The following is a 140,581-nucleotide window of genomic DNA, read 5'->3' on the forward strand; positions in this document are numbered from 1 at the left end:
TTAGGTTTGTTGTAAGAGGTACGTGGAATAGGAGTTTCTCTCGGAGGGGTAGGTGCTCTGAGAGGAGAAGTCCATCATTCAATGTGAATGATGGTGACATCAAACAGTCTTCTGCATAATCGATTCTCTCTCCTTACTGTGTAAGCAATGCTGTGCGCAGAGAGGCAGCACTCATATCCGATAGCACTCCTAGTGGAGAGGAGATTTTACACCCAGGTCACAGCACTGCCTGAGAGCCTTCAGTCTTATCTTTCAGCTTCTCCCTTTCCTGCATCTCTTTAATATCAGAGAATCCAATCTGTCCATGCTCTTGAGGATGAAGGTCATTTCTTAACTGAGGGAGAGTTAAGAAATTCACACACAAATCCCACTTTGAGTGTGATTTGAGTGTGAAATCACATAGAATTGTGTTCAAGGTAAGAGTCGTCTTGTAGGGGATAGTGAGTGTGAAAATGCTGCGGTAGAGTTTAAGATTGCTTTACGAAGTGCTTGCCTGCCTTGTTCCATTTTAACTTCAAACTGTTTTCTTTTTCTTATGCAAGTGTGGCATACATTGGCTAACAATTCATCACATTCATTTCCGTTTTCTTTGCTGATAAACTACATTTTCCACCTGTCTTAAAGGTGGATGCAGCCTTGCAGTTGGGCCAATGGAGTTTGAATGGAAATGACATATATTACTTTCTGGTCACATCCATAAAATCCTTTTTCACATACTCTTCCATGCTATTTTCCTTTCCTCTGGATTTATACAGAATATCACAGCTTATTTGAAAGTCTTATGGTGTTGAGGTTGGAGGAGCCACACGATGAAAGGAACAGGTTTCCTGGGATACTCCTTTTAGCAAGCCTGTACATTGTTCAGGAATACTCATTTTAGACTATATGTGGTCAGGGAATAAACCTTTTTTTGATTAAGAAATGGAAAATTTTCACATTGTTTGTTATAGCAGCTAGTTTACCTGAACTAATGCAAAACTTATATGTAGTCTTTATAGGAAAATTGTAAAAAAATCAATAAGCAAAGATGAGAGAAAAAATAAGTAATTCCAAACCTAATGATAGCCACTGTTAATTTATATTTTACTATAGAATACTAGCTTTTAAGAAGGCAGTATGGTGAATTGGTGGGTGGGGGCAGAAATGACTGGAAGTAAATCAGGAATCCAGTCTTATTTTCCTCCTAAATACCAGAGCTTTAGTTTCTCTTTAGAAAAAGGAAAGACCTTTGTCCTCTGTGTTATTTAAGGAAGGGAGGAAGGATGCAGGGAAGGGAAGTGTAGGGATGGAAATGGAAGAGAAAAGGGAGGGAAAGAGAGAGAAAGAGGGAGGGAAACATGCAGTTGTAGCCTAGAAGGGAGTGATTTTGTCACCCCACAATTTTTCCTTTTTAGCTCATGATCAAAACACTCAGACAACTTCGAAGAGCTGAACTCTCAGGGCAGAGGGGGTACAGTGACATGCACGTGACACTGTGATGAGCGAAAAACGGGGGAGAAATCTCCGGTACCCTCTTTGGTTCTTGCCTTTGCTCTAGGGAGTTGAGCTGCTCGGAGCAGAAGTGGCCTTCTGTGCAGCAAAGGCCATTGCTCCACCAAGTATTTATTAGCAAAGAGCCAGTGTACTTTTCTGAGTAGTCCCATTCTACCTAGTTGGGACGGCAGATGTCAAAAAAAACCTTTTTTAGATCACTCATAATGAGATCTCCAGCACATCAGAGCTGTAGGTCTAAGTGACATAGTGGACATTGAGGGACAAGCAGATACCACTCATCTCCTTACCACCATATTTATCTCCACCTCTTGGCCATTTCTGGAAACTGTGTGAGTGGCCAGAGGATGAGAGAGAACCAGTTACACTGACCCAGCAGCAATGTGAGGTTGAAAGTGGCACGTATGAGGACAAGGAGCCCCACTTCAGGTCCCGTCCAGGTTTCTCAGGCCCCCACCTTGGCCAGGCACCAAAGCTGCATGATGTTCATTAAAACACGAACATCCTGATCAAGACTTTGAAGATAGGAATCGCCCACCCCAAACCAGACAGGGCCCATGAGTAGCCAAGAAGGAAGTCAGAGGTAGTGAATGATTAGCAGAGCTGGCAGACAGCTCCAGGGTCTGTGGACACTGAGTACCTGGAAGAAGTTTCATGAGGAAAATTCAGGTTGACCACAGGAGCCCACGGAAGTCCTTCATGGTCTGGCTGTTCCATGGTGAGATTCAGCCTCAGACCTGCCTCCCCCAGCCCCCACCCCATGTTCTCAAGGGGCCCCAAGCACAGCCACTGCCATTTGTCTGGCATGAAATACCTGAATGAGCCACAATGCCTTCAGAAATTCAGTAAATATGAATTTACTAAATCTTGACCTCAGAAAGCTTCCGATATAGTTAAAAATATAGTACACTCAGACATGCACAGGAAATACACAACTTATACATTACTTAGACAATGTTATGCTGAGTGATGCATAGAGTGCAGGTTAGAATAGTTCATTGACATGACAGGAGTGTTCCTGGGGAAAGGTCAAGGTTAGTCAGAGTCACTGGTCAGTAGTCTTAGAAAACTATCAGAAGCTCGGGGAAGGTTTTAGTGTCAAGTTCTTTCAAAAGTCTTTATACCAACTTTAGAAGAATTCTTCATTTTTTATTGTTGCAGGGCCAATATGGCTAAGAACCCAGTGCTGTACTGGCTGGGTCATAGAAGAGCAGGGCCAATTAAATGCCTGGCCTACCAGTCTCTGGGGGTTTCCCCAGGTGGCTCAGTGTAAAGAATCTACCTGCCAATACAGGAGACCCAGGTTTGACCCCCCAGATCAGGAAGATCCCCTGGAGTAGGAAATGGCAACCTACTCCAGTATTCTTGCCTGGAAAAGAATCCATGGACAGAGGAGTATCCATGGACAGAGGAGTTTGGTGGGCTACAGTCCATGGGGCCACAAAGAGTCAGACATGACTGAGTGACTGAGCACCACCAGTCTCTAATGATAAGATTAGCTCACCTATGGGGGAAGGAATGGGACCCTGAGATTTGGGATGGGGGAAATAAGTGAAGCTGAGAAATTTGAACTCCCAAATTCCATAGGACCTCTCTTTCTGATGGAGGAAAGACCTATTCCCACCTGAGAGAAAAGGTCTTCCCCTGCACAGATAACTTTCAATGGCTATATCCAGGAGGGATCCGTCATCAATGGATGCCAGTCTTCGTAGGACCTACTCCCACCACTCTTATTACCTTTGTGTCCATAACAAGAGTAGATCCTAATACAGGCCAGACAAGAATGTACAAGACCTGGTCTGGGGTGAGAGAGGAAATCAAGACACCAAAAGAATCATAAAAGCTCACCAATCAGCCCTGGCCAGAGTGTGGGAAATGTGAACGTGGATGAATTCTAAAGGTGTTTGACATGTAAAGTGAAACTGAAGAGTCGATAGGGCCAAATTTATCAATATGTGTTTACTTTCCTGAGATTCTAGGCTCAATATGTGCCTTGAGCATCTGGGAATGGTATAAATAGTTGGCCGGGTTGGCCAGTTGAAACCTGGGCCAATGGTGGCCTATAGTCAAGCTAAGTTGGTATATTGGAACTGCCCTGGCAAACTCTAAAGAAGTAGTGCCCAGTAGAACATTCTGTTAAGATGGGAATTTTCCATAATCTGTGCTGTCCAGTATGATAACTTCTAGCCACTTATGGCTATTGAGTACTTGAAATGTGGCCAGTACAACTAGGGAACTGAATTTTTAAAATTTTAAATTAATTTTTTATTTCTTTTTGGCTGTTCTGGGTCTTTGTTGCTGTGTGGGCTTTTGTCTAGTTGCAGTGATCTGGGGAGAAGGTAATGGCACCCCACTCTAGTACTCTTGCCTGGAAAATCCCATGGATGGAGGAGCCTGGTAGGCTGCAGTCCATGGAGTCTCTAAGAGTCGGATATGACTGAGCGACTTCACTTTCACTTTTCACTTTCATACATTGGAAAAGGAAATGGCAACCCACTCCAGTGTTCTTGCCTGGAGAATCCCAGGACAGGGGAGTCTGGTAGGCTACCGTCTATGGGGTCACACAGAGTCGGACACGACTGAGGTGACTTAGCAGCAGGGGCTACTCTCTAGTTGGCGGGCATGGGCTTCTCACTGTGGTGGTTTCCCTTGTTTTGGAGCACGGGCTCTAGGGCACATGGGCTTCCGTAGTTGTGGCACATGGGCTCAGTAGTTGCGGTTCCAGGCTCTAGAGTACAGGCTCAATGGTTGTGGCACCTGGGCTGAGTTGCTCTATGGCATGTAAGGTCTTCCTGGATCAGGGATTGAACCCATATCTCCTGCATTGGCAGGCAGATTCTTTACAACTGAGCCACCAAGGAACCTTGGAAACTGAATTTTTAATTGTAATGAGTCTAAATCTAACTAGTCAGATGTGGATAGTGGACATTGTATTGAATGGTGCAGCTGTAGTGTAAAGAAACTGAAAGCTCAGAAAATGTCCATGAGACTTTTTTTTTTTTTCTTTTTGGCCACACTACACAGCTTGTGGGATCTTAGTTCCCCAGCCAGGGACTGAACCCAGGTCCTCAACAGTGAAAGCACTGAGCCCTAATCACTGGACTGCCAGGGAATTCTCAAGACTTCCTTCTTTATCTGAATCCATTCTGGTTGCATCCCATGGGCTTTGAATCATGGAGTGCTTTCATTGTCATTCAATTCTGGATAATTTTTCATTTACATTTTAATTTAATTATATTTTTTCTTGAACCTAAAATTTATCTAGAAGACCATATTTTAATTTCCAAAGAGATTGTTTCTTTTTTCTTTTGTTATCTTTTTTATGTTGATGTTATTATGCTTCTTAAAAATATGTTGTTTTTCCTTCATAAATGTTCCACGGGAAGTATTGAAATATTCTATATTCCTGTTAATTTTTATATGATATATATATGATGATTTCTGAGATGAGCATGTTGTATTCTTTGACTATTTGACTATGACTCCAGATTTGTTCATTTTTCTTTTTATTTCTATCAGTTTTTATTTTATGCATACAGATGCAACAGTGTTAATATTCATACATTAAAATTGATAATTATTTTATCTTCTTTGTGAATTGAATAGAAAAGAGAAAATATATTTATCCCTTTTAATTGTTAGTGATTTTCATCTTTTGTTTTGTTTTGTCTGATGTTAGTATTATAACATCTACTTTCTTTTATTATCTTTCTAATCTACTTTAATGCCTATGTTTTCAACCTTTGTGCCCAGTTTTTTAAGCATATGTCTTATAATCACCATATTGCTTGACTTTGTATTTTAACACGTTCTGAAAATCTGTTACTTTGACAGAGGAATTTAAGATACATTTATTGTGATCGTTGATGTAGTTGGACTTATTTTTAGAATTTTATCTTATGTTTGTGTTATTTCTTATTTTCGTCCTAACTTCTGTTCCTCCTTTAAGAAGATTTCCATAGGACTGAGTAACTTACATTTATTAGAACAACACTATTTGTTGTTATTAAACAACATTTATTAACAATAAGTGTTGTTATTGGTAACACTTTACTGTGCTTCTACATTCTCTAACCTTGCTCACCCCTCTGGCTCCAGCTCTGTAAAACTTTGCAAACCGTCCTGCTGAATCTTGGAACCTGGACATGATTGACATACAGGCATGTCAGATAGGCAGAGTTGTCCTTGCTTTCTCATGGCACCAATTGTTTATGTGACGACTTCTGTTCTTTCATTTCTCAAATAAATGAATTTTTATATATCGAATTTAATAAAAACCAGGGCCTTACCCCACCGGTACTTCATTCAGAGCAGTAGCATCTAAGGTAGCCATTATTGGTTAGTATCTTTTTTGTCTGCTAAGAAAACATTTTGAGACATCCTAAGAAACAATAAGATGAGGTAGGTAGTAGTCCGGACCCTGGGCCTGCTCTGCCGTGGCTGGAATCTCAGCTTTGTTACCTTCTCTGTTGTCCAGTAGTTATAAGATATCAGTCCAGTAAGTTAACTTCTCTAGCTTTCATCATACGAAATAATGTCAATTATAGTATCTCCCTGAGGATTACTGTGAGGATTAAAAGAGGTAATCCATGTGAAAACATTCAGCACAATACTTAGCATATAGTAAGAACTCAGATAATGATAAATTATATATATATATTTTTGGCCTCACTATGCAGCATGTGGGATCTTAGTTCCCTGGATAGGGATCAAACCTGTACCCCCTGCAATGGAAGCTGGGAGTCTAAACTGCTGGACCGCCAGGTAAGTCCCAATAATGGATATTCTTAAGAGTGATCGTAGTCCATAGCCTTTGGAGAAGGAAATGGCAGCCCACTCCAGTGTTCTTGCCTGGAGAATCCCAGGGACGGGGGAGCCTGGTGGGCTGCCATCTATGGGGTCGCACAGAGTCGGACATGATTGAAGTGACTTAGCAGCTTAGCAGCAGCAGCCAGGACTCAAAACAAAGCTATTTTCACACAAATTGGTATTTTCTGACTCCCTCCCTGAAGGAGAACTGTGGAACTTCTTGAAGACTCATGGCATCTCTGTGAAGAGATATAATCTACTCCTCCTGATCTTAGCATCCCAACGCTGACTGAAGATGTATATCCATGAACAGAAGGGGCCAGGGTTTAAACAAATGCTACATGCACTGGCCTCATCCTGATAACCTCTGCCCTCTCTGTACGTTTTGTCTGCAGCTGCTGGATGAAGAAGACCTAGCCTGAATGAAATATTCAGTCCTGGATCTTTTCATGTCCCAAATTAACATTAATGAGCAAACAGGGAAAGATCAAGAGGGCTGCGACTGGGACTTAGGGGAAACTTTGAAGCAGAAGCCAGGAAGGGGTAGATGCCCTCTGGAAATGGGCCAGCGTTTGCTTTTGATGACAGCGAACCCTCAGATCTTGTTCATTTGAGCTGAATACAAGGAGTTCTGGTACCAGCACACCTGAGATTTCACCTTTTGCAATGCCTCTGTGTTCCTCATTCAACAAACATGTGTTGAAAACCTACTACGAGCAAGAAATTTGCTCTAATGCTTTTATTACATGTTGTAAGTAGTACCAAGGTGAATAAGACACTGTCACAGCCCACAAGGATTCTTTTGTTCTAGCAGAGGAAATAAGATGTACACAAATGGCCATGTTACAGGGGGATTGTGACATGCCAGAAAAGAGGTACAAAGTTCCATCTGATTGAGGAAGAAGCAACTATTTCCACTTTGGAAGGAACCAAGAACTGCTGTGAGCAGGTTGTTAGATGGGAGCTATCCTTTTAAGACTAGTGGGGTCTGGACCAGTAGGAATGAGCAGTGGTCTTCCCGGTGGCATGCACAGGATGAGCACTGACAGGGCAGTCCAGGGAGTGTTCTGGGAAAGCCAAGTTATACCTACCCTGTTTCTTCTAGCTATGTTTTCATGGGGAAATCTGAATAATTTGAGCTCAGTTTCCCCATGGGGCTAGTTCTGTATATTTCTCAAAATAATTGTAAAGATTAGAGGGCTTGTGGGAATTCCCTGGTAGTCCAGTGGCTAAGACTCTGTGCTCCCAATGCAGGGGAATTAGGTCCCACATGCTACAACTAAAGATCCCACATGCTACAACTAAGTCCCAGTGTAGCTAAATAAGTCAATAAATATTGTTTTAAAAAATAGATTAAATGGCTTGTAATAGGCAAGTGTGTAAATCATTGTATATGCTTGAATAATGGTAATTTGTGTCCCTCATGCCTGTTTCTGTTTCTCCCCTTCATTCCAGGCCCTAAGCTGGTGAAAAACAGATTCCCAGGAATTTCTACTGGGACATGGGATTTTGAGGGCAAGAAAGGGAGGGATCTGCAGGTATATACTGATTTTAAATAAGGAGGTATAGGATTGCCACAGGCAGTCCCCAGCAGAGGCAGTTCCCTCCTTTCATCAAAGGACCCTCGTGTCCAGGTTAGAACTGTTCCCATCTTGTTACAAACTCCAGGATATCATGAGTATTTTTTCCAAGTGTATCATCACATCTACATCATCACTTCTTTCAAAGACATTCTCTTCACTGTTTCCCCAGTCTTCTCGTTAAAGACTTTTCCAGAAAGGAGCTTAAGAATCCATCAGCCATTGTGTTCCTAGCAGAGTTGGTCATCTGGACTTGTCTCAAGAGTAATAGACCTCATTTGGAGCTGTGTCGTGTCATTTTCCATTTTTGGTATTCAATTCAACAAACACTTGAAATAAGATCTTAACTGTAGCTCACACTTTTGCCTCTGTAAGCTTCAACAGAGACTTCAAAGGCCAGTAATACAACCATGTTGGGAAATCCCATTGTCCTTCCAAGGGGAGGTGCGGGAACCTCTACGCAAGACTTTCAAAGGGAAGATTTGGAGTCACACTGCTGCCTTTTGCCCATCACGCAGCTGTAACCCATGTAAGAAGTTAAGATTGGTGAGAGATTGGAAAGTGGGGATTTCTTTGCAGAGAATATCAGTGAGAAAGCATAAAGTCCTTCTAGCTTGCTCCCTGACATGTTGAGCTCACTCAGCCAACTAGAGACTGTGCTATCACCATGCTGTGTTAGGAGCTGTGGAAGTCGCAAAGGTGAATTGGCCCAATACCTGTAACCTGGGAGCTGCTAGGGAACAGTAACACCTTTAATAACACGCACACCCTGAAAAGCCTGACAGTGATATTCCAGTGTCACGTAGGGAAATGGGAAGGAGATTCTCTTATGATCTGGAGCTTTTGTAGTAGGGGATCTGAGCCAGGGCAAGTGGCACAGGTGGAGCAAAGGCATTTAATACACACAGGACTGCTTGAGACAAGACAGGTGTACAAGAAAGCACAGGAATGCTTGGAGATCAAGATCATTAAGGCTGTAACTGTGTCAGTGGGAATAAATGAAAAATGTGGTATATTTTAAAGATAAAAACCAGAAAACAAATTCTTTACAGTTTGCAGAGCTTTTGGGGATATCTTACTAAGTTTGACAATTACTAGAACCCGTGGGATAGGCAGGGAATGTACTTGTTTAACAAATGAAATAACTGTTGGTCAATGTTATTCTCTTACCCAGTAGTTCAGGACTAGTTGACGATATAACTAGGATCTAACCCGAGGCTTCCTGGTTTCAGGTTTTATTTGTTAGTTGTTTCATGGCATTTTATCCTCTCCCTCCACACATGGTATGAGCAGTTCAGTTCTAGCAACTATTTCAAATTCTACTTCTGCAATTATAGAGGTGTGTTTTGAAGATTGCATTGATTCACTCATTCAATACATAATTACATTTTAATGGGAGGAGATAGATAATAAAAGATAAGCAAGCAATGTATGTATATACTGAACGCTGGTAAAGTCTAGAGAGAGAAATAAAGCAGAGAAAGGGAACAGGATTCACCAGGCCTGTGAGAGGTTGTTGTTTTAATTAGGGTAATTAGTGAAGACTTATGTGATAATGGTGACATTTGAGCAGAGATGTAAAAGAAGTGTGTGAGCTAGTGAATCCTTCAGAAACCTGGTTCAGTTCAGTTGCTCAGTCGTGTCCAACTCTTTGCAACCCCATGGACTGCAGCACACCAGGCCTCCCTGTCAATCACCAACTCCCAGAGTTTACTCAAACTCATGTTCATTGAGTCAGTGATGCCATCCAACCATCTCATCCTCTGTCATCCCCTTCTCCTCCCACCTTCAATCTTTCCCAGCATCAGGGTCTTTTCAAATGAGTCAGCTCTTCACATCAGGTGACCAAAGTATTGGAGTTTCAGCTTTAACATCAATCCTTCCAATGAATATTCCAATGAATATTCAGGACTGATCTCCTTTAGGATGGACTGGTTGGATCTCCTTGCAGTCCAAGGGACTCTCAAGAGTCTTCTCCAACACCACAGTTCAAAAGCATCAATTCTTCAGCGCTCAGCTTTCCTTATAGCCTAACTCTCACATCTACACATGACTACTGGAATAACCATAGCTTTGACTAGATGGAGCTTTGTTGGCAAAGTAATGTCTCTGCTGGGGAAGGGACCAGTTAAGAAGATAATAGTTATCCAGATGGGAATTGATACTGGTGTGGACCAGGATAAGAGAGGTGAAGATGGTGAGAAGTGGTCAGAGTTTGTATGATATTTGAAGGTAGTGTCAAGAGGATTAAGAGATTGACTAGATGTGTAGCATAACAGAAAGAAAGCATTTAAAAGAAAAAAAGCTAGCACTAAAATTTTTTAGCCAGAGGAACTGGAAAGATTAATTTCCTTCTATTGTGATACAAAGGCTTCGGGAAAAAGGATTTGGGGGAAAGACAAGGAGTTTATTTGGGGACACTTTAAATTTGAGATGCTTGTTGGATGTTGATGTATTGATATCGTGCTCAGTCATGTCCCACTCTTTGCGACCCCATGGACTTCAGCCGTCCAGGCTCCTCTGTCCATGGAATTCTCCAGGGAAGAATACTGGAGTGGGTTGCCATTTCCTACTCCAATCAAGTACTGATGGCAATTGGTTATAAGTATCGGGAGCTCAGGGAGAAGTCAGGACTAGAATATAGAAATGGGAGCGAGCATAGAATTCTACTGATTTTCAGTGAAATGATTCTCAGGAACTGTGAAGGATGTGAGTTTTAAAATCAGCTTACCACAGCCTAATGGTTGCTGACAGAAGACATGAGTTCCTGGGGTCACAGACAAGACCTTATTACTCTCAGTAATAGCAGTAGACAGAGTACCCGCCTTTCCCTGCCCTGTTCCCTGAATCTCAGTTCCCTAAGGCAATGTGGAGAGGGCCAGAGGGTCATGCACACACACAGTGGGTTGCATGACAGGAAAACAACCCCAGGCTGAGGAAGCCTGAAGCTTTTGTAATAAGCAATAAGAGTGCCTATCCTCTGCTCTGAGACAGACCCTATCTGTATGTTCCAAAGCTGTTTGCTACACCAGTGTCCTTGGAAAGACAGTCCACGTCTCTGTTCATGAGCTGTTCAGACATGCAGAGGACCACAGAGAATTCTCCCACATAGTGTCACTCCCAAAGGAGCATTGCAGAATTCTTATGGGGCACTTCTGGTTTTTAAAAATGATTGGGGGTGCTACTGGCTTTTCCTAAGCAGAATCAAGGACCATTCAATATTGGTCCTGTGTGTGGACCAATATCACACAAAGAGAATGATCTCAGGTCCCACACAACCGTTACTGTCTTGTCAGGCATTCATTTATGTGAAAAATTTGAATTATTTGAATTATTTGAAACTAGACTCTCTGCTTTACAAAATATTCTTTTTAGTATGATAATATGCATTTAATATTTAATTATTTAAGTCAAAGGAACATTGTACTTTTGCCTTGTGCAAGATTTTATCAAAAGTTACTATTTGGGGAGAAAATACATTGTTAGAAGCAAGACCCATTATTTGAGTATCCATCCTTGTATCAGATTACAGTTGCAGCTAAAACAATTATAGTAATTTTAAGTGTGTGTGTGTGTACTCAGCCTTTATTTCATAATGTCAAAGAGGATGAAACAGATATTTTTTTGGAATATTATCTAACTTCTCTTAAGTAAAACTTACTCTTTTTAAGAGGACATGATAGAGTCAGATGCTTGTATCAAATCCTGTTGAAAGGTCAACAAAGAAGAGGACTGGAAAGTGACCATTGGATTTAGCATCATAGAAATCATTAGTGGCCTTGAAAAGAACAATTTCAGTGGAGAGGTGGGGGCAAGAATCTGTTTGAAGTTAGTTCAAAAGAGCATGAGAGGACAGGAATTGAGACACGAGTACAAACAACTTCTTTGAGGAGGTTTCCTATAAAGGAGACCAGAGCAAGAGGATGATTTGCAACATGCATATCTCAGTGCCTGGCACACAGAAAAGGCTTTAAAAAATGTTGGGCAAAGAAGGGCATGATGACTTAATGGAAGCGCTCAGTATTTGTTGGTTTGTTATAGGGAAGAGCCAATTTTGACTACATGTTGGATCGTTTCTTTGACGTTAATCTTTGCTTCTCATTGCTTTTGTTATTATAATCATACATAATGTCCTGCTTGGGGAACACTGCCCCTCTACTTAATTGTTAAACTAAAATGCCTTTGTTCAGAACCCTGTACACCTGTGGAGGTGTACAGGGAGAGGAGGAAGGGAGAAATTAACACATTCCCTCCTCCAGACTGGCCATTCTAGGAGATATTTGTAAGGTTAATGGCTTTTTAAAATTTTACTTCCTCACCTCCCCCTCCCTGTCCTATAAAAGAACCTGGCATCCAGACCCCAACAAGATGGTTATTTTGAGACATTAGTCCACCACCTTCTCCTCCGCCAGCTTTCCAAATGAAGTCATATTCCTTGCCGCAACACCTTGTCTATAGCCTTACTAGCCTGTTGTGCAGTGAGCAGAGTGAGCTTGGACTCAGTAACAGTTTACTGAATAAGAGCTCATGAAAAGAAATGCAGACATAGAGGCTGGTCAGGAAAGGCTTCCTGGAGCCTTGTGAGTCTTAAAAGAAATGATGGGGTTAGAGGGGAGGATAGAGGTGAGAAGGCATTTCAGGCATGAGCCAAGGCACCCAGAGAGGAAGAGTTGGGCAGGGGAGGGGACTGCCTGCCAACCTAGGGAGCTTTGGAGGAATAGCTAGGTTTGACTAGAGAGAACTGGAGATAACAGAAGACCTTGGATGCCAGACTGTAGCATTTATTTTGGGTCTGATGAATCAGTAGGGAGCCAGAGATCTTGAGCAGTCAGGGACATAGTGGGAGTATAGCATTAATTGTGTTTCTCAGACTATGTGTTATGTTTCTATTCCAAGTGTTGAAGTTGGGCAAGTTATAACTTGTGCTGCTGACAATCTAATGAAAAGCACATATTTTTATGCAAATCCAACCTTTGGCTTTTTCCCTGAGTTAGGTCCATTCTGGGAATACAATTCTGGGGATAAAGATTAATGGGAAATAGAAACTCACCAGGGATCTAAGGAGGGGTGGGGAGAAGGAGTTTTTCCAAGTGAGTACATTGGATGCTGGCTTTAAAACAGACTGTTTCTGCAGGAAGCCAGGCACTGCTGTCAGCTGGTAGTTAGCAGCAGGCACTGGTTTCTCAGACAGGGGCCTAGATGCCTTAACAATGCCTCTTCATTTCTGTGAATCAGGGTGAGAAAACTGCAACCCAGCTGGTATTTTAGAAGTAGCGTTATTCATCTTGTCATGTACGGTATTGAGATTCTAATCAGGCAAGATGGACACAGTCCTGTTACCCAGAGAATGAGTGATGAGAGTCAGTCCAAGAGTCAGTGTGGCCCAGGAACAAGTACCAGGCTATGGTCCCAACTCAACCTGGGTTTAAATCCCAGTCTTCCACCTCCTGCCTATGTGACCTCTGACAAGTCCCTGAACCTTAATTACTTTATCTGTCAAACAGGGAGGATGCTTATTGTAAGGATCTGCTATCCACAGAGTGTGTTGCATAGAAGGTTTATTAGTGCCATTAGTTTATGTTTAAATGCCATCCAGTTCTGAGGAGTCAATAAATGATGGAGTAATGGAGAACCATGAGAGAGAGCAGCAATACTATTTGGCCAGAAGGTGACAGCTCCATCTAGTTAAACCCCACTTAGCTTCAGATTATAGTCCTTCTTCAGTAATCTTATTTTTTCACATGGCCCAAGTTGTAAGGAAAACTCTCACAGGAGATTGCAGTCATTGCTGAATTCTTTAGATTGTTAGATTATTAGATTATAACTCAATATCCTCTTTTGATCCTGGGGCTTTTCACATAGAGAGATTAGTCAGATGCATAGCTAGAAGGAAAGAGCAGGCAAAAAAAGTGTTTGTAAACCTGTGACGTTGGGCACTGACAACAGCTTGGAGCCATATACAAGTCTGTAGAAATCTAGCTTTCTATTAGATCATCAACTGCTGGCTGGGGTGATAGAAACAACCAGAAGTATCTCCATGGGTGTTAGGGCCTTGCTTGACTCATAGCTCCATGGGAACGTTGCAGTGGCAGCTGCATACAGGGATCCATAAAAATTCAACATGGCCAGTGGGGAGGTGGGTTTGTCCTCTCTACCTGGAAGGGAGTTTGACTTATTCTTGAAGTGTCACTCTGAAAGCTGGCTGTGGGAATATTGGGGCAGGACTGCTTCTGTGCCTGAAGAGAATGGTGGAGAGACAGCCATGCACGGGGATGTGATCTGAGGGGCCTTCACTAACCTGCTCCCCTTCCTCCTTCCCTGACGCCACCAGCAAAATATCTGAATTCTGTCATTGTATAGAGATTCAGAGCTCAGGCCTGGCATCCTCCTGCCTGAGCTTAAAACCCTCTAACTGTAACACTTATTACCTGCGTGAACTTGGGTTAAGTACTTAGCCCTTCTAAGCATCAGTTTTCTCATTCTCAGAATGAGGATAAAATTAGCGTTATTGTTAGCATAAATTAGGATTTTTTTGGTGACTATTAAATGAGAAAAAGGTCCATATAGTCAAAGCTATGGTTTTTCCAGTAGTCATATATGGATGTAAGAGTTGGATCATAAGGAAGGCTTAGCGCTGAGGAATTGATGTTTTGAGCTATGGTATTGGAGAAAAGCCTTGAGAGTTCCTTGGACTGCAAGGAGATCAAACCAGTCAATCCTAAAGGAATTCAATCCTGAATATTCATTGGAAGGACTGATGCTGAAGCTGAAGCTTCAATACTTTGGCCACCTGATGCAAAGGGCCAACACACTGGAAAACACCTTGATGCTGGGAAAGGTTGAGGGCAGGAGGAGAAGGGGATGACAGAGTATGAGATGGTTTGATGGCATCACTGACTCAATGGACATGAGTTTGAGCAAGCTCCAGGAGATGGTGAAGGACAGGGAAGCCTGACGTGCTTCAGTTCATGGGGTCACAAAGAGTTGGACAGAACAACAAAATGAGAAAAAAATTATAAAGCCTAACTCAGTGTCTGTCACAGAATAGTTCTCAATAGTTGTTAGCAAGGATATGTGAGAAGGTTACACTGGTTAATGACAATATTTTTAGAAAATGCTTTCACAAGCATTACCACTTTTCAGTTTTCACAACTAAGAAGAATTATCACTCTTTTTAATTAGATGATTGAGGTTCAGAGCAGCTATATGACTTTCCAAGTTTACGTCATAAGAAAAATTAGGAATTTGACTGGGGGATCCAATTTTATTATTTCATCATTGTTTTATGAAGCCAATTTTATTTCATAACAATATGCTGCTTGCATGCACGCTTAGAGAGGAGGACAGAGCAGTATTAGCTGGGAGAGGGAGGGCACACAGAAGGAAAACTGAAAGAGCATTCAAATCCACATTTTTATGCATGGAGTTAAGTGTTGAAGAGGAATCTCTGAGAATAATATCCATAGTTACACTTCTCTTACTTTTGGAAGATTATAAATAGAAAACCTCAAGTATCTGGAACATAGAGAAGGTGTAAGAGAAAACAGCACTCTTAAAAACTTTAGCTGGGGCTTCCCTGGTGGTCCAGTGACTAAGCCTTTGCACTCCCAGTGCAGGGGCCCTGGTTCAGCCTCTGGTCAGGGAACTAGATCCCACATGCCGCGACTAACAGTTTGCATACTACAGTGAAGACTGAAGATCCCACATGCCGCGACTAAGACCTGGTGCAGCCAAACAAGTAAATAAATATTAAACACACACACACACACACACACACACACACACACGGTTCAACTGGAAATCAACTTTCTAAAATTCAAGTAGTGGACCTCAGCCTTGCTGAGAGGTATCTAGAAACCTCACTCAGCACCAAGTCGATCTTTTATATATAATGTTAATAAGTGTATCTCCCTAACTCATTGACTAGGTCATAGATTAAAAACAGCATATTAATTGAAGGGAAAATTGACATATTGACAGCAGATAAGAACTAACTGGTAGCCTAAGGGGTGGGGGGGGAACTCTTGACAAGCAAAACAAAACTTAAATGACATTAACAGTTTGAGTTGAAGTGTGAATAATCACAGCGCCCCCTGTGTATCCTACTCCCTGCCTTATGATGTCCCTGACTATATGATGGCACAACTAGATAACTAACTGAGCCATTAAAAATAACAAATTAAACTATATTCACCACACCATATTAAAGGAACCAGAGATGTTTCAACACATTTTAGTGATATTAATGTCTAAAATTATTTTAAAAACTGAAAATAAACACCCTATTTAATTTGTTTCCTGGACAATTTGATGACAAATAAGCTTAGGTTTCATTGTCATTAAAAAGTAATTTGTTAAAAAAAAGTAATTTGTTTGCATAAATGGATTAGAAAATGAGCTTCTCTTTATATCTACTCCAAGGACTTCCATTTTTTTGCAACATAACAGATTGATTTAATCCCATATCCCACCCACCTCCATTCCAGGCTTCTGGTGGCTCAGATGCTAAAGAATCCACCTGCAATGCAGGAGACCCAAGTTCTATTCCTGGATTGGAAAGATCCCCTGGAGAAGAAAATGGCAACCCACTCCAGTATTCTTGCCTGGAAAGTCCCATGGACAGAGGAGCCTGGCGGGCTACAGTCTGTAGATTTACAAAGAGTCAGACATGACTTAGTGATTAAACAACAACAATGCTGGATAAAATAAATAAGAAGTAGCAAACGAGATTATTATATTTTCATTTTTCTTGGCGTATAGTTACTTTACAATGTTGTGTTATTTTCTGTTGTATAGCAAAGGAAATCATATAGATAGATAGATAGATCACCTCTTTTTTGTATTTCCTTCCCATTTAGGTCACTATGGAGCATTGAGTTGAGTTTCCTGAAGCAAATATTGTATATTAATGCATCTATGAGGAACCTAGAAAAATGGTACAGAAGATTATCAATTGTTATCCAAGCTCTAAAGAAGCCCCAAATCCCCAGGTGATAAAATATAAGTTGTAACACAGAGCTAGATGCCAGGCTCATGAGTTAACCCTGGGGCAGGCAGTGGGGTTGAACCCGTAGAGAAACCCTACCAGCTAGGATGTTCGTGCCAAAAGTATGGATGAGGGGGAACTGAAACACAGATTTCTGCACAAAGATGTCAGCAGAGTTGGTTCCTTCTGAGGCTTCTGGTGGTTTACTGACAATCTTTGGTGTTCCTCGTGGTGTGGAAACATCACCCCATTTCTGCCCTCATTTTACATGGTGTTCTCCGTGTGTGTGTCCAAATTTCCTCTTTCTTTTTTTAACTGTATTTATTTATTTGCTGCACTGGGTCTTAGTCGCAGCACGAGGGATCTTTGTTGCAGCGCACAGACTGTCTAGTTGTGGCATGTGGGCTTGGTCAGCTTGCAGGCTTCGTTGCTCTGCAGCATGTGGGATCTTAGTTTCCCAATCAGGGATCGAACCCTCATCCCCCTGCATTGCAAGGCGTCTTCTTAACCACTGGGCCACCAGGGGCGTGCTCCAAATTTCTTCTTTTTGTAAGGACACCAGTCCCATTAGTATTAGGTCATCCTGCTTCCTTCTGATCTCATCTTCACTCATACAGTTACATCTACAATATACCTGTTTCCAAATCAGGTCACATTCTGAAGCATTGGCGGTTAGGACTCCAACATATGAGTTTAGGAGTGGGAAATAGACACATTCCAGCCCATAACAGATAATCCACAACAAGGAGGGTGAGCTGACATGCCTAGTGAGGGGCTAGCACCCCAAGGATGGACCATAGAATGTACTAGAAGAATCTGAATGAAACAGAGCTCTTCACCTCTCTCAGACACGGTCTCCTCAGCATCTCAGAGAGGGAGCATCCTCCCCCTGGCATGGCTGTTATGAGGATTAAGCCAGATAATGTGGAGAAAGCTCCACAAACTGCGGTAACATGAGTTTTCATTGTTATCATACTAATTAAGAAAAATAGGGTTTCCTGGTGACTCAAACAGTAAAGAATCTGCCTGCAGTGTGGGAGACCTAGGTTCAATCCCTTGATTGGGCAGGTCCTCTTGAGAAGGGAATGGCTACCACTCCAGTATTCTTGCCTGGAGACTTCCATGGACAGTGGAGCCTGCCGAGCAGCTAATAACTCCCATTTATTGAGGGCAATGGTAAACTCTGTCTCATTCAAGTCTTACTATAACCTCATTTGGTAAATATCCTCCTTTTACGGGTAAGGAGACTGAGGCATGGAGACGTTCAGTCAGTAACCTGAAGTCACGTGGCTAGTACATGGCAGAGCCAGAACTGGAACTTTGGCTTGGCAGGGTCCAAAGTCTGAGCCTTGGCTTATTCTAAACATTTCCTGGTATTAGGACTGAGGTCTGGGCAGTGGTAAGACTGAGGAAGAGGCAAAAGAAAAGAGGTATGTTTTATACTGAGAAGGAAAATGAGGAGCGTAGATGGAGGTTTATTTTAAAACTAAGCCTGGGGAAAAGGAGGGAAAAAGAGAAATAAAATGATGGATGAGTCCTGGCCCTGGAGGAGGCGTGGAGAGTAATAGCATCTGTGTACTGCAGCCTTGAGAGGGCAAGAAGCCTCTGACCCCTGGAGGCTGAGGTCAGGAAGGCAGGGGAGGCTGCAGAAGGCAGGTGACTTTGACCTGGTTTGGAACATGTCAGGGTACGGGCTCTCTTCTGAATCCCAGCTCTGCTACTCACAAGTTGTATGACCTTGAACAAGTTACTTAATTCTTGAAATTTCCATTTCTAAAACTGTAAAAAAACATTTTTTTTTTTTTTTTTTTTGCCTTAACAACCACTTGCCTCTCTATTCTTCCTATAGAACACTCCCCTCTCCCTTTTTCTTCACTAGCTCCCTCCTCGCTCTCAGAGAGAGGTGGGCCTGCTTACCAGCCATGGGCAAGGAGTAAAGTGGAGTAGAGCAGTCTGAGCCCAGTGGTGATTCCCTTGCTGCTGGTGGGTTTAGGGGTGGAATGAAATCTAAGTCTGGGCAGAGAGATGGGAGGGGAAGCCTGTTCTAGTTCTTCTGGTAAACAATTCCATCATAAAGGAATATTTTATATACACAATAGAGCTGTCTTCTCCTGCCACTAGACATTCTATGAGGATATGGTGTCTCTAAGTGTGGCAGCATCTTGAAGCCATGATGGTTGCTAAACTGAGCACAAGGCCAAAGAGAATGTCAGAGAAGAAAACTAGAGATAAACTGGACCCTTGATGATTTCATTCAGCCATCATATTAATCAGCTCTGAAGCCACACTACCTCTGGGTTTCTCGTTCAGTGAGAGAGTAAATTTCTTAATGCTTAAGCCAGCAGCAGCAGGGTTTTCTATTATTTACAGGCAAAAATGTGTTAAATGATTTATTACTTCATAGGTTTGAGTGAGGTAAATGTGGTATTTCCTATAAAATGTTTAGCACTGTGAAATGTTAACAATGACCATTGACAGAACACTTTATTATGGAATTATATACTGCTTTCTTCTTTACTGAGCTTCCCTAGTGGCTCAGATGGTAAAGCGTCTGCCTGTAATACAGGAGACCCAGGTTTGATCCATCCCTGGGTTGGGAAGATCTCCTGGAGAAGGAAATGGTGACCCATGCCAGTATTCCTGCCTGGAGAATCCCAGGGACGGAGGAGCCTGGTAGGCTACAGTCCATGGGGTCACAAAGAGTCGGACATGACTGAGTGACTTCACTTCACTTCACTTCTTCTTTACTAATATGTGTCATATTTCTCCAAATATATATGACAACATTTTGGCCAGAATCAAAGACTGCATTTTTGGTGCTCGGTTGCCAAACACAAGACATAGTAGATGTCTAATGTCTGTTTTATAATCTATCTATGTATCTAGTCCTCTAACTGTAACCCTGATGGACAATATAATCCAAGTGCTCTTGTTAGTTGGGTGGAGATCCTGTTCCCAAGATGTCTTTTTTTTTTCCCCCAGGATGTTTTATTTTGCTACTAGGCAGTAAATTCCTAAAGAATCTAAGTAATTTGGAAAAAAGGGGAACATGGCAGACCTTTCTAAAACTAGAAGTCTCCAGAATCACAGGCTGTCAGGGCTGGAAAGGACCTAGGAATCACCTGGCCCATCTTCTTCATTTTACGACTGAGACCCAGAGACTTCCTTATGGTCATACAGCTAGAGGCTGGATCAGGACAGCCCAGACTCTGCCTCAATCCCCTTCCATTGTATGTCACTAGTTTCTCGACTTTCTCCAGAGTCAGCTTCTCTTACAAGCTGAATAAGGGAGAAGCCTTCTCCCCAGAGGCTGTTTGGGCTGCCAGGAATCTGTGGGAATCCGTGGGAATCTGTGCATCCACTTCCTACCAAGGTCATTCTGCAGAGTCATTGCCAGCGACCAGGTGGCCTGGCATGAGATCTGAGACTCGGCATCCTTTGCTGTCTGTCTGCAAACATCAGCCCCTCATCCTCCAGGGGTCACCGAGGGCCAGGAATTGGGAAGAAGCTTGTCGCTGTCCACGCATTGGTCGGATCCTAGTGTGGAAGGCTGGTAACAAGGGCCGTGCAAAGAACACAGCACATATGGGCTGGGCAGCCATCCATGATTTAGGAGCTCCTGAAAGACCTTTGTTCCAGTCTGTCCCAGTCTGACTCTGTATGTGGCCTAGCCTCACCCTCACCTCCACCCCCACCTGCATCCCACACACCACACACATTCAGTTTTATTCATGCCCTGTTCCATGAATGAGTGCTCCTACCTACTCTCAGTTGTTCCCAGCCCCAAGTTGTTGGCCAGCTCAGTTTCAGTGCAAATGGCTACTCCTCCCTCAGAATTAACCAGACCCTTCTTGCTATTCCCACCATACTTGGTTTATTTCACCTCCACAAAGTTTAATTCAAGATAGTTTTAGTTGGATCTTTTCTACTAGATCAGTACTTCTCAAACTTTATATGCATACAAATTACCTGGAGATCCTAGCAAAATACAGATTCAGATTCAGTAAGTGTGGCCTGGGGCCTGGGAGTCTGCATTCCTAACAAGCTCCGCAGTGATGCTGACACTGGTGGTCTATGGATCACACAAGGTACTGCCTCTGAGTTCCTTGAAGGCAGGTGCTATGTCTTACTTATCTTTGTAATACTAGCTTTTGGTATAGTGTCTGGCTGATTGTAGCTGGTTAATACACACTTGTTGAAATGGATTAAGGCATTGGTATTTCTGGGGTGTTTCTCTTAAGTGTAAGTATGTGATCTGGGCAGTATTAGAGTATTGTTTAGCTGAGATGGTAGAAAGTAGGCTGGGGCAGGGCTTGGGGCTCACAGGAAGGCAGGATAAATCCTGAGTGGGACCAATACCTCAGCTTTACAGATCCAGAAGTTCACTTTTATCAGTCTGTTTAGGTTCTGAAAGACTAATGGACATTTACAAACCAGAAGGCCAAGTGTGTTCATTAACATTAAAGGATATGTCTTTCCAGGGACTGAATTACTTGTGCCTGCCTATGAGACACCCCATGCCCCCCACCACCCATCCACGCTCCACCCCCACCCTGCTCCTCACCTGAGATCACAGTAGGAAGGAATAAGTTAGTTCAGAACGTTGACTCAGGACACAGATAACTAAATGTACTCATGGAGAAAATAAAGCAGGTAAAGGAAAGGCTTGATAAATTGTCCCTTCTCCAAAAAGATTTCACTTCTTTAATATAGTACAGATTTCCTCCCTGATCGAGTCTTTCTCCTTGGTTAGCACTGGATAAAGACAGATACATTCCTGCTTTTAAGTATCTGTGTTCTGGAGTCCATATTGACTAGCCACTCCAGCAAACTTCAGCCAACACATCCTTCTACCAGGAAGCCCAGCCTGATCTCATTAGAACCTTCTCCAGCTACATTTCCAGCTGAGTTTTAATGGTGGAATAGTCATATTCCACCTGGATTATATTGTCCATGTGGGGGTGGGATGCTTCTGCTCATTTGATGCTGGCTCTCACTGTCCCCCAATTCTGAGGATGCCTCACTTGGCCTTTCCTCTTAACGAGATGGCTGAGGGGTTGGGCGGGGTGGGGTAGACCAAGATCCAACTTGTGGACCAGCCAGAGTACTTGGCTCTCCTGTGGCCTCGGGGCCATCAGTTGAGGGGGCTGACTGGGAAAGAGCCTTCCCCTGCTTCCTGCCCCTTTTGCCTGATGCTGGCCTGGGGGTTCTCTTGAACTTCTTGAAAGTTTGTGACTGAGTATCTCAGCATATACTGTTACCCACTCACCAGTCACCATGTGACATCCTGTGGGTCACTTCTCTCTGGGCTTCAATTTCTTCCTATAAGAAAAAAGGGACATGGAGGAAATAGACCCTGTGGTCTCATCCAGCTCTGAGATTAACAGTTTAAAGTACCTTATGTTTATAACTTGCTTTCAAATGCACTAATTCATGGAATCCTCACAATTACAATTCCACATCTAATCATGAGGAGAATAAGTCTTAGAGAAGATAAAACATCTGCCCAGCAATTAGCCAAACTAGGTCTCATACATCCATTTTCTTAATCACCAACAGATACTGTCTCCTGAGCCTGAACAAGGAGGACTTCTTTCTTCTCTCCTACCTGGAAAGAGAAGGCACAGCCTTCTAGCTCCCTTGTTTCCCCCTTTCATCACCTCTCGCTCCCAGGGGCTGGGCTGTGTTCACCTTCTTTGTCTTCTTTCTGCAGAGTTCTCTGTGTTCTCCCTCACCTTCTCCACCTCCCCTCCTCTCCTCCACCCTCCCTTCCCCCTCCCTCCCCAACCCATCCCCCTCTTAGCCGCTTTCCTCCCCTGTCCCTTTTTCTCCTGCATGCCAGCCTTTCTTGGTAAGATATTTTTGGATTATGCTTTTATAAAGATGTTACCAACACTCCTGTGGGAATCTGTGGGTCAGTGAGGGCAGGAAGATAGCTTCCAGGTGTGACCTGATGACCAGAGTGGTGTTTTCTAATCTAGGGCAACAGTTTCCAAGCATCAGGTAAAAGATAGCCTGCACTGGGATCGCCAGTGTCGGGAGAGGGCATGTGACTCAAAGTGCGGATTCCTGGACCCCGACTTAAAGACTATTCAGTAGAGTCATACCCTGCATTAAAAACCACAAAGACTGTGCTGGGTCTTTGTGGCTGTGTGGGCTTTTATCTAGTTGTGGCAAGCAGAGGCTATTCTCTAGTTGTGGTACACAGGCTTCTCATTGCAGTGGCTTCTCTTGTTGCAGCGCATGGGCTCTAGAGCATGACGGCTTCAGTAATTGTGGCTCCTGAATTCTTAGAGTACAGGTTCAATAGCTGTGGCACACAGGCGTAGTTGCTCCATGGCATATGGTATCTTCCCAGACCAGGGATTGAACTCATGTTTCTCCTGCATTGACAGGCGGATTCTTTACCTCTGAGCCACTAGGGAAGCCCTGAATACTCTCTCTCTATTTTTAAAAGCGTAATACTCTACGTTTCAGTGAAGTTCTTCTTTAGTGATTCTGATGTGTAGCAAGATGCGTGCTCTACTGTTGCGACCTGTGCCCATTAGACTCTGTCCCTGGGAGCAAACCATCGAGTAGCCAAGCGTCCACAGTAGTTCCAGGAGTGTTGCCTCAGGCGGAGGCCTTTGCTTGTGGGTCACAGGGCATCAGCAAGTAAGTCTTGCACTTGCTCTTTCCCCATCGTTGATGGGTACCCCATCAGTGCTATGTCTGGCTTAATAGAGGGGAGCTCATGGTTTCTACCACACTTGGACAAACTAAGTCTCCTGATTTGCATTTCATCTATTTTTGGCTAAAAAACGCCCAAACCAGAGATGTACTTTTTGATGACACTTCCTTCTCTCTTACAGTTGTTACCCTGTTATTGACTAGAGAGGAATAAGAGGAAAGCAATTTTCACTCACATCCCTCTAATAGAACATGAGTTTCCTAATGGGTTTAGTTAGTTTACTAATTAAATTAGTTTTCTAATTAAATACCAGGACATTCCCCCTGAGATCTCTAGGTTCTGACAGCCAGAATTGGGAAGAATCTTTGAGGCCATCTTGTCTACCTCTCACTAAGGAGCCCTTACTGCCTACTATTGAAAGAAAAACCTTTTTGGAAGATAAACATTTTTTGAAGGTGAGCTCTGTACTGCATCAGAGTATAGAGTACAGATTCTTTGCTGGATCATACTCCGCCCTTGGTTTACACCATGTGCTCTCAAAGGATGCACTGTCACCCCAGAGGAATTAAAAATGTGTGATTTTAGATGTTACAATGGTTTGTGGCTTTCCAAAGGGCCATAGGACATAAAAATATAGACAGTATATCTAGGTATTAAGTTTTCATGAAGGGATTATAAGGGAACGTATGTTGAAAAGCTTTCTTAGGGAGGACAAAAAAAAAGAAAAGGGTTGAAAAACATCGGTTTATACAAAAGGAGTCTGTGTCTCTGAGAAGTTATAATTATGCCATGTCATCCGCGTACCTTCATTCTGCCTCTTCTGTGTTTAAGGACAAATGGAACTCACAAAAATCATTGGGAATGATCCCATTTGCCCTGACTTCTACAGCTGGAGTGAGCTCTCTCTTCTAATTGCATATTCTGGTCATTTGTTCACTCATTTGGTATTTCACTCTTAGCATTAGTGACCTAGTATGTATCATTTGTATGTATTCATTCTGTCTTTATAACTAAATTATAAGCATTTTATGGTAGAGACCATGTGTTTATGTGATAATTTATTCACCCATCAAACAACCATTGAGTATCTTCAGGCATGGAGCTAGATTCTAAAAGACAAAACAGGACTTCCCAGGTGGTCCAGTGGTTAAAGAATCCACCTGCCAACGCAGGGGACTCTTCCTGGCCTAGGAAGATCCCACTTTCTGAGGGGCAACTCAGACACACACAAGTCTGCACACTGAAACTTCTGAACTTGTGAGCTGAAAGTACTGAAGTCTGCACACCTAGAGCCCGTGCTCTGCATCAAGAGAAGCCACTGCAGTGAGAAGCCCGTGCACCGCGAGTAGAGAGTAGCCCCCACTCGCCACGACTGGAGAAAGCATGTGTGCAACAGGGAAGACCCAGCACAACCAAAGATGAGTAAATACATAATAAAAATTTAAAAAAATAAAGAGACAAAACAGAACATGGTTTCTGGCTTCAAAGACTTCCCAGGAAATAAGGACTGGTGAAACAGGGTGACAAGTGTAACTATAGAGATGAGAAGATGTTGCGTTAGTGGAATCCTCCCCAGCTGAGAGGAGGCAGTGTTTGAGTTGAACCTTGAAGGAAAGGCAGAGTTTCTCAGGTAGAGAAAAAATATGTAATAGGAAGTCCATTCTAGACTGACCTGGAATCTTCTGATATGCCTGGAGACAATGGTGCATGTGGAAAGAGACTGGAAATTAGGCCAAGGCAAAACATGAGGGGCCTTGAAGCCCATTCTAAGGGCATGGATTTTATCCACAAGTCATGGGATGCCACTAGAGAATTCAAAGTAACCAATGCATGATTTGGTCTTTACTCCCCAAGCCTCACTATAGTTGCAATGTAGATAGAAATTGATGAGGATTGGAACCTGCTCAAGAGATACTGAAACAATGCAGGGTTGGTGATCCCTGAACAAATGCCGTGGGTAGGTTTGGACTAGAAGGACCGGAAAAGTTACTTCAGATCAGATCAGATCAGATCAGTCACTCAGTCGTGTCTGACTCTTTGCGACCCCATGAATCACACCACACCAGGCCTTCCTGTCCATCACCATCTCCCGGAGTTCACTCAGACTCACGTCCATCGAGTCAGTGATGCCATCCAGCCATCTCATCCTCTGTCGTCCCCTTCTCCTCTTGCCCCCAATCCCTACCAGCATCAGAGTCTTTTCCAATGAGTCAACTCTTCCAATGAGGTAGCCAAAGTACTGGAGTTTCAGCTTTAGCATCATTCCTTCCAAAGAAATCCCAGGGCTGATCTCCTTCAGAATGGACTGGTTGGATCTCCTTGCAGTCCAAGGGACTCTCAAGAGTCTTCTCCAACACCACAGTTCAAAAGCATCAATTCTTCGGCGCTCAGCCTTCTTCACAGTCCAACTCTCACATCCATACATGACCACAGGAAAAGTTACTTAGGAAGGAGAATCTAGAGAACTTGTTGATTAATTTGGGTTGAATGAAAATTGATACCACCACTTTGAAGGGACGTTTATCACTATTAAAACCAAGAAAGGGAATACTTGTCTATGACTCAGAAAGTCATTTATGGTTATCTACCCTAAAGAAAAATAGCTTCTCAGCATTATGTGTTTTTTTAAAATAAATTAGTTAATCTGGGGCTGTACTGGGTCTTTGTAGGTGCACATGGACTTTCTCTAGTTGCAGCAAGCAAGAGCTACTCTCTAGTTGAGGCGCACAGGCTTCTCATTACAGTGGCTTCTCTTGTTGCGGAGCACATGCCCTAGGGCACCCAGGCTTCAGTAGCTGCGGTTCAGCAGTTGTGGCTTACGGCCTTGGTAGTTGTGGGCCGTGGGCCTAGTTGGCTCCATGGCATATGGAATCTTCCTAGACCAGGGATCAAAACCATGACCCCTGGATCAAGTGCCCATTCCTTGACTGACCTGTTACTAGGAAAGCAGAATCTATTAATAGATGACAGCTCCCACTTAACCGAGATGGTATGAGGGGCACACTTCTCAGAAGAAGGAAGCTTTCATAAACAAAACAGCAATAGATTTATACCATGCCAACTCAATTAGGAAAGGCATTTAGAAAAGATAAAAATATATCTAAAAGGGCATAAGTTTTTCATTATTTACAGATATGACTAAGAGCATTTGGAAATTAGTAAGAACAGTATGTAAATGCAACAAAATGATTAATATAAATATCAATATAATATTATAGTTTCTTATATAGTAAAAGTAAAATGGAAGATCTATTCGTAGTAGCAACAAAAGATAAATAAACCAATATGGAAATCTACAGGATTAACATAAAGTATTATTAATTTGAGACATTCCTTGTACTTGATTGACTGTTATGAAGGATAATATGACCATCACCACTCTAAATGAATGCTATTTCATGAGAGAAAATATGTTTTTTGAACTTTTTATTTTGTATCAGGGTATAGCCAATTAGCAGTAGCAGCATAGCCAATTAACATGGGCTTCTCAGGTGGCTGCTGCTGCTGCTAAGTCGCTTCAGTCGTGTCCGACTCTGTGCAACCCCATAGATGGCAGCCCTCAAGGCTCCCCTGTCCCTAGGATTCTCCAGGAAAGAGTACTGGAGTGGGTTGCCATTTCCTTCTCCAATGCATAGAAGTGAAAAGTGAAAGTGAAGTCGCTCAGTCCTGTCCGACTCTTCTCGACCCCATGGACTGCGGCCCACCAGGCTCCTCCGTCCATGGGATTTTCCAGGCAAGAGTGCTGGAGTGGGGTGCCATTGCCTTCTCCATATCAGGTGGCACTAGTGGTAAAGACCCCACCTGCCAATGCAGGAGACATAGAAGACATGGGTTCAATCCCTAGGTTGGGAAGATCCCCTGGAGGAGGGCATGGAAACCCACTCCATATTCTTGCCTGGAGAATCCCACGGGCAGAGGAGCCTGATGGGCAACAATCCATCAGGTTGACAAGAGTCGGACAGACTAAAGTGACTTAGTATGCACACGTCATCAATGCTATGATAGTTTCAGGTGAACAGTGAAGGGACTCAGCCATAAATATACGTGTATCCATTTCCCCCAAAATATCTCTTACATCCGGGCTGCCACATAACATTGATCAGAGTTGAATGTGCTATACAATAGGTCCTTGTTGGTTATCCATTTTAAATATAGCAATGTGCACATGACCATACCAATCTCCCTGTCCCTTCCCCTTGGCAACCATAAGTCATCTTCTAAGTCTGAGTCTCTGTTTTGTAAGTAAATTCATTTGTGTCATTTCTTTTTGGATTCCACATTTAAAGGATCTCACATGATATTTCTCCTTCTCTGTCTTACTTCATTCAGTATGACACTCTATAGGTCCATCCGTGTTGCTGCAAATGTTATTACTTCATTCTTTTAAATGGCTGAATAATATTCCACTGTATATATGTACCACATCTTCTTTATCCATTCCTCTGTCGATGACATTTAGGTTGCTTCCATGTCTTGGCTATTGCAAACAATGTTCCAGTGAACACTGGGGTGCATGTATCCTTTCAGATCATGTTTTCCTCCGGATATATGCCCACAAGAGGAATTGCGGGGTCTTATGGTAGCTCTATTTTTAGTTTTTTAAGGAACCTCCATACAGCTCTCCATAGTGGCTGCGCCAATTTACATTCCCACCAACAGCGTAGGAGGATTCCCTATGAGAGAAAATATTTGATGATTAATTCACACGAAGGTTACTAACTTAATAGGATCTTCTTTGTTATAAGTACTTATGTTTTACTCAGTGATTCTCAAAATTTAGTATGCATAAGAAAATTACCTGGGCTTCCTTGGTGGCTCAGTGGAAAGAATCCAGCTGCCAGTGCAGGAGACATGGGTTTGATCCCTGGTCTGGGAAGATGCCATGGAGCAACTAAGCCCATGCACCACAGGAGCACAGGAGCCTCAACTGCTGAGCACATGTGCTGCAACACTGAAGCCTGCATGCTCCAGAGCCGGCTCCACAAGTCATTTCAGTGAGAAGTGTGTGCACTAGAGAGTGCGCAGCTAGAGAGTAGTCCCTGCTCTCTCCTACTAGAAAAAAGCCTGCATGGCAACGAAAACCCAGCCCAGCCAAAAGCAAATAAATGAATAAAAATTATTTTGAAAAATAAAATTACCTAGGAATTTTTACTGAAATGCTTTTTGCAAGAGATTTCAAATCAGTACCTCTGCATAGTTAAATGCTGCACTCAGTATGCCAGCAAATTTGGAAAACTCAGCCATGGCCACAGGACTGGAAAAGGTCAGTTTTCATTCCAATCGCAAAGAAGGGCAATACCAAAGAATGCTCAAACTACTGCACAATTTCACTCATCTCACACGCTAGCAAAGTGATGCTCAAAATCCATCAAGCTAGGCTTCAACAGTGTGTGAACTGAGGATTGCCAGATATACAAGCTGGATTTAGAAGAGGCAGAGGCACCAGAGATCAAATTGCAAACATCAGTTGGATCATAGGAAAAGCTAGAGAATTCCAGAAAAACATCTACTTCTGCTTCATTGACTACACTAAAGCTTTTGACTGTGTAGATCACAACAAATTGTGGAAAATTCTTAAAGAGATGGGAATACGAGACCACCTCACCTGCCTCCTGTGAAACCTGTATGCATGTCTAGAAGCAACAGTTAGAACCAGACATGGAATAACAGACTGGTTCAAAATTGGGAAAGGAGTATGTCAAAGCTGTGTATTGTCACCCTGCTTATTTAGTTGTATGCAGAGTACATCATGTGAACTGCCAGGTTGGATGAAGCACAGGCTGGAATCAAGCATGCAGGGAGAAATATTAACCTCAGATACACAGATGACACTGCTCTTATGGCGGAAAGTGAAGAGGAACTGAAGACCCTCTTGATGAAAGTGAAAAAGAAAAGTGAAAAAGCTGGCTTAAAACTCGACCTTCAAAAAACTATGATCGCGGCATCCAGTCCCATCTCTTCATGGCAAATAGATGGGGAAACAATGAAAACAATGAGAGACTTTATTTTCTTGGGCTCCAAAATTGCTGTGGGTGGTGACTACAACCATGAAATTAAAAGACACTTGCTCCTTGGAAGAAAAGCAATGACAAACCTAGATGGCATATTAAAGAGCAGAGACATCACTTTGCCTGCAAAGGTTCGTATAGTCAAAGCTATGGTTTTTCCAGTAGTCATGTACGGATGTGAGAGCTGGACAATAAAAAATACTGAGCGCTGAAGAATTGATGCCTTCAAACTGTGGTGCTGGGGAAGACTCTTGAGAGTCCCTTGGACAGCAAGGAGACCAAACCAGTCAATCCTAAAGGAAATCAACCCTGAATATTCTTTGGAAGGATTGATGCTGAAGCTGAAGCTCCAATACTTTGGCCACCTGATGCAAAGAGCCAAATCATTGGAAAAGCCCCCGATGGTGGTAATGATTGAAGGCAGGAAGAGAAGGGGTTGACAGAGGATGAGATGGTTGGATGGCATCACCGACTCAATGGACATGAGTTTGAGCAAGTTCTGGGAGATGGTGAAGGACAGGGAAGCCACCTGGCATGCTGTAGGGTTTGCAAGGAGTCGGACATGACTGAGCAACAACAAAACCTCTGCATAGAACCTATTTGCCTATATAATTTGAAAAAACACTCAAAGTCAAAGGAAGGAACCTCAAGTGGTGGCACTTTAGGTCTATCTGGAGATGAGCAGAAGAGATTCTCAGGAGTGAGCATTTTTCTGGTCATCCTCAAATAATATCAGAGTAATTGGGCTGTATATGTTTACTTGTGAGTCTTAACTATTTATACCCAGAAGAGCACATTTGTTCCTAGTATTTGTATGAAGTTATATATGAGGATGCTTACCTATATTGTGTGTTCTCCCTGCTTTCTCTGAGTACTATCTGACATTCTGTGAATTGGGGAAGGAAGTAAGGAAGGTAGAAATGAGAAATCTGAAGCACAGTCTCTGAGAAGGGAAGTTGCCCAAGCACTGTGCTGGATAATGTGTTTATTTCTTCATCTGGCAATGGTTGATTAGCTATCAGTGAACCAGAGCAGAAGACAAGAACGGAAACCATGACACCCACCCCACTATGATACTGGGTTTTTTCCAAGATCATTTCCCTTCTGTATGTGGATGCTGTGAGCTGAATAGAGAATATAAATAGACTTCAAAAAGTCTACAGGCTCCCTGCAGACTCTAGCGCCTGACGTGACCACACCTGAGCCTCTTGTCTCTGCCTGTGGTCAGACCTACCTTCAGTTTCATGGGAGGCTTTGAGGGTCATCTGTTCCCAGGACTGTCTATCTTCTTCTATGGACTTTATCACGCACGACTCATCTCTAAGGCCTTGATAAGCAACCGCCTTGTCCAGTATCCACCATGCCGTCCCTGGAGCCAAGGAAGATGGGCAAAGCTGCAGCAAATATACTATGTGGGGCTGGTGAAGATATTGAGCAGCTTTATTTTAGTGGCCCAAGAACTGCATAGCGTTCAAGGGCAGTTTGTACTTATCAGCAAGATATTTCATCAGAGAAACTTTATTTACGACAAACAGTGGCAGCATCTTACTTTCTACGCAACCTTCTTCCTGAGTGGATGTGTAGACGTGGTGAGCCAGAACGTGTTGCCCCAAAGGGCTCCTGCCCTGGAGCAAGGTGCCCAGGCACTGAGCGTGTTTCTGATTGTAACCCTAATGGTGTCTCACTTGGAGGACGCAGAAGGAGTGGAGCTATATAGTCACATCCTGTTTGTCCAGGTCTTGTTCCTATTGCTGCTGGTGGTGATCGCAGAGCTGTGGGCTCCCAACTCACTGAGGTTCTGGGTGATGAAGGCTCTTTTGTATATGATTGCAGGCTCTTGGCTGATTCAGATAGGTTTTATGCTGTTCAAACCAATCTCTGGCCACAAATGGATGGATGATGACAAAAATGATATTCTGTTTGTTACCACCTTCTTCTGCTGGCACGTAATTTCCCTTGCCATGCTGATGATCTGGATCTATGGCTTTTCCTTTTGGTGGTATCATTATGTTTCTGTTCAGTTCAGTTGCTCAGTCGTGTCCAACTCTTTGGGACCCCATGAATCGTAGCACTCCAGGCCTCCCTGTCTATCACCAACTCCTGGAGTCCACCCAAACTCATGTCCATCGAGTCGGTGATGCCATCCAGCCATCTCATCCTCTGTCGTCCCCTTCTCCTCCTGCCCCTAATCCCTCCCAGCATCAGTCTTTTCCAATGAGCCAGCTCTTTGCATCAGGTGGCCAAAGGACTGGAGTTTCAGCTTCAACATCAGTCCTTCCAATGAACACCCAGGACTGATCTCCTTTAGGATGGACTGGTTGGATCTCCTTGCAGTCCAAGGGACTCTAAAGAGTCTTCTCCAACACCACAGTTCAAAAGCATCAATTCTTCAGTGCTCAGCTTTCTTTATAGTCCAACTCTCACATCCATACATGACCACTGGAAAAACCTTGACTAGACGGACCTTTTTTGGCAAAGTAATGTCTCTGCTTTTTAATATGCTGTCTAGGTTGGTCATAACTTTACTTCCAAGTCTTTTAATTTCATGGCTGCAGTCACCATCTGCAGTGATTTTGGAGCCCAGAAAACTAAAGTCAGCCACTGTTTCCCCATCTATCTGCCATGAAGTGATGGGACTGGATGCTATGATCTTAGTTTTCTGAATGTTGAGCTTTAAGCCATCACTTTCATCAAGAGGCTATTTAGTTCGTCACTTTCTGCCATAAGTTTGCTGATGCCCAGATCAGGTGAGCCTGGAATGGTTCCTGTCACCTGCACATTCCGGAACATCTGGAGGAGAAGTTGAGGGAAGAGAAGCTGTCAGAAAGGAAGACCAGGTGTCTTTCCTTCAGAAGTTCCAAGGACATATGACTCGCTCCTCTTTCGGTTTCTCTCAGTCTTGTTTGCTAAGCAGTGAGCAGAGAAAAGGCAAATGAAGCCCAAGAGGCCTGTTGCTGTGACCTACACTTTCAACTCCCCAAGTATTTCCGCCATCTCACCTCAGCTTCAGCCAAAGCATCTGCTTGCTGTGCTCCTCTCTGTGTTCCTCACCCCCCACCCCCGCAACCCAATAGAATGTGAAAATAAATGTACTATACCCTGCCTTGGGGTTTTTATAAACATTCCTCACCTACCACATAGAATACCTACCGCAGGTCACTGACATTTAGTAATTAAAATGATTTACAGTCTTTAGTGCAGCATAATAATTTACCTGTCATAAAACTACCCCCTCATCCTTTCTCTTTCTTGATCACTTCAATACTCATACTAAATCTGAACTGATATTTTGACCATCTAGAACTCACAGAACTGTTATTGAGGCCTTTATTTTGATTACTTTATGGTTTATCAAACAGAAAGTCAGATGCTTTTTTTTAAAGCTTTGTTGAGATGTACTTAATATACCGGAAAAAAAAAAGTTGGACATAATGTATACATTTTGATGAGTTTGGCATAAATATATTGTGATACCATCCAGTGGCAACCCACTCCAGTATCCTTGCCTGGGAAATCTCATGGACAGAGGAGGCTGGAGGACTGTAGTCCATGGGATCACAAGAGTTGGGCATAGCAATTAAACTACCACCACCATCACCAAAGTCCACCAAGGCAGTTTCCTCTGCAGGGTCCAGTAGAACAGAGCAGAAGCCTGCACAGAGTGAGGCCTCAGAAGGGTTCGCCTGCTTCCAGAATTTCTCCACCCCCATCTCACCCAGTGTAGTGTGTGCTGGATTCTTCTACCTGGGTAGATCAACCCATTGCTCCGTACATACCTCAACTGATTTCCAAGTAAGACTCACCAGGACCCATTCCTTTTTCGGTCGTCTCGTATAAAATGAAATCCTATGGCTTGTTTATTCTACCCACTTTTTTCCCCCCACTTTTCTTTTTAATCCTCACAAATATTGTATGAGATAGGCTTATAGATGATAACCTAAAACTCAAAAGTCTTAACAAGCTGGCTTAAGGTAGCTAGACATTTAGCCATGTTCACATAATGCTAATAGCTGCATGTCAAAGGGAATGGAATTCTGAGGAGTAGAGTTAAATTATTGGGAACTTGTAAAAGAATGTCTTTAGCCCACCCATCCGGATCTCTCCCTCCCGTCCCCAGAGTATGGAGAATCTAAGCTTCCCTCATTCGTGGTCACAGTTAAAATATCTATGCTTAGATGGCGCAAGGATTCTAGAGAGTCATTATCCTCCCAGTTTCCCCCTTGCTTCCAATTCCTAGGAAAACTAGATGGAGCCTCTTTCCTTCGGCTCTGCCTTATTCTTCCTTGTTAATTTTCTTGTTCAAAAGTTAAGGTGTAACTTCCCTGGCAGCCCAGTGGTTAGAAATTCACCTTCCAGTGTAGGGGATGCAGTTCGATCCCTGGTGAGGGAACTCAAATTGCACATGCCTTACCACCAAAAAAAAGAAAAGAAAAAAAAAAAAAAAACAGAAATAATATTGTAACAAATTCAATAAAGCCTTTAAAAAAAAGTTGAGGTGTAGCAGGGGTAAATTGGCTGTTACAAGCTTCTGCCCTCTGCTTTTAGGGGCTTGTGAGCATTCTGAGAATTGCAAAGGAAGGGGGTACTTTCAGTGTTATTTACAGGGGGCTCAGCGCTGTCTCAGGATAAGGGGGAGGGCTGGTATCCATGTGCTAAACATCCACTGTGCAAGCAGGGATTAGCTCTCCTTTGAAGCTCACACCTTGCACTGGTGGGATGATCTGGTAACCATGATTCCTGCCTGCCCCCACCAGGTGGAGATAAAATATTCTCCAGGCATTAGTCCAGTTTTGTGCTTCTCCTTGCTCCTGGTGACCATGGAGCTCTGCACTTTCCCCTGGAGGTTCTACCCTCTTCCTGGTTGTCACCTCTGGGTCCCTTCCCTTTGTTTTTCACCCACAACCTTGGGTATCTTTTCAGGCCTTGTCCAGCCCTGCAGCTCCTCCTTCCCGTGGCCTAGCTTATACTCCTTCAGTGCCTTGGGGTGGCGGTAGTAGGGAGTCTACTTTTCATCTACGCCCCTTCCTGGTTGGTGGTAAGGTGATTTGGCAAAACTCCATTTTCTACTTCACTTAGGCCTGCTCTTTTCTTCATATTGCAAGTGTATTTTGGATTTTTTTAACCTAAAAATTAATTTTTTTTGGCCATTACAATATGACCTCATCTTGCAGTAATGTCTTTCACTAATTAAGAGAAAAGTTATATATAAGGGCAGACAAGAAAAGCCCAAATATTAATATGTTAAGGTATTTTTCTCTATACAAATATAAAATTTTTGTCTATATAAATGTAAAAGGTTGAGAGATACCAAAGCCACGTTTTGATGTCTCTCTTCTGAGTTTCTCAGATGTTTCTCTTCTGAGTACTTTTGAGGTCAGATACTGATGAGCTCATTTCTTATAGTAAATTAATGCCTCAAATATTATTATGTCTCACAACATGTATCTCTGAGGTGAAATAATAAATATTAGTAGGGGCCTTCAAAGGATTATTTTGAAGGTTTAAATAACCACAAAGGATTATTACTGAGGCCTGATAAAATGGAATGGGCAGGCCTGCTGTTCAGGTGATAAGAAACTTTCTGTATTCCTCATATCGTGGTAGGTACGAGCACTCTGATAGTAACCCTAATCACGGCGGAATGCAAAATCGATTGAAGAGATCTGGAAAAAAACAAAAGACTCAAATAGAATTTTGGAGAGAAAGGTGTGATCTTTGCCATTGTCTACCGGAGGGCACCATCTTTCCATGAGCTGGGAAAGGGGCACTTGCTCTCTGTTTGTACTGTAATGGCCACCCACTCCAGTATTGCCTGGAGAATCCCAGGGACAGAGGAGCCTGGCAGGCTACAGTCCATGGGGTCGCAAAGAGTCAGACACGACTGAGTGACTAACACATACATCAATTTAAAAGAAATGAGGGAGGTGTAAAGAAGAAGGTAGAAAAATGTATAAGCGAGTGTTTTGCAAGCTTAAGCATCATGAAGGTCTATTTGTTTCCTATTAAACTTAGACGTGTGGACATGAATGAGCATAGATTCAACATAGATGTAGGGTGTATATGTATAGGTCTATATACCTAGATACACAGGTAGATAGATATATAGACATATGAATATCTATGTAGACATACATAGATACAGGTAGATATATATATAAATATATAGATATATGTGTGTGTGTCTCAAAAATATAGCAGTGTCAAAACATGTGAGCTAAAATGACTGTTTTTTAAGCAACTCTATAAAAATCATCAAAATGCTTTTTTAGCTCATCACAGAATAGGCATACAATGAATAGTTGACTGAATGTGTAAATAGAGTATCTAGTGTAGGTGTAACATGGATGAAATGTCAGTTTTGTTCCAATCTGGGTTTTGAGGGATAAGCAGGAGTTTGTTAGAGGAGTTCAGGGCAGGCATGCTGAGGTCGCACATTCCTGTACTCATAAGCCTGGTGGTACAGTTCCAGGGATGGAATTTCATGGCCCGATAGTACCAGAGAAAACTACTGAGTTCCTGCCCCACCTAAGAAAAGTAGTTAAGGAAGAACCCTGGAAATTGTCTTATGGAATGCTTGATAATTTACTTTTCAGGTTAATAGGCTATTACAAGGGAGCATGATGCCAAAAACAACAAAATGTTTGGTATTGCTTGTGTTATAATCTGTATTCAATATATTATGGTATATATTTAATAAACTAATTATTAAACTTTTAAACTTAGCATACAAAATTGCTTATAAATATAATTTTACTTTAAATTGCTTTCACTTGTTCCTCATTTTTCAATAAAATAATACTTTGGATAAATTTTCCTAAACAGATACCACTTCCATATTTTGTTAACTAAAGTTTAATAAACTGATTATTAAACTTTTAAACTTAGCGTACAAAATTGCTTATAAATATAATTTTACTTTAAATTGCTTTATAATACTTTGGATAAATTTTCCTAAACAGATACCACTTCCATATTTTGTTAACTAAAATTTCTTAGACATTTCATATTTTGAGTTGAAAATATGATTTCAAAATATCTTTAAATAGCAGGCAGGTTTACAAACCTAACAAATAAAATTCTCCTAAGAACTTAAAAAGGCTCTTGTAAATTTAATGTCAGACTTTAAAATAAATACAAAACAAAAATTAAGCATTTTATTATATAAAAAACAGCATTCACAAAATAGCACACATTTTTTAAAAGTATGTTTACATGTGTTTCTCGATGTTTAATATATTCCAAGATGTTTGTAGCCTACCATGTTTCTTCAATCATCAGTTACCTCATTCATTAATCAGTGTAACAGACACACATGCTCACTCATCTCAAAAGAATTCAGGGTGAAGCTCTTGACAGTTTAATAATCAAATTTATTCCTTAGATTATCACTTCTTTGGAAAAGAGCTAGCATAACCTGGGCAAAAGAAATTCTTTTAGTTCTCTTTCTAAAAGAGTGGCCTATTCAGCACTGATCTATACCCACATTCCTGAAGACACTATGCTTTTAGACTTGCCTTCAATAAAGCTATGTAAAGCCAATCTCTGCTCTGAATCACTGCCCTACTGTCTTCCCCCGCAGCTCAAGGATGCTGAGTACTGGAGCTGTTAGCAACCAAATGGAGTGCTGTCACCCCAGTAACAGCAAGGACTAAAAGCCAACAGTGAATTATGTGCAGTTAGATTCCTGACCCTTTCAAGACCTTAGAATTCCCAAAGTAAAAGGGTGCCAGACGTCTCCCCACATTGTGTGATGCTAAGAATCACCCAAGGTGTTCATTAGACACATTACCAGGTCCCTACTCTGGTAGAAAACCCTGGGTGAGGTTCAAGGGTTTTGTATATTTTACAAGTTCCCAGATGGTTATTATTATCAGGCAAATATAAAATAGACTGTTTTTTAAAAATTATCCTTGAGCTCACATCTCAGCTCTAACATTTCCCAGTTGTGTGTTGGGTCAGATCCAGCTTAACAATGATTTCCCAAAGTTCTGGGCATCTACTTTACTCCAGTAATCTCTGATGAAAGTTTGGAAGACAGTCAGTAAATTCTTGGAAAGATAATGCAAGGTTCTTCCTAAAGCGCAAAATACTTTCTTTTTATTTAAGAGCTTCTAGGTCTGACTCAGGATTGAAAATTGGATGAGGGGTCTAGAATTCTACAGGACAGCTCATTTTTGGGTTTGTATTCATATTAATTCTTTCGCTCAAATTTTTGAGCACTTCTATGTGAAAGAAACTGCTCTAGATGTTTGGGATGCATCATTAAATAAAACAATAAAAAAAATTCCTGCCACCATGGAGTTTATGTTCTCAACTAGAATCTGAGCAAGCTGCCACATATTTTTTCCCAAGGGACTCTATAATCATTAGCCACCACCAAGAACCTGCATGTTGGATCATTCTGATACCCACATGCCATAGCTACTACTATTTTATTTATTTATTTGGCTGTGCTGGGTTCTGGTTGTGGCACACAGAATCTTCAGTCTTCGTTGCAGCATACAGGATCTTTAGTTTTGGCATGCAAACTCTTAGTTTCGGCATGTGGGATCTAGTTCCCTGACCAGGGGTCGAACTAGAGCCCCTATATTGGGAGCACAGAGTCTTAGCCACGGGACCACCAGGGAAGTCCCCATAGTTACTATTATGATATCAACATATACTTTATCTTTGGTGGTTAGCAGCACCACACATTAAAATTGTTGCCAAAACCTTGGCTCCCAGTCCACTGATTCCAAATAGAAATACAGAGACAGAATTTGGAGGAAGTAGAAAAGAGTATCTTTATTATTTTTGCCAGGCAAAAGCGAAACATAGCCTGTTATGTTTCGCTTAATAACTGTGCCACCATCTCTCAGGAATAGGGAAAAGTTTTATACCCTTATGAAGGTCTTGCATTTTTTTTTCTCCTGCAGTTTCAAAATGACCACAGCTAGCATCAGGCAACTCAGCAACTAGGCCTGCTATTCCTGAAGTTATCGGCCCTGGACCTTCTTTCTGAAATGCAGAATGCTGGAAGAGAGTCTAGGGGGAGAAGAATGCCAGGTGCAGAGTATAATCTATATGGAGTCAGAGAGTAATTAGCTTTGTGAAGGACATGTCCAGTTACAAGTGTTTATTAGCAGTAACAGCTAAAGAATAACCAAAATTATTTAACTCTTGCAGGCCTGTTTGGTTGGTATGTGCCAAAGGCGAGTCACTCATTTATGGTTTTGCTTCAACAAAATCAAAGCTAATCTGCAACCACCGCATCTTCTTCCCGCCTTTGCGGCCATCTCCAGTCTGCCACTTCTGCTGGCACCATCACCAGTGAGCATTTGCTGTCATAGGCACCGCCATGCATTAGCTCTCCTTGCCCCTGAGCTTTTGAGTCACCCCTTAAAAATAAAAAGGTCTGGATGGAGGATCTGATTGCTGAATCTAGGACAAGTGTCCAAGTCTTTGCTGCCAGGACAGCAGAGGGGCCGTCTGGTCCCTCAGGCATTTATAGTGGGAGACAGTCTCTCCAAGACTCACAGCTTTTCATCTCAAATAAGCAGAATGGTCAGAGACTGAGTAACCAAAACAAAACTCCACAAAACCCTAATCAATGCACTTATTCTTGACCCCTTCGGTGTTCAAGATCCTCTTTGGGCTGATTTATGTGTATCCCAGGACGGTGTGAGGAGGGATCTAAATGTGGCAAATCAGACCCAATGCTGCTGCTGCTGCGTGGCTTCAGTCGTGTCCCACTCTGTGCGACCCTGTAGATGGCAGCCAACCAGGCTCCCCCATCCCTGGGATTCTCCAGGCAAGAATACTGGAGTGGGTTGCCATTTCCTTCTCCAATGCATGAAAGTGAAAAGTGAAAGTCAAGTCTCTCAGTCATGTCTGACTCTTCGCGACCCTATGGACTGCAGCCTACCAGGCTCCTCTGTCCATGGGATTTTCCAGGCAAAAGTACTGGAGTGGGGTGCCATTGCCTTCTCCGGACCCAAAGCTGGGACTACCCAAAATGATTTGCCTTTCCTTCAAGTAAACATGAGCTTAGTCTTCAAATCCATTTGAAGGCAATAAAAAAATGAGTAACAAAAGTTAATTTCCACATCAAAATATTCTGAACACTTGTCTTACAACAAGTCGTTCTCTGTGAGTAAATTTATGCTGAGTTCCAAATTTCCAACTCGTGACAAATGTTTTAGACCTTGGTACATTGGGAATATGTTAGAAACTTCTATTTTCTCATCATTTATTATTGTTCTTCATCTCTAAGACTCTTTGCATGTGGACAGAAAACTTTCTGCTCTTGTCTTTGAGTTGCTCATGACCCCAGAAGTAGGCCTGGCCCAGTTTACAATTGAAAAAACATTATACCATTTATACCATCCTTGGGCTTCTGGTGTCTCGTTGGTAAAGAATCTGCCTGCAGTGCAGGAGACCTGGGTTTGATCCCTGTGTTGGGAAGATCCCCCGGAAGAAGGCATGGCAACCCACTCCAGTATTCTTGCCTGGAGAATCCCCATGGACAGAGGAGCCTGGCGGGCTACAATCCATGGGGTCGCAAAGAGTTGGACACGACTGAGAGACTAAACACGCACATACTATCCTGAGAAAAATTAAAATGAAAGAATTATAACTTCTTTCCCATATTGCCTCTTGCTTACCTCTGTTTTCTTGGAGTTACTGGCCTAAATGAATGAGAAATTGATCAGGAATACATTCTTGGTCAAAACTGGTCACAGAAAATCTCCAGTTCATTTGTATGCTGTGATTGGATGAAAATGTTGAATAGCTTTGTTTCAGTCTTATAGTTAATTTCATAGATATGTGGGATACCTTTTTCTAAGTAGCTCCTTTCCATACAGATATTGTTTACATCTTACTTTATAACATCTGTGGGAAAGTCTAATTAAACATATAAGGATATACATAAGAAGTAGTGGAAGAAATTATACAGAAAAATACATTGTTGTGAGAAAGTCCCAGGAGAGTTATTTCTAAGCCCATTAAAGTATGTTTTTCATGTGAAAGGAAGGTTTGATTTACTGGCATATTTGAAATAACACAAGCTCTCCAATCAGATAGGCAGAGCCCAATCTCAATGTTGCATTTACTATTTTGCATTGAAAAGGAGGTGATGATAACCCCTATTTTGCATGACTAAGAGTTGAATGAGAATAAAGTACAAACACCTAGTCTAATTCTTCTACATGAAAGCTAATGTGTGTTCAATCTCTTTTCAAACCCACAACCAACCAGAGGAAACTATCTGGAAAAGAAGAGAAGGGGTAGAAAACAGCATGGATATTAGGTTGAATTTTCCAGCTTATCTGAGAGTCAAGTCATTAAATATTTATTGAATACCGGTTAAATTTCTAGAAGGATATTAGATCCAGAAGACACATCAGAAGTTAACAGATTCCTATTCCCTCAAAGAATGAAGTCAAGTTCAAGAGACAGAACTTCAACTCAGGAATTGTTAGACAACAATTAAAAGGAAACTGTCAATGCACGCCAAATAGTATGGACTAAAGCCCTAGGTATAGGAAGAGTCTGTATAGTTAAGGGAATTTAGGAGCTCAGTTAACATAAGATTTATCAGATTGAGTTCTATACCAGAGGTATGGAATCTGGAACCCCTAGCAGGAGGTGTCACTGTGCATTCATAAGGGGCAGGGTTCTGTTGACTGGGGGCTGATTCCACTCCTAAACAATCACAGTAGCAGGAAGAGCAAGGCGACATGAGCAATGCTGGTGAGTCTCTGAAAGGGATGTCTCAGCAGCTTTGAGCACCTCAAATGAGGCAAACCACTCACCTTCGCAGTGTTAACAGGAATGAGTCAATCAGGGACACCACATGTAGACTGTTATTCGTGCCCGTTGTTTTCCTTCTCTCTTTTCCCCTCCCCCCACCCCATGCCATCAGATCTTTGAGGATCAGATAGTGGCCCACTGATAACACAACCAAGGCCACTAGGAGGAATACCTAAGAGGGAAGAATTAACATGCATATAGGCCATTGCATGTCATACCTCCTCCAGGGAGAAGGCTGGCATGAGGTTGGGGGTTATCCAACAATTTCTTTATTACCAAATCAACATCACTATTGTATAGAATGAATGTTGAAAGCCTCAGATTATTCTAAAGTTTGAAGGCAGAACAGGTAAGAATGGAGAAACAGGAATGCAGAAGTATGATGGGGAAGGGGAGTATACGGAGAGCCTTTTTCCTACACCCCATGAAGACTGTATTGTTAATGCCAAGCACTGTCACAGTCCAGTCCCTTGTCACCATCAATGTATGTGTGGCTACAAAAACAGTCGATTGAGAAATTTCTTCCAAACATCACTTTCCTGCGGTCAGATCCTCTCAATAATATGTTCAACAAATCCTTACCAGGCTTTATGAATGACAAACAAATGAACAAGAGTCCAAAAGATTGAAGATCTTCTCTTGAAGGAACAACTCACTAAACACAGAACACTTTGCAAACACTGATAGTGTCTAGAAGAAAAACCATGAACAGACAAAAGCCTCTCCTCTCATGGAGCTCAGTCTGGTGAGGAAGACAGATGCATCAGTGAGTGAAAACAGTGACTTGTTAATTGTTGTGATGGACGTTGTACATGACCATGTGAGGTGACGGGGAGTAGTGATCAGTTTTACTGTTGTGGTACATTCTGCCATTCTTGGTTTACCAGGGAGGTTACATGTAAACCATTTCTTGATAACAATTTGCAAAGCAGCCTGGGGTTGAGAGGGTGTTTCAGGGGATGGGAATGTGGGAACAAAGATACAGAGGTTGGATGTGAGAGTGCATAGCTTGTGCAGGAAAGAGCAATGTATTGGCTGGTCAACAGGAGGCAACATGGAGTGGAGCCTCCCAGGTGAGGCTTGGAAGGAACATAAAAACCAGATTGGGTGAAGCCTCAGATTCTGTACTAAGGAATTTAGCCTTTATCTCGTAGGACAATGAAGAATTGCTGAAGAGTTTTAACAATAATATGGTGGCAGTGATTAGAAATAGCAAGAACATTTGAAGAAACTGATGCAACAGTCTAGATGAGAAATGATAGAAGCCTGAAATAAGAAAGTGACTTTATGGATGGAGATGTAAGAATAGATAACAGAGATACATAAAAGGAGAAAGCACATGCCGCTCTATTGCGTGTGGGAGTATTGAGAGAGAAACAGAGAGAACGAGAAATCAATGATGATTTTCAGGTTTCTGGTTCAGACAGTTGGATGGTGCTTCCAGTAACTGAGACTGGGAATACAGGAAAATGAGCAGGTTGGGAAGAAAAACTATCAGATCAGCTTTGAAAATGTTGAGATGAAAGTGTCTGATGGGTGTCACGTGGAGATATCCCATAGCTCATTTGATACTGAAACCTAGAGTCAAAGAAAGAAGTCTGGACTGAGAACATAGATTTTTAAGTTATCCATGTGGAATAGATTAAATAAATCAGGGAATTATAAAAAGATGTGCAGAGGGCTGAAGAGAGAGACAGAAAAACATAAAAATTTACACTAGATAGCAAAAAAGACATCTGTGGAACAGAGGGCAAAAATTGGCATCTGTTCTATTATAACAATGTTTGACTGTCTGGGTTTCTCTTTCTATTACAAGAAAATAATAACCACCAAAGTATCATTAGGAAAAGCAATGAAGGGAATTGCTTAGTTTTCTTATGTTATTGTAACTTCATCCTGGTGGAGTGACACTTACTCTTCTCATCACACATTTAGCTAAACTGAGAGATAGGTCTAGTGTCTAATATTTAGGTTTCTCATTTTATAAGTCTTTCATTATAAATTTTAGATAGAATAGAAAAATGCTGGGCCATTAACAGGACGATTAACTTACTATTTGCTAGTTAACATTATACACTAAAAAGCATAGAGGATGAATTAGAGTAAACTTAGAGAAGCCACTGGTGGTCTCTATGCTTGGCTTTGAGACAGTCAGCATTTTTTCCTTGTATTAATTTGGGCAGCACAATGATCAAGCTTGAGAGAAATGATAAATATGTTACATAACCAATATTTTTCCAAAAAAGCTCTTTGGGGGTTTTAATGTTGGGCCAAAACCAACTAGTTGAAATTTGACTTGGTTTCTGTAAAGTGACTGCATAAATTAAAGATGGTGGAGTGAATAGTGTAATGTGAGAGTGCCCAGAGCTAACCTCATTTCCGGCCACACTAGGATAACTTAGAACTAGTATAACTTAGAAGATGGGCAATAGTTGTCTTATGCTCTTCCTTGGGAAGAATGTGAAATGCTTGAATTATGGGTGCCCCTCCAGCCAATGAGAGGGGAGCCAAATGGAAAGAAGGCCACGCAAGGAAGTACTGAAGAAATGCTTAGTGACTAGCCAGAGTGGGTGGAGGTAACCAAAATGTTGTGATGTCTTTGTAAATATGGGACCATTGCCTTTTAAAAGAGAACTTAGGTGAATTTGGTCAAGCTTCAGAGGGCAGAATTTCAACAAATGGAAAGAAAATAAAGGAGGACAGTTCACAATAGGAAAGATATTACTAAACTATTTTCAGTTCAGTTCAGTCACTCAGTCATGTCTGACTCTTTGCGACCCCATGGACTGCAGCACTCCAGACTTCCCTGTCCATAACCAACTCCTGGAGCTTGCTCATACTCAACGTCCATCAAGTCAGTGATGCCATCCAACCATCTCATCCTCTATCATCCCCTTCTCCTGCCTTCAATATTTCCCAGCATCAGGGTCTTTTCCAGTCAGTCAATTCTTCACATCAGGTGGCCAAAGTATTAGGGTTTCACTGGAGAAGGGAATGGCAGACCACTTCAGTATTCTTGCCTTGAGAACCCCATGAAAAGAATGAAAAAAACTATTTTATTTCTTCATAAATAGAATGGGCAGCCCTGTAAGGTGGCAAGCTTCCCACAGCTGGGAGTGCTTAAGCAGGGTTGCTGAGGAGGGTTCTGGAAAGGGTGGGAAATTGAGTTGGATGACTTTAAAGGCCATCATCATGTGGAAATTTGCCCTTGTGAAATGATCCATTCAACTGCTTCATTTTCTCATCCTAAATGCAATCTTGCTTATAAGAGTTTTTTTTTTCCCCTATAGAGATAATTGGTTCGACAAATCTTATAATTCTGCTAGAGGATGAAATCTTTGCCGATTTTTTCAACACATTTCTCTCTCTCCCGGTAAGCATTCTCAGACCTAAATCCAAATGTTTCATTAACAGCCAAATAGTGAATATCACTGAGCTGAGTGCCTTTTTAAAAAATAAATAAAAACTTCATATCAAATCAAAACTATTTCAATTTGAGCAAATAAATATGAATCAGAAAATCCTCTAAAATCTCCAGGAGTTCCCATTACTGATACAATCAAATCCCAAATCGCCAGCCTTCTTACCTGTCCATGGTTATCTCAATCACACCCTTTGCTGGTACCCAGTGCTCCCGTGATCCATCTCTACCCTGCAGAGGGCATTCACCTGGAATTCTCTCCCTCCATGCCTCTCCCTGCCTGGGTTCTTAATTTCCATATTTTCACCCACCAAACTCTTAATCATTGTTCAGATAGCTACTTAAATCCTGCTCTCCTTAAGGAGTTCCTAGGTCCTCCCAATCAGAACTTGTCTCCCCCGCCTCTGTGCTCCTTGACACTTTGCTGCTCTCTTGTGTTGTGTGTGTGTGTTTTCTCCACTGGACTGTGAAATTGTGAATTCCTGCAGGACAAGAACCATGGATTATTCACTCTGCTCTACTCCCCTCACTGGGTGTTCAACACATAGCAATTGTTGAGTTGTTAACTGGAAGCAAATCTATATAGCTTTTTAATCTATGCAATCAAAACAGACCTCATACATCAAAATATTTTTAAACCCAGGCCTACACCAATCCTGCATTTTTTTTTTTTTTTTTTTGGTTGGAATATTTGGTTACATCTGAATGCTGGTGCCTTATAAATAGTTGCTCACCTCAGTGCGCCTTTTTCCATGGGATGCTACCTCGTTGAAATTTCATACAACTAGGAAAAAACACTATTATTCCACAAATACCTATTGGGTGGTCATTTTGTGCCAGATGCTAGGCTTAGTACTGGGGACATGGATATACCATTGTGTCTTCAAGGAATTCCCAGTCTAATGTGGAGACCAGTATTTAAGGTGAGTGCAAAAAAGGGTTGTGTGTGACATGATTGACATCTCTAGGAGGTGAGATGGAAGAACATTGGAAGAACAGGCCATTCCTACTTGGGAGAGTCAGAAAGGAACCAATGAAGAGGTGACACAAACCAAGTCTTGAAAAATGACTAGGTATTTGACAACTGGCTGAGGATGAAGATGGGGGGGAAGGGTGGATAAAGAAGCAAGAAGAAATGACTGGAGGACTGAGTAGCAAAAGAAGAAGATGCCTTAGAAATGTGATACGCCAAGAGTTCAGCCAGAAATTGGAGCTTTAGCCTCTCTGCTGCTGCTGCTAAGTCGCTTCAGTTGTGTCCGACTCTGTGTGACCCCATAGATGGCAGCCCACCAGGCTCCCCATCCCTGGGATTCTCCAGGCAAGAACACTGGAGCGGGTTGCCATTTCCTTCTCCCATGCCTGAAAGTGAAAAGTGAAAGGGAAGTCACTCAGTCGTGTCTGACTCTTTGAGACCCCACGGACTGCAGCCTACCAGGATCCTCCGTCCATGGGATTTTCCAGGCAAGAGTACTGGAGTGGGGTGCCATTGCCACTTTGGGAATACTTTGAGACATTTTGATGACCATGGTGAGATAGATACCTGTAAACATGGAAACACAGAAGCATAGATACCCTTAAACATAGAAGCCATTTCCCATTAGTCTCAAAGCTGGTTGCCTAGGTCTCAGTCCCTTCTCCATGACAAAAGAGGACAGTAGCCTAGAATTTTCTATATGATTTTGGATATTCTTAATGCCCCTCTGGATCATGGAAAAAGCAAGAGAGTTCCAGAAAAACATCTGCTACTGCTAAGTCACTTCAGTTGTGTCCAACTCTGTGTGACCCCATAGACGGCAGCCCACCAGGCTCCTCTGTCCCTGGGATTCTCCAGGCAAGAATACTGGAGTGGGTTGCCATTTCCTCCTCCAATGCATGAAACTGAAAATGAAAGTGAAGTCGCTCAGTCGTATCTGACTCTTAGCGACCCCATGGACTGCAACCTACCAGGCTCCTCCGTCCATGGGATTTTCCAGGCAAGAGTACTGGAGTGGGGTGCCATTGCCTTCTCCGAGAAAAAAAAAAAACATCTATTTCTGCTTTATTGACTATGCTAAAGCCTTTGACTGTGTGGATCACAATAAATTCTGGAAAATTCTGAAAGAGATGGGAATACCAGCCCACCTGACCTGCCTCTTGAGAAACCTATATGCAGGTCAGGAAGCAACAGTTAGAACTGGACATGGAACAACAGACTGGTTCCAAATAGGAAAAGGAGTGTGTTGAGGCTGTATATTGTCACCCTGCTTATTTAACTTCTATGCAGAGTACATCATGAGAAATGCTGGGCTGAAAGAAGCACAAGCTGGAATCAAGATTGCTGGGAGAAATATCAATAACCTCAGATATGCAGATGACACCACCCTTATGGCAGAAAGTGAAGAGGAACTCAAAAGCCTCTTGATGAAAGTGAAAGAGGAGAGTGAAAAGTTGGCTTAAAGCTCAATATTCAGAAAACAAAGATCACGGCATCTGGTCCCATCACTTCATGGGAAATAGATGGGGAAACAGTGGAAATAGTGTCAGACTTTATTTTTGGGGGCTCCAAAATCACTGCAGATGGTGATTGCAGCCATGAAATTAAAAGACGCTTACTCCATGGACGGAAAGTTATGACCAACCTAGAAAGCATATTCAAAGCCAGAGACATTACTTAGCCATCTAGTCAAGGCTATGGTTTTTCCAGTGGTCATGTATGGATGTGAGAGTTGGACTGTGGAGAAAGCTGAGTGCCAAAGAATTGATGCTTTTGAACTGTGGTGTTGGAGAAGACTCTTCAGAGTCCCTTGGACTGCAAGGAGATTCAACCAGTCCATTCTAAAGGAGATTTGTCCTGGATGTTCTTTGGAAGGACTGATGCTAAAGCTGAAACTCCAATACTTTGGCCACCTCATGCGAAGAGTTGACTCATTGGAAAAGACTCTGATGCTGGGAGGGATTGGGGGCAGGAGGAGAGGGGGACGACAGAGTATGAGATGGCTAGATGGCATCACTGACTTGATGGATGTGAATTTGAGTGAACTCTGGGAGTTGGTGATGGACAGGGAGGCTTGGCGTGCTGCAGTTCATGGGGTCGCAAAGGGTCGGACATGACTGAGCAACTGAACTGAACTGAACTGAATGCCCCCCTAAGTATCAATAATTTGTACTGTTATTCCTCACCTCCTCAGTCCTCTCTACTTTCTCCAGTTCAACAGGTTAGGCAAATCCAAAGATATTTCTCTTTATGAAAAGGCTTTAAGCCTTTGCTCTAACTTTCTAGGTCCTGGAGAAATGAATAATGCAATACACAAAGTAAACACCTTTCAAAGTCATGAGCTTTGGCCTTTGCACACAGACAAGATAACTCCCAGGTCGGGGCAGGATGGAGCCAAAAGATAAATGAATCTTGTAATTTAATCTTTCTTTGTTGTTTTGCGCAAAGCAAGTTGGTTCACTGGAATAAATTTAAGAATTAATGTCCCTTGAAATAGGAAAGCAGTGGAACCTCTCTTCCCCTGTGACTACAGATGGACCATGACACTTCCACAAAGAGATGCTCTAGACCCCTTTGGCTGTTTCTTAGCTTTCTTTTTCAGGTCTTCGGCCAGACACCATTTTACACTGTTGAAAATTCACAATGGGGCTTGTGGCCAGAAATACCCCACGACTTGGTGAGCATGATTCTCGAATGGTGGATGGTTTGGGATAGGGAAGAGGCAGATGGATTTGAAGTGTGGATCGGGGGAGGGGAAGCGACAGGAGCTCATGACAGGGTGACTATGGAAGAAACTATAAAGCGGGTGAGTAGGACAAACAGAATCAAGCCAGGCAGACAGTTCTCCTTTTTGCATGTTTATTGCTTAGGCAGGCCGTTGCTGCTGAGTTCTTTCCTCTGTATTTTAGTCCATGGTTAGCAAAAGAAGTTAACCTCTCATGTCCACTGTGATGGTTGGGTAGTCGATGCTTGGAGCACTGTGTTGAGAAGAACTCTGCAGGCCACACCTAAGCCAGAAAGAGTCTGGGAATTGATAAGTAATACCTGCATGGATGTGGGAAAGGAAGTGTAGCCCATGGGCCCATAGCAATTATTTGTGTTGTAAAGTAAGCATTAGTCACTCAGTCATGTCTGACTCTGCGAGCCCATGGACTGTAGCCCACCAGGCTCCTCTGTGCTTGGGATTTCCCAAGCAAGAACACTGGAGGGGGTAGCCATTCGTTCCTCCAGGGGATCTTCCCAACGAGTATAGCTCAAGTCAAGATGATGCTTGACAGTTTCTAATGACTACTTGACCACGGGGCGTATATTTTCCCCCAGTCTTTTTTTTTTTTTAATACGTTTTTTCCTTGTCCTTGTCCACTGTCTTTCTCTCCTCCCCCTTCCTGTTCTCCTTTTCTACTCTGTAGACCTTGGACTCAGCAATGCCTCCCTCATGCCCTTTTTGTGACAGGTGGGATCAGAACGATCACACTAAGCACTAAGCCATGCTCACAGCAAAGTTCTATTTTTCTCTGGGATCTGGATTGCTGAGGAAGACACTGCACTCTGATTCTTATGCATGTGTTTGTTTTCCCAAGGAGAATCCCAACACTTAAAAATTTTATCTTCTTATCCCATCCCTGGGGATTTTTGATCCTTTGGGTATTCCTCTCTTACTTATATGGTATGTGTCAGTCTTTGTGTGCTTTTGTACGTGTTGTGCAGTTGATATGGGTTGGGAGCTTGTGAAAAGTTGGAAGTGTGCTTACAAAGAAGCAAGTTGAGTAGAGTTATGACTTGATACCACAGACCAAAATCTCTTCTGATTCTCCTCTATCAAGCAAAGCTTAAGACTGTGTCATTGCCCTGTTTTTGTTTTTTACTTAGGTCTTTTCTTAACCTCACTCAGGAATAAGATTTTTTTGATGAAGGAAAAAGTCTTTGCTTTCCTACCAATCCATTCACTCCTTTGAGAGCCTCTTAGATACTATTTTTAATCAACATGCCTCTGGGCCAAATATTACAAGCATAAGGTTATGTAATTGCTCCTTTTAATAAGCTGCATTTCTTAGCAATTCAGTTCCATTTCTCCTTTCTGTTCCTATTTTGTTTGGACTCTAGATTGCAAAGTACAAAGGATTATTGACCTGGTTGGAAAAATATCGATTACCTTTCTTCTGTAAAGCCAACTTATGTTTCCATTACATTCTCTGTCAGGAGTTCATCAGTTTCATTAAGTCCCCAGAAGGAGGTAAGCATGTGGGGGCATGTGTGTATAGACACATGGGGAGCTGGGTGCAAACCATCCGAAGTCTCTCAGTCCTACAAATACTGGCTGCCTTTACAGCCTGAGATGTGTGGGTGGCTTAGCCTGCATTGTGGCAATAGGTGATATCTTAGGCTGAGAAATTGGTACCAAGAACAAGAAACAGGAGTTAGTTGGGCTGGGCTATTTGTCTCACTGCAGCTAAGAATGAGAGAGGTAATGATGGCCAAAATGCCTATAATACGTTCAAAATCAAAGGTAGCTCACCACCTTCATTGCTATCACCTGGCCTAGGCCACCGTCATTTCTCACCTGGCTGTTTTTTTTTTTTTTTTTTTTACTTCTTATTTTATTTTGGGATATAGCCAATTAATAATGTTGTGATAGTTTCGGGTGGACAGCAGAGGGCCTCAGTCATACAAATACATGTATCCATTCTCCTCCAAGCTCTCCTCCCATCTAGGTTGCCACATAACATTAAACAGAATTCCATGTGCCGTATAATAGGTCCTTGTTGGTAATCCATTTTAAATATAGCAGTGTGTGCATGTCCGCCCCAAGCTCCGTAACTATCCCTTCCCTCCATCCTTCCCCACTGGCAACCCTAAGTTTGCCTTCTGCCTGCCTCACTTGGCTATTGACATCATCTCTGAATCAGTCTCCTAGCTCGCTCTCTTGTTCTCTTCTCCCAGCAGCCAGGGTGAGCCTTTTAAAACTTCCTTTAGATCATGTCACTCCTCTGCTCGCTGTCCCTTCCCACCACCACCACCACCAATGGCTCCCATTTCAATCTGAAATCCAGAGCCCCTGAAATGCCTTTCCAGGTCCTAGAGACCTGGCCCCATTTCCTTTCTGATCTCATCTTTTCCTACTTCTCCGTGGTTCATTCCATTCCAACCACTTTGTCCTCTGCAGTTCCTCACACATACTGGGCACATTTGCATTTCAAGGCTTTGCACTGGCTGTTCACTCTGCCTGGGCCGATGCTCCTCCAATATATTCACATTGGTGCCCCTCCTTCACCTTAAATTTCTGTGCACTTCTCACCTCCTCAATGAAAGCTAGCCTGGGAGCCCACGGCCCACCCATCCAGCCCCTGCCCAGCTTTACCTATACCCTCCTTTCCTCCTTCATTTCTTCCTATAGTGCTTATAACCTTCAGCCTTACTAGAAAATGTATTTATTATGCTTATCGTTTGTTGTCTGTCTCCTTTGCTAGAATATAAGCTCATTGAGGATGGGGATTTTTGTTCTGTTTGCAGATGTATCCCAAATACCTAGAATGGTACCCAGCATTTAGTAGGCCTATAATAAATGCTTGTTGAAAGAATGAATGAATAAAATTTTCACCTAGGGTTGAACTGATAACTTGACTCAGCTCAACTAGCCAAAGCAAACTAGGGAAAGTGACAATTTGGGAAATCCCATTGAGTAAAATATTGTAACAAATCGCCCATTTACTCATCTCCCTCCTTCAACACATGTATTGGAAAACCTGCTGTCAGGTGGGGACCATGGAAGGCCAGGGGCCTTGTCTGGAGGGTGATTTTGATCTGTGGATTGTACGTATGCTTGTAGGTACGCCCCTCCCCCCGCCCCATGTCACTCAATATGTGTCACTAGAGGGCCTGGGTCTGGCTTCAAAAGCACCACGTAGTCAGAGCCCTACTCATCTCACTGGCCACCATTTCTCCTCACTCCCGTAGAGTGAATGGGAGTCTGGCCATGTGCCAGGCTGAGAGAGGGGCTGGGGGAAGAGCTCATTCTCAATCTCTTACCATGGACTTTTCCTGGCAGCCAAGATGATGAGATGGCAAAAGGCAGACCAGTGGCTACTCGAGAAATGCATTGGCGGGGTCAGAGGGATGTGGCGCTTCTATACCTACCTCAAGGGCAGTGCAGGTGGGTTCTTAGAGTTGTTCCTGGGGCCTTTGCAAGTTCTTAACAGCTTCCAGGATACCCTGGAGCAGTTCTACTGCTGCTACTAACAGTTCTGTGTATCTATGGTGAATACAAAAAGTGCTTTGTAACACAGCTTGGGTAGAAGTCTTTGGAAACTGGGGTCTATCGTGTAGGTTATGGCAAAAGCACTCAGAGTCCCTTTCATTCATTCATTCATTTAACAATGTTTATTGAGCACCACTGTATGGCAGCCACTGCGCTTGCAGGTGGGGATACAAAGGTGAACAAGAGCCCTAAGTCCCTGCTTCCTGAAGCTGCCGTGACAGTGGGGAGACAGACAAGGAACAAGTATACACACAAATCCCTGTAGCAAAAGTGCTTTCTGTTCTACTGGGTCCAGTAGGTGATGAGTCTAGGAGGCTGGCAGTGAATACTAGCTGACATTCCAGTTCAGCATCATTAAATTTGACACAGGAACAAATCTTAGTATAAAGGTGAAATTCTGGATTTCCAGGGGTCAGGCAGGGAAGAATTAGACAGATTGTCTTATAGTTTGTCATTCAGACTTCAGCCCTGGCAAAGCTGTAAAGTGGGGAATGTAGTCCTTGGCACCTTTGGGCTCCAGTATCCTTCTGCAGGCTGCTCCGGGTCCATGATCTAAGAAATGTTCTTTTTACGCTGATCTTTATTTTTTGGACAAAACTTGAATGTCTAACGATCTACTCTCATGTGGTTTTTCCTAAACTGACAGTTTTTCTAACACTCCCCCCCCAAAAAAAAAAATCATGAAAGAGTCCTACCCATTAAGTCCCTTTTCTCTATGTCTCCCATCAGCTCCTGCATTAGGACATTTCTGGAAATGATCCCTTAAGCCAAAGGAGTGGCTCAAGGTGATGTTGGAGGCAGTAGAGCAAGCAGGTGGGGGTGGAAGTGGGGTGGGGGTGTCAGCTGCCGCACTCAGATACAGCCACTGGAGGGGCAAGCCTGGGGTGCAGCTCAGTCTGATCTATAGGTGATCCTGTCTGATCCATAGGTGAAGAACTGGTGGATTTCTGGATTCTTGTTGAGAAGATTCTGAGCATAGATGAGATGGACCTGGAAGTGAGAAACCACTACCTTTCCCTCCTCTTTGTGCTGAAGGCCACCCATCTGCAGGAAAGCTCACGGGTGGTGACTCTCTGCAACATGAACATCAGTAAGAATCATAAAGCATATCTGAGGTGAAATCCCTGGGGGATGCAAGAAAAAATCAGTCCAATGTCTGATAGTCCTCAGTCCCTTGCCTTGCAGACTGCTCCTCTCTCCATTAGGGATGCCAGTGGGAACCCCAACCCTTAACAGTGAACAGTTGAGAGAGACAGTTGGCCGTAAGCTGGTATGTGCCCCTTCCTGAGATGTTGCTTGTTAGTGAAGGTTAGCTGGAAAGAGTGAAGGGGAACTGGGACAAGGTAATTGAACAGTTCCTGCACTTGCTAAGCCTGCATGGCTTGTTTTGTGGGGTTTTGTTGTTGTTGTTGTTGTTGTTTTCTTTTGTTTTCAATTAGGGTTCTCTAGAACAAACCATAGTCCACAGGCCAGATGCAGTGCATGTGGCCTATGAGCTAAGACTGTTTTTTTTTATTTTTAAAAGCTTAAAGAAGACTGTACAACAGAGACTATAAATGGCTCACAAAGCCTAAAATATTTACTAACTCTTTATATTAAAAAAGTTTGCCAACTCCTTCTCTAGAACATCAAATTCATTCAAATGTATTTATTTATTAAGTGAGGAGGCATTCCTAACCCCAATACAAATGATGTGCTCCAGAAGCTGCAGTATTTGGGGTTAGTCACACTCCTCTCTATTTATATAGATACTTGGGAATTGATGATATTAAAATCAGGGCTAGTCAGGACTTTACCAAATTATCCAGACCAAACTCCTTCCTTTAGTCAGATCTAACTTTGAGAAATTCCACTCAGAGGTACATGTTTCTTGTTCTTAAACATATTTGCTGGTACCACTTGCTTTTCTTTACAATAATGTTCAGTAGTCTAAAAAGTAACTTGAGGAATCCCACAAAATGGTTATTTCTCTGGGGAAGAAGCAAGGTGATCAGAGTAATAAGGGGTCATTGTGTGTTGAACAAACCCTAGAATCATGTTCACTTTATCTCTGACCTGTCTAGGGTTGCATGAGGAATGAATGAAACACAAAAACATTTGGAAAAATTAAAAAACCTAACTATCCCCACATCATTTTCATCCTCTCTCTCTCTTTATTTTTTCCAGAGGCCCTCCTGAACCTGTCCATCTGGCATCCCAACCAGTCAACCACCAGAAGGGAGATCCTGAGCCACATGCAAAAAGTGGCCCTGTTCAAACTCCAGAGCTATTGGCTCCCCAACTTCTACACCCACGCCAAGACAGTCATGGCCAAGGAGGAATCGTGCCAGGCTCTGATGCAGGAATACGAGACTCGCCTGTACAGTATCTGCTATACCCATGAAGGAGGGCTCCCTCTGAATATGAACATCAAGAAGGCCCACCAACCCCAGAAGCACTACTCAAGCAGGAAGATCAAGAGGAAGATGTGGCACTTGATAGACTGTGGCTCGTGGTCCCTGGAAATGGATACCAATCCAGATACCAACACAGTGCCCCCCCCGGAGCTGGATTCTCAAGACAAGGTGGTCATACAAAAGCCTTTCCCAAAAGAGGCCTCTTCAAAAGACAGAATCATTAGTTCCCCAGAAAAGGATGTTCTCTATGCCAGGAAGTCCAATGTGAAGAAGAAAGCCAAGAGCCACCTCCACATGGAGGGCCTCTTTGAGACAGCGTTCTCAACCCACCTGAGGACTGTCACCCCCATCATCAATTACTCCTCCCACGTGACCATCAAGAAGGCCGTGAAGCAGAACCTCTCCTTGGGGTACACCCACTGGGCCCTGTGTGCAGATGCCTGTGCAGGGAGTCCCTTCCGGGACCACCTGAAGAAGCTAAATTTGAAAGTGGAGATCCAACTCTTGGACCTCTGGCAGGACCTGCACCATTTCCTCTGTGTCCTGATGAGTAACAGGAAGACTGGGAAAGCCATCTTTCGGCACATGCTGGGCAACAGGATCTGTGAGCTCTACCTGAATGAGCAGATTGGTCCATGCCTGCCGCTCAAATCCCAAACCATTGAAGGCCTGAAGGAGATGCTGCCTTCTGGGGATGTGAACCCCTGGATTCCCAGAACCCAGAAGGAGATATGCAAGGTAGGCCATGCATCACAGAAATGGGTTGGTATCTGGAAGATTAGGTCAAGACTTACCAAAAATCCTACCTGGTCATCTGTACTGACTAACTTAATGATTTAACTACCCACACAATACGTATCAATGAGTTGGTTGATTGCTTATGAGTAAGTTATATAAATTCCCAAGAAGTAGCCAGAACCCCAAAGTAGGATGAAGGTGGAAGAACAGTCACTACCCACCTTTTATTTCTTCTTCAATTCCCCCTGATATGGAGTCTCCCAATCTCAGACTCTTCTATTGAAGGATGTTTTAAGAACTCTGAGCCAAATGTCATGAATCAAAATACAGGGTCTCCCTTTCCTAGACTAGCCATCATGGAAATGGCCAAGTGGGAGGATTTATTCTTATCCCAAAACATTAGATAAAAGCATGGGGCTATCCTAGACACCCACAGGAAGTAATAGGTTGACTATTTTCAAAACCTTGGCAGAAAACAAGTGGCTGAGCCAAATTGAGGAGAGAGCTCAATAAAAAGGGACTACTTACAAAGAAGGGTAGGAAAACCACAGGGCCACTAAGGTGCGTTGGAAGTTGTGCTGGACTAGTAAAGGAACCAGGGTTAGAACCCAGGAGTTCTTGGCTCTAAGTCCAGCACAATTTCCAATGCACCTTAATTATCCAGGATTGCACATCTGGGCAATGTTGGATGAGATCTGTCCAGGGGGTGCACAGTCAAAGCTGTCTGCACAGTTCCCGAGTAGAAGTTCCAGAGCCCTCTCCCTACCTGCCCCACCCTTTGTGGAGGCATTTGGAACTAGATGGAGGCTTAGATAGGCTGTGTTTCTGCATCAGCACATCCGCACAGCAAAGCTCCCTCCCTTGGCCTTTGGTCTGCTGCAAAGATATTAAAAGTATTTATATTATTAGACAATGCTGGGCTATCACAGTTTCTAAGATTAAAAATCTTGATATCATTTATGACTCACCTCTTTGTCTCACACTTGTGTCTAGTCTGTGGGTGAATTCAGTTGGTCCAACCCTGAAAATAAGCAAAATCTGATATTCCTCCCTTCACCTGTTATAACCACTCTTATCCAAGCTCTGTCCAAACTCACCTGGTTCACTGCAATGGCTTCCTGGCTGATGCCTCTGGATCTGCTCTTGACCCTCAGCAGATCCATTTCCACACTGGCCACAACGTAAGTTGTGTGATTTAACTGAAAATAAAAGTGAGGACATTGAAGACAGATGGCTGTCTCCAGTAAAAGCCAAAGTCCTTGCTAAAACCAACAAGGCCTGCAGTGTCTGTCCTCTGCCTCTCCTCTCTGGCTTCACCTTCCTCTGCCCCCATGCTCATCACTTTGGTCATGCCAGACACATGCCAGCTCAGCCGCGCTGCTCCCGCTGCGTGTAATGTGTGGATCCCCGTACGACTGAGTCCCTGCCTCCCTCAGGTTTTTGCTCAAGTCATCTCAGTGAGGCCTTACTTGCCCACTTTACATAAAACTTCAGCCCTATCCCCATTTTACTTTTTCCTTAGCACTTACCGTGATCTGGAGCCATGTATGTATCCTTCCACACATACATACACACACTTCGTGTGTATGCATGTATAATCCTTATAATGTACATGTATGCATTTGTGTGTACAGTGTCCATCTGTTATATACACATATACTTGTATTATATTTTAAATAAATGCACAATATGTATGTATGTTATATACGTGTGTGTTATAGAGATAGATTTTTTTTAACTTATCTTGCTTCTTTTCCTTCTCCTCATGAGGGCAGAGGTTTTCATGTTTTGTCACTAGTCTCCAAGCATCTAGAAAGCTACTGGCAGTGTAGTGTTGAGTGCTCAATAGTACTTTCAGCAGTCATTTGTTGAATCAATTAATCCCAACTGGAGATGATCCTTACTTTGGGCTTTGCTCAGGGCAATATTTTCTGGTTTGAGACACTTGTTTCTGTAAGAACTCTCATTTTCATCCACCCGTTCAACCATCCTCCAATTATCCAGTTACCTTTTGTTGAATACTGATAGCATGCCAGCTAATATACGTCTATTTCCTAACTTCTGATTCGCTTACGTGAAAACAGAATCCATGTGGAATATAGGGGAAGTTTTAAATCCTGGTTTTATCACCATTTGGCTAGGTGGTCTTGAACAAACTAGGAAGTCCAAATTCTTTAGTTTTCCTAGGTCTCTTTGTCCTCAGACGTAAAATGAGAATTGGGATAAAATCATATTTTGTTATTATATTTGTGAATTCAATAAATTTATAGAAATGTTGAGGATACTATACTGTAAAAGGCAAATAAATGAAAAGGGAAAGATGTGGAAGACAGCATCAGCCTTAAAGCAGCTCTTGTTTTCTAACCAGAGAAAGGAAGATTGAGAGACAGTGCTGAAGATGTCAGGGATATGGAATTTCATAGACAAGGAGACCAACAATGATGACAAGAAATTAAACTGGAAGTTCCTTAATTAAGAGAAAATCTAATGGAAAATAGATTCACAGTTACCAGGGGCTGGGGGCAAAGAAAATGGGGAATTGTTGCTTAATTAGTACAGGATTTCCATGTGGGGTTATGAAAAAGTTTTGGAAATAGACAGTGGTAATAGCTGTATAATATATAATGCATGTAATTAATGCCTCTGAATTGTACATGTAAAAAAATGGTTGAAATGGCAAATTTCATGTTATATATATATTTTACAACAATAAAACGTTTCCTTTTCAAAGAGAAGAAGTAAGATTGGAGACACAAAGGGCATTGAGTTCTAGTGACGAGAGCAGACAGCTGTGGATTTGAAGGCCAACTTCTCCACTTTCAAATTGTTTTATCTGAGGTAGAGGGCTGTGGGGCCCTTTGTCCTTGCCTCCTCAACATTACAATGGGGATCGCAACAGCCCCCTCAGAGAAAGGCACTGTGTGCGCAGCGTCTGACAAGTGGTGGCTCACAAACGTTCATCCTCTTAACGCCCCTTAATCAGATCCATAGAACCTTAGCATCAGAGGAAGCCCTGGAGGTTCCCTCAGCTTCCACTCTCATTGTACAGATGACAGAGCAAGGTCTAAGGTCTCACTGTGGTCTCCTGGCAAGTGCAGAGCCAGCATCCAGATTCCCCTAGTCTGCTGCAAAGCCAGCAAACTCCAGTCCTGGAGCCAAATCCAGCTTACCTCATGTATTTACATAGCCAGCGAGCTAAGACTGGTTTTACACCAATATCTTTACTAGACAGGTTGTTGCTGCTGTGGGTTTTGGGGGATGGTTTTTTTGGGGCTGTTGTAGCCTTGTGGAATCTTAGTTTCTCTGATCAGGGATTGAACCCCTGCCTTCTGCAGTGAAAATGTGGAGCCTTAACCACTGGGCTGCCAGGGAACTCCCTGGTTTTACATTTTGTAACAGTAGGAAAAAAACATCAAAAGAAAAATGCGTCAGATCACATGGGTGTTATACAAAATTCAAATTTCTGTGTCCATAAATAAAGTTTTATTACAACATACCCATGCTATTCCAAATCCTGAAAGATGATGCTGTGAAAGTGCTGCACTCAATATGCCAGCAAATTTGGAAAACTCAGCAGTGGCCACAGGACTGGAAAAGGTCACTTTTCATTCCAATCCCAAAGAAAGGCAATGCCAAAGAATGCTCAGCTACCGCACAATTGCACTCATCTCACACGCTAGTAAAGTAATGCTCAAAATTCTCCAAGCCAGGCTTCAGCAATATGTGAACCGTGATCTTCCTGATGTTCAAGCTGGTTTTAGAAAAGGCAGAGGAACCAGAGATCAAATTGCCAACATCCGCTGGATCACAGAAAAAGCAAGAGAGTTCCAGAAAAGCATCTGTTTCTGCTTTATTGACTATGCCAAAGCCTTTGACTATGTGGATCACAAGAAACTGTGGAAAATTCTGAAAGAGATGGGAATACCAGACCACCTGACCTGCCTCTTGAGAAATTTGTATGCAGGTCAGGAAGCAACAGTTAGAACTGGACATGGAACAATAGACTGGTTCCAAATAGGAAAAGGAGTTCGTCAAGGCTGTATATTGTCACCCTGTTTATTTAACTTATATGCAGAGTACATCATGAGAAACGCTGGACTGGAAGAAACACAAGCTGGAATCAAGATTGCCAGGAGAAATATCAATAACCTCAGATATGCAGATGACACCACCCTTATGGCAGAAAGTGAAGAGGAACTCAAAAGCCTCTTGATGAAAGTGAAAGTGGAGAGTGAAAAAGTTGGCTTAAAGCTCAACATTCAGAAAACAAAGATCATGGCATCCGGTCCCATCACTTCATGGGAAATAGATGGGGAAACAGTGGAAACAGTGTCAGACTTTATTTTTCTGGGCTCCAAAATCACTGCAGATGGTGACTGCAGCCATGAAATTAAAAGACGCTTACTCCTTGGAAGGAAAGTTATGACCAACCTAGATAGCATACTCAAAAGCAGAAATATTACTTTGCCAACAAAGGTTCGTCTAGTCAAGGCTATGCTTTTTCCTGTGGTCATGTATGGATGTGAGAGTTGGACTGTGAAGAAGGCTGAATGCTGAAGAATTGATGCTTTTGAACTGTGGTGTTGGAAAGACTCTTGAGAGTCCCTTGGACTGCAAGGAGATCCAACCAGTCCATTCTGAAGGAGATCAGCCCTGGGATTTCTTTGGAAGGAATGATGCTAAAGCTGAAACTCCAGTATTTTGGCCACCTCATGCGAAGAGTTGACTCATTGGAAAAGACTCTGATGCTGGGAGGGACTGGGGACAGGAGGAGAAGGGGACGACAGAGGATGAGATGGCTGGATGGCATCACTGACTCGATGGAAGTGAATCTGAGTGAACTCCGGGAGTTGGTGATGAACAGGGAGGCCTGGCGTGCTGCGATTCTTGGGGTCGCAAAGGGTCGGACATGACTGAGTGACTGATCTGATCTGATCTGATGCCCATTTGTTTATGTGCTGTCATGTGCTACAACTACACAGTTAAATCATTGCAATAGACAGTTTGGTCTGTGGCCCACACAGACTAAAATATTTGCTATCTAACTCCTTACACACTGTCCTGAGGAGAGGCCAAGAAAGTACCCAGTGATGGACAAACTCAATTCTGAAGGAAACTCTTAACATTCTAACTAAAAAGAACTATAGAAAAATAAAAATAGTAGGTTAAATTTTAAAAAACAATCATGGTGTTTTTAGATATTATTTTACTTATTATTAGATAATTGATAGGAGAAATCTGCTGGCTGCCTAATGGGGGTTCCTGTGTAGGTTACCATTATTTTTCCCTCTGGCTTCATTTAAAAGTCTTTGTCATCAAATTTGGACAGTTTTAAAACAATGTGTTTTGGAGAATATCCTTTTGTGCTGAGGCGTGATGATTAGGTATTCTCTTAGCTTCATGAACTTGTATATCCAGTTCCTTCCCCAGGTTTATAGTATTTCTTTAAATAAACTCACTGCTCCCTTTCCCTTCTTTTCTCCTTCTGGGATATGCTTTATGTTGCCCTTCCTAATGAAATCACATAGCTCTTGTAGAAACTCTTGTCCTTTTTCTACCTCATCCTCCTCCTCTTCTCCTTTTTCTTCTTCTTTTTAAGTTCTTAGTTCTCTCTCTTCTCTCTGGATCATTTCTGGATTTCTATCTTTGAGTGTGCTAATCTTCTCTTCAATAGAGTCTGCTCTATTTTCAGTGCTTTTTTCCCTTTTTTCCTTAGCCATGCCATGTGGCTTATAGGACTTTAGCTCTCCAACCAGGGACTGTACTGGGCCCACAGCAGGGAAAGCATGGAGTCCTAAACCACTTGACTGCCAGGGAATTCCCTCCAGTGCTTTCTAATGCATTCGTCATCTCATTTATCGAGTTCTTCAGGTTCAGAATTTTTGTTTGATTTTTTTTTTTAGAGTTTCAGTCTCTTTGGTAAAGTATTCCTCTGTTCAGTAATGTTATTCCTGAACTCATTGAATTGCTTTTCTGATTTTTTCTTACAGCTCACTGATTTTCTTCATGATACGATTTTGAATTCTCAGATTGTAATATTTCATGACTTCAGTGGAGACATGGTTTCTGGAGAACCATCATTTTCTTTTAATGATACCGTGTGACTGTGTTCTTCATAGTGCTTGATAAGTTGTTCCTCTGCCAATGCATTTGAATATTAGTAGCAAACATCCTTATTTAGGTAAAGGTTTAAAACTTGATTATAACAATTCAAAGGGCTTCCCTGGTGGCTCAGAGGTAAAGAATCCACCTGTCAATGGAGGAGATACGGGTTCGATCCCTGAATTGGGAAGATACCCTGGAGAAGGAAATGGCAACCCTCTCCAGTACTCTTGCCTGGAGAATTCCAGGCTACAGTCTGGCAGGCTACAGTCCATGGGGTCACAAAAGAGCTGTTACATGACTTAGCGACGAAACAACAACAATTCAAAACGTTGGTACTTAGAGGCTTTTCTTTTGTTTCTTAGTAGGAGGTGATACAGCACAAGTTTTCGCTTTCTCTTACCTGAGTGCCTCTGGCTGTGTTTGAGATCTGGCACTTTCCATCCTCCACCACTTCCGCTAGAGTTGCCACTGGTGTCCTCATGGTTGCTGCTTGCGCTTCCGGGGTGTCTGGTGCCTTGCTGCTGGTGGTACCACTGCTGTCACTGGCATCACTTCCTGGGGCACTGGGATGATGGACATCTCCACTGTGTCCAGGAACACCTGGATCAGGTGCCGGGAGGGAAGGGAGAGAATGAGCTGGAGTTGTGGATGCTTCTGCCAGTCCACCCATCTTTAGTGTACAGATGGGTGGACCCCGTGAGCATCCTGGTGTGTTGGACAGAGATGCATTTGTTGAATTGTGGGTGTTCACTAGTTGTAAATTGAAGGAGAGAGACAAGGGAGCATCTTCTACCATGATGCTGATGTCGCCACTCATAAATCTTTGAAACCTAAATAGACATCCATGGAATACTCATTTCACATGTTGATTTTTAATATTTGATACATATATATTTAGAGCTTATCCATCACTATGTTACATTATAGATTGCTATTATTCAATCACTGAGTTGAATTCTCTCAGGAATATACTTCACTTTGGTTTCCTCAGAAGCCAAGGAGATCTGATAAAGTTATTAAAACTCATGCTCTTAAACTCACCTTGGGCAATTTCTGGAGACAATCTTACGTTCCTTTTAAATTATTATAAGCAACTTATTGCCCGTAAAATAATGTCCAGACTACTTATCAAACCATTCAAGTTCCTTATATATAGTCCCAATCGGCCTTCTCTACCTCATTCCTTGCCATTGCCCCAGCCCTGAACTCTTTACCAGAAAGCTACAGCTCAGCCATCCTGGAATACTCATTGTTCTCATACATTTTCTTTCCCTTCTCTGTCTCTTTGCTTAATCTCTTCCAATTAGCTGAATGCTCTTTACTCCATGTCAGGATGGTGAGCTCCTACTTATACTGCAAGGTATAAATTTGTGATTTAATTCTTCTTGCCTTTATGAACTTTACTTGGATTTTCTGAACTCAAAACAGCTAATTAGTTCCTCTTCTCTGCTCCCAAAGAACTTTGTTCTCACCTCTATCATAGCATGAGTCATACTAGAAAGTGAACTCCTTGAGAACTAGGCTTGTAGCTTATTGGTCTCTGTATTTTCAGTCATGTGCACAGTGTCTGGAGTCACTCAGAAAATAGTCATCAAATCAATAAATGAATGAAAGTAAGCGCAGATAAATCAATCTAGCTAAGCACTGACTTGTGGGATTTTTTTGGTTGTTGTTTATTTGTTTGTTTTAATCTGATGAAGTATTCAAGTGGATAAGGTCTTCAAGTGGGAGACATTAAGAATAGACATACCAAAAAGAGACGCTTGGTTACCAGGACCCTTTTAAGAATTCAATGAGATAGTGCTTTACAAATGAATAAATAAGTATTAGATGTCAAATAGTTGCCCTTCAGTAAAGGATTTGTTGTTTCTCTTCTCAAAGTGAAAGTGAACATGTTAGTCGCTCAGTCGTGTCCGACTCTTTGCGACCCCATGGACTGTAGCTTGCCAGATTCCTCTGTCCATGGAATTTGCCAGGCAAGAATACTGGAGTGGATTGCCATTCCCTTCTCCAGGGGATCTTTCTGACCCAGGGATTGAACCCTGGTCTCCTGCACTGTAGGCAAACTTTTTACCATCTGAGCTACTAGGGAAGCCTCTTCTTAAGTAAATATCAATCACTGTTCTCTGAGATTCAGAGAGAGGCTGTGACGGAAGCTGTCATATTCAGAGAGGCAAAGGAATACTTCCTGGTTGGTCATGGCTAATGTTTGCTATTCCATATCTCCAAATTAGAGAATCCAGAATCTGCAGCCTTCTCTTCTCCCATGTGAATACTAGCAGGACAGAGGCAGCAAGCATCTCTTCATAATGCTTATTTGTATTTGGATTTCAGATCCTCAGCCCCTGGTATACTGAATTCCTGGATGAAGAGGACTACTGGTTTCTCGTTTTTACAGTAGGAGGGACTTTGAGTTGGGGAGGAATCATGAGGTTGAGGGAAGAAAAGGGAGTTACTGCTCTTTCAGAAGTGCTCTTTGTTAAAGTTAATGAAATGTTAAGTATTTTTCTATCAATTTTTCTATCTGGGGTTGATGGTCTCTGATGGTCTAAAGAGAAACCTCTCAAGGAAAAAGATCCAAGTGCATAAGCTCACTTTGAAGAAGTCACATTCATATAGAATTTCTCACTTATAGAGAAAGAGTTTGATTCGAAGATGTGTGGTATATATGGGGGGGGGTGTGTGTGTGTCTGTAAAGAAACAATAGTTCTTAACAAACTGAAAATAATCAGAGTCCATGTGACAGGGAGGCAAAGAAGGACCGAGCTGTAAAAATCTTGCTTCTGGCCTAGTTTCTATAGCAAATGCTGTCTGCTACCATCTCCTTCTCTTAGACTCAGAGCAGGCTCATCAGGACCAAGTGGCATAAAAAAGAATCTATAAGCAAAGAAGATATCATTCTTCTTTACAAGAGATTTGAGGAATCACTGGAGTTAAGCCAGGGTTTGGCTAACATGGAAGAAATGGAATCTATGCAATGGCAAAAGATAGCTACTGAGGATCTGAAGCAAGGTGGGTCCCTCCGGGTAGAAAGGAAGTCTCCAGTGTTTCTGGCAGGTAAGGTCAGTCACCATAATTTTTTTTTATACTTACATACAAGCAGCTGTGAAGTATTAGTATTTTAACTTTAAGTATTTACTATGTGTCAGCACTATGCAATGCAAAGGTGATAAAGAGGACCTCATTTGATCTTCCAAATAACATGTGAGGTAAGTACAGGATAACTGAGGCATAGAAAGGACAAGTTACATTTCCAAGGTCACACAGTAAGTGGCAGAGTCAAGATCTGAATCCAGACTGACTGACTGCAGAGGCCCCCACTGGCTCTGAAAGGGAACGAGAGAACTCAAGTTTGACCAGGCTCATGACCACCAAGACATCATCACAGTTATATAGTGATTACTCCATTTCATGCATCTGAAAAACATGTGCCATTCCTCCCCAGAATCAGGTCTAAGACATTTCTGTGAATATATTTTTAACAGCCACTCGCTTCCCCCAACATAACACACCAGCCACCCAGGCAGTGGAGAGCCTTGGTTAGGAACACAAGGCTCTGCTGTCCCACAGATCTGGGTTATATCCTAGCTCTGCTAGTGACTGTGTGAACCTGAACAATGTATTTAACCTATCTTCAAGCCCTGTTTCTCTCAACTGTAAAACGGGAATAATAGGCTTGTTGTGAAGATGACCCAAGACCATCCATGAAAGCTATTAACACAACATTTGGCAATAGTAAGAGTAGCCACTGTTGTTCAAATTGAACAAACTGCTTTAATTATCAGTGCTGAGGCAGTCAGAGTACTGCAATATTTCTCAAACTTCAAAGCACAATAAATACTTTTGACTTCATTTTGGGAAACATATACCTGTATATGTATGTGTGTGTATAAATATATATTAAAATTTTTTAACAAAGCAACACCTGTCCTTATTACATAAGATTATATACTCTCATACTCTCTATGTTATTCCATTTCATTTTGTAAAAACTGGTAATAACTGTTTTTTGACATTCTATTGAGTTATGACATATGTATTAGTAATCAGTTCAGTCACTCAGTCGTGTCTGACTCTTTGCAACCCCATGAATCACAGCACGCCAGGCCTCCCTGTCCATCACCAACTCCCAGAGTCCACTCAAACCCATGTCCATCGAGTTGGCGATGCCATCCAGCCATCTCACCCTCTGTTGTCCTCTTCTCCTCCTGCCCTCAATCTTTCCCAGCATCAGGGTCTTTTTCAAATGAGTCAGCTCTTCGCATCAGGTGGCCAAAGGACTGGAGTTTCAGCTTCAACATCAGTTCTTCCAATGAACACCCAGGACTGATCTCCTTTAGGATGGACTGGTTGGATCTCCTTGCAGTCCAAGGGACTCTCGAGAGCCTTCTCCAACACCACAGTTCAAAAGCATCAATTATTTGGCGCTCAGCTTTCTTTATAGTACAACTTTCACATCCATACATGACTACTGGAAAAACCAGAGCCTTGACTAGACAGACCTTTGTTGGCAAAGTAATGTCTCTGATTTTTAATATGCTGTCTGCTGCTGCTGCTAAGTCACTTCAGTCGTGTCCGACTCTGTGTGATCCCATAGACGGCAGCCACCAGGCTCCCCCATCCCTGGGATTCTCCAGGCAAGAACACTGCAGTGGGTTGCCATTTCCTTCTCCAATTCGTGAAAGTGAAGTTGCTCAGTCGTGTCTGACTCTTAGCGACCCCACGGACTGCAGCCTACCAGGCTCCTCCATCCATGGGATTTTCCAGACAAAGTACTGGAGTGAGGTGCCATTGCCTTCTCCGAATATGCTGTCTAGGTTGGTCATAACTTTCCTTCCAAGGAGTAAGCGTCTTTTAATTTCATGGCTGCAGTCACCATCTGCAGTGATTTTGGAGCCCACTTCATGGCAAATGGATGGGGAAACAGTGGTTGACTTTATTTTTTGGGGCTCCAAAATCACTGCAGATGGTGATTGCAGCCATGAAATTTGTAATCAAGATCTTTGAAAATTCATTTCCACCACTCCTTTGCTCTGTGAGATTTACCCTAAATCTCAGCACTCATAACACAAATGAGTGTTTTGACCTTGGTAGGCACAGTGCTGCTATTCTGCCATTGCCTATCAGTATCAGTTAAGTTGCTTAGTTGTGTCCAACTCTCTGCGACCCCATGGATACAGCACGCCAGACTTCCCTGTCCATCACCAACTCCTGGAGCTTACTCAAACTCATGTCCATCAAGTCGGTGATGCCATCCAACCATCTCATCCTCTGTCATCGCCTTCTCCTTCTACCTTCTATCTTTCCCAGCATCAGTGTCTTTTCCAAGTGAGTCAGTTCTTAGCATCAGGTGGCCAAAATATTGGAGTTTCAACTTCAGCATCAGTTCATATTCATCCTTCCAATGAATATTCAGGACTGATTTCCTTTAGGGTTGCCTGGGCAATGGCACCCCACTCCAGTACTCTTGCCTGGAAAATCCCACGGGCAGAGGAGCCTGGTAGGCTGCAGTCCATGGGGTCGCTGAGGGTCAGACACGACTGAGTGACTTCACTTTCACTTTTCACTTTCCTGCATTGGAGAAGGAAATGGCAACCCACTCCAGTGTTCTTGCCTGGAGAATCCCAGGGATGGGGAGCCTGGTGGGCTGCCGTCTATGGGGTCGCACAGAGTTGGACATGACTAAAGTGACTTAGCAGCTTAGCAGCAGCAATACCTCATTAAAACTTTTCTTGCTGCCTCAGCCTTACAGTCCCATCTCATTTTGAATACAGAAAGTCATTCCCTCCCAATTCACCATGCATGACTAGACATGATCTATAACTACCTTTAGAAAAAAATAATTCACTCTCAAAGGACAATTATTCACAACTATTGATATTCAGAGATATGAGTTGTCAATTCTGAAGGTAATTGTATCAAAATTTTTGGCGCAACAGCAGAATGTTTGAATGCATTTGCAGCTCCTCCCTATACCAGATGGGGTTTGAAAGGGTCCATATTCATTTGGATGGATTACTTCTAGTATACATGTTAACACTTAGTGCCTCTTCCAAAGTCATATCAGTTACCCTTAAGCAGAAAATTTCCACGGGTCAGGTCTCCCCAAGAAGGGCAAAAGCCCCCATTCTAGAGGATAGGGGAGGCAGTATTTTCTTGCTTCTGATTTGGCCTAGGAAACTTGTATTTCCTATATAGACATTCCAGTAAAACACTATTGTCCTACTTAAATAGCATTTTAAAGACAATACTTGCAAAAAAAAAAGAAAAAAAGTGCGTGAATCTTTGAAACCACAGTAGACAACAAGACTCCATTTTTGTTTTCCCCTATTTGATAGACATAGAGAAAATGGCCTTTGAGGAACTCTGTTATAAGTATCCAAAGGTGGCCATAGAGAAGATCAGTGAGGACTACAAAATATATTGTGAAAAAGTACCTCATATAGGTAAGTGTTTAAACTCAAGGATGGATGTGAGACAACCAGGTAAGAGAGAATCTCAAAACCACAAGAGGCATAAACCAAAAAAAGGATGGTCAGCAGAGAATGACCATGTCTGTCTTTTCTCCTACAAAGCCAAAGAAGGGCATCATGAAAGTCAGATGCAATTGTAAATGAATGAAGACGATGATGAAATTGTTAATTCCTACCTTCTTACTTATTTATCACTCTGGGGTTTTCAACAATACAGATTTGTCTCCTACCAAGATTTCTGGGGTCATAGTTTTGTGAAAGGAGATTTGTTGGGGGGTATGTTCTTAGAAATAACACCCATATGGGCATGAGGAAAGCAGAACTGGGCAGAGGTAGATGCTGAACTGTGAGGTAGTTATGATAAACATCAGCAGATCCTATAGGAAGCTCTAAAGCTAAGATAGCCCTTCAGAGTTGTCCCTCATTGAGGCAAGAAACTTGTACCTCCTCACTGACTCAAATGGGATGTGACTGACTTTGGGAGGACATAACCTTGGGTCAGGCAGTGCCCTTTGGCCAAAGACACTTCCAGAGAGGACCTCACCTGTGGCAGCAGCCAGTAACTCCAGGCAGCTGGGAAAATGAGTGCTTTGCTCCTAAAGAAATGAGCTAAGGCATGCACCGGAGCACTCAGTATTGTCCACTTACTTTGTAAGGAAATTTTACCCCATCTTGTAACAGTTCTTCCAGGGGTCTGGTGGCTTCCCTTCCTAGGGAACTTATGTAAGAAAGGCTGACACACACTATTACAGCTTGTCTGGAGATCACAACAAATACTCCTTTTCTCCTTGCTTTTCTGCTCGTGACAGATTCCTTCTATGGTTCTGCTAGTGGTTCTGCTGGTCTCAGGGGACTTACTTGGCAAGATAACCTAGACTTTCTGAGAGACATGAGCCCTTGATCATCATGACTTCTCAGGCTGTGGCTGCTCACCTGTTGCTTTACCATCACAATTGGACACGGGAATACCAAGAGGGCCAAGTGCATTCTGCACAGCCCCTGCTACGTAACTGGTGACCACAGTCAATGGCCCCGCCAGTGCAGTGACTCCTTTGCCTCCCTGCTAGCCTCTGGCATAAGGAACTTGAAGTGACTGAGCTCCTACTGTGTCCCTAGTCATAGCATTCCCACTCTGGGATCCTGGACCTCCAAGCTGGCACAGTCCAATACAGGAGCCACTAGTCCAATTGTGGCCATTGAGCTCTTGAAATATAGCTGGTACCAATAGGTTAAATAAAGCACATTACTAAAATTAATTTCACTCTTTTCCTTTTAGTTTTTTTAATTTGACTGCTAGAAATTTTAAATTTATATAATACATGTGGCTCCCATTATATTTCTATTGGACAGCGCTGGTCCAGATCCACAGAACCTTAAGTTGTAAAGATTAAACATTTCCCTAAGTAGGTCACCAAAACTGATGATAAATGGATCTCTTCTACTGTCATCCCTTGATTCTCATATTCAATATTTGACTCACTGGGGGCCACAGCTTCATATTATGGTCTTCGGTTTTTCCTGGAGAATGATGCCTCATTTTTCAAAAAGTATCATCTCCAAGCTGGTGTGACAGACAGCTAGACCTTCAAAAAATGGCTTTGTTACTCTACCAGGCCAGCAGCTCTCATAGGTGACAAAACTAGTGGATCCAACTACTGTATGCCCTTTGCCAATCCGCTTTACTGTAAGTGTGTCTCTTGATCAGAGGCAGTGTTACGGGGGATCCTATTCAGGGGATCAAACACTTCTAAGCCCCAAATATCAATGCTAGCTGAAACCTCACAGTTAGGAATACATGTCAGTTCCAATCCAATACAGCTGCCCCTTCCAGAATAAAAAGGTCCAATGTCATCAAATTGCCACCAAGTGAGTAGCTAGTTTTCCGTGAAGGATGTTGAAATATGTTAGTTTTAGTGTTTGTCTCTTGCTGGCAAGTTGAACATTTGGCAACATTGGTAGCTAAATCAGCCTTAATGAGTATGGGGCCCGTACTACTGGGTCCATACACAGCCTCCATCCGTTTCACCCACCTACTCTGTTCATGAGCTCTTTGTGCCAATGCTAGGGTAGACTGTGACAGACAGTGATTTCAGATGGACTGTGATACCAGACTTGCTGACATCAACTGGCTAAGTCCCTCCATCTTCTTGGTCCTTTAGTGCCTCTTTCTTAGTGGTTGTTTATTGATGGGCTTTGAGATACAATACGAAGATCTTCATATTTCAAATGTATATATATATTCTGATCATCTGTTTCTTTTTGTATGACTTTCGGTAAATTGTGCCTTTCAAGGAATTGATCCATTTCATCTATGTTTTCAAAATGTGACATGGAGTTGTTCTTAGTATTCTTTTCTTACCCTTTTTATATCTATGGTATCTGTAGTGATAGTCTTGCTTTCATTTCTGATACAAGTAATCTGTGTCCTCTCTCTGTTTTTCTTAGTCTAGCCAGAGACTTATTGATATTATTGATTTTTTCAAAGAACCATGTTTGTCTTCATTGATTTTCTCTATTGATTTCCTTACAATTTCATTGAATCCTGCTCTAAGTTCTATTATTTCTTCTCTTCTGCTTACTTTGGATTTTATTTGCTCTTCTTTTTTCACTTTCCTAAGGTAGAAACTTAGAGGATTGATTTAGATGATCTTTTTTCTATTTTTATATACGCATGAAATGCTATACATTTTCCTCTCATTGCTATTTTTCTCACCTCCCAAATTTTGATAAGTTGTGCTTTCATTTTTATTTAATTTAAAATACTTTAAAATTTTCTTCTTTGAGCCATGTGTTATTAGAAGTATGTTTTTAAATCTCCATGTGTTTTGAGATTTTCCAGCTATCTTTCTGTCAAGTGCTTTGTGGTCTGACAGCAGACGTATGGTTTCTATTCATTTAAATTTTGTAAGGTATGTGTATGGCCCAGAATGTGTTCAGCACCGGTAAATGTTTCACATGAGCTTCAGCAAAAAGTGTGTTCTACTGTTGTTTGATAAAATGGTTTGTAGCTATCTAGTTGATTGCTCCAGTTGATTGATGGTGTTGTTGATTTCAACTAGATCCTTATTGATATTCTGCCTGCTGGATCTTTCCATCTGTGACAGAGGAGTGTTGAAGTGTCCAACTTTGAAAGTGGATTTACATTTTCCTCCTTGTAGTTCTGTCGCACATAGAGCTCTTGTTTTGTTCACGCACGTGTATGTTAAAAATTGTTGTATCTTCTTAGAGAGTTGACCCCTTTATCATTATGTATATCTCTCCTTTCTCTGAAGACTGTTCTGTATAAAATTAATACTCTTCTTTAAAAAAAAAAAAAACTTACTTTTGGCTATGCTGGGTCTTCATTGCTGTGCACGGGCTTTCTCTAGTTGAGGCTAGTGGGGGCTACTCTCTAGTCGCAGCCTGTGGGCTTCTTATTGCCATGGCTTCTCATTGCAAAGCATGAGCTGTAGAGTGAGGGCTCAGTGGTTGTGGTGCATGGGCTTAGTTGCATGTGGAATCTTCCCCAACCAGAAATAGAACCTGTGTCCTCTGCATTGCCAAGCAGATTCTTAACCATTGAACTACTAGGGAAGTCCTCTTCCTTCCTTTTGACTAGTGTTGGCATAGCATATTTTTCTCTATCCATATACTTATAATCTATATGTGTTTTTATATGTAAAGTCAGTATATTCAGTAGCTAATATATAGTACTTAGTGCAGCACTTTAACAGCATCATCTTTTAGGATTTGAAATGGCTCAGCTGGAATTTCATCACCTCCACTAGCTTTGTTTGTAGTACGTTTCCTAGGCCCCACTTGATTTCACACTCCAGGATGTCTGGCTCTAGGTGTGACCACACCATCATGGTTATCCGGATCATTAAGACCTATTTGGTACAATTCTTCTGTGCATTCTTGCCACCTCTTCTTAATATCTTCTGCTTCTGTTTAGTCCTTGCCATTTCTGTCCTTTATTATGCCCATCTTTGCATGAAATGCACCCTTGGTATCTCCAATTTTCTTGAAGAGATCTCTGGTCTTTCCCATTCTATTGTTTTCCTCTATTTCTTTGCATTGTTCACTTAAGAAGGCTTTCTTATCCCTCCTTGCTCTTCTTTGGAACTCTGCCTTCAGTTGTGTGTATCTTTCCCTTCCTCCTTTGCCTTTCACCTCTCTTCTTTGTTTCAGCTATTTGTAAGGCTTCCTCAGACAATCATTTTGCCTTCTTGCATGTCTTTTTCTTTGGGATGGTTTTGGTCACTGCCTCCTATACAGTGTTACGAACCTCTGTCCATAGTTCTTCAGGCACTCTGTCTATCAGATCTAACCCCTTGAATCTTTTCGTCACCTCCACTGTATAATCCCAAAGGATTTGATTTAGGTCATACCTGAATGGCCTACTGGTTTTCCCTACTTTCTTCAATTTAAATCTGAATTTTACACTAAGGAACTCATGAGCCACCATCAGCTCCAGATCTTGTGTTTGCTGACTGTATGGAGCTTCTCCATCTTTGGCTGCAAAGAACATAATCTGATTACTGTATTGACCATTGGGTGCTGTCCATGTGTAAAGTCATCTCTTGCATTGTTGGAAAAGGATGTTTGCTGTGACCAGCTTATTTTCTTGACAAAATTCTCTTAGCCTTTGCCCTGTTTCATTTTGTACTTCAGGGCCAAACTTACCTGTTATTCTGCATATTTCTTAATTTCCTACTTTTGTGTTCCAATCCCTTATGATGAAAACTACATCTTTTTTGGTGTTAGTTCTGGAAAGTCTTGTAGGTCTTCATAGAACTGGTCAACTTAAGCTGCTTTTGCTTCAGTGGTAAGAGCATAGACTTGGATGACTGTGATGTTGAATGGTTTGCCTTGGAAATGAACCAAGATCATTCTGTTGTTTCTGAGATGCACCCAAGTACTGTATTTCAGACTCTTTTGTTGACTGTAAGGGCTACTCCATTTCTTCTAAGGGATTCTTGCCCACAGTAGTAGATATAATGAACTTCTGAATTAAATTTGCCCATTCCCATCCATTTTAGTTCACTGATACCTAAGATGCCAAAGCCTTTGACTGTGTGGATCACAATAAACTGTGGAAATTTCTGAAAGAGATGGGAATACCAGACCACCTGACCTGCCTCTTGAGAAATCTATATGCAGGTCAGGAAGCAACAGTTAGAACTGGACAGGGAACAACAGACTGGTTCCAAATAGGAAAAGGAGTACATCAAGGCTGTATACTGTCCCCCTGCTTATTTAACTTCTATGCAGAGTACATCATGAGAAACGCTGGGCTGGAAGAAGCACAAGCTAGAATCAAGAATGCCAGGAGAAATATCAATAACCTCAGATATGCAGATGACACCACCCTTATGGCAGAAAGTGAAGAGGAACTCAAAAGCCTCTTGATGAAAGTGAAAGAGGAGAGTGAAAAAGTTGGCTTAAAGCTCAACATTCAGAAAACGAAGATCATGGCATCTGGTCCCTTCACTTCATGGAAAATAGATGGGGAAACAGTGGAAACAGTGTCAGACTTTATTTTTGGGGGCTCCAAAATCACTGCAGATGGTGATTGCAGCCATGAAATTAAAAGACACTTACTTCTTGGAAGGAAAGTTATGACCAACCTAGATAGCATATTCAAAAGCAGAGACATTACTTTGCCAACTAAGGTCCATCTAGTCAAGGCTATGGCTTTTCCAGTGTTCATGTATGAATGTGAGAGTTGGACTGTGAAGAAAGCTAAGTGCCAAAGAATTGATGCTTTTGAACTGTGGTGTTGGAGAAGACTCTTGAGAGTCCCTTGGACTGCAAGGAGATCCAACCAGTCCATTCTGAAGGAGATCAGCCCTGGGATTTCTTTGGAAGGAATGATGCTAAAGCTGAAACTCCAGTATTTTGGCCACCTCATGCGAAGAGTTGACTCATTGGAAAAGACCCTGATACTGGGAGGGATTGAGGGCAGGAGGAGAAGGGGATGGCAAAGGATGAGATGACTGGATGGCATCACCGACTCGATGGACATGAGTTTGGGTGAACTCTGGGAATTGGTGATAGACAGGGAGGCCTGGTGTGCTGTGATTCATGGGATCACAAAGAGTCGGACACAACTGAGCCACTGAACTCAACTGAACTGAAGATGTCAATGTTCACTCTTGCCATCTCCTTCTTGGCCATGTCCTATTTACCTTGATTCATGGACCTAACATTCCAGGTTCCTATGCAATATTTTCTTTATAGCATCAGCCTTTTACCACCAGACATGTCCACAACTGAGCATTGTTTCCATTGGCCCAGCTGCTTCACTCTTACTGGAGCTATTAGTAATTGTCCTCTGCTCTTCTTCAGTAGTGTACTGGACACCTTCCAACCTGGGGGGTTCATATTCCAGTGTCATATCTTTTTGCCTTTTTATACTGTTCATGGGTTAGTCCAGTCAAAATACTGGAGTGGGTTACCATTTGCTTCTCCAGTAGACCAGGTTTTGTCAGAACTCTTCACTATGACCCATCCATCTTGGGTGGCCTTGCACAGCATGGCTCATAGCTTCATAGAATTACATAAGTCCCTTTGCCACGACAAGACTGTGATCCATGAACGGGAGTTTTAGGGAGCAAGTCCCCGTAACAGCTGCTATCTCAGGCCACTGGCCACTGGGGACTTTGGTTTTTCTACATGCATTCAATATATGATAATGTCCTTCGCACTTTGTTCTTTCTTACTGTCTGCAGTGTTCTTTATAATATGATGTTCCTCACTTTTGTAATTTTATTTTTAGATTTTACTGTAGAAATTTTCAGAGAACCAAAGATGGTTTTACCCTCAAAAAGGAGAATGTCATTCTTTAAAAGGGCTAATGTGAGGAAGCCTTCGATAAGACCCAGGTAAGACATAGGATCTGGTCACAACAATATGTTCAGGCACACGCTTTCCTTAATCATACTGTACATGCACAGGGATACTTTGTTATTTTAAATCACTATTTATTTTCTAAAATTTGCACCATGCAATGTATATTATACAATAACTTTTTAAAACTTAACAAGCTATCATGGATATCCTTTCATGTCAATATAAATAGATTTACCTTCTTCCATACTATGGATGTTGCATGGTTTATTTAACTATATATTTTTAATGGACATGTATATTATCTTTACTTTTCCATTGCTATGACTAGTACCCCAAGAAACATTTTTGTATGGATGTCCTTGCCAGTTTGTGTTTTTGTGGATTGCATACAGCTGTAGTAGTCTCCTAACTAGCTCCTTACTTCTTGTCTCAGCCTCTAAGTTCCCAATGCTAGACAAAGAGTCTGTGATCTTTTCTTTCAGAAATGCCCACTCTTTCTTTCCATTCACCTTAGCATAAGCTCCATCTCTACAAAATAAAGTTCTCCAGTTGTATATCTGCTATGACTTCTACCTCCTCTGAAGTAATAAACTTTTAAAATACAAGAACTTACCATGTTCTATTTTTTACTACTTTTTAATTTTTTAAGTATGTTTTCCACCTTCTCAACTTGATGATAATTTTCTTATGCATGCCATTCATTCAGGCACTTATTTTTTTAATTTAGTATTATCTACTAATGACTGGCTGTATGATAAGTTCTCTTATAGATGATAGAGATGTATTAGCACATACAAATTTGTTAGTCAATGTCACTGGCAGAATATTTTGTATAGAGAAAGCTTCCAGAAGTATGTTTTCAGTTATTGATAATGTTCATTGAGGGTTATAAGTCCTCTGTCTCTTCTAAATTCTCTAGATGGAGCTTCCTCCTCTTCAAGGAACTAAAATTATTCCCTGAAGTTCAATCATTTATTCCTTTTGCTGTTCCAGTTTGTACTATTCACCACTCTCCACTATGTCTACAAAAATATGTAGTTCCTAGTTTAGTTGATGGAGAAGGCAGTGGCATCCCACTCCAGTACTCTTGCCTGGAAAATCCCATGGATGGCGGAGCCTGGTAGGCTGCAGTCCATGGGGTCGCTAAGAGTTGGACACGACTGAGCGACTTCACTTTCACTTTTCACTTTCATTTATTGGAGAAGGAAATGGCAACCCACTCCAGTACTCTTGCCTGGAGAATCCCACGGTCAGGGGAGCCTGGTGGGCTTCCATCTATGGGATCGCATAGAGTCGGACACGACTAAAACGACTTAGCAGCAGCAGTTTAGTTGAATATAAAAGAAGTCTTTTCTTTTCCTTCTCTCTCTCTCTTTTTTCTTTTTCTTTTTTTTTGATCACTCCATGCAGCTGTGGGAACTTAATTCCCTGACTAGGGATTGAACCTGCACCCTTGGCAGTGAAAGTGTGGAATCCTAACCACTAGACCACCCAGGAATTCCCCCAATCTAGCTTTCTACTATTATGTTTTATGTCCCTTTACCCTGTGTATTCTGTGTTTTAACAGATTTTCAAGTCTATTTGAAAATTTAGTATTTTCAAGTCTGTGAATACTATATATATCTGAAACTAATATAATATTATAAATCAGCCATACTTCAATAATAAAACAATGGAGACTAAAGGTGGTGGAATGATATATTCAGACTAAACTTGGGGGAAGTAGAAGGAAGTAAATAATAAACGAGTGGAAATCAATAATACGAAGAGAAGAAAAATGAGAAAATCCAAGCACAAATAAGTTTTTTGTAAAGATTAACAAAACTGATAAACCATTAACTATACTGACAAAAGGGAAAAAGTGAAGTGACACAGATTTCCAAAACCTGGACCAGAAGAGAGGACCACTGACCCTAAAGAAACTAACCTGTTTGTAAGAAAATGCAAGGAGTATGACAATGACAATTAGATGAAATAGAGCAATTTCTAGAAATACCCAAATTTCTGAAACTGACTCAAGAAATAGAAAATGTGAGTAAATCTCTATATCAAGAGAAGAAATTGGATTAATAATTTAAAATCTCACAGATAAAAGTCTAGACAGATGGCTTCACTGGAAAAAGCTATGAAATATTTAAAGAATAAATGCTACCAATAGTCTACAAACTCTTTGAGGAAATAGAGGAAAAAGGAACACTTCTAATATGTTTATGAGGCAGCAAGTATTATCCTGATCCCAAAGCCAAACAAAATTATCATAAGAAAACTGCAGACCAATAACCCTCTCAAACCTAGGTATGAAAATCCTCAATAAAATATTAGCAAACCAAATTCAACCACATTTAAAAAGGATTATATACCATAACCAAGTGGGATTTATTCCAGGAATGCAAATAATGCATCTGAAAATAAATTAATACAATGCATCATGTTAATAAAATAAGGGAAAAAACTTCACACAAGTATCTCGATTGATGCATTAAAAGCATTTTATAAAATCTAGCATCCATTTATGATAAAAATTCTCAATAAACTTAGAAGGGAATCATCTCATTCTTTAAAAGTACATTTATGAGAGGGTGAGTTGAATGGAGAGAATGCATATACATTACCATATATTAAATAGATAGCCAATGGAAATTTGCTGTTTGACTCAGGGAACTCAAACTGGGGCTCTGTAACAACCTGAAGGGGTGGGAAAGGGTGGGAAATGTGAGGGAGGTTCAAGAGGGAGAGATCATATGTACACCTGTGGCTAATTCATGGGCTTCCCACAATGCTCACTGGTAAAAGAATCTGCCAAGGCAGGAGTTGCAGGAAACCCCGGGGTTGATCCCTGGCTTTGTAAGATCCCCTAGAGAAGGAAATGGCAACTACTCCAGTGTTCTTGCTGGGAGAATCCCATACACAGAGGAACCTAATTCATGGCTAATTCATGTTGATGAATGAGAGAAATCAAACCAATATTGTAAAGCAATCATCCTTCAATTAAATAAATAAATAAAAAGAAAAAACTTATAGCTAACATCATTCTTAACAAGACAAGTATTTAACAGGAGAAGAACAAGTTGGACAACTTGTGAATTTGTATGGAAAGGTTCTACCAATGACAAATGACATAAAGATAAGGTTCAATGGGCAGCCGAAACTGTGAAGTGGAATTCACAGAAACTGGAGAGATAGCTTCACCGTAACAGTGAAAGTCCCTTCCTCATGTCAATGAAAACTGAAACCACAGAGGATGTAGAGATTACCTAGCAGAAACAAATCCTAAGGCAAGAGTCAAGAGAATTGAGTTGAAACATTAGGGCAACACCTGTACACAAGAAACAGTGAACGAAGAAATCAGCAGTGGAAATTTTGAAATATTGATCTATAACAACTGCTGGTCACTCATGCTCTGTCTTGCTGAAATGACTGCCAATGAATCCATAATGGAAGAAGTTTTCCTTGGAAAAGAAAAAAGCCCCCTTTAAAATACTCCTTCTCTTCTTCCATTGGGGTTGTCAAATGATTAGACCAAGCTTAGGATGGGTACATTAAGTTAATCTCTAGGAAACAAGCAGAGTAACCAATTTATCCACTCTGCTCTTCAGTCACAGTCCAAAGCCCTGAAGTCTGGCAGAGGCCCTTCCCCATTCCCTAACTGGAGCAGAATCCAGGGTCACCGTCTCTCTCTCTCTGCCAATGATGCTTTCTTGTTTTCCAGAAACTTGACAGAAGTCCTCCTAAACACACAGCACTTGGAGTTCTTCAGGGAGTTCCTCAGAGAACGGAGGGCTGAAACCCCATTGCAGTTCCTGGTCGCCATACAGAAGATCAGCGTTGAGACAAATGAAAAGATTTATAATTCTCTCTTTGAAAACGTAATCAAGACTTTCTTCCACGGCAAAAACTCTCCTGGTATGCATTCTCCTCTCCTGAAATCGTTTCCTTTACCCTTTAGAATCTTAGGTTTGGGGAAGAGACTGCTGTCTCCCTGAGAAAGCAGAACAGAGCAGCGGCCACATGGGGCAGTATTGAGACAAAGCTGAAGACGGTGAAAGCAGAGAATAATAATAAATCCACTTTTAAAAATTGAAGTATAGTTAATTTCCATTAGATTTGTCTCAGATATAGGGCATAGTGATTCAATATTTTTATAGAGTATAATCCACTTAAAGTTATTATAAATTACTATATTATATATTATTATGTATTATATTATATAAAGTTAATATAAGACTATATTCCCTGTGCTATATAATACATCCTTGGTGGTCGTGGTGAAGTCACAAAGTCATGTCCGACTCTTGCAACCCCATGAACACCAGCCCACCAGGCTCCTCTGTCCATGCAGTTTTTCCAGGCAAGATTACTAGAGTGTGTTGCCATTTCTTTATCCAACAACATATCCTTATATCTTATTTATCTTAAACATAGTTCATATCTCTTCATCCCCTCCTCCTATCTTGTGCTACCTCCCTCCCCTCTTCCCACTGATAACCACTAGCTTATTCTCTATATCCGTGAATCTGTTTATGTTCTGTTATATTCATTTTTTTAAAATTTTTAGATTCCACATATAAGTGATAACATGCAGTGTTTCAAAGAAGAAAAAACAAATCAAATCTATCATTCTTTTTCTTAAAGATAAAACTGAAAGAAAGACACACAGGCCCAAAAAACTGCATTCATTGTTGTTCTTTTATATGTAACCATCCTGAAGTATAATATTGATAAGACAGAATGGATAGTGGGTTAAAATCAGAATGTGCTTGAAGCAAGAGTTTTATTTAAATTCTTAACATGTGTTAGTATTTAGTTTTTTTATAAGTAGGAAAATCGCTATAGAAAAACTAAAATAATAATACAATAATAAATCCAAAATATAATACCACAAGTAAAAGAAGATACTTATACTTGTTTGTGAAATATATCCTCTCAACCCTGAAAGTAGGATTTAATTTAATCCTTAAGAGATAGGTATAAATAACTTAGAAGGTAGGGATAAATAACTCCATTTTTCTAATGAGGAAAGTAAAACATGGAGAAGTTAACTAACTTGTCCAATTAGTGAAACTTGAATTAAACTCCAGTCATTTGATCCTTCACATCAAGTAGACTGGAGTTAGATCCAAAATCATGTGTTAGCAGGATGCAAAGCTAGAGTATCCACCATCTATGGGATGAAAAGAGTACTGAAAGGTGCTGAGAAGGAGAACTGTCTCCCTGAAAATCTTTGTTGCGTAAGTTTTGTCTTATTTTCTTGCCTAAGGCCAGGAGGGTAAATCTGATCCATGTAAATTCATCTTGTCCAGAAGCAGAAACTGCAAGTAAAGTACTGACCTATAATTCTAGAGGAAAACCAAAGGGGATGAGCATGATCCCATCCTGGAGGTAAACAAATCTTCTTGCAAAGCAATGAAGAAGCCTCCTGTTTTGGAACAGATGAACAGATAGGCTTGTGTGTGTGTTTTGCTTGTGTTAAACCAAGATAGGTTATAAATTAGGAAAGAAGAAAAAGCAGTAAATGGGCAGGTCTTTACTTGTGAAGTTGCTCAGTCGTGTCTGACTGTTTGCAACCCCAGGGACTGTAGCCTACCAGGCTCCTCTGTCCATGGAATTTTCCAGGCAAGAGTACTAGAGTGGGTTGCCATTTCCTTCTGCAGGGGATCTTCCTGACCCAGGGATCGAACCCAGGTCTCCCACATTGCAGGCAGACACTCTACCATCTGAGCCACCAGGGAAGCTAAAATGGGCAGGTCTTTACTTATAAGTAATATTTATTTGTTGAGTCTCAGGATATTAAGTTTTGTGCATCATTTTGAATGAGCTAGAAGAGAAAGAAGAATATGCAGATCCTGTCCTTAATAAGCTTTTAAATCTTTTTAATGAACACAGTAGTCTTTGAACTCCTGGAGAATCATATTGCCCTTAGAATATTTATTGGTAATCTTGGATTTCCCATCTGCCTCAGCCACTTAACTTTAATCCTTTATTCCTCTATTCTCTTCCTTAACTGAAAACTTCAAACTAGCTGCAGAAATGGAGTCCTTTAAAATATTGCTTTCCCCTTAAGCACTTATCTTTGAAATTTGGAATGGACTAACCCAGGAAGTATTTGCTCTACAAATACGTGTACACATAGCATTCCAAATGTACTTTTGAGATTTTCAAACAAATTGTGGAGAGCTGAATCTGGCCAGACTGAGAACAAGGAACCATAAGGCTCTTGGATGAAAAAAGTCCTAGCCACCTCAGAAATGGTGCATAAGAAAATGATGACTTTTCTTCTCTCTTGCATTTTCTAGAGCAAATGCTGCAGTGTAATGCCCCTCTTATCAAGGAAGTCTCTCTCATGCATCATGTCAGCACGACAACGTTGTTAATGCTCCAGGGCTTCGTCATGAGGTCTCTGGAGGAAAAGTGGTGAGTGTTGCTGGGTGAAGGCAGTGATTCTCTGAGCTGCTCTTTGACTTCTGAAAGTCACATTAGTGTCAGAGTCTACTCTCACGGTTCACTGCCAAGCGTCCCTACAAAATAAAAGCTGAACTTGCCCTCTTACCTGCCTACCTGCACACACATACACACACACACACACACATTTCTGTTCACCTCCCTGAGCGAGGAACACTACAGTATTGGTCAGGAAGAACAGACTGACATGAGCAAGGGATTGGAATGGTTAGAGGAGTGTTTTTAAATATCTCACCATTCACCAAATTCCCCTTCCTCCAAAAGCTGAGAGAGGTTTGCCTGGACTGTTATCTTTCAAGTACCATGTTTTTGCATTCTTTAATATTCCTGGTCTCCTGCTGCAGGTTTAAAGATTACCAAGAACTGTTTCCACCTCAACCTTTGGAGAAGGAAGCTGAAATACCAATAGCTTCACCCAAGAAGCCCTCAAAGACGGCAGTTTACCTGCAGGAATCCCAGGTCAGTGGGGAAGATAGCAAAGACAAGACTGGGGACCAGGAAACCACGCCTAGGCATTGCCGACCACGCAGAAGAGTTGCACTGTTAGCTTATTTATTCACCAAAGCAGCTACTCTTTGGGATAGGTTTTCAAATCCCCATTTACAACGGAAGAATTTGAGGCTCAGAGCAATTGTTACCCAGAGGGAATTTCAAGAAACCCCTGTCTTCACTATTTGTGATTAGAACCAGTTGAATGGCAGGCACAGAGGCTGGTCATATGGAGATCAAAATGTTGGTTTGTTGGTTTGTTTTTAACTACTGAAAGCTGACTTGGGGGACATGGATTGGCTGTGAAGTCAAGTGGGTTTAATAATCCTCTCTGTACCCTTACTTTCTTACATGTCCAGTCACTAACAAAGAGGAACAGTTAGACCCCCACTTAGCTGGGTGAGCTCCCTGCTGTATGACAAAAGGCAGGCCTGAACACAGGTGTCTGCAGACCAGCAGCTCCCAGAGAGAACTCTGGAGGCTAAAGAACAAAGCCTGCCCTGTCCTGCTTCCAAGCTCATCAATTATCGAACTCACGCTTTCTCCCATGGGAGGACAGAAGAAGGAAAGAAAGAGGAGACAGGAATATGATTCAGGAAAGTCTCTTCATAGGGTTTGAGAAAAAAAGTACATACTCCTCTTAAATAATCACTTGATCAGCATGTTGTAGAACTGGTCATCAGAAAGATTTGCACCCAACTCTATTTGACACTAAAGATCATGCCAGAGAATCTCTGGAAAGAATGCCTATGCCACTCACAGATATAGGGAAGAAATTATGGTTACCAGTGAGGAAAGAAAGGTAGGGAGGGACAAGATAAGGGTCAGGAAGGAAGAGTTATTATGGGACTATATGAAATCATATGTGTGAAGTTTTTGAAAATTGTAGAGTACAGTTTAAAGAAATTTTCATTCAATTTTTTTTAAAAAGATGTGACAAAGAAATTTTTTAACCCAACAAACTCCAAATCATATATGTATTATAGTCACAACTATATCAAATTATATACCCACTGGGTGAAATAAAAACAATTATATTAGGATAGTGAAAAAATAATGCCTATGCCCACTGATGCAGACCCCCAGGTATGATAACATGCTGCTCCCTTCTTTCTCCTTTTTATTTCCTCCATATGTGGGTCAACTCAATCATTTGGGAGAGTGAAAAGAATACTGCATCCAACACCAGGATGCTGAGTTTTAATTCAAGTCTTGTCAGTTCCTGTTAGTTAAGAAGGTGTAAAAAGGACTCAGCATGTACTTGTTCCTGCTTTGTGCTGAGCACTGCACACAGTGATATACATATATTATGACTAACCTTCACCATAACCCTAAAGGCTATTGTTTCTATCTTTCACATGGAGACATTGAGACATACATTAAGGAAGTTGACCCAAATTACCCAATTAAGGTGAAGATAGGCTCCAGACTCAAAACTTCTGACACTAAATCCAGTAGTTTATATGCTTTGCCACTGACTCACTATGGGCTTCCCAAGTGGCTCAGCATTAAAGAATCCACCTGCAGAAGACTGAGGGTTTGATCCCTGGAGGGATCTCCAGGAGGGTACCCTGGAGAAGGAAATGAAGCCACTCCAGTATTCTTGCCTGGGAAATCCTATGGACAGAGGAGCCTGGTGGGCTACAGTCCATGGGGTCATAAAAGAGTCGGACACAAATTAGCAACTAAAATTCATTCATTCACTAGCTCTCCAAAGCCAAGCTTACACTGAGGTTTCCTCTCTATGAAATGAGACAACTGAACTAGTTAATCAAGATTCTCTCTGGCTCTGAATATCAGCTTGCTGCTGCTGCTGCTAAGTCACTTCAGTCGTGTCTGACTCTGTGCGACCCCATAGACAGCAGCCCGCCAGGCTCCCCAGTCCCTGGGATTCTCCAGGCAAGAACACTGGAGTGGGTTGCCATTTCAAGGGGTAAATAAACTAGAGAATTGTCACTGGTAATCTATTAAGAAATAGGTGAGGAAATGTAACATGTATTTTTAATGTGTCCCTGTGTTTTGGGGGGGGGTAGTGTATGAGTGTCTGCATGTGTAGTTATATTTTCCTTTTATAATGCTTAGAAATGATTTACTCATTTCCTTATTTCTTCAACATTTCAAAATCTGCTTGAGCTATTATTCCCCTTCCTGTGAGTCATGCTTATCTCTGTCCTCTGTCTCTTTCTGTTTTTAGCTCTCACATGCCCTCTCCCATTCATGGCATCTCAAATCTTCACTGTAGGAAGACTATGGTAGAAAGAACATTGTCAGTGGCCTCAACCATGCCTGGGTGATTCTGGCTTATTCTGGGGAAGGTTATATAAGTTCTTTGACCTGAGTTTCCTTACTTTTAAATTGAAGCTAAAACTTAATCTTTTTAAAGGAGATGTGAGGATTCAATGTGATGAATGTCAAGTTTCTGGCACACAGTAGACTCAGTGAACAGCAGGCTATGCTAATGAATATGTGACTCTCCTTACTCTTTCCCCAGAAGAGAGGTTGGCTGAAGATGATCAGCTTTATTAGGAGCTTTTGTAATTACCGCAGATTTATGTCTCATCCCCATAAGCGCCAGGAACTTGAAGACTATCTTCACCTGGAAGTACACAACAAGGAAAGTAAGTCACTTCTCTATTTATTCCTCTTCCCTGTTGATATTTTAGCTACAAGGGTTAACCCAGGTAAGAAGCTACAGAGCTTACTGCTTTATGTCATGCTACTGCAGAACCACACCTGGGTTCACTCACTCACCTGCAGCACAGCCAGTCTTCTAACACTGAGTTGTGGTGAAGAAAGGTATAGCATTTTTTGCGAGGCATCCAACACAGAGCCAAGCAAGGAGCATGGGCAGCTCATGCTCAAAAGACCCGAACTCCTGTTGCCTTTTAGGGAAGGATTTTTAAAGGCAAGATGAGGGAGAGGGTTGCAGGGTACCTGATCAGCTCATTGATATTCTTCTGATTGGTTGGTAGTGAGGTAATTGCGGGTCAACCTCATCAACCTTCTGGTTCATATTGGTCTGGGATCTACATGCTGGTGGTCAGCATGCAATTAACTTCTTTCACCTGATTGGGGTTTTAGTGTCCAAAAAACAACTCAAGGATATGGCTCATATAGATTATTATCTATAGCCTTTGAAGAGGAATCAAACGTCCTTGGTTGGATAAACTACAGATAACTACTATTATTTTGTCTTGCTTGACTCTTTTCCTTAGTTGCTGCTGCATTTTCTCACTTCTCTGATTCAATTTGTTCTTTGGAACTCAGAGAAGGCCCAGGAGGCTAAAGCTTTTCTATAAACAAGAGGCAGGGCACATGGGGAGTGGAGGTGGAGGTGTCTGTCCCTGGGAAGGCCCTGCAGGGTCCTGTTTGCTTTCAATGCTTGCATTAGCCTGGGGTCTAGCAAGAACTCCAGGTCCTGGGTATGAAAGCAAGCCTAGTTCCACATAGTGAGGATGTGAGCCCAGTGCATTCTATTTCAGAAGCCAGAAAAGACAGGTAATGATCAGTCTCAAGAACTTTGAATTCTCACATGTTACAAAACTACTTCCTCATGTTGTTTGTATGGATTTATTCAACTACCTCATTCATTAGTTCATTTGTTCATTCAGTGCACTTTTTGAGAGTCCACAGTGTGGCCAGCACTTTTCCAGGTGCTGGAGATACAGTAGTGAATTTGCAGCATATGATCTGCCCTTATGGCATCCCATTTTTAGGGCAAGACATAAAATGAGAGTCACAGATATTGGAGCCAGATTGCCTAGATTTGAATCTGCCACTTTCTAACTGGAGGATCCTGCATAAGTGACTTTGTGCCTCATCTGTATAATGGAAATAACAATTGTGTTGTTGTGAGAATTAAGTGAGTTAATACATGTAAAGCCTCTTAGAACTATTCTTGGCAATAGTAAGTGCTATAAAAGGGTAGGGGCTTCCCAGGTGGCATTAGTGGTAAAGAACCCCCCATGCCATTGCAGGAGATGTAAGAGACATGGGTTTGATCCTTGGATGGGGAAGATTCGCCTGGAGGAGGGCCTGGCAACCCACTCCAAACACACAGCATGTACATGTAGAAGGTTTAGTCAGTATTCTTGCTATTTTTATAGAATTGTGACCAATGATCCCATTGATAAATGTTGATTCCTCTGTCTCTCTCTCTTCCTCCCTCTCCCCCTCTCAGATTTCTCCACAGCCCCAAACATATCAGGACGCCCAATGCCAAATCCCAGTGTCCGGAGCACAGATCATGAAAATGGAGACATAGTCCTTATGAAGCGCCGGGTATTTGGTCACAGGATTATCATCATCAACTATGCCGTCAATGATTTCTATTTCTTTTCTGAAATGGAAAAGTAAGTTTCCTATTTCTCCTTCCCCTCATGGCTTTCCACACTTAGTTCCTCTCAGCAAAGACTGCAGTGGCCTGGAAGAGACACAAGGACTTCAGCTCTGCCAGGCAGCAGTCCCCACCTGAAAACCTCACTATGTAAGGTCCCTGAATCCATGCCCACCATTCTTTCCCCTCGATCTTAAAAGCTCCTCCATATTCTGCAGTTCCCGCTATTGAAATGCACTTATTTATACCCAGAAAGTGGAGCAGTTTTTCCCTATTATTTGTTAATATGATAGATGTCCACTATGTTGCATAACTGGACCAATAGTTCTTTCATTAAAGCAAGGAAGTATAACAATAAAATGTGTGTGTATGAATGTATGACATTAAGCAGATAAATTTTAAGTTAAAACATATTCATGTAAATTTACCTGTAAAACTTGAAGTAAAGCCAAAACCATTCCACTAATTGGAGGTCTACATATTTTTCTTGTGTATACCATACCCAAAATGTGATCTACTATTTCTAACTTTTCTCTTCTGTAGTGGAGGGAGAAACTATAGTTACTGCAAAGCAATTTAATCCTTCTGGATTTTTATACTTACTTTTTCAACATTTAAAATTGCCTTCCACACCTATCTAACTCAGGAGTAATTTTTAATTTTTTAATTTTTAAAAATTGGAGTCTAGCTGATCTCATTAGCCATTTTTTAATACAGTTTTTAAAATTTATGTTATCATGTGGGATCTTAGTTCCCCCACCAGGGGTTGAACCCTCATGCACTGCATTGAAAGTGGGTAGTCTTAGTCATTGGGCCTCAGGGAAGTCCCAAGAGCAATTTTTTATATAGAAACTTGCCTTTATTGAAACATCCCAAAGCATTCAAATTTGTTTTCACAAAAACAACAAATTCCTTTTCTTTTCATGTTCATAGTTTGTCAATTTTCATAAATTACAAATTAAAGTAACAACAGGCAAAAATATTTGGGAAGAGATATGAACAGCTCTCTGTAACTATTTGCCTCAGTTAGTTACAGAAAAGCGAGCAAGTTCATGAAAAGGTCCCAGCAGTGCGTATGGTGGTATGCCATCAGGATCAGGCAATGTGTTCTTTAGATGTGCAGGGCACCTACCTGGTAACTCAGCACACCAGTTAGGGGTGTTTGGTTAAGAGATCTCCCACTGGTACCCCAAGGAAGGGTTTGGCTCAGTTCCACATATATTTATTGCTTGTTTATTATTTCTTAGGCACTGAATTTAGCATTGCAGATATAAAAAAAAAAAAAACCTGCTAAGGCATGTTCTCTGTTCTCCAAGACCCCACCGACTAATGGGATGGCAGAGAAAAAACACAAATGGAAGTTAAGAAGTAGGATGATAGTTGTCAAGTCAAGCCCAGGAAGTACATGTAGACAACTGAGTGCTTAGGAGCGGTTTCTTGGGAGACAGGTCACCTAAGCTGAACTTTGAAGGATGAGTAGCGGTTAGTGAGGGTTTTTGTTGTTTTTTTTTTTAAGTGTTCAAGGGGGAGGCGAGTGAGGGGCAGAAAAATAATACCAGCGTAAACAGCCCTCCCTGGTGCTCCAAGTCCTGCCACCATCATCTCTGCTTTCTCACTTGCCCTCTACAAACTTGTCCACACAGCCACCAGAGCAGCCTTTTCTCAGCGTAGAACGATTATATCACTCTCCTGTTTAAAGCGTGCCAGCAGCTTCCCATTCCCGCTGGCAGGAAGTCCAGACATCCTCTCACTGCCTAAAGAGCCTTGATGAACAGAGCCTGTCTGTATCTTGGAGCTTACCTCATGCTACCTGCCACTCACCCCAAGCTCTAGCAAGGAGGGTCTCTGCTGTGTCTTACCAGTGCCCTCCCAAGATGGTGCCTGCCTCAGAGCCTTTGCACCCCTGCCCTCGGATCTTCAGATGACTGTCTTTTTCTTTTTCGTTGTACAAGTCTCAGTGCCTGCCCCCTTTCCTGTCACTCATCCCCTTTTGTTGTCTCCTTAGCATTCTACTGCATATTGAATTATTCATCTGTTTACTTAAATGTGTCTTCTTCCTCTCACTGATTATGAGTTCCTGGAAAGCAGGATATTGTTTACTGTGTTCACTGCTGAACCCCTGCTCCTGGAACTGCACCAGCACAGAGTAAAACCTTAATAACTACCCACTGATCAAGTATATGAATGGACATGCAGAATAGGCTGATAATGGGAGGCCCATGGTACTCTACTCTTAAGAAGATTTTAAATGGTTAAGATTTAAAATGGCCTGAGAGAAGTATGCTGTGTACTTAAGGTATAACTGACAGATATTTTGATTAGTAAAAGAATATACTGCTAGAAGACAAAAAGTAGTTGCTGCCAGGGGCTGGAGGAAAGGCGAAATGGGAGTTAGTGTTTGTTGTGTATGGAGTTTTAGTTTGGGAAAATGAAAACAGTTCTGGAGTCAGTTGATGGTGATGATTTCACAGTTTATATGGATGTACTTAATGTCACTGACCTCTACACTTAAAAATGATTAAACTGGAAATCTTATGTCCTGCATATTTTACTATAATAAAAAAAAAATTAAGGAAAGGAATATGTTGCTTCAGAGAGCGGTGGTAATTGTGAGAGGGTCAGCACAGGAGGGGAAAAAATAGCAAGATAACACTTAGCTCTTGAAATAGTTGCAGGCAAAACCGATGAAAGCTCCAGGACGGGTAAAGAAGGGAGGATGGGATAAATAAAGGAGCTTGCAGTGAAGAAATATACTTGAAGAAGCACTTGGCATAACCTGTGACATGTGGTAGGTGCTCAACATTTGCCAATGGATGAATTATGATTGAATGAATGACCTGGCTCAGGACTAGCTCTTATGTTTTTAGGACAGAAATAGATCTGGGCCAGAAACACTGTTTAATTTTGCTTTTTTTCCTTGCTGATTTCCTCTTTACTACTTCTTTTTAGATTTAATGATTTGGTGAGTTCAGCTCGTGTGCTACAAGTCAATCGGGCATACAACGAAAATGATGTGATCCTAATGAAGTCCAAAATTAGTATCATCCTAAAGCTGTACCTGCATGCAGATGTCCCTCCAAGGCTGAGAGTAAGGAGGACCCCCACTCCTCTCTGGCCTTTTGCCAAGAAGCATTGGCCCCTACAAGAATCCTGAAAGCTTTCATAAGGCACCTCCTAAGTCTGGGTCAACCCGATGACCTTTACCTAGCAGTCCCATTAAAAACTTCTGCCTTTGGGGAGGGGATGGTCTTAAAAGTCCTGAGGTCCAAAAGAGGTTTCCTGCCTTCCCTGGAACCTCTGCCAGTGACAGGCTCCCACTCTGCGGGTAGGTGAACATCTCTGATGCCCAGAAGGACGCGATCCTTACTGCCATTTCAGACGGCCGCCTGGATCGGAGCATCTTCCATGGGGCTATTATGTCTGTCTTCCCCATCATTATGTACTTCTGGAAAAGGTAATTTCTCCCTTCATCTGAGGACCATGAGGTCAGAAAAACACATTTGACTTTTGAGAGACCTTTCTGTCTTCCTCTAGCCCTCTGTTTCAGTTTCTACTTTCGTGGGAACTACAGTGGTATATCCTTCTCCTGCTCACCCACTCTATCCCTCACACTGAACACTGAGTCAGAGGGTGGAAGGCCATGCAAGGGGTGGGTAACTGGCTCCCCCCTCTCTTCTGGGCTTGCTTGGAAGAGGTGTTAGGTTTCTTAGGTTTCGGGGTTTCGGTTCCTCACCTAAAGATGAGGGTACGTGTGTGCTCAGTTGCTTCAGTCGTGTCTGACTCTTTGCCACCCCATGGACTGCAGCCCATCAGGCTCCTCTGTCCATGGGAATTCTCAAGGCAAGAATACTGGAGTAGATTGCCATTTCCTCCTCCAGGGGATCTGCCCGACCCAGGTGTCGAACTTGCGTCTCTTACATCTCCTGCATTGGCAAGCAGGTTCTTTACCATTATCCCCACCTGGGAAAGCCCCAAGGATGAGAGTGGACTGCAAGTACTTGGGGGGTAAATTCTGTCAAGACTAACACAATTGTATTTGTGCTTAAGGAGTCTCATGGAGGCAGTAACCAGAAAACCTTTGCTCTGTTAGGCTGAAATCCCATAATTATCACTAGGGGCACGACTATTAGATATTTCCATTTTCAAAGGAGATGGACAATCAGATTTGCATGCCATATCTCTCAAGATTAAAGTAGCAAATGTGGCCATTAACTCAAAGTGAAAACATGGTGAGGAATCTGTGAAGGTCAAAATACAAACATTAAACTAACCAAACGGCTGCGTGACAGATACAACTTGAGGCCCACTGCTTTCAGAACCTACTTGTCACGGCTTGGGCTGAGAGACTAGCCCAGGTCCTCACAGTCTTCCCAGCCAGTTATTAACTCCTGTGATCTACTCCAGCTCCAGCTCATGCCGTCAACATAGTGACAGGCAGTACCCTAGGGGATAGTGACCAGAGGACAGCTGGCTGAAATGTTCCCAGACCAGGCTGATTTGGACATTTAGACTATTTTGTGATTCTGACTCCTAAGGGTTTCCCTCTCCTACAAAAAAAAATTTTTTTTGTTTATTAAAATAGAAGTAAAGGTTGTTTACACTTCCCTTGTAGCTCAGTCAGTAAAGAATCTGCCTGCAATGCAGGAGGCCTGGATTCAGTCACTGAGTCAGGAAGATCCCCTGGAGAAGGGAATGGCTCCACTTCAATATTCTTGCCTGGAGAATCCCATGGACAGAGGAGCCTGGCAGGCTATAGTCCATGGGGTCATAATAGTTGGACATGACTCAGCGACTAAACCACAGGTTGTTTACCCATCATTAGCCTTTACTTTAAAATCACCAAGATAATAAATTATTTAATGTAGAATTAAAAAAATACAAAAATCTAAGATCAAGATAATCAGTTTAGCCTTTTGTTTTATTTTTTATTATTATTATTTGTGTGTGTCCACACCACGTGGCATGCAGAACTTAGTTCCTCGACCAGGGATCGAACCTGTACCCCTTGCAGTGAAAGCACAGAGTCTTAACCATTAGACCAACAGCGAAGCTCCCAGGTTAGCCTTTTGAACACCAATTTTTATCTAGCACTTAAATCTAAACTTGATTCTAGTTCTCCAAACCAGGACTCAATGGAAACTCATCCTGAAACTTTCCAGACATTTAGAAGCCCCTGAGAAATACATGCTGTTCCTGGTTGGAGTCCGTGCTCAGCTCTTCCTCAGACCTATTGAGGAAGGACAGAGGTGCTTCAGGCAGGCTTCGAATCCCTAATCCTCGTGGAGCCGGTTCTTTACTTCCTTTCCTGTGCACTTACAAGAGTTTCATGTTGTGCAAACTGTGTTCATGCACTTTACCCCAGACAGCCTCTCATCAACACTGTGAGGTGGGTGGGGCAAAGTCTTACTGTCACTATTTTATAGATGAGGAAACTGAGGTTCAGAGTGATTAAGGGACTCGCCCAGGATCACTTGGTAAGTAAAACCAGGACTAGAAGCCAGGTCTCTTGGTCTCTTAAGCACCATAAAGAACGCATTTGTGGCGTAGTGGGTGGTTCATGATGAAAGGGACACCCAGTTCAGTAAGCGGAATGGGAAAAACCAACTGTGAATGAACAGAGTACCATTCAGGGAGGAGGAGGAAGGGTGGAGGTCAAGACACCAAGACCGACCTCCAAGAGGTCGCCATCCAAGGGCAGGCTGACAGACAGCAAAGGGTTAGAGGCCATGGAGGAAGGGTGGGGAATGTTCCAGGGTTTCTAGGGACCGAGAGTTCCCAGGTTGCAGTGAGTCTACATGAGGAACCAGGGTCTACTCCAGGGAAAGGACTCTGGGGAATGAGCTGAGGGGATCACAGCCCCCAGTTAAGGGACAGGTTGGAAACTAAGAATCAGGCCCCTGGAGGAGGCCAGTCAGACATTCTGACTGTTCCAGGTAGGGTTATAGATAGTGATTTCACCCCGCCCCCACCCGCATCCACCCCTCGCCCCCGCCGCACCCCCCCCCCCCCGCCCCAGTCTAAGGCAGAAGTCAGCATCCCAGCAGTTAGCCCCACCCAGGCCTCAGTGCTGCACATTCTTTACAGACTCCATTCACTGGTGACTCCAGAAGGAAGTCCTAACATCCCACCCAGGCCAGGCATTCCCTGGAGCCGGGCCTGGACAAAGAGGCGGCCTCAGAGGGCCTCTGGCAGGCAGCACTCTGAGGCCCAGGGCTCTCCTCCTCTCCGTAGGACATGACCCCATCTCTGTGAGGACTGGTCCCCACCCACTTCCTCTGTGCTCAGTGGTCCAGCCCCTTCAGTGGGTAGTTTTCTCTCTGTGACCCGAAGCCATTTTTCTCACAGGTTTTGTGCCTGGAAGGCAATCCAGTCTTACTTCCAGTACATGGGAAAGAAGTTCAAGGACATAATAATTTCTCCCAAACCTGTGTACAAGCACCCTCCTTGGAGTGGAGGTAAGCTTCACTGTGACCCGCAGCCCCATTCTCTAGCAGACGAGACTCACGGAGGGGGAGCAAAGCCCAGAAGGACCAGCTCTAAGACTTCACAAAGGGCATTTGTTGGGGGGCAGCCATCTTATCAACTTGGCCCTCAGAGAAGCATTAACACCTTATTTTATCTGTGGCTCTCAGTGCTAGCAAAAGGGTACCCCACCCACACACTGCTCCCCGGCAGTATCTCCCGGGGTGCCTCTGGGGACATAGGTCTCAGACTCTGGTCAGTAACAGAGGTGGCAAGCTACTTCACTACCACGGATGAAGGTTCCTCCTCCAACTGTCTCCATCCAGCCCTACCATTTGAAAGAGCAAAAGTCTTAGTCACTCAGTTGTGTCCAATGCTTTGTGACCCCATGGACTGTAGCCCACCTGGATCCTCTGTCCATGGGATGCTCTAGGCAAGAATACTTCAGTGGACTGCCATGCCCTCCTAGGGGATCTTCCTGACCCAAGGATCAAACCTGGGTCTCCCACATTGCTGGCAGATCTTTTACTGTCTGAGCCACCAGGGAAGCAAATCTATTTTATAGTGCTCAGTCAGTTCAGCCGCTCAGTCGTGTCCAACTCTTTGCGACCCCATGAATCACAGCACGGCAGGCCTCCCTATCCATCACCATCTCCCGGAGTTCACTCAAACTCACGTTCATTGAGTCGGTGATGCCATCCAGCCATCTCATCCTCTGTCATCCCCTTTTCCTCCTGCCCCCAGTCCTTCCCAGCATCAGAGTCTTTTCCAATGAATCAACTCCTCATGAGGTGGCCAAAGTACTGGAGTTTCAGCTTTAGCATCATTCCTTCCAAAGAACACCAGGGCTGATCTCCTTTAGAATGGACTGGTTGGATCTCCTTGCAGTCCAAGGGACTCTCAAGAGTCTTCTCCAACACCACAGTTCAAAAGCATCAATTCTTCGGCGCTCAGCTTTCTTCACAGTCCAACTCTCACATCCATATATGACCACTGGAAAAACCATAGCCTTGACTAGATGGACCTTTGTTTGCAAAGTAATGTCTCTGCTTTTGAATATGCTATCTAGGTTAGTCGTAACGTTTCTCCCAAGGAGTAAGCGTCTTTTAATTTCATGGCTGCAATCACCATCTGCAGTGATTTTGGAGCCCAGAAAAATAAAGTCTGACACTGTTTCCACTGTTTCCCCATCTATTTCCCATGAAGTGATGGGACTGGATGCCATGATGTTCGTTTTCTGAATGTTGAGCTTTAAGCCAACTTTTTCACTCTCCTCTTTCACCTTCATCAAGAGGCTTTTTAGTTCCTCTTCACTTTCTGCCATAAGGGTGGTGTCATCTGCATATCTGAGGTTACTGATATTTCTCCCGGCAATCTTGATTCCAGCTTGTGCTTCTTTCAGCCCAGCGTTTCTCATGATGTACTCTGCATGGAAGTTAAATAAGCAGGGGGACAGTATACAGCCTTGACGTACTCCTTTTCCTATTTGGAACCAGTCTGTTGTTCCATGTCCAGTTCTAACTGTTGCTTCCTGACCTGCATACAGGTTTCTCAAGAGGCAGGTCAAGGTGGTCTGGTATTCCCATCTCTTTAGAATTTTCCACAGTTCAATGTGATCCACACAGGCAAAGGCTTTGGCATAGTCAATAAAGCAGAAATAGATGTTTTTTTGGAACTCTCTTGCTTTTTTGATGATCCAGCGGATGTTGGCAATTTGATCTCTGGTTCCTCTGCCTTTTCTAAAACCAGCTTAAACATCTGGAAGTTCATGGTTCACGTATTGTTTAAGCCTGGCTTGGAGAATTTTGAGCATTACTTTACTAGCCTGTGAGATGAGTACAATTGTGTGGTAGTTTGAGCATTCTTTGCCTTTCTTTGGGATTGGAATGAAAACTGACCTTTTCCAGTCCTGTGGCCACTGCTGAGTTTTCCAAATTTGCTGACATATTGAGTGCAGCACTTTCACATCATCTTTCAGAATTTGAAAGAGCTCAACTGGAATTCCATCACCTCCACTAGCTTTGTTCGTAGTGATGATTTCTAAGGCCCACTTGACTTCACATTCCAAGATGTCTGGCTCTAGGTCAGTGATTACACCATTGTGATTATCTTGGTTGTGAAGATCTTTTTTGTACAGTTCTTCTGTGTATTCTTGCCACCTCTTCTTAATATCTTCTGCTTCTGTTAGGTCCATACCATTTCTGTCCTTTATCAAGCCCATCTTTGCATGAAATGTTCCCTTGGTATCTCTAATTTTCTTGAAGATATCTCTAATCTTTCCCATTCTGTTGTTTTCCTCTATTTCTTTGCACTGATGGCTGAGAAAGGCTTTCTTATCTCTTCTTGCTATTCTTTGGAACTCTGCATTCAGATGCTTATATCTTTCCTTTTCTCCTTTGCTTTTCACTTCTCGTCTTTTCACAGCTATTTGTAAGGCCTCCCCAGACAGCCATTTTGCTTTTTTGTATTACTTTTCAATGGGGATGGTCTTGATCCCTGTCTCTTGTACAATGTCACGAACCTCATTCCATAGTTCATCAGGCACTCTATCAGATCTAATCTCTTAAATCTATTTCTTACTTCCAGTGTATAATCATAAGGAATTTGATTTAGGTCATTCCTGAATGGTCTAGTGGTTTTCCCCACTTTCTTCAATTTAAGTCTGAATTTGGCAATAAGGAGCTCATGATCTGAGCCACAGTCAGCTCCTGGTCTATTTTTGGTGACTGTATAGAGCTTCTCCATCTTTGGCTGCAAAGAATATAATCAGTCTGATTTCGGTGTTGACCATCTGGTGATGTCCATGTGTAGAGTCTTCTCTTGTGTTGTTGGAAGAAGGTGTTTGCTATGACCGATGCATTCTCTTGGCAAAACTCTATTAGCCTTTGCCCTGCTTCATTCCATATTCCAAGGCCAAATTTGCCTATTACTCTAGGTGTTTCTTGACTTCCTACTTTTGCATTCCAGTCCTCTATAATGAAAAGGACATCTTTTTTGGGTGTTAGTTCTAAAAGGTCTTGTAGGTCTTCATAGAACCGTTCAACTTCAGCTTCTTCAGCGTTACTGGTTGGGGCATAGACTTGGATTACTGTGATATTGAATGATTTGCCTTGGAAACGGACAGAGATCATGCTGTCGTTTTTGAGATTGCATCCAAGTACTGCATTTCAGACTCTTTTGTTGACCATGATGGCTACTCCATTTCTTCTAAGGGATTCCTGCCCACAGTAGTAGATATAATGGTCATCTGAGTTAAATTCACCCATTCCAGTCCATTTTAGTTCGCTGATTCCTAGAATGTCAACGTTCACTGTTGCCATCTCTTGTTTGACCACTTCCAATTTGCCTTGATTCATGGACCTGACATTCCAGGTTCCTATGCAATATTGCTCTTTACAGCATTGGACCTTGCTTCTATCACCGGTCACATCCACAGATGGGTATTGTTTTTGCTTTAGCTCCATCCCTTCATTCTTTCTGGAGTTATTTCTCCACTGATCTCCAGTAGCATATTGGGCACCTACCGACCTGGGGAGTTCCTCTTTCAGTACCCTATCATTTTGCCTTTTTCATTCTGTTCATGGGGTTCTCAAAGCAAGAATACTAAAGTGGTATTCCCTTCTCCAGTGGACCACATTCTGTCAGACCTCTCCACCATGACCTGCACATCTTGGGTGGCCCCACACGGTATGGCTTAGTTTCATTGAGTTAGACAAGGCTGTGGTCCTAGTGTGATTAGATTGACTAGTTTTCTGTGAGTATGGTTTCAGTGTGTCTGCCCTCTGATGCCCTCTTGCAACACCTACCATCTTACTTGGGTTTCTCTTACCTTGGACGTGGGGTATCTCTTCATGGCTGCTCCAGCAAAGCACAGCCACTGCTCCTTACCTTGGATGAGGGGTATCTCCTCACCGCCGCCCCTCCTGACCTTGAATGTGGAGTAGCTCCTCTCAGCCCTCCTGCACCTGTGCAGCCACCGCTCCTTGGATGTGGGGTTGTTCCACTCGGCTGCCACCCCTGACCTCGGGCATGGGGCATAGTGTTAAGTAAGAAAATTAGGAAGTGGAGGCAGAGTATGATTTTAGCATGGTAAATATATATAAATATGTATTTATATAATTTTTATGAAACACAGGAAAGAATTTAGAAATACAGTATCAATAGAATTATCTCTGGGTAGTGTGATTATGAGAGGCTTATACAGTTATTATTAGCATATATTAATCAATAAATATATACATATGTATGTTTTCTTAATGCAGAGCAGTTAAACTCAGCCCCTTCCCAGATACCTACTGTGAGATCAGTACTTGAGCCAAAAAGGGAATTTTAAAGAGAGGGAGGAGGGTTCACAGGGAAGTGCCTGGCGAAGGGTAAGGCTGGATGTCTCTGCAGTAGAAATTTTGGGAAACAAAGATAACAGATCTGAGAACTGTACCAGCATCAGGACAAAACACAGAGACAGGACAAGAAACTTAAAAACGGCCGCTAACCATCCTGAGACAGCAGGAGCTGAGTGTCCTGTCGTTTCAGCTCAAAGCCGCCCCATTCTCACGTCCACTTCCCCAGATACCCACCCCTGCCCCTATCCCATCCCCCACAAACAAGCACCCCACCTGCTTCCTGGAGTGCAAACAAGGGTCCTTGAGACCTCAGTCCATCTCTGGCTGACCCCCCAAATGGTAAGGGAAGCAAGGCTGGCTGGTGTGGAGTGTCCTACCCCTCTGAGAGTGTCCTCACCTCAGTCCGAAACACACCATCTACCTCTCCCGCTGCAGTCACCCCAAGGGTCAATGAATATTGCTCATCATCCTTGTCTCAGCAGACGGAAGTGTCACATCAGCAGACGGAAATCAGCAATCTATTTAGGATGTGGGGCAAAATGTCCCTGGGGGTGCAAGGGCTTATTGGGGATGCCAGTGGGGGTAGCAGAGGAGAGGAGCAGTGACAGAAAAAGGAGAGGGAAGGGGGCAGGCAGGAAGGGCAAATGCTGCTCACTCGGAAGAGCCAGAAGGTGTCCCTTAGGAGTGGCCCCAGAGCGTCCAGCCTTTGGCTCCCTTCCTCCTGCTGAGTTCCCAGGAAGCAAATGCCCAAATCTTTTCAGAAGTCTGAAGAGGGCAGCAGGGCACCTTGAGCTAAGGGTCAGGCCCCCTGGGTTCTCAGCCTGGAGAGTCCTGGGCCATCCTGCTTCCTGTCTCAGCCTCACGCCCCCGATCTCCGTTGCAGAGGTGGTGGAGGTGGAGGTGGTTTTCTGTGACTCACATCCTGTAATCTGAAGAATGGCACACAGGGCCTCTCTTGCTGACGCATGCAGACTTACTCTGTTGGGCACCACTGTGCTGTGTGCCCCTTCTTCCTTCCAGGAGACCAAGCCATCCTCAGATTCACCCTGTGCAGAGGCATTGAGTGGTTGCGGCCTCAACCCCGGGATGCGGCAGGAAGTTCGGTCCAAAACTGTGAGTTGGAGGTGGAAGTCCACTGCTCATTTAGAGGGTGACGGGAAGGCCAAGTCTCCTTACTGACCAGGAAGAGACCAAGACCCCCAAAATGGGAAGTGACTGCCAGTCACGAGGGATGGGGGTGAGAACCAGGTCTCCTGACCACCCTTCCAGGGCTCCATGCACAGCTCTCATTTGAATAATTATATCTTCCTGATGATGTCTCCTGGTATAGGCCCTTGAAGGGGAATGCCTTAAGCTTCTCTGTCTCTCTCCTGGCTGTCGACCATTTCCAGGCGTGGTGTGTGATCTTTATTAAGAGACAATAGTAACATCCCAATGGGAACATTTTCGTCCCACTGAGAGTACCTGCTGACTGAAACAGGACCTCCACCCCACACCATCTACTTTCCAGAGGCTCCTGCTACTGATCTTCTTATCCCTGTAATAAACACTCTGGCTCTAGCTTCACATTTTGGGGTCCTTGTTATATCCTTTTTTCTTCCCCATCTTCAGCCTCGAGCCAATTCCACCCCCAAGCACTAAACCTGCCTCTGTGGTCTACATGGTCTCTCCCAACCAGCCTTTCCTTTCTATCCCAGTTGTCAGCATTTGTTTCCAGGTTGGGAGATACTGCTTCTCTGCTTCCCAAAGGCATGAGGTGCCAGCTTCCCCTACCTGCTTGTCCGTTTATGTCCCCTTGTTGCTTAATGAGGGAGGCAGCTACAGAACATTCCCATGATCTGTAAAATCCAAACAGCCCTAAAGTCTTGTGATTCTAGTGCTCCTCTGGCAGATTAATCTCCTTATTTTACTTCCTTGGATCTATGAGGTTGGCATCATGACCTCTGCATCCAAATGAAATGTCTCCTAAGACAAAAAATATATATATCGTAGCCCAGAAATGAGGCTCCTAAATGTCCCTGGAGCACCACTGCTTCCCCCTCCCTTTCCCGACTCCTTCCCTGGAGGCTGTCCTGGAATGACCTTCCGATGAGTGCCTGTGCCATTAGTGCTGATGTGTTTTTCTCTGTGTTTGTCTTTAGCTTCATCTAGCATCTTTACTCAGTCAAGACATGCGATCTCTGCCATGCAGCTGTGTCCTGTCCCAGGGTAGGCATGAACTGGAAGTCCTCTTCTTTGGTCCAGAAGAAGTTGCTTTGTCCAAGTATACGATGGGAGAGGGGGGAGAAACCTAGCTCCACATCCCGACACCCCTTGGCATACAGAACCAAGAAGCTGAGCCTCTCAAGAGGCTTATAGTCAGGCTAGTGAGGGAAGGGTTTCTCTATGGGTTGTTGCCCACCTCCATCAAAACGGACACTTTTAAGAAAATGGAGCCCCTGACCCACCTCCCAGTAGAATGCTATTGTTGGGGGAACTGTCGCACATGATCTTTTGTTGCTGGCTGCCCTAATACTCTGGGGGCTTCCCAGGTGGTACTAGTGGGTAAAGCCCTCACCTGCCTTGCAGGAGAGGTAAGAGACATGAGTTTGATCCCTGGATTGGGAAGATCCCATGGAGGAGGGGGCTTCCCAGGTGGTACTAGTGGGTAAAGCCCTCACCTGCCTTGCAGGAGAGGTAAGAGATATGAGTTTGATCCCTGGATTGGGAAGATCCCATGGAGGAGGGCATGGTAACCTACTCCAGTATTCTTGCCTGAAGAACTCCCATGGACAGAGGAGCCTGGCAGGCTACAGTCCATAGGGTCGCAAAGAGTGGGACTTGACTGAAGCAACATAGCACACTAATACTCCAGTCCTCCGGAGTACAATGTATAAGACAGGAAAGAAGAGCTATTCTTTTGCATGGCCAGATATTGCAATAAGGATGGAGAGGATTTGAGACTGTCAAAATCTGATTTAGCCTAATTCAGTTCTGTACAAGCATCAGAGCAGGACTGATGGTAAGTTAGGGCTATAGGAGAATCCCTAGGGGCGTCATGGAAACAGTGCCAAAGAGCTACTGGAAGGTCAAGTTTATAGACAGTAGGCTCTATGAATGGCAGGCCTGGCTTCTCACCAGCCATCCCACCTTCTCAGATCTGCTGCTAGTCCGACAGGGGCTTGGAGCTGCCCACGTATCATTTGCTGGTTGCTGGTGCCTGGAAGACAAGCCAGAAACTTGGGGGCTCTTTGCACAGAAAGGCAATGGGTTGCTTCAGAGTTACAAGTTCTTGAAGAGGAAGATGAGGATAAGAATTCTGGGGGTAAAAGGGTATCAGTTTTGGCCATCACCTCACTTAAAGGGGAGGACAGCAACGAACCAGCAGAGAGTACAGTGCTAGTTACCTCAATGCCACTGTGATAACTGGCCACTCTTCTCTCTTCCTTCAGACCAAAATTACCCAGCACCAAAAAGGAGAGGAAGTAATCAAGTCAGACCCCAACAGAGGCACATCATCTCTCAGAAGCCTCCTCCCACTGACAGAACCTTTTCTGGTCAGAAATGAAATGCCCTGACGCCATCTGCCCCCGGAAAGATCAGTGGGGGAGCGGCCCGGATATGGCGGGACCAGACTGCAGTGGCTAAGATGGGAGTGGAGAGAAGCACCTCTGCCCCCAATCCCATCCCGTCCTGGAGTCAGAGACAGTCTTTCCATGGTGGGTGTGCAACAGAACACCTACCCTCAGGGTCTGGACACCTGTTGCACTCTGCAGCCACATGGCCTTGAGCAAATCCTTGATGCAAGGTGGTTGAAGAATCCCAGGAGACCTATGTGCAGATGGCATTAAACACTCTAGGAAGCAAGGTACTGTTTTATCAGATCAGATCTTTTGTTGCAAGGATCCTCCCATTCGGACAATGACTCACACCCCTGTTGTCTCAGCAGATCCTCACAACCCTGTGAGTGACCATGTCTGAGATCATTAATTTTTAAATAGATGAAGAACTGGCACACAGAGACGGTAAATGAATTCAGAGTCTGGACCAGAACACATCACTTCCGATTCTCTGGCCAGTTCTCATTGCATGGTGACCATCTGCACAGCTTTCTACACCAAAGGAAGAGTTCTTCCCTGGAATTCTGTCCATTTGCCAAATTAATCAATAAAGAGACTCAGGAAAATGTCTAGCCTATAAGCCAAATTACTGTCATCAGAGTGGCCAGGCCCATTTTCTGTCCTTTGAAGACAGTTGGGAGCAAAATGGGTCAGAATATCCTAAATAAGCCCTCCACGTGGCTCTTTGATTCCATGGGTTGCGGGACAAGGAAAAACTAGAAAGCTTATTGGAGAATCTGGTCTAATTTCCAAACAAAGTATCCTGCTGTGCTGATGACCTTTATTCCCTAGACTTTTCTTAAGATGGATAAGTGTTGAGATGTGAGGACAGCAGGGCTCATGCCCACCCAGGACTGTAGAATCATCTGGGTGGGGCTGTGACTATGACGGGTCCAGGAACACTGTAGGCGAATATGCCTAGGGCGGGTCTGGATAGAGGCAAGGAGTGGGGAGCCTCTTGGGCGCTGGGACAAAGTCCAGCAGAGCAAGCATCCAACATAAGGGGATCCAGAGGAAGGGAGTAAGGCCTCCTCCTCCCCAAACAGAGCCAGGGCTCCAGAAAAGGACTTCAGTTAACGGAAGCAGCAGAGGGCATGAGACAGAATTCCAGTTCCCAAAACTCAGGCAAGAAACTAAGGCAAGATGCCAGGAAAAGGATGAAGAGCCCTGTTACTGAAACTGAGGTGCCAGGAATGAGCTTGGTCCAAAAGAACAGGAATCAGAATGTGGAACCAGAGAAGATGTCAGGTCAGCAGCAAGGTGACGGATGAGGATCTAATAAAATACCAACTCAGGGCTGTTGCCTGCCTACCCTTGCAGTGGCCTGAGGCAAGGCTGGATCCATAGGCTGGCAGTAAGTGGGTCCCACTGAAGGAAAAGAAAGGTTGTTCAGTGGGTCATTCAAAACTGTGATCTTTGCTTGTTTTTCACTTCTCTTTCTCTCTCTGCATGCTCACTCATAGGTGTATTCATGCACAGGTGTGCAAGCATCTGCAAACATGTTATTTAAAAGGCCGCATGGCACTTAGGAGGACCAGTCTGAGTAGGAAAAAACTGTACTCTTTCATTGAGTCTCACTGATTGCTTCTGGTTGCTTCAGAGATCCCTGAAGTGAGAGAATAAGAAACTTCAGATCCTCAGAGATCTGGTGTTAGAGATAACACCAGAAGTAGGTAAATGTCCCAAAGTCAATCACCTGTAGGATTCAGGTGGGTCATGTAAGAGGGTAAAGCAACCCCAAGGGATAACAAGGTGGTAGAGCCTGTGATGAGCTCAAAGGGGACATTGACAATCAGCTCGAGCTGCCAACCCAGTGCTGTCAGAGTTCTTTACTTGGGAAAAAATGAAAGAAAGAAAAGGAAGGAGAAAGTGAAAGAGGGAGAGAAGGAAGAGGGGGAGAAAGGGGGAAGGAAGGAAAAAGAAAAATAAAAAAGAATGAGATGTCTAGAATTTTTATAACATGTGCAGGGTAAGCAAAACCTGGATGTGGGCAAGCTTGGTCCACAGCCCAGTGAGCTGCAGTTTTTGCTTTGAGCTATTGCTTTTTCTGTGAAATTATGTTTGGGTCCTGGGTCATCAGAATGGAGAAAGAGATGTCCCCACAATAGACCTACAGGGGCCACGGACCTCTAAGGAAAGGGCTGAGGCAGAAGAGACAGGTAAGGAAGCTGGCCTACTCTTGTCCCTTGTATTCTTTTTCTTTTTAATTAATTAATCTACTGTGCTGAATCTTAGTTGCCTCGGGCAGGATCTTTAGTTGCGGCATGCAGACTTTAGTTATTGCTTGTGAGGTCTAGTTCCCTGACCAGGCATCGAGCCTGGACCCCCTGCATTGGGAATGTGGAGTCTTAGCCACTGGACCATCAGGGAAATCCCTTGTATTTGTTTTCTGTTGCTACCATAATGAATGATTGGAAACTTAGTGGCTTAACACAACATCAAATTATTACCTTACAGTTGTGAAGGTAACAAGTCTGACCTAGGACTCGTGGGGCTAATATCAAGGTGTGCAGGACTGCATTCCTTTATAGAAGCTCTATGGATGGATCCATGTCCTTGCTGGTTCAGGTTGTTGGGAGAATCCAGTCCCTGTGATTGGAGACTAAGGTCTTGTTTCCTTGCTGACTGTCAGGCTTTCTTTGCCCAGTTGAAAAAGCCTCAGCTCCTTAGTGGCAGACACAAGACTGTTGACAACTCGACCACAGGCTAGGTTTCCACATTCATCTCTTGCCCCTCCTGCTCATGAACTCCAACCTCCAGCAACACGATTATCTAAAATGACCTTCCCTTTCTTCTCCACTGGGTGATAAGAGACATCACAGCGCTGACATCTTCTGATTATCTCCTTTCTCCTTTTACCCTTCTGTTTCTGCAACAGTTTCCCCCCACTTCTCAGAGATACCTGTTTGTGTATGGGCTTCCCAGGAGGCGCTAATGGTAAAGAATCCACCTGCAAATGCAGGAGACGTAAGAGACGTGGGTTCAATCCCTGGGCCAGGAAGATCTCCTGGAGGAGGAGATGATAACCCACTCCAGTATCCTTGCCTGGAGAATCCCATGGACAGAGGAGCCAAGCGGGCTACAGTCCATGGGGTCGCACAGAGTGAGACATGACTGAAGCGACTTAATATGCATGTCTGTGCCTCGCTTACTAGACTATATACTTTTATAGGGCAGAGACCATGTCCTGTTGTTCTTCATACCTCCAACACCTAGCACAGTAATGCATGTAATAGCTGCGCCGTCAATACACATTGAAAGCATTTGTAAGCGAACTGTGCTGGGCACTGAGAATGGAGTGGAGAAAACAGAATATGCAGTTCATGGCTGCCCTGACCTTACAGCCAATTACGCTGACCTCACAGTCCATTAGAGTAGATGGTGCTGTTGACCAGAAAATCGAATTAGTAATCAATACAATTGTGACCAGCACAACAAAGAAGAAATATCCAAATTTCCTTATGAAACATTTTCATATTCCAGTAATGCTTGATGCTTTCAGAACTTTCTGTTTTTTAAAGGAAGCTCATATAACCCATTCAGACTAAAGGCTGACAGAAAGAAACAGAGCAAAAGAGCCCGAGAGAGATCTGTCTTCCACCTTCCAGAAGCTTTTCACTTCTGTGGGCCTAGAAGTGATATAAATCGGCCCTCTTTCTGTAGCAGTAGTCCATCATCATGAGTGGCTCCAAATGACCCAGGTGTCACTGCAGAAGAGAGGCGCTCTCCTGTGCAGCACCTCGGGGGGCCGGTCCTCACCCCTGCTCCTCAACGAGCTCCGCATATCATTAACCAGAATAGAAGACAGCCATGTTTATAATCGTGGGCCTCCCATAATCTCATTAAAGGGCACAGGGATGTTACTTCCCAGAAGACTCCTAAGGTCACTTCCAATTGAAGAGGTTAGTAGAAATACTACTCCCTATTCTGGATCAAAACCACGCGCCAGCCATTGTCATCCAGAGTTTCTGGCACATGGGCGCTCCCCTGGCCAGCAGAGCCCAAGCAGGAGGCCCTGCTGCCCTCCCTTCAGAGTTCCAGTTTCCCCTGACGCAGGCTGGTTTTCTCTCCATTCCTTAGGAACTCTGTGATCACCAGCAAATTACTCAACCTCCCTGAATTCCCCACACCCTTCTTTGTGAAATGGAGGTGACAGTGTCTACCCTCATAGGGCTGTGTGGAGAGTAACCTGAAGTCTTGCAGGCCAAGTGCACTCCACAGGGACCAGGCACCAAGTTGGGGGCGGGGACATCAGTTGCTGGTTCCCTCTTTCCATCTTTTCCCCTAACCTCTCAGAACATGAAGAAAGTGATTGACCAGGAGTGGTATAACCGAAGAGCTGAATCCTGAGAAAATTCTAAAAGGACTTCCTCCAGTAAGATACATGGTCCATGGAGGTGTGAGCCTTTACCATCCCTTTAACAGCGGAGTCCCTCTGGAGTTTTCATCTCTCAGACTTGTCCACACTGAGCCTCCAGAAATTCATTAGTTACCCTGCCTATCTAACTTATATGCAGAGTACATCATGAGAAATGCTGGGCTGGATGGAGCACAAGCTAGAATCAAGATTGCCGGGAGAAATATCAATAACCTCAGATATGCAGATGACACCACCCTTATGGCAGAAAGTGAAGAAGAACTAAAGAGCCTCTGGATGAAAGTGAAAGAGGAGAGTGAAAAAGTTGGCTTAAAGCTTAACATTCAGAAAACTAAGATCATGGCATCCAGCCCCATCACTTCATGGCAAGTAGATGGGGAAACAGTGGAAACAGTGACAGACTTTATTTTGGGGGGCTCAGGCAACGGCAACCCACTCCAGTACTCTTGCCTGGAAAATCCAATGGATGGAGGAGCCTGGTGGGCTGCAGTCCTTGGGGTCTCGAAGAGTCGGACACGACTGAGCGACTTCACTTTCACTTTTCACTTTCATGCATTGGAGAAGGAAATGGCAACCCACTCCAGTGTTCTTGCCTGGAGAATCCCAGGGATGGCAGAGCCTGGTGGGCTGCCATCTGTGGGGTCGCACAGAGTAGGACACGACTGAAGCAACTTAGCAGCAGAAGCAGCAGCAAAATCACTGCAGATGGTGACTGCAGCCATAAAATTAAGACACTTACTCCTTGGAAGGAAAGTTATGACCAACACAGACAGCATATTAAAAAGCAGAGACATTACTTTGCCAACAAAGGTCCGTCTAGTCAAGACTATGGTTTTTCCAGTAGTCATGTATGGATGTGAGAGTTGGACTATAAAGAAAGCTGAGTGCTGAAGAATTGATGCTTTTGAACCCTGGTGTTGGAGAAGACTCTTGAAAGTCTCTTGGACTGCAAGGAGATCCAACCAGTCCATCCTAAAGGAGATCAGTCCTGAGTGTTCATTGGAAGGACTGATGTTGAAGCTGTAACTCCAATACTTTGGCCACCTGATGCGAAGGGCTGACTCATTTGAAAAGACCCTGATGCTGGGAAAGATTGAGGGCAGGAGGAGAAGGGGATGACAGAGGATGATGGTTGGATGGCATCACTGACTCAACGGACATGAGTTTGGGTAAACTCCAGGAGTTGGTGATGGACAGGGAGACCTGGCGTGTTGCGGTCCATGGGGTCACAAAGAGTCAGACACGACTGAGTGACTGAACTGAACTGACGTGACAACTTAAGTTTTACTATCCTGTTACTGGTTCTTGCCGAGGTGGGTTTCTGCTCTGGAAGTTAGGATTCTCTGTATTCATCTCTCTCGCTTGGGGAGTAGTCATTTGTCCTGTGACTTCATTTCTCTGACAGATCAAAGAGGAGTTGATTCTTCAGTTCAACTTTTTACTTACCGTGAGAACAGAGGGATGATTTCTAAGCTCCTTATGTGTTGGATCAGAAAGAAGCCTGAAGTTTCCAGATATCTTTTTTTTTTTTGAAAAGCTTAAGCCTGGGCCCCACCAAGGTTCTGACTTAATTAGTCTAGGACGGGCCCCAAATGATTCTAACAGAGCTAGTTTCAAGAACTAATGATACGTGCCATATATAGTTTATTGCTAGAGAAGAAAAGTGAGTGAGTGAAAGTCACTCAGTTGTGTCCAACTCTTTGCAACCCCATGGACCATACAGTCCATGGAATTCCCCAGGCCAGAATACTGGAGTGGGTAGCCATTCCCTTCTCCAGGGGTTTTTCCCAACCCAGGAATCAAACCCAGGTCTCCCACATTGCAGGTGGGCTCTTTACCAGATGAACCACCAGGGAAGCCCAAGAATACTGTAGTGGGTAGCCTATCCCTTCTCCAGCGGATCTTCCCAACCCAGGGATCGAACCGGGGTCTCCCACATTGCAGGCAGATACATCGCAGCTGAGCCACCAGGAAGCCCAAAGAAGAGAAGAAGATAATAATGAGAATGAGTACAGAGGGCTTTTTCTTCTGGTCACTCTATTTTAATTTCACTTTTTCTAATTTCCAACCTCTTAATCTACCACACTTTCATCCCTGGTCATTATCACCTTTTAGTGTGCCATATCATTTTTTGCATTTTATTGTTTTATTTATTTGACGGTACTGAATCTTAGTTGTAACATGCAAGATCTAGTTCCCTAACCAGGGATCAAACTCTGTATAGAGAGTTCAGAGTCTTAACCACTGGACCACCAGGGAAGTCCCTCTATACCTATGCTGCTGCTGCTGCTGCTAAGTCGCTTCAGTCGTGTCTGACTCTGTGCGACCCCATGGACGGCAGCCCACTGGGGTTACCCCCGTTCCTGGGATTCTCCGGGCAAGAACACTGGAGTGGGTTGCCATTTCCTTTTCCAATGGATGGAAGTGAAAAGTGAAAGTGAAGTTGCTCAGTCGTGTCCGACTCTTAGTGACCCCATACCTATATTAATGCTTAATTCCATCTTCCACCTCTCTAATTCTCTGTGAGGACAGAGATCTTGGTTTGTTCACTGTAGTGTTTCTTGTTCGTTAATCACTGAAGATAGCAAAACACTGTTCTCGCCATGACTCATGGGGCATAATCACCTCCTTCCTGGATTTCTGGCCACTGAGGCTTTATCATGAAAGAAATACCATACTTCAGTCACTTTCATTTGAGCTTTATTAAAAGAGCTACTAAGTAAAATCCTACTTGATTATCTCAATTTTACAAAATCACAAAAACAGAATCCTACCTAATACTCCAGAAGAGGAGAGAATTTTCAGGAGAGAAAGAGAATGAAAGTCTCTGCATTGATAGTTCTCCCTACTGGAGTTCATCCTTCCTGGAAACACGAAATCACTTTAGGATTCTTGTGTTAAGCTTTCATAGGCTTCTATTAGGGATAAACATAGTGATAGGCACATACTAATCTTTAAAAACAATAAGTATTATTAATGTCTAATCCTGTTAATGTTTCTCTACAGCCTCTGAAAATCCAATCCCCCTGTTTTATTCCACTCACTTCTATTTGTTATCAGCCTTTCTTAAGCTAAGCAAACAGTCCATAAAGCAATTAAAGCATGACTCCGGTGAAAAACACTGTGGAAGAAATGAGACATTGTGACACTTTTCCCTCTTGATATTTCTATTTCCTGCAATAGGAGAAGAGAGAAGGAGCATAAAAGATTTGCTGCAAGCCTGTCATGAGCTAGGTGATTAACAATAGCAGCAACTGATATTAAGTGCCTCCTATATGTCAGGCACTGCGCTGGCCATGTTGGCAACCCTGAGAGCCCAAAGGGAAAGTTGGGTTTCCCAACATTTCCTCTGGAGGAAGGTTCTGCTGCACTTTATCCAAAGCATCTTGAAACCCCACTGTCGTAAAGTGGAGGCGAGTGGGCAATGAGAAGAAGCTGCCCTTGGAGTGAGCCCCATGACTTACCACTTTCCCATGCTGCAGGAGGGACCCTTCAAAAATCAATTATAGTGAATTTAAGAAGCATCTCCTATGCACCTATAACATGTCAGACACTGTACCAGGCTCCAGGGAAACAGGCATAAACGCCACCTACTTGTGAATACAGCACATGGGGTAGAGTTGTTGCCTTAAGTGTGTGCAAGCTAATACCAAAGAAAGTTTCATCTGCAAACAAACTTCAGAGGAAGCTGGGCTGGTGGGAGGGACGACAGACAGTCAAGTCCATGGGCCTGACTCTATCACCACTTGGTTATTCCACAGGCCAGGGGAAGTTAGGGACCTGACGTCTGCTTCTCTTACAGGCAAATGTCTTGAAATAATTTGAGAGACACCAGAAAGCGTCCTAATGTCCTTCGCTGCCTCCCACACGACACCTGCTGTCACACTTTTCAATTGTGTATTTTTCAGGCCCTCAGCATTCATTGAGAGACCCATATTAACATGACAGAGCCCCCGGGGGCGAAAGGATCAGCCAAACAATGAATTTTACCAAACCACCTATTCAGTGCCAAACACAATGAACAAGAAAAAAATCTCGACCTTCTAGATGTTTATATATTAAAGAAAGGCTTATAATGAGATAATTCTAACTTAATGGTGACATATTACACTCATAGAAGCATTTACTTCTCCATTCAATAAAAATATATCAAAATTTGCTTTGTTCCAGGCACTGTACTAAGTGTCAGAGATGGAATATAATGGTGAATATGACAGCATTACTGCTATCACGGAGCTTATGTTCTCATCATCATGAAGAAGAAAGGTTTTTTTATGTGAAAAAAATTTTATAATCTCATATAAAATTCAGATAGTGCTATGGTGTCCTCAAAAATAATGACAGTTAGGAACAACTTTGGATAGGGGAAGGCCCATCAAAGTACAGACACTGTAGCTGAGAACTAAATGATGAAAAGGAACTAGATACAAATTCCAGGCAGAGGGGTGAACAAGAGCCACAACCTCCAGGAGGCAAAGGTCTCAGCATTCTCGAAGAACAGAGACAAGGCCAGTATGGGAGGAGTTGAGCCTGCCAGGTAAGACAGCAAAGCAATGGGCACAATAATACAGATGCCGTCCGCTCACATAAGGCCCTGCATATGGTGGCAACAGTTGGGTTTTATCCTAACTGCCAAGGAAAGTCACTGAAGGATTTTCCTCAGGGAAGTGACCTGATGTGACCCATGTTTTTTCAAGATCACTTTGTGGATAAAAGATTATTGGAGGATGAGCACGAAAGCACAGTAGCCAATTTCAAGGCTCATGTTTCAGTCCAACAAGAAATGATGATGGTCAGAGCACAGCAGACACAAATGGCTGTGAACAGATTTAGAATTTATTTTGGTGCGAGAATCTACTGGATTTGTTAATAGACTGGATGTGGGGGCGCGGGGAAAAAAGAAGCAAAAGACGGATAATTTGTAGGCAACTAGGTGCATAAATTTCAGAACATGGATATCATCTGCCTGTTTATGATGATATGAGTCACAGCTCTTGAAAAGAACACTACGGGGAAAGAGAAAAGAGTGACTTGCTTGAGGATTAATTTGGGGGATACTCAGTGTTTAACGTTTGAGCAGAGGAGGAGCTAGCTGGCAAAGGACAGTGTGGAGGAACAGCCAGTGGGGAAGGAAAGCAGGTGAGTGTGATGTGAGGATGCTAAAGAAGACAGAGGCATGGGCAAGAGAACAGTTACCTGAATCAGCTGTGGTATAAGCTTAATGAAGACAGAGAAGGACCACTGGATTTGGTTGCTCTGCAGGTCATGGGTAATTCTGACCTCCTAGGCTTAATGAAGGAATGGATGAAAAGCCCCGAGACACATCCACATAGTGACCACCCAGCCTACCTGAACTCCTGTAGCTGAGGACTAGATGATGAAAAGGATGATGAAAAGCCATCTTTGGCTGTCCAGAAAAACCACACTCTATGGACTTGCAGAACTGGGTTTGCACCTTGGCTCTTCCACTTACTACCCATACTTAGCAATCCTTTCTGGGCATTAGTTGTATCTTCTATAAAATGGGAATAATTGCATCTTATGGCAATGTCATGTGTGTTTCGGGATGTCATATGTAAAAGTATTCGGCTCTAGAAGGCAGTGGGTGCTCAAGAAGTGGTAATGATTATTCTTAACATAATTTTCTCTCTTATGTTGCTTGTTTAGTGCATTCTAGGCAGGCAAGCTCCCCTCATCTCTGTGTAACTGGCACCTCTGCTTGACAAATCCATGCACAGAATCACGGTGCCTAACACAGTACCTAACATGAACTACAAGCTCAATTAAATGTTTGTGATAATGGCAACTGAATCAGAAATATTTGTAGCATATGCACAGAAACCCTTAGAGAATTAAAGCAGGGAGAAAAATGATCAGATCTTTTTCTACAAGGACACCCAGGGTGTCTCAGATTAATGGGGAGCTAAAATTAGGTTCCTTTTCCCATTACTAAAGAGCAGAATGCCTTTCTTAAAATTTACCCAGGAGTTAATCATTGAGCATTTCCTACTATAGATATCACCACTCTCTAAAGTGGAAATGTCACTCAGAAAATCAGATTTTTTTTTTTTTCAAAATGAATCCACCACAGGTATACATGTGTTCCCCATCCTGAACAAAAAAAAATAAATAAATAAATAAATAAATAAAATAAAAGGCAATGGCACCCAAAAAAAAAAAGAAAATCAGATATTCAGATAATTCAAAGTTTTACTGAATTTTACTAATGGACATTTGATTGTCATATCTAGGTACTCACTACAAATCAGAAAATCAAATCTTACTTTGAAAGCTTAAAACTACTGCTCCTGAAACCTTAAAGAGAAGTCTTAAGTTTCTTTCAGCACTTGTTAATTTCATTCCATAACACCTGTTTTAGACCATCTCCTTTTAATATTTTTTAATTTATCCATTGGCTGTGCCATGAGGCATGCACAATTGTTTAGTGCATTCTAGGCAGGCAAGCTCCCCTCATCTCTGTGTAACTGGAACCTCTGCTTGAGGTGCCAGTTAGTTCCCTGACCAGGGATCAAACCTGTGCCCGCTGCATTGGAAGCACAGAGTTTTAACCACTGGACAACCAGGGAAGTCGATACCATCTCCTTTTTATTTTTTATTTCTTTTTATTGGCATACAGTTGCCTTACAGTGTTGTGTTAGTTTCTACTATACAGCAAAGTGGTCAGCTATATGTATACACCCCCTCTTCCTTGGATTTCCTTCCCATTTAGATCACCACAGAGCACTGCGTAGAGGTCCCTGAGCTATACAGAGACCACCTTCTTTTTATGTATGTATTTTAAAATTTTTATTTATCTGTTTATTCATGGCCGTGCTGGATCGTCAGTGCTGTGGGCTTTCTCTGGTTATGGCATGGGCTTTGGAGCACAGGCTCAGTAGCTGTGGCACACAACAACAAGGGGCTTAGCTGCCCCTCGGCTTGCGGAATCTTCCTGGCCCAGGGATCAAACCCCTGTTCCCAGCATTGGCAGGCAGTTCTTAACCACTGGACCACCAGGGAAGTCCCCACCTCCTTTTTTAAAAAGAACCTAAGAGACATGTTCTTCCCCAGCTCCTTTCATTACAAAGCTTCATCTTCACCACCACAGTGAGGATTCAGTTCAGTTCAGTCGCTCAGTCGTGTCCAACTCTTTGTGACCCTATGAACCGCAGCACGTCAGGCCAGTGAGGATAAATGGAAAGAAATCAGACTTCATGCCAGAAAGTCCTTTCAGATCGAGATAGTCACATTTCCTATGCATTGAGTAAATCAATCTGTCTCTAACCTTAGTTTCCTCATCTGTGAAATAAGGATCATAACACTTAGCTTACAGGATTATTTTTAAAACTAAAAGATAAAATATGCAGGTGTAAAACACCATCAAAATGTCATCTACAAATATTACTCATCTATAAGATGGATCATTCATTTTTCAATGAATAATTATTGATCATTGCCATGTGGCAGACATTTTGCTGGGCTGTAATAACACACATCAATATATCATGGGCCCTAAGGAGCTTAGATTCCAGAGAGGAAGAACCATGCTCTGGGTGGAGAGAAGCATGCTCTGGGGTGGCTATGGGTGCTAGGGAGCAGATAGGACACTCAGACTCGGGTGTGGAAAGTGAGGGGCTTCAGGGGACTTCCTGAGGAGGTGACTCTGGTGCTGTCTCATTACAGATCCTAAAGCAAGACATCAAACTCTGGTCACTCCTTTGTGAGGTGGGCCACACACTCCACAGTCCTGGGCTCCCAGCCAGCTCAGAGGTGTCACAGCCTCTTAAGGCAGAGTTTCTCATCCTCAAGCCACTGATATTTTAGGCTGGATCATTCTGTTTGCGGGGTGCTGTCCTGCGTATATCATAGAGCATTCAGCAGCATCCCTGACCTCTATTAGAACACCAGTACCACCCCCTACCCTCTGCTCAGAAAGCCATTTCAACTGCCAAATGGCCTCTGAAGGGCAAGATTGTCAACAGTTCAAAAATAGTACCTTATGTCATAGGAAACCAGCACAGGTGATTCTAGAAGGGACGCGGCTCATATAATTGGTGCTTAGACATACTAGTTAGTGCTCAACAAATATTAATGAATGAATGAATGGAACGAATGAACCACTTAGAGTCCCTTTGACCTACTCTTTTTGGGTCTCATGCAGAAGAGCTCTGAGCTAGTCATTGAGTTCTAAGGTGACCGAGTGAGAGTTAACAGTAGCTCCGCGTCCGTTTATACGGCACTCTGTGCAGGCTGTATAAGCTGCGTCCAGTTGTTCAACCTCCCTGAGTCTGTCGGGCTCTTCAGTTCCTAAATGGGGACATTAATCCTATCTTGCAAGGTCGTTGGAAGAATTACATGAGATAATTGATGTAAAAATAAAGCATTAGGGGTCCAGGAACTCACTCCTTCGGTGCAATTGGCAAGAGGATGCCATCTCAGCAGGATGCCCTCTCAGCTCCTGCCACTAAGCTTTACTAAGGACCAAAGTAGTTTGAGCATACACTTTTTGTTGTCGTGAATGTGGAGAATGTTGAGCACTGCGCCAGGAACTGACACATCGGCTATCCAATTCATCACTCACAAGCAACCAGGTTAGTCAAGAGGCCCAGGGAATTCGCTGGTGGTCCAGCGGCTGGGACTCCACACTTCCATTGCAGAGGGCCCAGGTTCAGTCCCTGATGGGGGAAACAAGATCCCACGTGCTGCATGGCATGGCCAAAGAATAAAAATAAAAAATCAAGAGGCCCAGAGAGTTGTGACTCGCACAGCAAAATTGTACCTCCCTGAATTCAAAAGGCACTAGGGCTGGCCAGCCTGCTCACCACCACCAATTCCATCACACGTCGGCTTTGTTCAGGTTGAGATTTTTTGGAAAATGCTTTGCATATTCTGTGTTCTGTAGTCTTTTATAGACATACATGACCAGATCTGGAAATTTCTCCTGAAAATACTGGGAAGGTTCTCCAATTTTTGACTTCATCCTGAAATGAAACAGAAATATTTTGATATGCCTGCCTCAAACTCTGCATCCTCCCTTTTACAGCATATGGCCCTGGAGATTTTCTTTTGCTCCCCTGGTGTCTATAGCAGAATAAATAAAGACTTTGGAATCTGACAGAGCAAGATCCATCTCCTGACTGTTCATCTAACAGTAAATTTCGGCAACTTAAGTTTTTTTGCACCTCAGTTTTATTATCCATAAAATGGAGATAATACAGTTCTACAATCTCTTATCTACAATGCTGAAATCCAAAAGAGCCCTGAAAACTGCAGACTTTGGGTGAGTCTGCAACTGAGGTTTTGGGAAGCAAAAGCTAAGTGAATTAACATGGGGCTACACTCACAATGTACATTTGTTTTACGCAGCCACCCAGTCTCCTGTGTCCCTTCTCATTAGAAGCAGGCTCAACAAAAACGGAAAAGGAAGACAAGAGCCTGATGGGAACGTCCATCATCGACTATAAGACCCTCGAGGTGGGCCTTTTCCAAACAGAAGGGAGGAATGACTTTCCCTTCATCAAATAAGTTTTCTTCTTTACATCCAATAGCAGATGTGAACTCAGAACTGGAATTTTTAAATTATTCTCATCTCATATATGACTTATAAGAGTGAAAACAGTTCTTACTCTATATTCTTTTGTTCATTAATGTGCTCTCCCACATTCCGGATGAACTTCAGCAGGTCACCTACAGTGTTCTGATAGGTATTCCCTTTTTTATAAAATGCATTCATTTTTTTCATCACAGATTTGTCAACCTAAAAAAAAAAAATTACACAAAAATGTGGTAACAATACAAAATAAATCTGATAGAATGTTAATACAAAAAGGCAGAATACAAATTTGAATATAGGTCAAAATTACCACTAATTAATAAAGCAAATTAATAGAAAAGAATGGAAGTAAACACGGTGCACCATAGTGCTAATTGTGGTTGTATTTGGATGTGGGACCATAAATAACTTTAAATTTGTGTATCTATTTTCCAAGAGAATTATTTTCATAGAAATTAACTACAGTAAAACACGGTTTAGGAAATCGTTGGCTACTACATAAGGAAATTGGCTCATTATACTATACAGTACTGCTATCCTGCGGCCACCTTTCCAAATTCAAATCTGATTACATCGCCTCTTTAAGGAGGGTTGTCCTGACTGAGACCAGGCCTTGCAGCCATTGCCGTAGTGAGTGTGGCTGTTCTTTGTTTTGTTTGTAGTTATGCTTCCAAAGGTTACATGTTTCTCCTTGTCCCTAGGTGTCCCAGGGCAGCTGCTCTCATATCAGTAATGCCTTCTTCTTTGTGCTCTCACTTTTTTTTTCATTTATTTTTTAAATTTTTAATTGGAGGATGATTGCTTTATAATATTGTGTTAGTTTCTGCCATATAGCAACATGAATCAGCCATAAGTATATACATATGTCCCCTCCTTCTTGAACCTCCCTCCCATCTCCACCCCTTCCGACCCCTTTAGGTTGTCACAGAGCACCTGGTTTGAGCTCCCTGCATCATACAGCAAATTCCCACTGGCTATTTGTGCTCACACTCTTTGTAGATAGTTCTGATATTTAGAAATAGTTTGGAGTAAGAGAATAAGATGCAACAACCATGAAGCCAGAGGGTCCCTTAGGAAGAGTAACTGGTGACTAGAAGGCTGCCTGGGTGGTACCATCAGTTCCTTGCAGAACTTACTGGGCAGCGGGAAAGACAGATTAAGCCAGCAATTATGAGTGTGACCTGTGATCTAGAGGCAGACAAGGGAAGGAAAGCAAAACGAGACCCAGAAACAAGGAGGTATGGGAGAAGCAGAGCCCTACATCAGGCCCAAGATATGAAAGATGTTGGTCCCACTCAAAGACGAGAGTTATGGATTTTCCCATAATGCTCTGCTTATGTCTCAGGGGTACCCAGCATGTATCCCACAGCCATCCCTTCTGTAGGTCTCTCAGCCCCACTTGGATGCTATATTCTGCTTTGTATATCCATGACCTCGCGTGGTCCTAACACATACTTGTATTTGACAGATGTCTTCTAACTAATAATAGTGAAAGTTCTAATGGTGCCAATTAGACTGAATGAGTGATTAATTACTATGCTCCACCATAAGTACCTGTGTGCTAAGTTGCTTCAGTCATGTCTGACTCTGTACGACCCTATGGACTGTAGCCCACCAGGCTCCTCTGTCCGTGGGATTCTCCAGGCAAGAATATTGAAGTGGGTTGCCATGCCTTCCTTCAGAGGATCTTCCCAACCCAGGGATCAAACCCACGTCCCTTGTGTCTCCTGCATTGGCAAGCGGGTTCTTTACTATTAGTGCCACCTGGGAAGCCCATGTTCCACTATATTGAGTTCAAGTTGGGCGGACCTTCTCTGGAAGAGAAGGAATTTGAAAGATGATTGTTTTTTGTTTCTCTGTTTTCTCATCCAGAAAGCAGGTATGGGTGTGTGGATGCTCAATGCTGGGCTGTTCACTGGCATCAGAGGCAGCCAGGCTCCCTGGATGGAAATGCCCCTGTGGAAGTACCTCCCTTGGACTAAACTCTATTTAATCAGCTGCTCGTGTCACAGTGGAAATAGAATTATTAGTCAGACCTCACTCAGAAAATAAGGCTTGAGAGAAAGAGTCACAGAAAAGGAAAAGGCTTGTGGGCTGTGACAAGTCCATCCTAAAGAGGAGCCTAGATGAATATCTCAGGAGAACCTCGCCTACAGCAGAGACCCAGAAGAGCTGAGGGGGTCTGGGATGGGAGGAGGGCAAGGAAAACCCTTCTTACCCCTTGATTGAACCAGGCTCATAGTATAAAAAAGTTAGGAAAACCAACATAACACATGACACAGATTCTTATTCCTGGAATAACTCCCAGACCATAGGAGTTGTTCATACCTCAATTGTCCACTGGGCAAAACTTGGAAGTTCAGATGTTTCAGGTTGCAGAAGCTGGAGGATCTTGCCATTAGTATTTCGTGTTTTGATGTCAGATTCGTTTCCCACATCCCGTAGGGTCCGGTAGCGGCTGAGAATGACAGAATGATCATGATCATTCCACCCTTCCCACTTTTCCCAGAAGGAGGAAACTATTAGATTTTGGCATTTGATAAGAGTAGTAAAAGCATGTCTCTAAACAATCTGCACATTAGGAGAGCACTTGCTGTCTCTTTTTGCCCAAATCATTTTTCTATTCTTCAATGGAGAAAATCAGATCCAGAGAAGTTAAGTCACTCTTCTGATGACGTCCTCCCAGGAAATTCCAAGCTGAGAGAAAAGCCTGGGTCTGCTGATTCCCAGTCTGACTCCTGCCCACCTCACCGTGATGGTTAATTTCATCTGTTAATTTCACCAACCACACACACAGCACTTAGATTAAATATTACTCTGGGTGTGTCTGTGAGGATGTTTCCAGAGGAGATTAGCATTTGAACCAGTGAAGCAGACAGCCCTTCCCAGTGCAAGTAGGCATCATCCAATCTATGGGTGGCCTGAACAGAATGAAAGGGGAAATTTGCCCCCTGCCTGCTGATCACTTTGGCTGGGACATGGTTCTACTCCTGCTCTCAGTTCTCCAAGTTCTCAGGCCCTCAGACCTTTACTGGAATCTGCATCTTTAGCTCTCCTGGTTCCTATGCTTTTGAATTCAGACTAAATTATACAACTGACTTTCCTGGGTCACCAGCTTGAAGAGGGCAGATGGTGGAACTTCTCAGCCCCAGTATTGCATGAGGCATTTCCTTATTTTGTATATATATCAGGTTGGTTGAAAAGTTCTTTGTGGTTCTTCTATAGTAACATCTTATGGAAAGACTCAAATGAGCTTTTTGGCCAACCCAATATAAAGAGCCCTGACTAATACACTCACCATCTCCATCCTAGAGGCCTGTAATATACACTGTTTTCCTTACCTCTCCCAACTCCAAAAGAAGGGATGAGCCAGCAGGCCACTCAGATGGCCCTTCACATTGTCCCCAGGGACTAACAGATGCTGAATGAGGTCCCGAGTTTCCTTATCTGGAGAACGCTCAATCAACTCTTCAGTTCTTAGATTCTTCAGCATCTCAAAAGAATCATTTCCCTTTTTTACCACATATAGGACCAGCAGTCCCAGGGCCTGCACAGAAGCCATGAGTAAATGAAAGTCATTCAGTCATTTCTGACTCTTTGCAACCCCATGCACTGTAGCCCACCAGGCTCCTCTGTCCATGGGATTCTCCAGGAAAGAATACTGGAGTGGGTTGCCATTCCCTTCTCCAGGGGATCTTCCCCATCCAGGGATCAAACCCAGGTCTCCTGCATTGTAGGAAGATTCTTTACTATCTAAGCCACCAGGGAAGCCCATAAATCAAGTCAAAAGTGCTTATGAATTAGCACTCTATTTGGGGAACTTTGGAGGGTGGGGCACAGGCTATGAGCAAATGGAAAATGGGTAGAATCTCAAGGAGCCCACAGGTTGGGTATGGGCTTGGGCATGGATAACTCTTCAAGAAAGTGTAGTTTAGGTTTATAAGGAGCAAAAGATAATCCCAGGCCAGAGCTGTCAGAGCAGACTGTGTAGAGGAAGAGGAATTTGAGCTAGACCTCAAAGTACAGATAGAATTTTTAGATAAACCAGGGAAAGGGAGAGGGTTTTAAACAAGGGGAGGGGGTGGTTGCTCAGAGTCTGGCTAGGAACAGGGACTTTGGGTTGGGCCTGTGTCAGGCAGGACATTAAAGAGCCAGATCAGGTCCAGAAGAACACAGTGAACACCCCAGGAGTCAGGACATAGCAGGGAAGAAAGACTAGGGAGGAGACCAGCACAGGAACTTCTGCATTAAGAAGGACACCAGTCAGGGAAGGAGCTCAAATCTGGAGCCACTGAGCCAGAAAGGCCAGGCATGGATGGAGAACTCTTAGCAATTGGGTTGGAAGTTCAGCACCCTGGAGAACTCCAGGGGCCAGCTGCCCTAACGGCTCAGAGTCTATCCAGGAGCTGTGGTCTACAGAGGCTATATGTCTCCTGCTTTGTCTCCTCTCTGGGGAAACAGTTATTTAGGATCTTAACCTGTGGGGCCAAGTATAGTCTCTTTTGAGCTGGGGATCAATCCCATCATTCCCATGTGCTTCAGAGGGCCTTAGTATCTGGCCCTCCTAGGAGTTTAGCACATGCATTTGAATAGAGTGGGAAAAGAAATCTCATTTACTTTGTCTTCAGGCAGCAAATACCTCCTACAGGAATTGTGGAATTATTCTGGAGAAATCTCCTGGAGGTAATTCTTCAAGAAATGTGGCATGCTCAATGTATTTGCTATTTAGCCTGTGAGGGTAAAGAGACATGCAAAGAGACACAGAAACGGCCACAGCAAGGACCAACTCCACACCCACCCAGAGACATGCTGTTGTCTGCAAGGGAGTGAGGGCCATCATACCAGGGAAATGCCTTGAAACTTCTTTCTTTCCTAGGCAAAATAGGAACGTCCTTTAATCAGCCACAGGAAGTAAGATAATGAACGAATAAGGAAGTAGAGAGATGGAAAAGAAAACTGTTTCTAGAAATTACCTCTAGATCTCTCTTGATTTCCTGTGGATCTCCAGTCCCCTTGACGCTTTTATCAAAATCTGCCAGGCAAGCACCATTCTTGGAATCTAAAGGAGAGTTTGTGGATATGCATTGAAATTGCTTATTCTTGGGCGGGATGTATGGAGAGGGTAACATGGAAACTTACATTACCATATGTAAAATAGATAGCCAATGGGAATTTGCTGTATGACTCAGGGAACTCAAACTGGGGCTCTGTAACAACCTAGAGGGTGGGAGGTGGGTGGGAGGTTCAAAAGGGAAGGGACATGTATACTGTGGCCGATTCTTGTTGACGTTTGGCAGAAACAAACACAATACTGTAAAGCAATTATCCTTCAATTAAAAAATATATAAATACATTTTTAAAAAAGAAAATCCTCAATCCCCATGTTAGAATTAATTTACATAAATCTGTAACTCAATGTACAATCCATCATCACTGAGGAAGACAATGATGAGCTCATATCTGCCTTGTTTACTTTTCAAAACAGTCATGTGCACTGCGTTCTTTGACCTACTGGTATCTGCCAAGAGCAAGATTTACATTTTACACATCCCAAGCCACGGGTTGGGGAAGCAAGAGGATAAGTATAGCCAGCTCCCCCTTCATGCAATTCCTGGGGTCAAAGAGCACAGACTTGTAAAGAAGCTGCTGGCCAGAGTTGAGGTTACGTCCTACAGCTGAAGAACAACTGGACCTTAGAGCCGAAGGGTCCAAATCCAACACCACCTTAGCGTAGCATTCCACCAAATCAAGCCCACTCGCCACTGCCCTCTATGACATTGTCATCTGTGACCATGAGTCAACCATGTGCTTCTAATGAGTCGTTGCCTCCCTCCCCCCTTCAGCATCTTCCTCCCTTGAAGGAAGCCACTGAGTCCTCAGAAACAGGGATAAGAGAGGTGGGGAACAGAGTGAAAGGTGATTTGTCCTCAAAGAGGTGGCTTAAAGGAGTCTGAGAAGGAAGGCTGGGTAACCGCAGATACCAGCCAGTGCAACTGTGTACTCAGAGCCCTTTCATTATGAATTTGGACCTCAGCATTGTAGGGAAATCCAGAGTCTAACAAAAATGAACCCATCAAATTGTTCAACAAATGTCTTATGAGAGAAAAAATGATGGCGAGGAAGGAGAACACAGTCCTTGCTCTACAGAGTTTAGAGTCTCTGGGCAAGGAGACCGATAGTAAAGGGATAAATACATGGCTAAACATTAATTGCAGTTTTGAAAATGCTAGCCAAAAGTTCAGGATGCCCTAAAAGTGTACCATGAGAAGAACTACATGGCTGCATAGAGAGGGGGAAGTTTTCATTAAGGAAGAGATGCCTAGGGAATTTCCTGGAGACCCAGTGGTTAAGACCCCACACTTCCAGTGTAAGGGGCATGGGTTCAATCCCTGGTCAGGGAACTAAGATCCCACAAGCCTCAGGGTGAGGCCAAAAAAAAAAAGGAAGAGATGCCTAGAGAGAAAAGATCAGTAGAAATTGGATGGGTGAGTGGAATGGGGAAGAAAGGGAAGAGAGAATTCCAGATAGGAATGCATGGAGATTAAGGAGCAGACGGGGTGCACATCATAAATCACAGACTGTTTTCAATTATTTCAATAATTCCCTTCACTTATTTAAGCCACTTGGTGTTTTCTGCTACAGAAATTTGAAAGCGTTTAATGAACACTTCACATCTCTTCTAGCATTTGATTTTTTTCCCCATGAAAAGTGAAAGTGTTAGTCACTCAGTCCTGTCTGACTCTTTGTGATCCCACAGATTGTAGCCCATCAAGGCTCCTTTTTCTCTCTTAAGTGGCAGGAGGAAACAAACTACAAATGTTAAGATTTTTTTTCCCCTTCTCTGCTGCTGCTGCTGCTGCTAAGTCACTTCAGCCGTGGCCAACTCTGTGGGACCCCATAGACAGCAGCCCACCAGGCTACCCCATCCCTGGGATTCTCCAGGCAAGAACACTGGAGTGGGTTGCCATTTCCTTCTCCAATGCATAAAAGTGAAAGTGAAGGCGCTCAGTCGTATCCCACTCTTAGCTCCCTATGGACTGCAGCCCACCAGGCTCCTCCGTCCATGGGATTTTCCAGGCAAGAGTACTGGAATGGGGTGCCATTGCTTTCTCCTCCCCTTCTCTATACAAATTTAAAAAGAGGTTTCTCTTAAAATTCTGTGTTGCCATGATGACACCTAGCTCCACCTGAAGTTCAGTTCAGTTCAGTTCAGTTCAGTCGCTCAGTCGTGTCTGACTCTTTGAGACCCCATGGACTGCAGCACACCAGGCCTGTCCATCACCGACTCCCAGAGTTTACTCAAACTCATGTCCATTAAGCCAGTGATGCCATCCAACCATCTCATCCTCTGTCGTCCCCTTCTCCTCCCACCTTCAATCTTTCCCAGCATCAGGGACTTTTCAGATGAGTCAGTTTTTCACATCAGGTGGCCAAAGTATTGGAGTTTCAGCTTCAGCATCAGTCCATCTAATGAATATTCAGGACTGATTTCCTTTAGGATGGACTGATTGGATCTCCATGCAGTCCAAGGGATTTTCAAGAGTCTTCTCCAACACCATAGTTCAAAAGCATCAATTCTTCAGCACTCAGCTTTCTTTATAGTCCAACTCTCACATCCATACATGACCACTGGAAAAACCATAGCCTTGACTAGATGGATCTTTGTTGGCAAAGTAATGTCTCTGCTTTTTAATATGCTGTCTAGGTTGGTCGTAACTTTTCTTCCAAGGAGCAAGTGTCTTTTCATTTCATGGCTGCAGTCACCACCTGCAGTGATTTTGGAGCCCCAAAAATAAAGTCAGCCACCGTTTCCACTGTTTCCCCATCTATTTGCTATGAAGTGATGGGACTGGATGCCGTGATCTTAGTTTTCTGAATGTTGAGCTTTAAGCCCACTTTTTCACTCTGCTCTTTCACTTTCATCAAGAGGCTCTTTAGTTCTTCTTCACTTTCTGCCATAAGGGTGGTGTCATCTGCATGTCTGAGGTTATTGATATTTCTCCCGGCAATCTTGATTCCAGCTTGTGCTTCATCCAGCCCAGCGTTTCTGAACTTAACTTTTCTCAAACCGTTAGCTAACCAATGCATTTTTCTTATGGAAATATTTGTTTTAAGCTATGTTAATGAACCATGTATTTACCCTGGACTCTGTCTTCAAGTCGGTTCTGCCTCAGACTCAGAACCCACTTGACAAACCAGTATGTTTTACTCATACATTATTCTCCTAATCTATGTTAATGAAACTCTCTATATTTACTTGGAAACCTGCCTTTCTTCAAGATTCATGTCAATCGTTTTATAACCCGGGATGACTCGCCTAATGCCAATGTTATCTCAAAATGTGTGTTGTGGGTGAGGGGCCTGGTGCCAGTCTCTGAGTTTTGAGACATTTCCTTTCTCTAATTAGCAGAATGCTAGTAGCTATATAACATCCGCCTAAAGACTAGCAGGGGGGCACTCCTTCTGCCCCCTGCTGATGTCTATGTCAGAAGCTTTCTCTATCTCTTATACTTTAATAAAGCTTTATTACACAAAAGCTCTGAGTGATCAAGCCTTGTCACTGGCCCCGGATTGAATTCTTCTCCTCCGGAGGCCAAGAATCCTGGCATCTTTTGTGGTTCAGCAACAACCTTTCAGTATCAGCAACTCTTATAACTTTTTTTTTTTTTTTTTTTTGCCACATCGTGTGGCATGTGGGATTTTAGTTCCCCAACCAGGAATGGAACCCATGGCCCCTGCATTGGAAGCAGGGAGTCCCAACCACTAGAACCACCAGGGAAGTCTACCAGCAACTCTTAGGTGATTTTTGACTGTATGTTTTACATTGCAGTTGAGACTCCCTGACATCCTGAGTTGCTACTGTTAATGCCATCCAACACAGAGGAGGGATGAGAGCACTGTCAGATCTTCTGCTTTGCTTTTTTCTCAGTGAAGCTCTGGGGTAAGTGGGCCATGCCATTTAATAGTTGCTTTGGCAGATATCCTGTGTATATAACAGCTCTTTGTTTCTCTTTTTTTCTGAATTCTTGTGAGTTTTTTTAAATTTATTATTAATTGGAAGATAATTGCTTTACACTATTGTGTTGGCTTCTGCCATAAAACAATGTGAATCAGTCATAAGTATACCTATATCCCTTCCTCTTGAGTCTTACCTCATCTGCCCCTCTAGCTTGTCACAGAGCACTGTGTTGAGCTCCCTGTGTTATACAGAAACTTCCCATTAGCTATCTATTTTATTCATGGTAATGTTATGTGCTACTCTCTCAATTCGTCCCACCCTCTCCCTGCCACCCCCCCCACCCCCCACTTTAAGCAATAAATGCTGAAGAGCGTGTGGAGGAAAGCGAATCCTCTTGCACTGTTGGTGGGAATGTAAATTGATACACAAACCATGGAGAACAGTATGGAGATTCCTTTAAAAACTAGGAATAAAACTACCATATAACCCAGTAATCCCACTACAGGACACATACCCTGAGGAAACAATAACTGAAAAAGACACATATACCCCAAAGTTCATCACAGCACTATTTACAATAGCTTGGACATGGAAGCAACCTAATGTCCACCGACAGATGAATGGATAAAGAAGTTGTGGTACATATATATGTAATAGATGGAATATTTCCCAGCCATATAAAGGAACACATTTGAGTCTTTCTCTTAAAATCATCAGTGACTCAATGTCTCAAGCAGTCCCCCTGTCTGCAGGCAGAAAGGCCTGTCATAGATGCTTGGTCCCTAGGGGAGAGGGGAAGCCCAGGGTTTGATCTTCCTAATTTCTACTGAGGTAGCAATCTGCCTGCTCTCTGGTCCTTGGTTCCCTCATTTCTGGCTTCCATCGCTTTTGAGTGGTGCTGTTCTGTACTCTTCCCACTTTCATGAGGAATGCTTTTCTGTGGCTTTCTGACTTTGTCCTGGGCTCCTATGCTATTCTTCAATCCCATCCTATCTATGTTTAGCCTCTCCATGATTCCTCAAGGATTTTGTCCTCTAAGAATTCTTTTTTTAATGTTGATTTTAATTACAAATTCACTTAAAAATCTTTTCCCATCATTTAAAGAATTTAATACAGGGAAGAGTCTGCAGTATGTGCTAGGTTCACCACCTTGATGCAGAAATATAATCGATTCTTTATTGTTCACGCTTAGGAGTGGAAGAAATGGTGCTACAAAATTTGAAGAATAGGTAGTCAGAGACTATTTTTCTTTAGAATGTGATGTGTGACCCTTTCACATCAAGATCGGCATGTAGAATTGGGAAGGTCCTCACCCCTGAATGAACCTCAAAGACTCTTTCTCACCAGGTAGAGCTGTACATACTTCTGGCCCTTGTCCGTCTCCCCAGCAAAGCTGCTTAAAACCAGGAAGGAATGGCATGAGCACGTGTCCTCAAACTACAGCCAGATCTTATGTGTACTCATTTCTGTCTTCCAGTACCTTATATACTGCTCTCTGCCTCTAAATGCCCACACCTTCTTTTTGCCCTGGTCCCTTACACCAAAGTTAAACTAGTGCATGTCTGTAGGTTAGGTATCCACTTCCGCTTTAGCCCTCTAGACAAGTACCTGGCCTTTGTTGGGCACGTACCATGTACAGGTGACTTGTCCATTTGACACACGGCACTTAGACTTTGTAACAACCTTATGAAGGAGGTATTATCAGTCCCAAGGGAGGAAACCAACACTCACAGAATTAAGCAACTTGCTTGAGGTTACAAAACTACAAAGTGGTGGGACTAGGCTGCAAGGCTCCCTAAACCTGGCTGAAGCTGAGGATCTTTCTAAATTATTATTTATGTTTGGCTGCATTGGGTCTTCATTGCTGCAAGATGGCTTTCTCTAGCTGTGGACAGCAGCAGTTACTCCCTAGTTTCGGTTCACGGGCTTCTCGTTTCGGTGACTTCCCCTGCTGTGGAGTACAGGCTCTAGAGTAAGGGCTTCAGTAGTTGTGGCGCATGGGCGTAGTTGCCTGGCGACATGTGGAATCTTCCTGGACCAGGGATCGAACATGTGTCCCTGCATTGGCAGGCAGGTTCTCAACCACTGGACCACCAGGGAAGTCCAAGCCGAGGCTCTACCTACTGCACTACCTTGTCTCCTGGGACTTTATACTCAGCTATGCTTGTTTCCTTGAACATTGCTTTAGTGTATGGTCTTGGTTTACAAGAGCGCACACTGACTTGTTCAGCCTCCTTGCAGTGTGTTTCATTTGTGTCACATCTTATCCTGGATCCCAAGTTTGACCTCAGTTTTGCCGTTAAGTTTCACAGTAACTGAGCACACACACAACATTCACTGTTAGCTGCCACCTTGTCTGAAGGAACACACTTTCTAGATTCTCTTACTTGCAGACTATTCTAAGAATTTGAACTTGGAGTTGGCTCCATCCAAGACCTACATTCATATTTGTATTTGCTAAGGGCAGCATAAGCTTAGCCTGGTATTCCATGAGCTTCCTTCACCTCCACACGGAATAATACAGGTTCTACCTGGTAGCAGGAGAAACCGCACTGTATCTGTGGATTTGCTACATTCATCCTCAAATTGAACAACTCACACTGACTCTAGTTCTTTCCTATTCTGCCATGAAAAGCTGTTCCTCTGATAAATAAAGACCCTACATTTCTGGAGAAGACTGGGGACTCACCTATTAAGATGTTCTGCGGTTGCAGATCCTGATGAGTGTATCCAGACCGGTGTAGTTCCTCAACAGCCTTAAACAGAGATGAGAGGATGTTGCGGGCAAATTCATCTTCCTTGTTTTGCACAGCCTCTCCTTTGCGGTCGTCCAAGTGCTTCTCCAGCGTGTGCTCACACAGGGCAAGGCACACATACAGACAGGTCCTGTCGCTCTCACTGCCATAGAACGTCACCACGTGACCATTGGCTCGGTTGCTCTGCAAACAAGAGACTTCATTTTGTCCCCGTGTGCTGCCTTTAGGGAACCGCTTCACAGCTACCTCTTGTTCCTCATATAACCCCAGGTAGATGCCCCCTTGGGAAGTGTCAGCGATTTTATATTCTTCATCAATAAAGATCTTGAGTTTGCCTATCATAGGGCGGTATATCCTGTGAAGATGTTTCAGGGCCTCCCCCCAACGTGAGCTCTGAGGCTTCCAGGCTTTAGCAGGAGGGCAAACGTCTTCTACAGCTCCATGCTGGCGAAGGAACTTTGCAAGGTCAGAGTCATAATTGCGCTTCGCTATTGCGACGAGGTCCCCGCATTTTGTGCTGGCTCCTTTGCGACACAGCAACTGGGCAATTTCCTTCAGCTTGAGCTCGACAGCAAGCAGCAGTGCTGTTTTACCCTCACTGTCTGTGTCATTAATCTCTATAGCTGTTTGTTCCAGAAGCATCTGCACCAGATCCAGGTTCTTCTTTTCCACTGCCAAGATCAGCGGCGTCTTCCTTCCTTCCCCCCTCACATTGACATCAACCTTATAGTCCAGCAGAAGGCGAGTAATGGCTTTCACCTTCTCATCATCAGAGTTCAGAAGAGCATAGATTAAAGCATTTCTGCCCCTATTGTCCCGAGCATTGACATCTGCCCCCATCTCATGAAGGAGGATCTCTACGACATCTACATGCCCTCTTCTAGCAGCATCCATGAGAGCAGTGGCCCCTCCTTTCTTGACCCTCTCTTGATCCTCTATTGTCTTTCTGTGCAAATTCACCTCTGCTCCGTTGTTATACAGGAACCTTAAGGCTTCGACTTTGCCATACACAGCAGCTTCCATGAAAGCTGTGAAGCCATTAACATCACACTCATTGACATCTGTTACTTTAGGAAGTAATAGTTTGAGCAACTTCACGTTTCCCACAATCCCAGCAATGATGAAGGGAGTGGCCCCATTCTTCTTCCGCAGACAAGGCTCAGCACCATGACTAAGCAGAAGTTCCACAATGTCCTCTCTGTCAACTTGTACTGCATTATGCAAAGGTGACCAGCCCCATTCTTCCTGGAAATTGACATCAGCCCCTCTTTCTAGCAATTGCTGGACCGACTCAATGTCTTCATCTCTAACAGCTTTAATCAACGAATGATTGTCTCCCATTGAAGCCTTCCCATTACTAGAGGGTGTGGGTCTTTCCTGAGGGTTGTTATGGCTCTCAGTCTCCATGATGGTATATACCACTGGTTACAATTTTCTTGCCTTCTCTTTGAGAAAATGAAAACTTATCTTCTTGGGATTTGATCAAAGAGACATTGAACTGTTAGAAACTCCTGTCAGGGGAAATAGGAATTGTCTGGCTACAGACCACCAGTATGAGGAGGCACAATACGCTTGCAGTCTTCTGACTTTTCACCTGGAGATGAGAGAGGTAATTTGTAGTGTTACAAGAGTGAGAAAACATTTGAATTAGAGAAATTAACTTTACTAGCAATGTTTTCAAAATACATCTATTATAGAAATTTTTATTATAGAATATTATAAATATATATCTTTTCATACTGTTCATGGGGTTCAGTCCTGAATATTCATTGGAAGGACTGATGCTGAAGCTGAAGCTCCAATACTTTGGCCACCTGATGTGAAGAGCCGGCTCATTGGGAAAGACCCTGATGTTGGGAAAGATTGAGGGCAGGAGGAGAAGGGGGCAACAGAGGATGAGATGATTAGACAGCATCACCGACTCAATGGACATGAATTTGAGCAAGCTCCGGGAGACAATGAAGGACAGAGGAGCCTGCTGTGCTGCAGTCCAGGGTGTCACAAAAAGTCAGCCACAACTTAGCAACTGAACAGCAACAACAACATAAATATATGTAAATTGTAAACAAGAAAAGTATTACTCTATTCTCCCACTGCTTAGAAACAGGCATAGTTAATATTTTAGTATAGTCTATACATTATTTTTAAAAATAGTTGGACTCATGATCTGTAACTTTGTATTTGGCTTCCTTTCTTTTAACACCTTAATTATAAATAATGTCCTATGTTATTATAAAGTATTTTAAAATATTTTAATGTCTGCAATAGACATCAGAGAGGTGTTTCAGTTCCCTACTACTGAGCAGATTTTTAAAGTAACTTTTAAACAAGAGTTTCAAAATTCGATTTTTTTTTTCACAATTCTAAATAATGTTGCAGCAAATTTAGCTTATTTTATCTTGTTATGAAATTAAAAGACTCTTACTCCTTGGAAGAAAAGTTATGACCAACCTAGAGAGCATATTCAAAATCAGAGACATTACTTTGCCAACAAAGGTCTGTTGAGTCAAGGCTATGGTTTTTCCAGTGGTCCTGTATAGATGCGAGAGTTGGACTGTGAAGAAAGCTGAGCACCAAAGAATTGATGCTTTTGAACTGCGGTGTTGGAGAAGACTCTTGAGAGTCCCTTGGACTGCAAGGAGATCCAACCAGTTCATTCTAAAGGAGATCAGCCCTGCGTGTTCTTTGGAAGGAATGATGCTAAAGCTAAAACTCCAGTACTTTGGCCGTGAGTTTGAGTGAACTCCAGGAGATGGTGATGGACAGGGAGGCCTGGAGTGCTGCGATTCATGGGGTTGCAAAGAGTCAGACACAACCGAGTGACTGAACTGAACTGAACTGATCTTGTTTTCTTATGATAGATCTTATAATAGATTTCTTTCAATTGATTTCAAAGAACTGAATGACCAAAGGCTATGATTGTTTTTAAGATTCTCAACCTATATTAATACATTTTTTTCCAATGCCATATAAACACGCTCTTATTAGAAATAAATGGCCTCTTTAAAAAACCAGAACCCTTGTTTAATAAGAAAATATGTGTTTTTCATCAATCTGCATTTAAGCATGCTCAGTCCATTCCTGGCTCTTTGCAAGTGCAAAAGTATGCACTCCTATTCAAAGTAGTGTAGAGTAAGCAGAAGTCCCCAAACTTTTGGGCACCAGGGACCAGTTTTGTGGAAGACAATTTTTCACGGACTGGGGGTGGGGAAGGGGTGGGTTTGGAGATGATTCAGAGCATAACATTTATTGTGCACTTTATTTCTATTATTATTACATCAGCTCCAACTCAAGTCATCTGGCATTAGATCCCAGGGGTGGGAAAGAACTCGAACTCCCACCTCTGCAAGATCTAAGTTTGGCCCTTGGTTGTGTAACTCTGCTGCTGCTGCGTCGTTTCAGTCGTGTCCAATTCTGTGCGACCCCATAGACGGCAGCCCACCAGTCTCCCCCATCCCTGGGATTCTCCAGGCAAGAACACTGAAGTGGGTTGCCATTTCCTTCTCCAATGCATGAAAGTGAAAAGTGAAGTCGCTCAGTCATGTCTGACTCTTAGCGACCCCACGGACTGCAGCCTACCAGGCTCCTCCGCCCATGGGATTTTCCAGGCAAGAGTACTGGAGTGGGTTGCCACTGTGTAACTCTAGACTCTTCCTAATTGTGTAACCTTAGATTATTGAGTCTGAATTTTTTGTTTCCTCAAATAGGGAGGACAAAAAATACAGTCCCCCATATAAAGTGCATTGAAGCAGGGAGAAGGTAAAATATTAGGCCTTCAATAAATGGTAGAGCTAATTACATCACTTTATGAAAAAAAGAAAAAAAAAAACTTTAACACACCCTGTTCTTCCCACCCAGTGCTTTACATGCTACACAAATAGGGAACCTATGAGGGGTCAATTTAGTCCAACTGCCCTCCATCAGCGGAGAAGGCAATGGCACCCCACTCCAGTACTCTTGCCTGGAAAATCCCATGGACAGAGGAGCCTGGTAGGCTGCAGTCCATGGGGTCGGGGTCCCTAAGAGTCGGACACGACTGAAGTGACTTAGCAGCAGCAGCCCTCCATCAGATCTGAGCAATTTAGATACAATTCAGACAGCAGAGGGCAGCAAACTTACCTGAATGTTTATAACTGCTTCTGCTACAAAAATCACAAAGCAACCATTTTTCAGCAGTCCCACCTGCCTGACAGTCTCAAAGCCTCTATCCTCAGAGAGCTAACCAAATGTGCAGCGGAAGCACAGTCACCCAGCTGAACTCTTTGGATCAAATGTTTGTGTAAACAACTTTATCGACAATGAATGTGAGGTGGGCTGGAAAAGATCAAGGAAAGAAAGAAGCTCAAAGAAACCTGGAGGATTCAGGGTTTGTTCAAACTTCTTTTCTTCTCTGCTCCTTTATTTATTTCAGGCGCTTCCTTCAACTGCTAATTTCAAAGTAATACAATCATTTAAGAACACCACACCTTGGACTAACTTATGAGGAAATGCAAAAAAAAAAAAAAGATAGTAGTAAGACTCCACGGCCTTTAGCCCACCAGGCTTCTCTGTCCGTGGAATTTTCCAGGCAAGAGTACTGGGTTGCCATTTCCTGCTCCAGGGAATAATAATAATAACAATAATAAAAGAACTCTGAGTAAAACATCAGAGTAGAAAATAAAAACAGCTCAACAAAAACCCTGCGAAAGGAGAGTCCTGCTTTCAGTTTCATTTTCCCCACACGACCAGAGGAGCCTGATAAACAGAGACGCCTTGAAGAAATAATGTGTGAATTATGACAGAACCCTGGAAATCTCAGAAGGGCTTAGGTGCAAAGGGTCCCCTGGGACTGGCTCCGTGTGCTCCTTCCTCTCCCCCAGTTCCACACCCACTTCACTTCCAGTCCCCAAAGCCCGAGGAATCCTTCAAAGAAAACACCTTCTCAAGCTTTCCCAGCTCTCCTCCTTCTGCGTATCCTACCTTCTAAACGTAGATGCCTCGTCCTCAGTCATTCCTCTGACGGCATCTAACCGTCAAATACTGTTGCCGGCAGGAAAACAGCCCTTCCTGAGAACTGAGCTCGCGGGGCGGAGCCCGGAGAGTGACAGGAGGAGGAGGGAACGCTGACCACGCCCACACTCGGCAGCGGTGGCCTGAGCTAGTAGCATCTTCGGGCTTCGCTGGCGGCTCAAACAGTAAGGAATCTGCCTGCAATGCAGGAGACCTGGGTTCGATCCCTGGATTGAGAAGATCCCCTGGAGGCAGAAATGGCAACCCACTCCAGCATCCTTGCCTGCAGAATCCCATGGACCAAGGAGCCCGGGGCATGGAGGGGGCAGGGAGGCCGCATGCATCCTGCCGCTAGGCCTGCGGCCTTTCAGGTCACAACACCCAGTTCCATCCCGATCATGTTGTTCCAAATCCCATATTTTCTTAAGGGAAATGAGCGGTAAATAAACATTTTAAGCACTGACTGGGTCCCCGGCACTTTGTTCATTGCTTCACAAGAGATATGCACCCAGTCAACCCCTAACAATACTGCTGATGATGAAACCGAGGCTCAGGAAAGCTGGGTGAGCCCAAAGCCCAAGCTCCCTCACTCACCTGGGCACTCTGGAAAGGGCACAGGGCTGGCAGTCCAGAGCTGTGGCTGTTCTGCTGGGTGACCTCAGGCAGGGAGTTGAATGATGTTGGGATACAGTGATTCATCACACAAATGCCTCGTGGGGGGTCTCCCTGGAGCTTGCATCTTAGTACGGAGAAATAGACCATTAATCATTGAGAAATGCAAGGTCCGTCTAGTCAAGGCTATGGTTTTTCCAGTAGTCATGTATGGATGTGAGAGTTGGACTATGAAGAAAGCTGAGTGCCAAAGAATTGATGCTTTTGAACTGTGGTGTTGGAGAAGACTCTTAAGAGTCCCTTGGACTGCAAGGAGATCCAACCAGTCCATTCTGAAGGAGATCAGCCCTGGGTGTTCTTTGGAAGGAATGATGCTAAAGCTGAAACTCCAGTACTTCGGCTACCTCATGGGAAGAGTTGACTCATTGGAAAAGACCCTGATGCTGGGAGGGATTGGGGACAAGAGGAAAAGGGGACAACAGAGGATGAGATGGCTGGATGGCATCACTGACTCGATGGACGTGAGTTTGAGCGAACTCCGGGAGTTGGTGATGGACAGGGAGGCCTGGCATGCTGGGATTCATGGGGTTGCAAAGAGTTGGACACGACTGAGCAGCTGAACTGAACTGAACATGATTTCAGGTCATGATATCATGACCCTGACCATCCCAGTTCCTTATGGGCATCATCACCACTACCATCCAGTCCCCCATCACATCATGCTGCTTCCCACCTCCGTGTCTCTGCACACGCTGCTTTTGCTATCTGAACTAATAATAATGATGGTAGTAGCAAGCATTTATGTAGCTCTTTAGTATGCTGTAGGAACTGTTCTGGGCGAACAAAAAATACACATTTTTGTTGTTGTTCAGTCACTTAAGTCCTGAGATAGATGCTATTTTGACTCCATTGTACAGATGGAGAAAATGAGGCACAAAGTGATTAAGTGAATTCAATTGTTCTAGAGATTTGAGCTACCTCAAGGAACAGCACAGAGAAAGATGCCTACCCTCATTCTTGTTGGAGAAGCCAGAAAATGAACAAAATAAGTAAATTATGTATAATGTGCTTTATGGGGAAAATCCTACAGAGAATAATAAGTAGAATCAGGAAGGTTGAAAACACCAGAATGGGAATTATGAGTCAAGAGAGATATTTTCTAAATAATGAAAACTGAAACTCCATTATCTAGCACCTAACTACATTACATTCCTTACCCTTAGGATCATTCCTCAATTATTTAAGTTTTAAATCTTTCTTCTCCTCAGAAAGTAATTTGAACAGCTGGGCCAATTTAAAAGGTTCAGTAACAGTGAATTACCTTGTGATCAGCACTTAATATGCCCCAAACACCTTGTTCTTGTTACCTAAGAGCTTCCATTAAAAAATTTTTTTCTAGTTTTATTTTACTTTTTGATTTTGATTTTTTTTGTCCATGACACATGACCAGGAATCAAACCCAGGCCTTGGCAGTGAAAGCACCAAGTCCTAACTGCCAGGGAATTCCCTCTAGTTTTATTGAGAAATAGCTGACATATGTCATTCTAGAAATTAAAGTTACATAGCACGATGTATTGATTCACATATACTATGAAGTAATTACCACAATAGGTTTAGTTAACACCCATTATCCCATATAGCTACAATAAAAAGAAAAGAAGGCGAATTAATAGATCATAGGACAGTTCCATTTTTAATTTTCTGAGGAGGCTCCGTACTGTTTTCTATCTTGAGAAATTTACAATTTACAATCTCACAAACTGTGCACAAGGGTTCCCTTTTCTCCACATCCACACCAAGAGCTTCAATTTTTTAAGTTAAGTTCAGCCCTGCTGAATAAAGAAATCTTACTGTAACCCCTGTACCTACTGAGCTATCTTAACAATTATGTTAATAATTTTCAATTCAATTAATGTTTCACATCATTATTAAACTGCATTAATAAACAAAACTAAAGGTTATATCTCTTGGATATAATTCCAAAGGAAAGAGTCAAACTTAGATAAGAGCAAAATTAGGCAGTTCCTTAGAAGAAATGGCGTAGCCCTCATCATCAACAAAAGAGTCTGGAATGCAGTACTTGGGCACGGTCTCAAAAATGACAGAATAATTTTCATTCATTTCCAAGGCAAACGATTCAATATCACAGTCATCCAAGTTTTTGCCCCAACCACTGATGCTGAAGAAGCTGAAGTTGACCAGTTTTACGAAGACCTATGGCACCTTCTGCCATAAGGGTGGTGTTATCTGCATATCTGAGGTTATTGATATTTCTCCGGACAATCTTGATTCCAGCTTGTGCTTCTTCCAGCCCAGCATTTCTCATGATGTACTCTGCATATAAGTTAAATAAGCAGGGTGACAATATACAGCCTTGACGTACTCCTTTTCCTATTTGGAACCAGTCTGTTGTTCCATATACAGTTCTAACTGTTGCTTCCTGACCTGCATACAGATTTCTCAAAAGGCAGGTCAGGTGTTCTGGTATTCCCATCTCTTTCAGAATTTTCCACAGTTTATTGTGATCCACACAGTCAAAGGCTTTGGCATAGTCAATAAAGCAGAAATAGATGTTTTTCTGGAACTCTCTTGCTTTTTCGATGATCCAGTGGATGTTGTCAATTTGATCTTTGGTTCCTCTGCCTTTTCTAAAACCAGCTTAAACATCTGGAAGTTCATGGTTCACATATTGCTGAATCCTGGCTTGGAGAATTTTGAGCATTACTTTACTAGCATGTGAGATGAGTGCAATTGTGCGGTAGCAGAAAGTGAAGAGGAACTAAAAAGCCTCTTGATGAAAGTGAAAGAGGACAGTGAAAAAGTTGGCTTAAAGCTCAACATTCAGAAAACTAAGATCATGGCATCTGGTCCCATCACTTCATGGAAAATAGATGGGGAAACAGTGGAAACAGTGTCAGACTTTATTTTTCTGGGCTCCAAAATCACTGCAGATGGTGACTGCAGCCATGAAATTAAAAGATGCTTACTCCTTGGAAGGAAAGTTAGAACCAACCTAGATAGCATATTCAAAAGCAGAGACATTACTTTGCCAACAAAGGTTCGTCTAGTCAAGGCTATGGTTTTTCCTGTGGGCATGTATGGATGTGAAAGTTGGACTGTGAAGAAGGCTGAGTGCCGAAGAATTGATGCTTTTGAACTGTGGTGTTGGAGAAGACTCTTGAGAGTCCCTTGGACTGCAAGGAGATCCAACCAGTTCATTCTAAAGGAGATCAGCCCTGGGAGTTCTTTGGAAGGAATGATGCTAAAGCTGAAACTCCAGTACTTTGGCCACCTCATGTGAAGAGTTGACTCATTGGAAAAGACCCTGATGCTGGGAGGGATTGGGGGCAGGAGGAGAAGGGGACGACAGAGGATGAGATGGCTGGATGGCATAACTGACTTGATGGACGTGAGTCTGAGTGAACTCTGGGTGTTGGTGATGGACAGGGAGGCCTGCGTGCTGCGATTCATGGGGTCGCAAAGAGTTAGACACAACTGAACTGAACTGAACTGATGGCACCTTCTAGAACTAACATCAAAAAAAGATGTCCTTTTCATCACAGAGGATCAAAATGCAAAAGTAGGAAGTCAAGAAATATCCAGAATAACCAGCTAGTTTGGCCATGGAGTACCAAATGAAGCAGAGAAAAGGCTGACAGAATTTTGCCAAGAGAACACACTGGTCATAGCAAACACCTTCTTCCAACATGAGAGATGACTCTACACATGGATATCAATGGATGGTCAATACCAAAATCAGATTATGTTCTTTGCAGACAAAGATAAAGAAGCTCTGTACAATCAGCAAAAACAAGACCTGGAGCTGACTGTGGCTTAGATCATCAGCTCCTTATTGCAAACTTCAGGCTTAAATTGAAGAAAGTAGGGGAAACTTCTAGGCCATTCAGTTCAGTTCAGTTCAGTTCAGTCACTCGGTCGTGTCTGACTCTTTGCAACCCCATGAATTGCAGCACGCCAGGCCTCCCTGTCCATCACCAACTCCCAGAGTTGACTCAGACTCATGTCCATCAAGTCAGTTATGCCATCCAGCCACCTCATCCTCTGTCGTCCCCTTCTCCTCCTGCCCCCAATCCCTCCCAGCATCAGAGTATTTTCCAATGAGTCAACTCTTCACATGAGGTGGCCAAAGTACTGGAGTTTCAGCTTTAGCATCATTCCTTCCAAAGAACTCCCAGGGCTGATCTCCTTTAGAATGGACTGGTTGGATCTCCTTGCAGTCCAAGGGACTCTCAAGAGTCTTCTCCAACACCACAGTTCAAAAGCATTAATTCTTCGGCACTCAGCTTTCTTCACAGTCCAACTTTCACATCCATACATGCCCACTGGAAAAACCATAGCCTTGACTAGGGCATTCAGGTATGACCTAAATCAAACCCCTTATGATTATACAGTGGAAGTAACAAACAGGATTAGATCTGGTAGACAAAGTGTCTGAAGAACTATGGATGGAGGTTTGTAACGTTGTATAGGAGGCAGTGACCAAAACTATCCCCAAAGGAGAAGAAGTGCAAGAAGGCCAAATGGTTGTCTGAGGAGGCCTTACAAATAGCTGAGGAAATAAGAGAAGCAAAAAGCAAGGAAGAAAGGAAAAGATATACCGAACTGAATAGAGAGTTCCAGAGAATAGCAAGGAGAGATAAGAAGGCTTTCTTAAATGAATAGTGCAAAGAAATAGAGGAAAACAATGGTGTTGGAGAGACTAGAGATTTCTTCAGATAACCACAGTGGTGTGGTCACTCACCTAGAGCCAGACATCCTGGAGTATAACATTAAGTGTGCCTTAAGAAGCATTACTATAAACAAAGAGAGTGGAGGTGACAGAGTTCCAGCTGAGCTATTCAAATCCTAAAAAATGATGCTGTGAAAGTGCTGTGCTCAATATGCCAAAAATTTGGAAAACTTAGCAGTGGCCACAGGACTGGAAAAGTTCAGTCCCAAAGAAGGGCAATACCAAAGAGTGTTCAGACTACCACACAATTGCACTTATTTCACACACTAGCAAGGTTATGCTCAAAATCTTTCAAGCTAGGCTTCAGCAGTACATGAATCAAGAACTTCCATATGTTCAAACTGGGTTTAGAAAAGGCTGAGGAACCAGAGATCAAACTGCCAATAGACATTAAATTAAGGAGAAAGCTAGAGAATTCCAGAAAAATATCTAGTTCTGCCTTATTGGCAATGTTAAAGCCTTTGACTGTGTGGATCATAAGAAACTGTGGAAAAGTCTTAAAGAAATGGGAATACCAGACCACCTTACCTGTCTTCTGAGAAACCTGTATGCAGGTCAAGAAGCAATAGTTAGAACTGGTCATGGAACAACTGAGTGGCTCAAAATTAAAAAAGGAGTACGTCAAGGCTGTATATTGTCACCCTGCTTACTTAACTTATATGCAGAGTACATCATGGAAAATGCCAGGCTGGATGAATCAAAAGCTGGAATCAAGATTGCTGGGAGAAATATTAACAACCTCAGATACACAAATGATATGACTCTAATGGCAGGAAGTGAAGAAGAACAAGGGAGTCTTTTGATGAGGGTGAAAGAGGAGAGTGAAAAAGTTGGCTTGAAACTCAACATTCAGAAAAACTAAGATCCTGGCATCTGGTCCTGTCACTTCATGGAAAATGGAAGAAGAAAAAGTGGAAGCAGTGACAGATTTTATTTTCTTGGGCTCCAAAATCACTGAGGATGGTGACTGCCGTCATGAAATTAAAAATGCTTGCTCCTTGGAAAAAAAGCTATAACAAACCTAGACAGTGTGTTAAAAAGTAGAGACATCACTTTGGCGACAAAGGCCCATATAGTCGAAACTATGGTTTTTCCAGTAAGTCACCTATGGATGTGAGAGTTGGACCGTAAAGTAGGCTGGGTGCCAAAGAACTGATGCTTTCGTGCTGTGGTGCTGGAGAAGACTCTTGAGAGTCCCTTGGACAACAAGGAGATCAAACCAGTCAATCCTAAAGGAGATCAACCCTGAATATTCATTGGAAGGACTATTGCTAATGCTGAAGCTCCAATATTTTGGCCATGTGTTGCAAAGAACCAACTCATTGGAAAAGACCCTGAGGCTGCGAAAGATTGAAGACAAAAGAAGAAAGCGATGGTAGAGGATACAATGGTTAGGTAGCATCACTGACTCAATGGTCGTGAAACTGAGAAAACTCTAGGAGATAGTGGAGGACAGAGGAGCCTGGCGTGCTCCAGTCCATGAGGTTGCAAAGAGTCAGACATGACTTAATGACTGAATAACAGGCGATTCCAAGGAAAAAGTTTGTATAGCCCGACTTGACATAGCCACAGGGAGGCAGCAGAGAGTGTGGGATGGCCTGGTGCGGGCTGGGCCAGGCCTCCACAGTCACAGGAAACAACAGGACTGATGGGGAAACAGCATCAGCCAACCCGGCTTTAAGTGAATACTATCAGGATTAATGTCTCAACACTTGATTCCCTCTGCTGGAATTCTGGAATGCCCTTCATAGCAAATAAAATATAGTATGGAAACAGCTGTACTAAGAAAAGTAGGAAAAAAAAGAAAAGTAGACTTGGAATCCTGGCTTTGAATTGGGACTCTTCCATTCTTTTCAAAAGTCAATAAATAGTTATTGACCATGCTGAGTACCTGGAATCAGATAATAATTACAGTTTAATATTCATGAGACATCAGTGTTGTGCCAAACACGTTTTCATTCCATGCTCTATGAAGGGTGCATGCACTCTTATTATCCTCCTTTACAGATGAGAGACCTAAGCCTTTGGAGAGGTTTAATAACTCCCCCAGGTCATACAATGAATGAACCAGTTTCTACTCCAACATTTCAACTCTACAGGCTGGGTTGCACTCTGCCATGGTCTGTCTGTCCCATTGGATCAAATAATATGGCTCCCAATCTTGAAGAGTGGTTTAGTGAAAAAAAGAGCTGTGAAGAGGTAAGTGACAGAGTCATGTCTTACATGAAGTAGTCACAGCAAGAAGAGGGTGTGAAAAGGAATATCTCCTGCCACATCTATAAACAAGGATGTCACAGGCATCGGTTTGAGATTCTGCCCTCCAAATGAATTTCTGAGCCTCGAGGGCCCCCAGAAGGGAGAACAATGCCTGCAATCCAGCAGCTGTCAGCTCCCACCACTCCCTACAGTGACTAAGGATGCAACAAAATAAAAAAAAAAAAAAAAAGGATACAGGCCCCAGATAGCTGAGATGCATATGAAAGGAATGAGTTCAATGAGCCCTGACTCTTTCATCTTCCCATACATAGAGGAGCCCTAAATTCCCTGAGATAGCTGATTTTCCTTAATTAACAATAATCTTCAATGTTCAGACTATCTGCCTCTTTTGTTACAAACTTCTATATAACCTGACTCCCTTCCCCATCCTCCTCCCCAGCTCCCCTCCTTCCCTTTCCCCCCCACCACACCCTCACTCCCACCCCCACCCCCAGAGCAGTTTCTCAAGGGCTACCTGAGATGCTGCCTCCCGGGCTTGAAGTCCTAAAAATCCCCACCAAATAAATAAACACAATTCTCAACTTTCAGGTTATGAGCTTTTTTTTTTTTTTTAGTTGGCAAGGCTGTCCTAGAATCATTGAAGTGTCAGAGAGATTCTGGGAAATGGATGTCTGGGAAGGCTTCACTTAAGAAGGTGATGGTTTTGCTAGATTTTCGAGAGGCTTTTTGAGGAGGGCATTCTCCTCCACAGCTCCCAAGCTCTAATTGTTAAAAACAAATAAAAGGAAAAAGACATTCCAAGCAGAGAAAAACAGCAGGTGGGTATGGGCCGCCTGAGCAGGGGGGAAGTCATAAGAGGGACTTGTGTCGGGTCAGAGAGCCTTGTATGTCATCCTGAGAGCTGGACTCTCTCAGGGTCAAAGGAGAGCCACTGAAGGGCTTGAATGCAGGCACGGACTGCTCTGATCACTGCTTTATGGCTAAAGACTGGCACAGCGGGGACAGGTGAGGCACAGGCGTCCATGATCAGACCCAAGGGCTCAGGGACGGCGCCCCAGAAAGACCCTTGGGCCAGCTGTTGAAAGGTGCTTCCCTGGGCTGATAAAGGAGGCCATAGGTAGCTGTGATGAGAGTAGGCAACCCAGCAGGGAGGTGGGCCAGGAGGCAGAAGCCAGGAGGCTTGAACAGTAGGGTGAGTGTGGGAGCCATGTACGATTTGTTTTCAAGGGGCAGGTGAGGGAGCAGAGGCCGGAGAAGCATGGGCGGCCCACTCAAGAAGGGCTTTGGGTGCTAAGCCAAAGCCTGAAGTGCTGGGGGGACGAACTGAGTTGGTGAGTTTAAAGATGCTGGAGACTTCTTGCTGGCTGCAAGATTTTCAAGAAATCTCTTAAACACTCTGAGAACCAATACAACAGGGGTCCCGTGTTTGGTCTATGCCTGACACCTGGAAGACCAAGAGCCATTGGTCTCCAAGGTCAGCCAAGAGTCTTCTTTATCTCTAATGAGTATCTACCACCTTGAGGCTACACCATGGGCTTCAAGACCATCCTGTATGTGAAGAAGGGCTAGGAGAGGGCAACAAGCCTTGAGGATGGACTTACTGGATGAGGAGCCTGCTAGTACCCACCTCAGTCCCTGGAAGTCCATCTCCTCCCATTCATTGCTCTACCATTCGCCGACCACACCCACCATTTCCTACTGGCAGCCATACATGCATGCTCAGTCATTTTAGTCGTGTCTGACTTTGCAACGCCATGCATGGTAGCCCACAAATCTCCACTGTCCATGGGATTTCCCGGGCAAGAATACTAGAGTGGGTTTCCATTTCCTCTTCCATTGGATCTTCCCAATCCAGGATCTCAACCCGAGTCTCCTGCATTGGCAGGCAGATTCTTTACCACTGTGCCAACTGGGAAGCCTATACTGCATCAGAAAATACACATTTGTGCCCTTGTCTGAACTTACCCAGAATCCCCATCCACCATTAACTGAGGCCACCTACAGTTACAGCTATTTTTGGTTTTCTGCCAGGCATGCAGGATGCACTAGATACAATAAATGCATGTTCTAAAAAGAAAAAAAAAAAAGACAAAAAGGTGGAAGAAAAGTAATGGAGACAAGGTTCCTGACTCTCTGGGTACCATCT

At 43.1% G+C, this 140,581-nt stretch overlaps 2 protein-coding genes and 1 long non-coding RNA gene across 10 annotated transcripts; 1 reads left to right on the forward strand and 2 right to left on the reverse strand.

Annotated features, from left to right (window-relative positions):
• The first annotated feature begins 41,191 nt into the window (after window positions 1-41,191).
• Window positions 41,192-101,031, forward strand: RGSL1 (regulator of G protein signaling like 1). 8 transcript variants are annotated; one of them, XR_009490750.1, is made up of 23 exons: window positions 41,193-41,277; window positions 44,628-44,710; window positions 48,334-48,408; window positions 49,836-49,965; window positions 51,778-51,882; window positions 52,916-53,077; window positions 54,154-55,121; window positions 63,561-63,623; window positions 64,061-64,283; window positions 67,565-67,672; window positions 74,460-74,565; window positions 78,243-78,436; window positions 80,827-80,944; window positions 81,337-81,451; window positions 83,973-84,099; window positions 85,662-85,833; window positions 88,767-88,905; window positions 89,147-89,271; window positions 92,163-92,272; window positions 97,643-97,735; window positions 98,764-98,830; window positions 100,054-100,469; window positions 100,551-101,031. XR_009490750.1 is itself a non-coding variant. In XM_015475254.3 (22 exons), the coding sequence occupies exons 1-22, from the start codon at window positions 41,265-41,267 to the stop codon at window positions 100,088-100,090; spliced, it is 3,333 nt and encodes a 1,110-aa protein (XP_015330740.2). In that variant the 5' UTR covers window positions 41,193-41,264; the 3' UTR covers window positions 100,091-101,030. The 8 variants fall into 8 exon arrangements, 7 of the variants coding, with proteins under 7 accessions (XP_059731310.1, XP_059731311.1, XP_059731312.1 ...); XM_015475254.3 differs by having other exon boundaries at window positions 100,054-101,030; XM_059875327.1 differs by lacking the exons at window positions 98,764-98,830; window positions 100,054-100,469; window positions 100,551-101,031 and adding an exon at window positions 98,014-98,644 and having other exon boundaries at window positions 41,192-41,277.
• On the reverse strand, window positions 55,029-64,134 carry LOC132342490 (uncharacterized). Its single transcript, XR_009490899.1, has 3 exons — window positions 61,627-64,134; window positions 56,219-56,320; window positions 55,029-56,142 (listed from the first exon to the last, which is right to left on the reverse strand). It is a non-coding gene; the product is annotated as an uncharacterized lncRNA (long non-coding RNA).
• A 12,055-nt stretch (window positions 101,032-113,086) lies between the features above and the next one.
• On the reverse strand, window positions 113,087-130,897 carry RNASEL (ribonuclease L). Its single transcript, NM_001098165.1, is given in 7 exon segments — window positions 113,087-113,580; window positions 114,226-114,356; window positions 116,481-116,610; window positions 117,494-117,699; window positions 119,126-119,211; window positions 125,801-127,461; window positions 130,827-130,897. Coding segments are annotated over 6 exon segments (2,172 nt in total). The 5' UTR covers window positions 127,275-127,461; window positions 130,827-130,897; the 3' UTR covers window positions 113,087-113,435.
• Window positions 130,898-140,581: the final 9,684 nt, after the last annotated feature.

Source organism: Bos taurus, chromosome 16, assembly GCF_002263795.3.
Source record: "Bos taurus isolate L1 Dominette 01449 registration number 42190680 breed Hereford chromosome 16, ARS-UCD2.0, whole genome shotgun sequence".
In the NCBI taxonomy this organism is placed as follows: Eukaryota; Metazoa; Chordata; class Mammalia; order Artiodactyla; family Bovidae; genus Bos; species Bos taurus.

Excerpts from the sequence above, each read along its gene's own strand:
- RGSL1 (XM_015475254.3), top strand. Across the intron at positions 81,452-83,972 it reads TTTACCTGCAGGAATCCCAG|AAGAGAGGTTGGCTGAAGAT; the intron begins GTCAGTGGGGAA and ends CTCTTTCCCCAG. Across the intron at positions 92,273-97,642 it reads GCACCCTCCTTGGAGTGGAG|GAGACCAAGCCATCCTCAGA; the intron begins GTAAGCTTCACT and ends TCTTCCTTCCAG.